Source organism: Podarcis pityusensis, assembly GCF_964106645.2.
Source record: "Podarcis pityusensis genome assembly, chromosome: W".
NCBI lineage: Eukaryota > Metazoa > Chordata > Lepidosauria > Squamata > Lacertidae > Podarcis > Podarcis pityusensis.
In genome coordinates, this window is record NC_138045.1 from 19,014,620 (window position 1) to 19,143,199 (window position 128,580).

At 44.6% G+C, this 128,580-nt stretch overlaps 1 protein-coding gene across 6 annotated transcripts; it reads left to right on the forward strand.

The window, feature by feature from the left end:
- Positions 1–41,580: 41,580 nt before the first annotated feature.
- Positions 41,581–99,820, forward strand: LOC308467733 (zinc finger protein 711-like). 6 transcript variants are annotated; one of them, XM_080989425.1, is made up of 9 exons: positions 41,581–41,801; positions 50,795–50,896; positions 55,018–55,542; positions 85,280–85,438; positions 89,425–89,571; positions 91,679–91,816; positions 94,315–94,359; positions 95,262–95,405; positions 97,210–99,820. In XM_080989425.1, exons 2-9 carry the CDS (start codon positions 50,812–50,814, stop codon positions 98,385–98,387), a joined length of 2,421 nt encoding a protein of 806 aa, XP_080845551.1. In that variant the 5' UTR covers positions 41,581–41,801; positions 50,795–50,811; the 3' UTR covers positions 98,388–99,820. The 6 variants fall into 6 exon arrangements, with proteins under 6 accessions (XP_080845551.1, XP_080845553.1, XP_080845554.1 ...); XM_080989424.1 differs by having other exon boundaries at positions 41,586–41,801; positions 94,312–94,359; positions 97,210–99,819; XM_080989427.1 differs by lacking the exon at positions 95,262–95,405.
- Positions 99,821–128,580: the final 28,760 nt, after the last annotated feature.

Genomic DNA, 128,580 nt, shown 5'->3' on the forward strand with positions numbered 1-128,580 from the left:
CCTGAGGATCCGGCACAGGTGCAGGCCCTTCAGATTCAAGGCCCTGCCCCGGCTCAGCCAGCCCTGGAGGCGGGGACTCCTGTGCAAGCTGGGATTCCTCTGATTCAGCCTCTGAATCAGATTCCCAGGCCATCACATCATCCCCCCTCCCAGGCCCCCCCCTCAACCGAGGGTCTGGACACGGCTTGCTGGGGTACGCTGCATAGAAATCATGGAGGCAAGCAGGTGTGTGGACGTTGGCTGCTGGTTCCCAGGAACGGTCCTCAGGTCCATACTCCTTCCAGTCTATGAGATACTGCAGCTTTCCCCTGCGGTATCGGGAGTCCAGAATGTGTTCCACCTCGTACTCAGGCTCCCCCTGAACCAAAACTGGCTGCGGTCGGGGACGGTTCGGGTGGAACTTGTTGGGTGGGGCCACCGGACTCAAAAGGGACCTGTGGAATACCGGGTGAACCTTCAGGGTTGCGGGCAACCGGAGACGGAATGCCACAGGCAAGACCTGGTCCACGATGGGAAACAGGCCGGTGAAACGGGCGTCCAGCTTCCGCAAAGGTCAAGAGGGGTGGAGGTGACGAGTGGAGAGCCATACCAGGTCACCGACGTGGAGTTCCGGCCCCACCTGGCGGTGACGGTCGGCCTGGGCCTTGTACGCCTCCTTGGCCTGGCGCAGTTGCTCCATCAATAGTTGTTGCTGAGACTGGAGCTCCTGAAGCCACTCTGTCACTGCAGGGACCGCAGATGCCGGCAGCACATCCGGGAACAGCCGCGGATGATAACCGTAACTGGCCTGGAACGGGGTCTGCTGGGTGGACGCGTTCACCGCGTTGTTGTAGGCGTTGTTGTAGGCGAACTCCGCCAATGCTAGGTCGACCCAGTCATCCTGCTGGTAGCTGCAGTAACACCGGAGGTACTGCTCCAGCACCGCGTTCACCCGTTCTGTCTGGCCATCGATCTGTGGGTGGTAGGCTGATGATAGACAGACCTCTGTCCCGAGGGTCTGGTGCAATGCTCGCCAGAAACGGGATGTGAACTGGACGCCCCGGTCGGACACCACACGCTCAGGTAGGCCGTGCAGGCGGAAGACATGCTGAAGGTATAGCTGAGCGGTTTCCTTAGCTGTGGGTACGGATGGGCAGGGGGCACAGTGCACCATCTTAGTGAAATGGTCGGAGAAAACTAGGAGGCAGGTACAGCCACGAGAGGGGGGTAAGTCCACCACAAAGTCCAGCGAAACCGTGTGCCAAGGACGTGGTGGGACTGGCAACGGCTGAAGTAGGCTGGGGGGTCGCCCGGTAGGGCCCTTGGCCCGCCGGCAGACGTCACAACCAACGACGTAGCTAACCACGTCAGCCTTCAGGCGGGGCCACCAAAACTCGCGGCTTACCAGATGGGTGGTCCGATACCGCCCAAAGTGTCCCGCTGCTGGGGCATCATGGGTCATCCGGAGAACCTCAGCCCGCAGTGGCCCTGGCGGGATGTACAGGCGACCGTGGCGCAGGAGAGGGCCTGGTGCAAGACCAGCCCCGGATACTGAGGGCATGACCCTTCGGCCAGTTCCCGGAGTCGTTCCTGGGCCCAAGTGTCGACCTGCTGCTGTTCCCGCACCCGAGCCTGCAGTGGCTCAGTCTCCTGAGTGGCCAGGAACGCAGCCGGTGGTAGGATCGTGGTTGGTACTGCTTGCTGTACCGTGTCTGTGATGTCTTCGGGTTTCTGGGACAGGGCATCCGCCTTCTGATTTTGGGAGCTGGGGATGTAGCGGATCCGGAACTGGAACCAGGAGAAGAACAATGCCCACCGGATCTGCCTTTGGTTCAGCTTGCGGGTGGTCTGGAGGTACTCCAGGTTCCGGTGGTCGGTTCTCACCTCCACCGGGTGTCGTGCCCCCTCAAGATGGTGGCGCCAGACCTCAAAGGCCACCTTGATGACCAGTAGTTCCCGCTCCCACACGGTATAGTTACGCTCCACCAGAAGGAGCTGGCGGGAATAGAAGGCGCAGGGTAACAGTGGCGCATCAGGTCCGTGCTGCTGGGACAAGACGGCACCGAGAGCCGTGCTGAAGGCGTCGGTCTCTACCATAAAGGGTCGAGAGAGATCAGGATGTTGCAAGATCGGCGCCCTCTTGAAACAGGCTTTCAACCCCTGAAACGCCTCCACTGCCTCCTTGTCCCAGGAAAATGGTGTTTTGGGGCGCAGCAGCCGGGTCAACGGGGTGGTGCGATGAGCATAATCTGCAATGAAGGTCCGGTAATAGTTGGCGAACCCCAGGAATCGCTGTAGGTCCTTGCGGTTCCGAGGTGCCGCCCATTCCCGAACCGCTGCCACCTTCCCAGGTTCCATCTGCACCCCATTTGGAGAGAGTCGGTGACCAAGGAAGTCCACTGACCGCTGATGGAATTCGCACTTGCTTTTTTTTTTTATAAGATATTTATTAAAGTTTCAGGATATTACAAAAATAAGAGAAAAGAGTAAAAGAAAATAAAAAAATGAAAATAAAAATACAAGGTAAAAACAGTTAAAACCAAGTCAGTCTTTCCATATCTTATCTTTCATTTGCTTGTTTCCCTGACCTCCTCACACCTCCCTTTTTTGTATTCCAGTTCAATTAGTTAATTCAGCAATTCCTTTCCCTCTTTGATTTTATCTTAATCTTTTATCTTAATATATTATAGCTTTAAATTATCACCTGTTAACAATCCATTTTTACATATTCCTTTATAACATTGCTGCTAAAAACCACTTAACTTCAATCCAACATCATTCTAACATTCATTAATTTTGCAGTATTTCTGTAGATAGTTTTTAAATTTCTTCCAATCTTCTTCCACCGACTCTTCTCCCTGGTCTCAGATTCTGCCAGTCATTTCCGCCAGTTCCATATAGTCCATCACCTTCATCTGCCATTCTTCCAGAGTGGGTAAATCTTGTGTCTTCCAATACTTTGCAATAAGTATTCTTGCTGCTGTTGTAGCATACATAAAGAAAGTTCTATCTTTCTTTAGAACCAATTGGCCGACCATGCCCAGGAGAAAGGCTTCTGGTTTCTTCAGAAAGGTATATTTAAATACCTTTTTCATTTCATTATAAATCATCTCCCAGAAAGCCTTAATCCTTGGGCACGTCCACCAAAGGTGAAAGAATGTACCTTCAGTTTCTTTACATTTCCAACATTTATTATCGGGCAAGTGATAGATTTTTGCAAGCTTGACTGGGGTCATGTACCACCTGTATATCATTTTCATAATATTCTCTCTTAAGGCATTACATGCCATAAACTTCATACCTGTGGTCCATAACTGTTCCCAGTCAGCCATCATTATGTTATGTCCAACATCTTGTGCCCATTTAATCATAGCAGATTTCACCGTTTCATCCTGAGTATTCCATTTCAACAGCAAGTTATACATCTTTGACAAAATCTTGGTTTTGGGATCTAACAGTTCTGTTTCCAATTTTGATTTTTCCACCTGGAAGCCAATTTTCTTATCCAAATTATATGCCTCCATTATCTGATAATAATGAAGCCAATCTCACACTTTATTTTTTAGTTTTTCAAAACTCTGCAGTTTCAATTTGTCTCCCTCTTGTTCCAGAATTTCCCAATATTTCGGCCATTTGGCCTCCATATTGAGCTTTTTCCTTTTCCTTTTCTGGGGGGAGTTGAGACCATTAGTATTCCAGCTTAATAGTTGCAGAGCCATGATGTAGTTACTTTGCTTTTCCTCCAACTGCGCCAAATGTTTGTTCTTGTTCTGTCGGTGGTATCGCTTTCTCTAAGCAGTCCAGTCCAAAAGGTAGTGTTGCTATGTCTAGTATTCCTCTTTCTAGTGCTCTTAGCTCTTCTCCAGATTCTTTCTGCAAATCTTCTCCGTGATCTTTCAAAAATCTTTCTTTGTCGTCCACTGATCTTATTTTTATCTTTCTTCCTTTGAAGCTAAAAGATAGGCCTTGGGGAAATTCCCACCTAAAGATAATTCTGTTGCTTCTCAACAGGGCGACCAAATCTCCGTAATTGGACCTAAGGTCCAAAAGATGTTTCGGGATGTCTTTAAATATCTCCACTCTTGACTGATGTATTTCCAGAGTCTTCTGAAAGTGCAGACTCAAGATTTTGTCTCTCTCCTCTTTTGTTCGGAGGGTGATCAAACAGTCTCTCACCCTGTTTTTCTTCCCCCCTCTTCCAAGCCTGAAAGCACTCACTATCTTAAAATCTTCCTTCTCCAAATCTAGGTTCCAAAAGTCTGCAAATTCCTGCATAAGGAAGTCAATCAGATTGTCTTTCTCAAGTTCAAGTATGGCCCTGATCCTCAAATTCATTTATTTCTCCTTCAATTCAATCATAAACAACATCGACCTGTGGTCCTCGAGTTGCCTATGTATCGGTGGTATCTTCTCTTCTACAGCAACTGCTATTTCCTTTGCTTCTTCAGCTGTCTTTCAGGTCAAAGTAGATTCCTGTAGCAGTTTCTCAATAGTTTCTGTGTTAGTGTTCACCTTCTGTCCCAAATTATTAATGCTTGTAGTATTTTGATCAATTTTAGTTGATGCTTCAGCTACTTGTTTACTTAGTTTTTCCAAAGATTCATTAATTTTGCCTAATGCCAGAGCTAAAACATCTTCAGATGCCATTCCTTTTGGTTTAGGTTGTACAGATGCAGCCCCTGATGGTGCAGAGGGGCCAGATGCTGATGCTCTTCGCTGCAGCCAAGTGTCTGGGCGGAAAGATTTACCAGACCTCGTTGTTTTTTCTTGAAGCAAGTCTATCTTTTCTTTTCCATCTGCCATAACACTCTAGTTGAAGCCCAAGGTCAATCCCACGGCCAGAATTTGTTTTGAAGTGGAAAATTCCCCTGGCCCAGTTGTTGTAACAATTTCAAACTTCCTCTAGGGGGACACAGTAACAGTCAAAACTTGTTGCATTAAAAAAATAACCCTTTTTAATCCCCCAATTCACAAAATAGGCAACAATTTCAATTTCAGTTAGTTTCCAGTTACTTTAAAACCAGGAGAAGACAGCCAGAAACATTGTATCTCTCTTGCAGAGTTAGCTGTCAAAAAGTACTCTATTCGCCAACAGCACATTTCACAATACGGCATTCTTCTTGTCCATTGGCAGCCCGTTCCCAGGTTTTAAGCAGTGGATTTTAACTTCCTTTCCTCTCTTTTTGCAGGAAAATATAGTTCACACCTTTCCCCCCTCCTCTCCTGCAGCCAAGGGGGGAAATCGCTTGTTTTGATGTTAGGATTATAGTCCTTTTCGATCGACTTCCCAGGTTTTAGCTTACAACTTCTTTGCTTTACTCTATTTACAAGAAACGGAAGGCGGACTTCCTGTTTATGCCTCCCCACTTCGGTACCAAATTAAGTCTTTATTTTCCTTTATTTCCAAATTTAACTTACTCACGGGTAGTTGTTTTTGTAGCCAGATTGTCACAGGAAAAAAGTCAGCGCTCTCCGGTAACGGCTGTGCGGCTTCGCTCCATGGAAGAAGCAGTTGACTCTCAGCACCGCGCCGCTTGCCCCGCTTCGCTCCGGAGCCCGTAATTGGGTTCCTTTACAAATTGGGGGGGGCACGAAAGGTGCCCGCCGAGTCCCACGGTCACAGGCTTCACCCGCCTGTGATTTTTTAAAGGGTCCCCGCTTCGCCGTAGCGGAACAGACCCGATTTCCGTAGAGCCAGTCCCTCCGGATCAGAGGGAGTCTGCCATTACCGATGGCGCCACCCCGGAAGAATTCGCATTTGCTGAGCTTTGCATACAGGCGATCCTCCTGCAAGCGCTGCAGCACGGTCCGGACATGACCCTCGTGGCGAGCCGGGTCACGGGAGAAAATCAGAATGTCATCTAAGTACACCACCACGTACTTGTCTAGTAAGTCCTGGAACACGTGACTGATGTATCGTTGGAACACAGCGGGCGCGTTGCACAATCTGAAGGGCATTACCAGGTATTCAAACTGCCCATACCGGGTCCCGAATGCTGTCTTCCACTCATCCCCGGCTTGGATCCGAATTAAATTGGAGGCCCCCCAGAGGTCTAGCTTGGTGAACACCTGCGCCCCTTGCACCCGCTCCAGCAACTCCGAAATAAGGGGCAAGGGGTACCGGTCTGGGATAGTAATCTTGTTCAGGGCCCGGTAGTCATGGCAAAGACGAAGCTCCCCACACTTCTTCTTAACGAAGAGAACTGGAGCAGCGGTGGGTGAGGTGGAAGGCCGAATGAACCCACGCTCCAGGTTCTTGCGAAGGAAGTCCTGCAAAGCTTCACGCTCTGGCTCCGTAAGAGAGTAAGAGAGTATAGGCGACTCACAGGCAGGGGCGCCCCGGGCGGAGGTCTATGCCGCAGTCGAAAGACCGATGGGGCGGCAGCTGGTCTGCCCCCCATTCCTCGAACACGTCTTGGTAGTCCCGGTAAACAGCCGGGAGCGCTGACGCAGCCTCATCAGTGGGCGCGGCTGCTAACATCTTGAACTGCGCATGGGGACACGGGTCTGGGAAGTGCACAGTCCGATTGACCCAGTCAATCCGAACATTGTGAGACTCCAGCCAGTCCATCCCGAGCACCAGGGGAAACCAAGGCATGGTAGCAATGTCCAGAGTTCGCACCTCCCGGTGCTGCTGGTGACACAGAACCAAGGGCTGTCTCCTGAGTAACGGCGCCCGAGCGCAGGAGCCGCCCGTCAATTGCCTCCACCTGTACCGGTTCCGACTTATCCTGGAGTGGCACCTGATGATGGGCGGCAAAGGCAGAGTCCATATACGAGCGGGTTGTCCCTGAATCCACCAGAGCATGGGTGAGAATCCAGGGCCCGCCAGGGGGGTATAGGCGCACTGGAACCATGAGGTGTCACAATTCCACTGGTGAGGGCCCCTCTTGCATGGTTTGGGACCCCGGGTACCCAGGGCCTTCGACTACCGGGGTTGGCGGTTTCCCTGCGGCCTGCATCTTCTCGGGACAGGATCGGGCGTAATGTCCACTCCCACCGCAGTAGAGACACAGGTTCCCCTCCCGACGCCGCGTCTTCTCCGAGGGGGAGAGGTGAGTTTGCACTGCCCCAAGCTGCGCTGGCTCGTCCGGCAACTCGGCTGTGGCTGTGGATCTGCTGGGAAGGACTGGAGCCAGGAGCCGGGAATGCTGGCGGTCCCGGGCCTGGCGACGGTCCTCCAACCGATCGTCTATCTGCAGGCTCCGCTGAATGAGGGCGTCCAGCGTGGCCAGCTGGTCCAGTATCTCGTCCGACAGTCTCTCGAGATACTGGTCCCGAAGTGTAGAGTCATTCCAAGACAAGTCCTGTGCCAACAGCCGAAATTCTGTGGACTTGTCCTGTCTCAACCGACGAATCGCCCGATTGGCTTGGCTCCCCCTTCAGAGGGTTGCCAAACGCAGTCTCCAAGTGGTTACAGAACCCCACATAGTGTGTTAGCAAAAGGGAGTCTTGCCGGAGCAGTGGCAAGGCCCACTTGGCCGCCTGGTCCTTTAACCAACTGATCAAGAAGTGCACCTTGGTGCGATCGTCAGGAAAATTCCGGGCTCGCCCCTGAATATACAGCTTGGCCTGGGCGAGGAACATGGGAAAGCTGGCCGGAGACCCATCAAATTTCTCTGGCAGGGCCACTGGCTACTTGCCAGGAACTGGGGCATCGGCCCCAGGAGCCGGTAAGGCACCCAACTGCTGCTGAAACGCTGTAAGCGCATTGCTTAGCTGCTGAACGGTGTGAGTCAAGGCCTGGTTCTCCTGGGCCAATGCCACCAACGCAGCTGCCTGATCGGCCATTGCTTCTGGCTCTTCCCGAACGCACCCCAACGAAGGGGGAGTGCGGGTGTGGCGGGAGCAAACTGTGCTGGTCCCGGGGGGAGGTTACTGTGAGGCGTGGTCAGAGTCCGGTCCTGGGTCGAGGGTCTGGAGACTGTCCACCAAGGGCGAAGCGGGGTCCAAAGCGAGGAACCGGGCATGGTCGGGAACTCTGGAAGAACAGGGCTGGGTGCTGGCAGAAACAGGTTTCCAATGACGTTGCTCCCGCAACCTGGGACCGGGCTGACTGGCCTTTATCTTCTCTGAGGTCAGGGGCGGTCCCAGCCCACAGGTGACCCGCCTCTCCTGGCCTTAAGGCGAGCACTCCTCCTGAGAGAACCCAGTTCCCTCCGCCTCACTGCCCTGAGCCTCTGCAGCTCAGGAGAGGCTGTAGGGTTACTGGACCCAGGGGGAGGCTCACCTTCCCCTGACAGGGCTGGGAGAGGCGCACCTGTAGGCAATGGGTCCTCAATCACCTCCGGAGCCAGAGTGGATTCATCTGGTGTCTGCTCCTGAGGATCCGGCACAGGTGCAGGCGCTTCAGATTCAAGGCCCTGCCCCGGCTCAGCCGGCCCTGGAGGCGGGGACTCCTGTGCAGGCTGGGATTCCTCCGGTTCAGCCTCTGAATCAGATTCCCAGGCCATCACAGGAAACCACCCTGGCGGAAAAACGCAGCTCTTTTTTTTTTTGGAATTATTTTTTATTCTTTTTACAATACAAAAATATAAAAACACATAACACAATTTTTCACAAATACATTTTTTGCAGTTCCCTCAGCTCTTTTGCAAATCCTCTCTTTTAGTCCTTCTTCCGCATTTCTTAATCTAGTATTGCCTTATATTAAAAACCTCCTCCTTCTTATTCCCTTTTTTACAATATTTCTAATATTATTTTCACAGAGCCTCTTGCAAACCTACAAACGTTAATTGTTCATCGCAAATACTTTTCAAATAGTCTACAAATTTACTCCAGTCTTCAGTGAATCTGTGGTCTCGTAGGCCTCGGATCCTTCCTGTTTATCAAGTTTTGCGTATTCCATTAACTTCATTCTCCATTCTTCCATCGACGGTAATTCTTCTTGTTTCCATTTTTGGGCTAGCAGTATTCTTGCCGCTGTTACTGCGTATAAAAAAAAGCTTATAATCTTTTCTGTTTATTTCATTTCCTACCATTCCTAACAAAAATGCCTCTGGTTTCTTAACAAATGTATATTTCAACATTTTTTTCAATTCGTTAGATATCATTTCCCAGAAGCCTTTCACTTTCTTACATTCCCACCACATATGTTAAAAGGTCCCTTCCTTTTCTTTACATTTCCAACATTTATTACACACTTTATACATTCTTGCTAACTTCACTGGTGTTATATACCATCTACATACCATTTTCATAACATTTTCTTTTAACGCAGTACAGGCCGTAAATTTTAACCTTTCGTTCCATAGTTTTATCCATTCACATAACTGTATATTATATCCAAAATCTCTAGCCCAATGAATCATAACCGATTTAATTTCTTCATCTTTAGTATACCATTCTAGCAGCAATTTATACATCTTCGATAAAATTTTAAATTCATTATTCAATATCTCTATTTGAAATTTCGATTCTTTTTCAACATAACCTTTTTCTTTTAGTTCTTTTTTAAACATTTCATTAACCTGATAATAATGCAACCAATCATTAACATATTCTTTAACTTCCTCGTAGGGTTTCAATTTCCATTTACCTCCTTCTTTAACAATCAAGTTCCCATATGTTACCCAATTCCCCCTCATATTGATCTTCTTTACACTCATCACCTCTAATGGAGACAACCAGTGTGGTATCCTTGGTTCTAATAGGTTTTTATACCTATCCCAAGCTTCTATAAGAGATCTTCTGAAGATGTGGTTTTCAAAGCCTTTGTGAATTTTTTTTCTTATCACACCATAAATATGCGTGCCAACCAAATCTGTTATCAAATCCGGACTTCCGGGGCGGCGCGAACGGCAATGGCGGTCCTCTTCTAACCGGGAAGAGGCGGCTCCGCAGAAACTGGGTCGTCCGCTACGGCGAAGCGGAGACCCACTTTGGAAAACCACAGGCGGCAAGAGCCCGTGGCCTTGAGGCTCGGTGGGCGCCAGGAGCGACCCCCCAAACGTCAAAGGAACCCCGTAAGGGGCTCCGGAGCGTGGAGGGGGGTGGCGGCGCTGTGAGCCGTTTCGCAATCTGCGGAGCGAAGCCGCGCTGCTGCTGCCGGTGAGCGCTGATCCCTTTTCCTGTGAAATTCGGATCCGGAACCAAAACCAACTTATTCGTGAGTAAAGACTGAATCACTTTAAATTAGAGACTAAAAGCTGAATTGAAAGATTTGAACTTGGCTGAGAGCGGAGAGACGTGGAAACAGGAAGTCCGTCTTCCGCTGCCATTGAACTTTAAAAAGCAAAGAGCTGGAGGAGTGGAGGCTGAAAAAAGACTTTTAACTTTACTGATCTAAGCACCCACTGAACCTGCAATCTAAAGTAAAGACTTTAAGTTCATGATTTGGAATTACCATTTGCATTTGACTTTCCTTCTTTTATTGGATTACAATTAAAAGGTGAAACCCAGGGTCCGGAGCTGCCAGAGCTCTGAGAGATTGAGCTGTCAGTATTGCAGATTTGGATACTGTATATTGGAACTTGCAACAATCTGAGGGTATTTAGACCTCCTAATTTGAAACATTCTTTTGGAGACCAGTAAGCACTGTTTGTAACAAAGTGACTATTAATATCAACTCTGCTAAATACTTGTACTTGAAGGTTCCTGGACATTAAATTAGACTCTGAAAGACATTTTAAGCTCCCTCTAGAGGATTGGACTAAAACAGTGACTTTACATTTACTTTCGATTCCCCGGCTGCTTGCTTTCTCTGGGCCTCCCTATTCCCATGGGAATAACTCAGTGTGACCTTGATTGATAGATAACGTTGGAATGAGTGGCACAAGAAGAAGAGGAAGAGTTAGACAAACAACTTTGACAACTCTAACCTCAGCCTCACAGACACGTAGATCATCTGTACCTACTCTGCCTTCAGAAGTTGAAGAAGTTGCCTCGTCACAGGAAAAAGAGGGAGAAATAGAGCAGTTACAATTGGAAGATATGGCCTCAGGAGCATCTGCTTCTATTTTAGATAAAATCTTTGAAAAATTGGAAGCTTTGGACAAGAAAGCAGATGAGCAAACAGCAAAGATTGACCAAAATACAGAATGTTTAAATAAATTAACTGGACAAGTGGCACAGAACACACAGGCAATTGGACAGTTGACGGAGGCCACAGCAGAAAATCGGAAATTGGCTGAGGATACTAGACAAAAACTAGAAAATTTAGAACAAGAGGTAAGACCACTCACTAAACAAGTAGGGGAACATCAGATTTATCTTTCTATGATAGAACTGAGAAATCGTGAGAATAATTTGAGGATTAGGTCGCTACAAGAGGCAGAAGAAGGAAACCTAGCTGAGTTCTTAACCAAAGAATTCTCCAAGTTCTGGAATTTGGAGGAAAAGGATTTTAAAATTGTGTCAGCTTTCAGGCTTGGAAGATTTATAAAAAAGGAGAGGCCCAGAGACTGTTTGATAACATTGAGATCAAAGGAGGAAAGGGACAAGATTTTGGGCCTACACTACGGAAAGTCACTGGATATTATGGACAGAAGAATTGAAATTTACAAAGATATTCCTAGACAACTGTTGGACCTTAGAGCCGCCTATTCTGAACTTGCCAAATTATTAAGGAGTAACGCAATTGCATTTAGGTGGGAATTCCCCCAAGGAATATCCTTTACCTTTAGAGGGAGAAAGGTTAAAATTAGAACATCGGAAGAGAGAGACAAATTTCTGTCTACATACGGAGAGGACCTTCAAAAAGGAATTGAACTACCTTCTGGGCCTGGGGCAACGCCAGCACCAGCACCAGCACCTGTGGAACCTGAAGATTCTGAGAACAAGATACCACCCCTTGAAAAATAACCAGATTAATTCAGGATGTCTCTGCAACTGTTGAGCTGGAATATAAATGGCTGTAACATTCCGGAAAAAAGGAAGAAAATATTTCATATATTAAAAAAAGAACAATTGGACATTATTTGCCTACAGGAAACACATGTGACAAGGCTCCACAGAAAAGTGTTAATAAATAAAAGATTGGGCCAGGAATTTATATCGTCGGACAAAGTTAAGAAGAGAGGAGTGGTGATATATGCGAAAGAGAGCCTGTCACCTAAATTCTTATTTAAAGATGAACATGGAAGAATTTTGGCAATTGAGATACAACACCAAGGAGAGAAATTGTTGATATTAGGAATCTATGCACCTAACGAAGGGAAATCGGAATTTTACAAGAAGCTGCAGGAGACCATGCTGGATTATCTGGACTACAACAACATCATAATGATGGGAGATATGAATGGGGTCGTATCAACTAACATGGACAAGTCACAAAGTCAAAATGTTACAAAAGACGGCAGACTACCTAAAACTTTTTTTGAAATGACAGACAATACGGATTTGATTGACATCTGGAGGACAAAGAACCCACTAGGAAGAGAGGGAACATTCTTTTCTGAAGCCCAACTGACCTGGACAAGAATCGACCAAATATGGATATCTAGAGGCCTGGCACCTAAGGTCAGAAAAGTGGAAATCTGCCCAAAGACCTGCTCCGACCATAACGCAGTAAAGATGGATATGACACTACTACCAACCGGATCCTTTAGATGGAAGATGAATGACAATTTGTTCAGAGATCAGGAAATTACCAAGAAGGCCCAAAAAGTTTTGAAGGATTACTTTGAGATAAATATGAATACTACGGTGGAAAAAAGAATTGTCTGGGACGCAAGTAATAATAATAATAATAATAATAATAATAATTTATTATTTATACCCCGCCCATCTGGCTGGGTTTCCCCAGCCACTCTGGGCGGCTTCCAAAAGAATATTAAAATACTATGATACATCAAACATTAAAAGCTTCCCTAAACAGGGCTGCCTTCAGATGTCTTCTAAAAGTCTGGTAGTTGTTGTTCTCTTTGACATCTGGTGGGAGGGCGTTCCACAGGGAGGGCGCCACTACCGAGAAGGCCCTCTGCCTGGTTCCCTGTAACTTGGCTTCTCGCAGTGAGGGAACCGCCAGAAGGCCCTCGGTGCTGGACCTCAGTGTCCGGGTAGAACAATGGAGGTGGAGACGCTCCTTCAGGTATACTGGACCGAGGCCGTTTAGGGCTTTAAAGGTCAGCACCAACACTTTGAATTGTGCTCGGAAACGTACTGGGAGCCAATGTAGGTCTTTCAAGACCGGTGTTATATGGTCTCGGCGGCTGTTCCCAGTCACCAGTCTGGCTGCTGCATTCTGGATTAGTTGTAGTTTCCGGGTCACCTTCAAAGGTAGCCCCACGTAGAGCGCATTGCAGTAGTCCAAGCGGGAGATAACCAGAGCATGCACCACTCTGGCGAGGCAGTCCGCGGGCAGATAGGGTCTCAACCTACATACCAGATGGAGCTGGTACACAGCTGCCCTGGACACGGATTTAACCTGTGCCTCCATGGACAGCTGTGAGTCCAAAATGACTCCCAGGCTGCGCACCTGGTCCTTCAGGGGCACGGTTACCCCATTCAGGACCAGGGAATCCCCCACACCTGCCCGCCTCCTGTCCCCCAGAAACAGTACTTCTGTCTTGTCAGGATTCAACCTCAATCTGTTTGCCGCCATCCATCCTCCAACCGCCTCCAGACACTCACACAGGACCTTCACCGCCTTCACTGGTTCTGATTTAAAGGAGAGGTAGAGCTGGGTGTCATCTGCATACTGATGAACACCCAGTCCAAACCCCCTGATGATCTCTCCCAGCGGCTTCATATAGATATTAAAAAGCATGGGGGAGAGGACAGAACCCTGAGGCACCCCACAAGTGAGAGCCCAAGGGTCTGAACACTCATCCCCCACCACCACTTTCTGAACACGGCCCAGGAGGAAGGAGCGGAACCACTGTATGACAGTGCCCCCAGCTCCCAGCCCCTCAAGACGGTCCAGAAGGATGTTATGGTCGATGGTATCAAACGCCGCTGAGAGATCCAGCAGAACTAGGAAACAGCTCTCACCTTTGTCCCTAGCCCGCCGGAGATCATCAACCAGTGCGACCAAGGCAGTTTCAGTCCCGTGATGAGGCCTGAATCCCGATTGGAAGGGATCCAAATGGTCCGCTTCTTCCAGGCGTGCCTGGAGTTGTTCAGCAACCACTCGCTCAATCACCTTGCCCAAGAATGGAAGATTTGAGACTGGGCGATAGTTGGCTATCGTGGCCGCATCTAAAGATGGTTTTTTAAGAAGCGGTTTAATAACCGCCTCTTTCAGCGGGTCTGGGAAGGCTCCCTCACGGAGGGAAGCATTCACCACCCCACGAAGCCCATCGCCCAGCCCTTCCCGGCTAGCTTTTATAAGCCAGGATGGGCAAGGATCAAGGAGACAGGTGGTTGGTTTCACTCGTCCAAGCAGCCTGTCCACATCCTCGGAGGTAACAGATTGGAATTGATCCCACACAATTTGACTAGACAGGACTCTAGCACTCCCCCGCCCCGGCCCTGCTCCCACGGTGGCGTCTACCTCTTCCCGAATCTGAGCGACTTTATCTGCAAAAAACTTTGCAAAATCATTGCAGGAGATCATGTGGCCCGTATTGGGCCCCGATGTAGCAGGTGGTTCCGCTAAATTGCGGACCACCTGAAAAAGTCTCCTGCTGCTGTTTTCTGCAGATGCAATAGAGGCGGCGAAGAAAGCCTTCTTCGCCGTCGCTACCGCCACTTGGTAGGCTCGACACTGAGCTCTAACCTGTGTCCGGTCAGCTTCAGAATGGGTCATCCGCCACCGGCGCTCTAGCCGTCTCAACGATTGTTTCATTGCCCTCAGATTCGTGGAAAACCACGGGGCCATCCGGGCTCCATGCAATCGGAGAGGGCGCTTCGGAGCCAAACAGTCAATAGCCCTGGTTAACTCCACATTCCAGCGGGCCACCAGGGAATCAGCTGAAAGGCCATCAACATGGGATAAAGCATCCCCTACCGCTCTCTGGAAACCATTTGGATCCATTAAGTGGCGGGGGCGGACCATCCGAATCGGTCCCACCTCCCTGCAGAGGGGAAGGGTCGCGGAGAAGTCAAGTTGCACCAGGAAGTGGTCTGACCATGGCACTTCTTTTGTTTCGCTTTTACTTAGTGTCAGAACACCAACATCCATGGAGGTAAACACCAGGTCCAAGGCATGTCCGTGGCTATGGGTTGGGCCAAACTTATTCAGGGACAGCCCCATGGAGGCCATGCTTTCCACGAAGTCCCGAGCGGCCCCTTGTAAGGTCGTGTCGGCATGGATGTTAAAATCCCCTAGGACAACCAAACTAGGTGTCTCCAGGAGAACATCCGCCACGACCTGAAGCAGCTCGGGCAGGGAATCCTTGGTGCAGCGGGGAGGTCGGTACACCAAAAGGAATCCTGTACTGCCCCTATTGCCCAACTTCCAGAACATGCACTCAGAGAACTGGGTCTTCCCAATAGGATGCCTGGTGCAAACTAATGACTTCCTAAAAATCACTGCAACCCCCCCTCCCCGCCCACAGGGCCTGGGTTGCTGTGCGTAAGAGAAACCTGGTGGACAAGCAGCGGCAAGAACAGGCCCACCTGCTTCATCCAACCAAGTCTCTGTTACACAAGCCAGGTCAAATCCTCCATCCATGATCACGTCATGGATGGCAGTGGTCTTATGAATCATTGACCTGGCATTGCACAGCAGCACCTTCAGGCTATGTGGGTATCCCTTGCTGATTCTAGTATCCGTCCGGACAGGACCAGACCCGGAGGCAGGGATAGTCCTCAGACAACGACTAAACCTGCCTCCTCTGTAATGACATGGTCTGGTCTTAGCGTAACTCCTCCTCCTACCCGTGATCACTGAGATCGGTTGTCCCAGCGCATCCCCCTCCGTGGAACATACCCCAGCCATTTTGTTGGCTGGGACCCACTCCCCGGCAGCCCTGACCCTTCCCCTTAAGAACAAAATAAGACCTTAAAACAATAAAAAACCCCAGAAAACAAAAAACAATACAAATGAAAAACTATAAAAATTACAAATCCATTAAAATCAAACAAATTCCCAACTAAACATCCATCCCACCCCCATCCCCGTCCCCGCATATACAAAAAAATGAAAGGAAAAGGAACATTTTAAAACAAACTCTGCGCCCCTCCGGATCCCCCTGGGTCGCAGCAGCAGTGACAACAACCGTCCCTGTGAGGCCTGTCAGGCCCCGCCCTGGGCCAGGTGGTGAGTGGCAGGAAGGAGCAGGGCCCTCAGACACCCACACAGGAGAGTCCTCCTGGGCAGCAGAGCGCAGCAGTCCCTGTGAGTCCTTCAGGCCCCGCCCTGGGCCAGATGGTGAGTGGCAGGAAGGAGCAGGGCCCTCAGACACTCACACAGGAGAGTCCTCCTGGGCAGCAGAGCGCAGCAGTCCCTGTGAGTCCTTCAGGCCCCGCCCCGGGCCAGATGGTGAGTGGCAGGAAGGAGCAGGGCCCTCAGACACTCACACAGGAGAGTCCTCCTGGGCAGCAGAACGCAGCAGTCCCTGTGAGTCCTTCAGGCCCCGCCCCGGGCCAGATGGTGAGTGGCAGGAAGGAGCAGGGCCCTCAGACACTCACACAGGAGAGTCCTCCTGGGCAGCAGAACGCAGCAGTCCCTGTGAGTCCTTCAGGCCCCGCCCCGGGCCAGATGGTGAGTGGCAGGAAGGAGCAGGGCCCTCAGACACTCACACCGGAGAGTCCTCCTGGGCAGCAGAACGCAGCAGTCCCTGTGAGTCCTTCAGGCCCCGCCCCGGGCCAGATGGTGAGTGGCAGGAAGGAGCAGGGCCCTCAGACACTCACACAGGAGAGTCCATTACAGTAAAGCTGTAATGAGGGGATTCTTGATACAACAGAATGCCGTAAAGAAAAGGACACAAAATGAGAAAAAAGATAAGATCCTGGATAAAATAAAAGAATTAGAGAAGAAGTTAAGATTAAATCCGAAGTCACAGCCAACTCTGAGAGAAATTAAACTTTATCAAACACAATATTCTAAATTGATAAATCAGGAAATAGAATGGAAGGTTAAATTAATGAAACAAAAAACGTTTGAGTCGGCGAATAAATGTGGAAAACTGCTAGCTTGGCAGTTGAAGAGAAGACAAAGATTAAATACGGTCACAAACTTAGAGGTTGAAGGAAAAAACATTCAGAATCCTGTGGACATTAGAAAGTGTTTCCAGAGATACTTCAAAAAACTATACACCCAAGGGCCGCAAGATGAAGCTGAGATTAAACAATTTTTGGCAAAAAATGGACTACCCAAACTGTCACAAGAAAATAGGACAATCCTGAATTCCAAAATAACACGACAGGAGATTGAACAAGCCATTCAGAACATGCAACTGGGCAAATCTCCAGGGCCAGATGGGCTGACCTCCAAGTACTACAAGATATTAAAAGACTATTTGATACAACCTTTGATGGAGGTCAGCAATGAAATTATGGAGGGGAGGAGGGCACCGGAGTCGTGGAAAGAAGCGTTTATCACATTAATACCAAAGACAGAAGCTGAAAAGACACAACTTAAGAACTACCGTCCCATCTCCCTTTTAAATGTGGATTACAAAATATTTGCAGACATTTTGGCAAGTAGATTTAAAAAAGTTTTAAATGAAGTAATCCATAAGGACCAGGCAGGCTTTCTCCCAGGTAGACATTTGTTTGCTAATACAAGGAACATTATTGACATTTTGGAACTTTTGCAAACAGATATAAACACAAAAGCAGTTTTAATCTTTATAGACGCGGAGAAGGCCTTTGACAACATCTCCTGGAAATTTATGATGGGAAACTTAAAAGAGATGGGAGTGGGACGGGGTTTTGAGAATGGGATTGAGGCGATATATTCAGAGCAGAAAGCTAAACTGATAGTTAACAATGTGGTTACAGAAGAGCTTAAAATTGAAAAAGGAACACGACAAGGTTGCCCTATCTCCCCTTTGTTATTCATTTCGGTTCTGGAAGTGCTATTGAATATGATTAGAGGGGACCGGTTGGTGGAAGGAATTCAGGTCGGACAGAAACAATATAAATTAAAAGCTTTTGCAGATGACCTGGTTTTGACCTTGCAGGAGCCAGAGTCTAGTACGAAAAGAGTATTACAACTGATTAATGATTTTGGTCGGGTGGCTGGATTTAAATTGAATAAACAGAAAACTAAAGTTTTGGGGAAAAACTTAACAGATACAGAGTCAGAACGGTTTCAGAAAGAGACAGAACTTAATGTGGTTAAAAAAGTAAAATACCTAGGGGTAAACATAACATCAAAAAACCTAAGTCTATTTAAGGATAACTATGAAAAATGCTGGGCAGAAATTAAGAGAGACTTAGATAGTTGGTCAAAATTAAAACTTTCTTTGTTAGGCCGAATTGCTGCTATTAAGATGAATGTACTGCCAAAGATGTTGTTTTTGTTTCAAACACTTCAGGTTTTGGACAAGACGGAGTGCTTTCAGAAGTGGCAAAGAGATATTTCTAAGTTTGTCTGGCAGGGCAAAAAGCCCAGAATCAAGTTTAAGATATTAACCGATGCGAAAGAAAGAGGGGGCTTTGCCCTGCCAGATTTAAAGTTGTATTATGAGGCCGCAGCGTTCTGCTGGCTAAAAGACTGGCTACTTCTTGAAGACACTGACCTGTTGGATTTGGAAGGGTTTAACAATGCTTTTGGATGGCATGCATATTTATGGTATGACAAGGTTAAAGCAAATAAGGCCTTTAAGAACCATATTGTCAGAAAATCACTGTTTAATGTCTGGACAAAATATAAAGACTTGCTGGAAAATAAAACTCCAAGGTGGCTTTCACCTTTGGAAGCTAAGGCCCGAAAAAGACCCAATATGGAGGCTAAATGGCCTAAATATTGGGAAATATTAGAAAAAGACGGAGACAATTGGAAATTGCAGAGTTTGGAGAAAATGAAGGATAAAGTGCGAGACTGGTTACATTACGCTCAGATTAAAGAAGTTTTTAAAAATGACAAGAAACTAGGGTTCCAGGTGGAGAAATCGAAACTAGAAACAGAATTGTTAGAACCAAAGACTAAGGTACTTTCAAGGATGTATAACTTGCTGTTAAAATGGAATACACAAGATGAAGCGGTTAAATCGGCTATGATAAGGTGGGCACAGGACATTGGGTATAATATCATGTTTGAGGACTGGGAAAGGTTGTGGAGTACTGGGTTGAACTTTACTGCATGTAATGCTTTGAAAGAAAATGTAATGAAAATGATATATAGATGGTATATGACCCCAGTCAAACTTGCAAAAATTTACCACCTGTCTGATAATAAGTGTTGGAAATGTAAAGAGTGTGAAGGAACATTTTTCCACCTCTGGTGGACTTGCCCTAAAGTGAAGGCGTTCTGGGAAATGATTTATAATGAATTGAAAAAGGTGTTTAAATATACCTTCACTAAGAAACCAGAGGCCTTTCTTTTGGGTATTGTCGGCCAAGGGGTGGTAAAGAAGGACCGGACATTTTTTATGTATGCAACAACAGCAGCAAGGATACTACTTGCAAAGCACTGGAAAGCTCAAAATCTACCCACACTGGAAGAATGGCAGATGCAACTGATAGACTACATGGAATTGGCTGAGATGACCGGCAGAATTCGTGACCTGGGAGAAGAGAGGACTGAGGAGGATTGGAAGAAATTTAAGAATTATTTACAAAAACACTGTAACTTGAGTGAATGCTAAGCAGGATGCTAGATCTTAAATAATTGAGCACCACTAACTTAGATGATTTAAGAAAATAAGTGAGATTGAGAAAATATAATCCTTTTTTAAAACTAGAAGACTATGAAATTTAGAAGGGATATAAGAATGCAAATAAGATAACAAATTGCTGGTAAAAAGTTATAACGATGAAAGTGGGAGCGGGAGATGTGAGGAAGTCCAAAAAAAAAATATATGTGAAACTATGTTAAGTTATTTGTTTTATTGCCTGTTACATTTATTCTTATTGTAAACTCCAATAAATATTATATATAAAAAAAAAAACAAATCTGTTATCAAATCCTTCCAAGTCTAACAATTCTCCATTTTCTAATCTCATTCACTCCTTCAACCAACAGAGGCATGATGCTTCATAATACAATTTCAGGTCTGGTAGGGCGAAGCCTCCTCTTTCTTTCGCATCTGTTAACAACTTAAACTGTATTCTTGGCTTCTTACCCTGCCAGATATACCTTGAAATTGTTCTTTGCCATTCTTTATATATTATTGCCCCTTTGATTATCGGGATTGTCTGAAATAAAAATAGCATCTTTGGTAACACGCTCATCTTTATCGTTGAAATTCTTCCCCAAAATGATAACTTCATCCTCCCCCACACCTCCAGGTCCCTTTTAATTCCATTCCACATTGGTATATAGTTGTTTTGAAACAGATCAATATTTTGGGGGGTTAACCAAATTCCCAAATATTTAACCTTCTTAACCACTTCTATTCCTATTTGTTGTTGCATTGTTTCTATCAGACCTTGTTCCATGTTTTTAGCAATTATTTTAGTTTTTTTCTTACTTAGTATGAATCCTGCTACTTGACCAAACTGTTCTATCTCCTCTAATACCTCTTTAACACTTCTTAACGGTTCTTCCACAGTCAATACCAGATCATCGGCAAAGGCTTTAACCTTGTACTCATTATGACCAACTTTTACCCCTCTTATTGATTTATTTTTCCTTATAGATCTCAGAAAGATTTCCAACACCAAGATGAATAATAGTGGTGAAAGAGGACATCCCTGTCTTGTACCTTTAGTTATTTTTATATCTTCTGTCATCACATTATTTACAATCAATTTTGCTCTTTGTTCCATATATATAGCTTTTATACCAATAAATATTCTTGACCTACATCCATAGCTTCTAAATTTTTTAACATAAATTCCCAAGCTATATTATCAAAGGCCTTTTCTGCATCTACAAATATCAACATAGCTTGTTTTTCATTTCTGGCTGTCAGATATTCCAAAATATTAATTATATTTCTTATATTATCTTTCATCTGTCTGCCAGGTAGAAAACCAGCTTGATCTTTATGAATCACTTCTTGTAATAACTTTTTCATCCTCTTAGCTAAAATACTTGCAAATAACTTGTAATCATTGTTTAACAACGAAATAGGCCTATAGTTTTTTACTTGTGTTAGATCAGAGTATTGTTTTGGAATAAACGTGATAAAAGCTTCTTTCCAAGTTTCAGGAATTTCCTTTTTCTTTAAGATATTATTCATAACTTCTTTCAATGGTACTAGTAGGATGTGTTTCATCTCTTTATAATACCTTGCCGTAAATCCATCTGGTCCTGGTGTCTTTCCTTTTTTTAATTCCTTTATAGCCTCTTTTATCTCTTCAGTTTCTATTGGGTCATTCAGTCTGTCTCTTTTATCAGTCGGGATTTTCTGCACCTCTTTTTCCTTTAAAATCTCTATTTTTTTCATATTGCTCTTCTCTCTTCTTTTATATAAATGTCTATAAAAATCCAAGAATCCTTTTCTAATTCCTTTCGGATTATCTATTTCAGTTCCCTCAACGATGATTTTGTTAATTATATTCTGTTCCTTTCTTTTCTTAATCTGCCAAGCCAACCATTTTCCTGATTTATTAGCAAATTCGAAATTTCTTTGTTTCATTCTTTTAATATTCCATTCCACTTCTTTATTTATTATCATTGCAAATTGTGTTTGTAGAATCTTTATATTTTGTTTTATTTTCAAATTGTTTGGTCTTTTGATTAGTTTTTTCTCATTTTCCATAATTTGTTTCAAAATCTCTTTTTTCCCTTTCTCTCTATTTTTTTTTTTTAATCGAATTCTGCTGAATAAAGAAACCTCTCATCACGGCTTTGCTGGCATCCCATACTATATTCATTTTCGTTTCTTTATTAGAATTGTTTACAAAATAGTCCGTCAAATTTTTTTGTGCTTTCATTAAAATTTCTTGATCATTGAGAAGGTTCTCATTTATTCTCCATCTAAACGTTTTTTCTTCAAATCCCTTTATTTCCAATTTTATTGCATTATGATCCGAGATTACCTTTGGTTGAATTTCAATCCCTGATCAATGCAGCCGCCTCCCCCTTGTGTCGGATTGTGAATAGCCAGGTGTGTCTCGAAAAATCATCAATCAGGACCAGAACATGCTTCGATCCACTTAAAGAAGCTACCTGCATCGGTCCACATAAATCTGTGTGAACCAGCTCAAAGGGTTTGCTGGTCCTCCTGTCTGACGTGGGATATGTGCATGTCGTGACCTTCAATTGTTTACATGCTCGACAATCTAGGAATTTGTCACATGCTTTAAACCCACACCCAACCGTGTTCTCAGTGGCCCTTTTAACATAAGACCACCCCGCATGCGCAAATCTGTGATGCCATAGATGTAAACAATTATCATGTGGTGGTACATTTGCACACTGCACTTGTGCCTCTTCAGGGGGTTCTGCAACAGCAGCATTTGCAACAGGCATCTGCACCAGGAAAAGCCTGTCTCTCCCCTCAACGCTGTGGATCTTCTTTCCATCCCTGTAAAAATAGCACGTTGTTAGTAAACACCACATCAAAGCCATCAGCAACAAGAGCTGACACACTTAAAAGAGAATTGGCGATCTCAGGCACCACAAAAGCCTGCACTTCATGATCTATAAAGGAACAGTACAAAGAACCAGATTCAGTTAACTGTCTCTTTGAACCACCAGCCAGTGACACAAATCGACCAGTTTTAACTTACTTGCAGTTTCTGAGGAGCCCACTAGATGGCACTAGGCAATGGGTAGCTCCAGTGTCGACAACAAGAGTCATAGTGGCTCTCTGGCTGTCTTCCAACGCTGCCATAGCAACACTCTCCCCCCCCCCGACTGGGGCCTTTGTTGCTTCCCAGAGACACCATCGCAGCTGTGAGATGATAAAACGACTTGTCCTTGTTTTTCTTTCTTTTTTTTAAATAAATATTTATTAAGATTTTCACAATATTACAAAATGAAAAAAGAAAAAGAAGAAAAAACACAAAATAAAAATAATTAAAAACAATTCAATCTTTCTATCATTTATCTTTCATTTACTTGTTCCCCGGACCTCCTCTTACCTCCCTTTTTTGTATTCCAGTTCAATTTGTTAGTTCCGCAGTTCCTTTCCCTCCTTAATTCATCCTGATCTTTAATCTTAGGTATATTATAACTTTAAATTTTTACCTGTTAAAAATCCGTTTTTTCATATTCTTTTAGACCATTACAGCTAGAAACCGCTTAACTTCAATCCAACATCATTCTAACATTCATTGATTTTGCAGTATTTCTGTAAATAGTCTTTAAATTTCTTCCAATCTTCTTCCACCGACTCTTCTCCCTGGTCTCGGATTCTGCCAGTCATTTCCGCCAATTCCATGTAGTCCATCACCTTCATCTGCCATTCTTCCAGAGTGGGTAGGTCTTGTGTCTTCCAATACTTTGCAATAAGTATTCTTGCTGCTGTTGTGGCATACATAAAGAAAGTTCTATCCTTCTTTAACACCAGTTGGCCGACTATGCCCAGGAGAAAGGCCTCTGGTTTCTTCAAGAAGGTATATTTAAATACCTTTTTCAATTCATTATATATCATTTCCCAGAAAGCCTTAATCTTTGGGCACGTCCACCAAAGGTGAAAAAAAGTACCTTCATTTTCCTTGCATTTCCAACATTTATTATCGGGCACATGGTAGATTTTTGCAAGCTTGACTGGTGTCATGTACCACCTATATATCATTTTCATAATATTCTCTCTTAAGGCATTACATGCCGTAAATTTCATACCTGTGGTCCACAACTGTTCCCAGTCAGCAAACATGATATTATGTCCTAAATCTTGTGCCCATTTAATCATAGCAGATTTCACAGTTTCATCCTGAGTATTCCATTTCAACGACAAGTTATACATTCTTGACAAAGTCTTAGTATTGGGTTCTAACAATTCTGTTTCCAATTTTGATTTTTCCACCTGGAAGCCAATTTTCTTATCCAAATTATATGCCTCCATTATCTGATAGTAATGAAGCCAGTCTCGCACTTTGTTTTTTAGTTTCTCGAAACTCTGCAATTTCAATTTGTCTCCTTCCTGTTCCAAAATTTCACAATATTTCGGCCATTTGGCCTCCATATTGAGCCTTTTCTGAGCCTTTGCTTCCATCGGTGACAACCACCTAGGGGTTTTGTTTTCCAATAAGTCCTTGTATCTTATCCAGACATTTAGCAATGCTTTTCTGACAATATGGTTTTTAAATGCTTTATGTGCTTTAACCTTGTCATACCACAAATATGCATGCCACCCAAAAACATTGTTGAAACCTTCTAAATCCAAAATGTCTGTGTTTTCAAGAAGCAGCCAATCTTTCAACCAGCAGAATGCTGCTGATTCATAATAGAGTCTAAGGTCTGGCAGGGCAAATCCACCTCTATCCTTTGCGTCAGTTAGTATTTTAAATTTTATTCTAGGCTTTTTGCCCTGCCAGACAAATTTTGAAATGTCTCTCTGCCACCTCTTGAAACAGTCCATTTTGTCCACAATTTGCAATGATTGAAAGAGAAATAACATTCTTGGCAATACATTCATCTTTATAACAGCAATTCGGCCTAACAAGGAAAGCTTCAAGTTTGACCATATCTCTAAATCCTTTTTCACTTCTAACCAACATTTCTCATAATTGTCTTTAAATAGGTTTAAATTCTTAGCAGTCATATTAACCCCCAAGTATTTTACTTTCTTAACCAATGTTAAACCTGTCTCCTTCTGAAACCTCTCTTTCTCAATCGGTGTTAGATTTTTCTCAAGCACCTTAGTTTTTAACTTGTTCAACTTAAATCCTGCCACATGACCAAATTCCTGAATCAATTCTAATACTCTTTTAGTACTAGATTCTGGCTCCTGTAACGTCAATACCAAATCATCTGCAAAAGCTTTCAGTTTGTACTGTTTAGCTCCGACCTGTATACCTTTAATCAAACGGTCCCTTCTAATCATATTTAGCGAAATCTCCAGGACCGAAATAAAAAGCAGTGGGGAAATTGGGCAGCCTTGTCGTGTCCCTTTCTCTATCTTAAATTCTTCTGTTACCACATTATTAACTATTAACTTAGCTTTTTGTTCTGAGTATATTGCACTTATACCATTTTCAAACCCTTGACCCACTCCCATCCCCTGAAGATTTTTCTTCATGAAGCTCCAAGAAATATTATCAAAGGCTTTCTCCGCATCAACAAAAATTAAAACTGCTTTAGTGTTAATATTTACTTGCAGCATCTCCAAAATGTCAATTATATTCCTCATGTTATCAAACAAGTGTCTACCTGGGAGAAAGCCAGCTTGGTCTTTATGGATCTCTTCTACTAATACTTTTTTTAACCTTTTAGCCAAAATATCTGCGAAAATTTTGTAATCCACATTAAGCAGGGATATGGGGCGGTAGTTCTTAAGTTGCGTCTTTTCAGTCTCATTTTTCGGTATTAGTGTAATATAAGCTTCTTTCCACGACTCTGGAGCTTTTTTCCCCTCTAAGATTTCATTACAAACCTCCTTTAATGGTTGAATTATCCAGTCCTTCAAAGATCTATAGTATTTGGAGGTTAACCCATCTGGCCCTGGAGATTTGCCCAGCTGCATGTTCTGGATGGCACCTTCCACCTCCTGTTCTGTTATTTTATAGTTCAACATTGACTTATTTTCTTGAGAGATTTTTTGAAGCCCATTTGTTTTTAAAAATTTGTCTAAGTCGCACTCTTTCTGTGGCCCTTGTGTGTATAGCTGTTTGAAGTACCTCTGGAAGCATTTTCTAATTTCCACTGGATTCTGGATGTTCTTTCCTTCCACTTGTCCTTGTTTTTTCTCCTGGCCTGCTCCTTTCCCACGTCTCTGCTGGGAACCGGCTCTGGAACTGCCGCTTATCTGCTTTGTTGACATTCCTTTTTTTTTATATATATATATAAATTTTTATTGGTTTTACAAAATTTTTAAAACAATACAAACATATAAAAAGACATACAAACACGTATAGTTTCATGACCCTTTTTTTTTTCATAAACCTTCTTTCTCGGACTCCCCCATACCTCCCCTTTCTGCATCCCAATGTCCAAAATTTTCCAGCAACTTCTAAATAGTTCTGTCAAACATATGTCTTCTTAATCTTTCCTTCAGTCTAATCTTATATCGCTGTAACCCTTTCTTTCTCAAAACCTCGACATTCTAACAGTCATCAAGTTTATAATAGTCCTTAAGATAGATTTTAAATTTCTTCCATTCTTCTTCCGCCGTCTCCTTCCCCTGGTCGCGGATTCTGCCAGTCATCTCAGCCAGTGTCATATATTCCATCACTTTCATCTGCCATTCTTCCAGAGTGGGTAGGTCTTGTGTCTTCCAATACTTTGCGATGAGTATTCTTGCTGCTGTCGTAGCATACATAAAAAAGATTCTATCTTTCTTTGACACCAATTGGCCGACAATGCCCAAGAGAAAGGCTTCTGGTTTCTTCGGGAAAGTACGTTTAAGTACCTTTTTCATTTCGATATATATCATTCCCCAGAAAGCCTTAATCTTCGGGCACGTCCACCAAAGGTGATAGAAAGTACCTTCAGTTTCTTTACACTTCCAGCACTTATTATCAGGCAAATGATAAATTTTTGCTAGCTTGACTGGGGTCATGTACCACCTATAGATCATTTTCATAATATTTTCCTTTAAGGCATTACATGCCGTAAATTTTATACCGGTGTTCCACAACCATTCCCAGTCAGCAAACATAATGTTATGACCAATGTCCTGTGCCCACTTAATCATAGCCGATTTAACTATTTCATCTTGTGTATTCCATTTCAGCAGCAAATTATACATTCTTGATAAATTCTTGGTATTGGGTTCTAACAATTCAGTTTCTAATTTTGATTTCTCCACCTGGAAGCCAATTTTCCTATCTTGTTTGTAGACCTCCATTATTTGATAATAATGGAGCCAGTCTCGTACTTTAGGTTTCAATTTCTCATGACTCTGTAATTTCAATTTGTCTCCATCTTGTTCCAAGATTTCCCAATACTTTGGCCATTCGGCCTCCATATTGAGTTTCTTGAATGCCTTAGCCTCCAAGGGTGACAACCATCTAGGGGTTTTGTTTTCCAACAAATCTTTATATCTTATCCAAACATTAAATAACGCTTTTCTGACAATGTGATTTTTAAAGGCCCTATGCACTTTGATTTTATCATACCATAGATATGCATGCCAACCACATGTATTATTGAAACCTTCTAAATCCAAGATATCTGTGTTCTCGAGGAGCATCCACTCTTTCAGCCAGCAAAACGCTGCTGCTTCATAATACAGTTTTAAGTCCGGCAGGGCAAATCCCCCTCTTTCTTTTGCATCTGTAAGTACTTTAAATTTTATTCTGGGCTTTTTGCCCTGCCAGACAAATTTCGCAATGTCTTTCTGCCACCTCTTGAAACAGTCCATCTTGTCAAGAATCTGCAAAGTTTGAAACAAAAATAACATTCTAGGCAATACATTCATCTTAATAACTGCAATCCGGCCTAACATTGACAATTTCAAATTTGACCATATTTCTAGATCTTTTTTAATTTCTGACCAACACTTTTCATAATTGTCTTTATACAAGTTCAAATTTTTAGATGTCAAGTAAACCCCTAGGTATTTCACCTTCTTAACCACTGTCAAACCTGTCTCTTCTTGAAATTTCTCCTTCTCCATGACTGTTAGATTTTTTTCTAAGACTTTAGTCTTCTGTTTGTTCAGTTTAAATCCGGCTACCTGGCCAAATTGTTGAATTATCTCCAACACCCTTTTCGTACTAGTGTCTGGCTCTTGTAAGGTCAATACTAAGTCATCTGCAAAGGCCCTTAACTTGTAATGTTTAGCTCCGACCTGTACACCTTTAACCTGCTGGTCATTTCTAATCATATTTAGCAACACCTCCAGAACAGAAATGAAAAGCAATGGGGAAATTGGGCACCCCTGTCGTGTTCCTTTTTCTATCTTAAGTTCCTCAGTTATCACATTATTTACAATCAGCTTAGCTTTTTGTTCAGAATATATCGCACCCATACCATTCTCAAAACCTTGACCTACCCCCATCCCATGAAGATTCTTTTTCATAAAACTCCAAGAAATATTGTCAAAGGCTTTCTCCGCGTCCACAAAGATCAACACTGCTTTAGCGTTTAAGTTCACCTCTAGTAGTTCCAAAATGTCTATTATATTCCTTACATTGTCTGATAAATGCCTTTTTGGGAGAAAGCCTGCTTGGTCCTTGTGGATCTTCTCCATCAACACTCTTTTAAATCTTTTTGCCAAAATGTCTGCAAAAATTTTATAATCCACATTAAGTAATGATATTGGGCGGTAGTTCTTAAGTTGAGTCTTTTCAGTCTCTGTCTTTGGTATGAGTGTAATATAAGCTTCTTTCCACGACTCTGGTGTCTTTTCCCCCTCTAAAATCTCGTTACAGACTTCCTTTAACGGTTGAACCAACCACTCCTTCAAGGCTTTGTAATATCTGGAAGTCAGTCCATCTGGTCCTGGAGATTTGCCCAGTTGCATGTCCTGAATGGCACCCTCTATCTCTTGTTCTGTTATTCTCTGGTTTAAATCCACCTTACTTTGATGAGAGATTTTTTGTAATCCATATTTATTAAGGAATTCATCTATGTCCTTTTCATTTTGTGGCCCTTGAGAGTATAGTTTTTTAAAATAGCTCAAAAAACAGTTTCTAATCTCGTTAGGTTTAGATATATTCTTTCCATCCACTTCTAGGCTTGTAACTGTATTTAATTTCTGCCTTTTCTTCAGTTGCCAAGCCAGAAGTTTACCACATTTATCTGCCGATTCAAATGTCTTTTGTTTCATTTGCTTTATCTTCCACTCAATCTCTTGATTCATCAATTCCATATATTGTGTTTGATATAACTTAATCTCTCTCAAAATCTCCTGGGACTTTGGTTTTGATCTTAATTTTTTCTCTCCTTCTTTTATCTTTTCCAAAATCTTTTCCTTCTTCTCATTCTGCTTTCTCTTTTTTATTGAATTTTGTTGAATCAGAAATCCTCGCATCACAGCTTTGCTTGCGTCCCAGATCACTCTTTTTTCCACATCGGCCTTTAGATTTATTTCAAAGTAGTCCTTTAAAGTTTTTTGGGCCTTCATGTGGATCTCCTCATCTCGAAACAGGGTGTCATTCATCCTCCATCTAAATTGACCAGTTGTTGTAAGTTTCATTTCCATCTTCACGGCGTTATGGTCGGAGCAAGTTTTTGGGCAGATTTCTACCTTCTTAATCTTTGGGGCCATCCCACTAGTAATCCAAATTTGATCAATTCTGGTCCAGGTCATCATTGCTTGAGAGAAAAAAGTTCCCTCTCTCTCAAGAGGGTTCCTCGTTCTCCATATGTCTATTAGGTCCATATTTTCAGTCATTTCAAAGAAGGTCTTCGGAAGTCTCCCTTCCTTGGAGATTGTCAGTCTTTGTGCCTTGTCCATATTTGTAGAGACCACACCATTCATATCTCCCATAATTATTACATTATAATCCAAATAATCCATCAGAGTTTCATGAAGCTTCTTAAAGAATTCCGCCTTGCCTTCATTTGGTGCATAAACTCCAACTATTAACAATTTTTCTCCTTGTACTTGTATTTCAACTGCCAGGTATCTTCCTTGTTCATCTTTAAACATCATTTTTGGAACCCATTTCTCTTTTACATAAATCACAACTCCTCTTTTCTTGACTTTGTCCGATGAGATAAATTCTTGTCCTAATCTTTTATTTATAAGTAGTTTCCTGTGTACCCTGGTTACGTGGGTTTCTTGTAGGCAAATCAAATCCAATTGTTCTCTTTTCAGAATATGAAATACTTGGCGTCTCTTCAAAGGCATATTCAGCCCATTACAATTCCAACTAAGGAATTGCAGGGCCATCTTATTACTTTTCTGTTACTCCTCCAACCGCTCCAAGTTGTTGCTCTTCCTCTGATGGTGGTGGATTTAGTCCAAACGATAGGTTCAGAATATCTAGTGCTCTCCTTTGTTCTGCAATTGGTTTTTTTTTTTTTTTAAATAATGTTTATTAAAATTTTCAAAAATACAGAAAATAAAAAGTTAAAATACATTCAGAACCTTATTTTCATATATCCACTTTCTGGGACTCCCCCCTTCCCCCACCCCTATCATATTCCTGTTTCATATTGTTGGCTCCACAAGCTCTCAATTCTGATTAAAAACTTAATTTGTTTAGACCATTGTTCGAATTTAAAATTTCTACACTCCTCATCAATACCCTTAATAAAAAGCCAAAAATTTCTTTCCCAGGGCCCACCCCATTTTTATTCCACAATTTCCCTTTTTTTTTTAATAATAAAGACACCCCACATAATAGAAATATCAATAATAAGAAATAAAAGATATAGTAGATGAAACAAAACCAGTTCAAAAAAAGAAATTGGCAAGCCTTTGGATTTTAGTTCTCCCCCTCTGTCCCCGGTTTAATTTCCCCCTGACCACCAAACCATGTTGTCCGCCTGGAATTCTTACAATCCATAAATCGCCTATTTTCCCCCAACTCCTTGCTGGGTTTTTTTTTTTTTTTTGCTTTTTTCCTTTCATAATTATTTTTTAAAACACTTAGCTTCAGATCTTTAATAAAGCTCCCCCCATTGTTCTTTCCAAATTGTAGTCCAGTTTCCTCTTGTTCCGCTGCTGAAACGTTCTAATTCAGAAACTTAGTAAGTCTGCAGGGATTATTGTTATTCAGGAACAAAAACTTGCGTTCAGTCCCTTCCTTTCTTCAATAGAAAATTCTATTGTCTCCTTTAGCTGTACACCCTGTAGACAAAATATTATTTCCGTTTTGCAGCTTTCCCAGAAGATAACCAGTTCTATAAAATTCCAATGGTATTTTTCCACTTACGACCATCTTTGTAATGTCCCGAAACTCCTCTAGGGGGATTGTTGTAACTTTGTTTTCTCTAGTCCCAAAGTCCGATTGTCATCCATGTTTTCGCCATTTTATATCCAAGTTTTAAAAAGTTGTAGCAAATTGTAACAAATTTAGCCAGCAAAGTTCTCATAATAAAATCCTCTCTGCTTTCCGACTTTGACAGCTACTTTGACAGCTGTCAAAATCTCCGACTCTTTTCACCAGGCTCTCTCTTCAATCACCCCGGTTCCCAGGGGGGGAGGTTACGTTTCTTCTCCCTCAATTCGTCCTCCAGCACAGTTCTTATAATTTCCCATCGTGGAATTCTTAGTTTTTATCAGCAATACAAATCTTTTTGGACCTTGGTTTCCCCGTCCTTGTCTTAGAAGGTTTACAATAGGGGGGGGGACTGACTTCCTTTTTGGATCCCCCCCCGCTCGTGTCCAAATCGAAAGGAAATTCTTTTTTTTCCTCCTTTTAAACCCAGTTTCCAAATTACTCACGGGTTGTTGTTAAAAAGTCCGAATTTTCAATGGAAGAAGTCAGCGCTCTCCGCCGGATGGCATGCGGCTGCGCTCGGCAGGGATAGCAGAGGACTCAAAGCACCACGCTTCTCCCCGGCACCCGATCCGTAGCCTTTAAAAAGGCTCCTTCACGAGTCGGGAGGGCGCTGACGGTGCCAGCCGAGTCTCCATGTCCACGGCCCTCGTGGCCGTGGTTTTTAAGGGTCCCCGCATCGCCGGTGCGGTAGGACCCAGCCCCTGCCGAGCAGGCTCCCTCCGGAGCTCGGAGGGAGTCCGCCATTCGGCGATGGCGCCAACCCGGAAGTCCCTTTGTTCTGCAATTGGATCCACCGTTCCCTTCTGTAGGTCCTCTTGATTTCTCTCCAAAAACTTCTCTTTATCTTGAATTGTCTTTATTTTCACCTTCTTTCCCTTGTAGTTAAAGGACAGTCCTTGTGGGAACTCCCACCTAAAGAGGATGTTGTTCTTCTTCAGCAGGTAGACCAGATCCTTATAGAAGGTTCTCACCTCCAAGATATATTTAGGGATGTCTTTGAAAATTTGTATAGGTGAATTTTCAATTTCCAAGGCCTTTTGGTAATGTAGTTTTAAAATTTTGTCTCTTTCTTCCTTGGATCTAAGGGTAATCAGGCAATCCCTCGGGGTCTTTCTGTTCAGTCTCCTGCCCAATCTGAATGCTGTTGTTATCTTAAATTCCTCCTCCTCCAAATCTTCCCAAAAGTCAGCAAACTTTTGTGTTAGGAACTCCGCAAGGCTGTCCCCTTCGCTCTCGGGAATTAATCTTAATTTCAGGTTTCTTTCCTTTCTCTGTAATTCCATCAAAGACAAAGTTGCATCATGTTCATAAACCTTTTTAGCAATCGGTTCTAGCTTCTCCTGTGTCTCTCCAGCAATACTTCTGGCGTCCTCTGCAATTTTACGTGTTGCAGAGTTTTCTTCAATCAACCTATTTATAGATTCTGTATTACTTGTCACACTTTTTGTGTTCAAGTCCAATCTCGCTGTTAATTCTGTTAATTTCTGTGTATTTTCTGTACTCTGCTTTGTCAAAGTCTCCAAAGATTGATTTATCTTGAGTAACGCCTGTGTCACTGACTCCATGGAGGCAGCTGTCACTTTTTCTTGTCCTGCTGTTCCTGTGGGAGTTAAACTTGAAATTGAGCCTCTTTTCTTTTGTTGCTGTTGTTGCTGTTTAGCTTTGGCTCTGGTAGTTATCTCTTCTGCTGAGCCACTCATGTCCCAAGGACGTTCCCACAAAAGCAATTCCCTGATGGAAAATCCCACTGTCTTAAACCGTTGCAACCGTTACTTTCAGCCCTCTAGGGGGAGCAAGGAAAAATGTCCAAGTAAGGGAACAAAGAAGTTGAAAACAAGTATATCAGGAGGCTTGAAAATATATGCTGCAACACTTTTTCCAATAGATACTCTTTCAGCACACTCCAATATACTGTAACAGTAAAGTCTTAAAACTTTGTCTCACACAAAACTTCAACCATGTAACTTTCCCAAAAGTTTAAAGACAGTTCAGTGTCCTAGTGTCTTATTTGGCAGTCCGTTTCAGGGTATTAAGACAGCGGAAGGCTTTTTTCTTTTAGATAAATCGTGCAGGTTCCTAATGTCCCTTCTTCTTCCCCTCTGCCCTGCTTGCTAGAGGGGAAAACTAAATCCAATGTCAGGTTTAAATAATCCAAAAGTACTTCATACGGATGCAGCTTTAAAGTTCCGTTGCTTTGGCTGTCATGCAGTCGGGGGAAGGCAGACTTCCTTAATTTTCACCTTCCCCGTTTTCAGCCGAATTTCAAATTTAAAATTTTCCAAATTGACGTTCTGTCTTACTCACAGGTTTTTCAGTCCCAGATTTACAGGAAGGAATCGGCGCTCTCCGTTCATGGCGACGCGGCTTCACTCTGCGGGCTGGGTAGCGACTCTCAGCACCGCGCTCTCCCGATGCTGTTCCGGAGCCTTTAAAAAGGCTCTTTCGCAGTAAGGGGGGGCGCTTCTGGTGCCCACCAAGTCTCCTTGTTCACAGGCTTCCGCGCCTGTGATTTTAGGGGTCCCCCGCTTGCCGTAGCGGGTCAGACCCGAACTCGCAGAGCAGTCCTCCTCCGGAGCTCGGAAAGAGGACCGCCATTAACGCTGGCGCCGACCGGAAGTGTGCTTTGTTGACATTCCTTTCCGGCCAGTGTCCTTGCCTTCCTGGGCCTCTAGTGGACAATTGCGTACCAGATGTGTATTGCTGCCACATCGATAGAATCTTTTGGAAGCGAAAGCTTTTACACAGTCTTCGCTGCCTCTGGCTGCCACCCCCCCACTCCTTCTTGCGGTGCAGCCTGTGCCCTCCTTCCCAGCCCTCTGCCGCTTCGATTCTTCATCAATCAAGCGTCCGCTTATATATTCAATCGTTAAATCGTTCGGCGGCATCGTTTCCATCGTTAGAACCAAGTTCTCATAACTCCTGTCCAAAGAGCTTAACAGGGTATAAGATTTGAGTTTGTCTGGGAAGGGTACATTGAGCTGACGCAGCTTGCTGAAAATAGTCAGCATCTGAGCAATGTGGTCCCGTATTGATTCCCCTGGGGACAGCCTCTTCTCAAACAGAGAACGTATCACATGGATCTTTGCCCCAGCTGTGGTCCTTTGATGTATTCTAGTCAAAGCGGACCAAATTTGGTGACAAGTTCGCAAGCCATCAATATGAGGGAGTTGCGACGCCTCCATCGCCATCACCACTTGAGACACAGCCTTTTTGTCTTTCCTCACCGCCCCTGCAGCCCTCTCAACTTCTCCAGCTGCAGCTCAAGGCGCAGAAAGAACTGGATCAGCCTGCATACATTCCCAAAGCTGTTTTCCTTCCAGCCAGTAGTACATGCGCTTGCTCCAGTCTTCCCAATTTGAACCATTCAAGCGTTCGAAGGGCACGTTAAAAGTCTCATGGGCTTGCGGTTGCAGAGCAGCCATTTTCCCACACCCCGGGGCTTAAGCGTACTCACGCGTTGCTAGCCAGCCAGTCCTTTGAAGAAGCAGCCTCCTCTTGGCTCCACTCTTCACCAGCGCTCTCCCACTGCCTTTCCCTTTGGCAGGAGCTCAAAGCTGGCAGCCTTGCTTGTCTCCCTCCTCAAATTGGCAGGAAACATGTAAGATCCATAACCTGTGGCTATAAATCTGCCGTCCAGTCGCGCTCCCGCTGCTCAACATCTGCTGGGGCGACCTGGGCAGAAAATGCAGAGTCGCAGCGGTCCTGCTGTCCGTGTGAGATAGAGGGATAAATCAATTCCAGAGACAGTTCTTTGCTATCTCTAAAGTGTTTATTTACAGCAGTAAATCATCTGTACACCACCGGAACTTTCCGGTATCTTTCCTGTGTTGAAAGCACACACAGACTGTCTGTAGCGTCTGTCTGCAGCGTCTCTCTGCCTAAAACTGAAACCAACTCACAAAGACTGTGACGCACAGCCTTGCGTAAAGGCCCCTCCCCAGATACAGGAAACCAAGGAGTTTAACCCTATAACCACCAAACTCTGCCCGAAGCCCAGGGTGCGCAGCGCTGCGCTCCCCGGGCTTCGGGGTGCAGGTTGCTATCCGCAAGCCTTCGGAGCCCGGCGGGAACTCCCGCTGCGTTCCGAAGGCTTGCGGATAGCTTCCTGAAGCCTGGAGAGCAAGAGGGGTCGGTGCTCACCGACCCCTCTCGCTCTCCAGGCTTCAGGGAAAGCCTGCATTCGCTCCATAGGACGCACACACATTTCCCCTTCATTTTTGGAGGGGAAAAAGTGCGTCCTATAGAGCGAAAAATACGGTACTTCATGATTTTAATTGATTCTTTTTCCAGGTACATTCATGTGTTTATGCTCCAAAAGAAATCAGAAGTGTTTCCTAGGTTCAAGGCGTTCTGTGCATGGTTGAAGAATGCTCACAGTAAACGTATTGGCTGTTTGTTTACTGATTGAGGCGGTTCATTCACTTCTCAGCAGTTTGAAGCTTTCCTGACTGAGAAGGGAATCCAGCACAACCTCTCAACGCCTAGATCTCCATGGATGAATGGACTTTGTGAGCGAGCAAATCAAACATTGCTTCAAGGCTTGAAAACCTTGCTGCATTATACCAATCTCCCTGAGAAGTTTTGGGGGGAGTCTTTGAACTTGTTTGTTTACACTTATAATCGCAGACTGTCATCACCTATTGGTTGTACTCCCTATGAGAAGAGGTTTGGTAAGAAACCTTACGTCAAGCACATGAGAATCTTTGGTTCTGACATGTGGGTCCACACCCCACAGAGCAGCAAGCTTGGGAACCGTGGGGCACATGGTTTGTTCATGGGGTATGAAAAAGGTGCATACAGGGTATGGATGACTGACTCTAAGTCCATTAGGTTCACAAAGAGTGTTGAGTACAATCCTAAGTGGGGGGGAAATGTGGGAATTTTCTAGAGTCACTCAGAGGAAGATGAAGATGATGTGAAAAAAGCAGAACTCAATGCTCTGTCATTTTCACTCATGGATTGTGAATGGTTGATGCAACTGTTTCAGGACATCAGAGTTTATGTGAAATGTCCTATACAAGTGTATTAAGACAATAGATCCTGTTTGGCTTTGCTGAACTCAGAGAGTTGCAAGCAAAGAACCAGGTACTTGCAGATTAAGCTACATCATGCAAGAGAGTGTATTCAGAAAGGACTCATTCAGGTGTCCTACATGCCAGGAAATGAAATTCCTGCTGATCTGTTGTCTAAGGTTGTTAACAGAGAACAACTTAAGGTTTATGTACAGAGGTTGCAATTGGGTTGAACCACAGGTTCTACAGGTTACACGGAAAGGGGGAGGATGTTAGGATATTTCCGTTCCACCTTAAAAAGGGAGCAGGCTGTTGTGTGTCACAAGCCTGCGTACTTCCTGCTCACAGGAAGTTTCTGTTTTGTATATAGCTTTTGTTTTCAGTCTGTTGCCTCGACACGGAGGCAGGCAGTCATGTTTTTCCTTTGTTCTGACCAACGTTGAATAAATCTGTAGAATATGCTCTCCTGGGTTAATCTTTTATTGTGGAAACTCTGCAAAAAGGGCATGCACGAGTCCTGGAATGTGGACAGCTATTTCTGAGGCTCATGTCGCTAATTGACTGATACTGTTTCCACGGGAGATTGGGAGACGGCGTGGAGGCATGATGGCCTATGTCTCCCTGGCAGTATCCCAACAGCATCTTCATGAAATTTTCTTTCAATTGATAAGAAGCCGTAAAATTTATATTTCCCCCCCAAAATTTAACCCAATCTTTGTATTCAATTTCATAACCTAAATCTTGTTTCCACCTTAACATATTATTAGTTTTGATTTCTTGATCTGTTTGTACATTATTTAATAATTTATACATTTTTGTAAGTATTTTTTGTTTACTCTGTAAGACTTCTTTATCTAACTTTGATACAGTGGTACCTCAGGTTAAGAACTTAATTCGTTCTGGAGGTCTGTTCTTAACCTGAAGCATTACTTTAGCTAATGGGGCCTCCTGCTGCCGCTGTGTCGCCGCTGCATGATTTCTGTTCTCATCCTGAAGCAAAGTTCTTAACCCGAGGTAATATTTCTGGGTTAGTGGAGTCTGTAACCTGAAGTGTATGTAACCTGAAGTGTATGTAACCCGAGGTACCACTGTATTTAATTTTCAAACCCTCTGCTTTTTGTATCTTTTTCAAAAGTCGCTTTCAATTGAAAATATTCCAACCAATTTATTCCCATCTTTTTTAATTCCTCATAAACTTTTAATTTTGGTTTTCCATTCATTTCTTCCACTAACTCTTTGTAGGCTGGCCACAGTTTTCTTGCATTATTCTTGAGTGTCGAGGTTGTCTCTACTGGGGAGGTCCACCACAGAGTTTTTTCTATGATTTTCTGCTTTGTTCGCTCCCAAACTTCAAATAGAGCCTTTTGCACTAAATGATTCGTAAATCTTTTTTGTACCTGTATTTTCCCATACATTAGATAGCCATGCCATCCATAAATTCTATCCCAACCTTCTAATTCCAAAATCTCCATATTTTTAAGTAACATCCACTCTTTCAACCAGCTCCAACATGCAGCTTCATAATATCTTTTTAAATCTGGAACTGCAAAGCCTCCTATTTCTTTAGACCCCGTCATAATTTCAGATTTAATTCTAGCTTTTTTCCCTTGCCAAATAAAATTGGCAAGGTCTTTTCGGCAGTCTTTCAGATATTTAGTCCCTATTATTATAGGTGTGGTCTGGAAGAGGAACAGAATTTTTGGGAGTATCATCATTTTAATCATTGATACTTTCTCCCATAGCGATAATTTTAATTTATTCCATTTTCCTAAGATTTCTTTGATTTCTTTCCATTTTTTGATATAGTTGTCTTTAAATAAGTTCATATTTTTATTTGTTATCCAAAGGCCGAAATACTTCACTTTACCTTCTATTTTTAACCCTGTTGTTTTCTCTAACTCTTCTCTGTCTTTCTCTCCCATATTCTTTGCCAATAGTTTTGACTTTTCTTTATTCAACTTAAAACCCGAAACCTTGCCGAATTCCTTCATTTTTTTTCTAGGGTTCTTTGAATACTTTCTAATGGTGCTTCCATCGTTATAATCACATCATCTGCGAATGCTTTTACTTTGTAGCAGTGGTTTCCTACATTTATCCCTCTAATTTCCTTGTCTTTTTTTAATGCTCCTATTAGAGTTTCCAGCGCCGTAATGAATAACAGTGGTGACAGGGGGCATCCCTGTCTAACCCTTCTCTCGATATCAAATCCCTCTGTAATTTCATTATTTATCATTAACTCCAGATAAGTCTGAGGCACTGTTAGTGGGTGGTTCCCTAGACCAGATGAGTGGGAGATCTCCTGCTTTTGATGGGATTACACTTCATCTGAAGGAGCAGGTTCATAGCTTGGGGGTACTCCTGGATCCTTTGCTGTTGCTCAAGGCTCGGGTGGCCTCAGTGTCCCGGAGTGCCTTCCATCAGCTCCCACTCAGAAGTGGTGGTGGTTTCACCAGCGATATGCTGCTGAGTGAAACCGACATCATGGTCTGCTCCTCATACTGGTCCTGGGCAATATATCGATGCATCGCCCAGGCCTAGTGAATACCCCTGTGTGTATCTTTGGCTCTCCGTCTGAGAGCAACTAGCTGACATAGAAACTTAAGGGGATACTCTGATTTGCACCCAAGTGTTTTACGTCAACATGAGGGCTGAGTTCCACATACTCTTCAACCCTTCCAAAGGTTTAAACAGGTTCCTTGGTAATCATATTATTTCTTTGTTTTCACCTGTCACTGTACTTGTACCAATCTCTCCCTGTCCCTTTTACCCAGAAGAAGGTTCAGAAACCGTGTGAGACAGTATGCTTTGATTGAGCAGGAAAATGGTGCATGCCCATATGTCACTATGTGTGTGTGCCCTATATAATCAAAATCACTAATATGGACCAATTTTAGTATTTTTTAAAATGGATTGGGTTTCAAGATTTGAAAACCATGGGGCCACATAAAATTCCAGTTGGATTTCCCCTGTAAATTAGACAATGTGCCCAAGGTACAAATTAGCCTTTTGCATCTCTTTTGGAGAGCAAGCTAATGACATATCCCTTAAGTGAAAGACCACAGCCAATGTAAAACTCCTACAGAAATGCCAAGGTGAATACATTTCTCTCAAGATATGTCAACAGCTGTGCCAAATGGAAAGTTGCTTATGATAAATGAAAGCCCTTCACAGGGATTCATAAAAAGGTGAATGCTGAGGAGTTAGGATGCGGAAGGCTAAATCTGCAATCTAGGGAACCAAGACAAGCTGAAAATAAGAAGGATACTCCTTCCTGCTGAGTGTAAAGTATAAACCTTCAGATTAAGAAATGGAAAAGAAAGATGCCAATAACAATTGATAAGGAAAACCAAAGTTTCGAAAGAGGGAATTCATCTATTCCTCTCAGCTAACTTCTGCATAATGCCATTGTGTAATGTTATCCAGATGCTCTACTTCTCTAAAAAAACTATTTTTAGAAACCTGCAGTATGAGGACCTCTTCATGAACACATGCACACACCAGGACATCCCCCCACATGCATAAAGTTACACCACTTAGGGAGGATATGAAGTAGAATTTGAGTGCTTTAGGGCAGAGACAAGGACTGTTTTTCAATAACCATGCCTCCATACATCTGTTTTGTGCCACCCTGTGTCCCACCACATGTTCACAGGATGCACATAAAATAAGTTGAGTTGGAGAGCTGGAAAAAAAATCACATTAGGCAACAATGCACCACTTTGGTTCAGATAGCACATTGGTAGACAAGTCTAAAAAGCCCGGGGAACAAATTTTCATGGCCTTCTAGAGACTATAGTGGCTCCCGTACTAGAAGTAGTGTACTTAGGTTAAGAAAATTATAAACTGTCTCATCAGGGCCTGAGTGTTACATATACTTGAGTGCAAGAAGTATCAGCCACAGTAACAAATGTACCAGGCATAGGCAAACTCGACCCTCCAGATATTTTGAGACTACAATTCCCATCATCTCTGACCACTGGTCCTGTTAGCTAGGGATGATGGGAGTTGTAGTCTCAAAACATCTGGCGGGCTGAGTTTGCCTATGCCTGAAATGTACTGGTAAACAATACATGAAAAATGGTGTGTGCCTGCTCAAACAGTGTCTCAATATCTTTGTAACATCAACAATAGATATTGATCAATCATCTATTGCCGTAACCTCTTTCCATGGTTCAAGTGTTACAATTATTCAGCATCCTCAACATGAAGTAGATATGGAGGATGATGACGACAGCATTCATATCCAGCAGAGGAGCCAGAAAATTGTCAACTGCCTCCCCGAATCTTACACTACTTTTCCTGCAACTGGTAAAGTGACAAGGGACCTACGTTTGCCAACTGTTAATCCCTGCTACATTGATCACAATCCTGCCTTCGCCCCAAGGAAGTTTTATATCCTTGGCTAAACTCTGTCCTGGAGAGAATGCATATTCAAGACACACAAAGAATGGAGGAAGTACCTTGAGTATTCTTTGCTGCTTTTCATGCAAAAAATGAACCTGGTATAGGGAAACTAAAATGTAATGCAGCATTGCTTCCACTTTTAAATGACAAAATTGCAACACCAGCAATGGTACGTCATGTTATGGATATCATAATAATGGCAACAGCTAAATTAAATGGAAATCAAATGTCTGTATATGCAATTGGAAAGGAACTGCAGTGGAAGTTTCCTGACAAGTATAGTGAGGATCACATTATATTCATGAAGTGTGGCCTTCATAGTGAAATGATGGTCATTAACTTACTTGGCAAGTGGTTAACTTGCAGTGGATTAACTGAATTAGTAACAACAATTGGAAATAACTGGTATTGTCAGTTCTGGTGTTGCAGAATCCTGCCTCACATTGTCATATGTGAAAAGATATTAATATGCTCATCAAGTTACTTTAACTGCATTACACTGTCTACAGGTACAAGCATTCCACAAAGCATGTGAAACAGATTCCACCATCAGTGACGTAAACATTGAACTATGGATTACGTGGAAAACATCTGAATGTCCTCAGTTCCAATATTGGAACACAATTATTGAACCCAAGTCCCTGCTAGTACAACTTATATTAAGTATTCACACATCTAACTTTAAAATGTTTGTGGATACTTTGACTCAGTTATGCTCTGAGTCCCATAAAAGGGGAGTTGGGCTGTTAAAGGCACCCCCCCTATTTTCTGGTAATACACTTTTCTGGTAACAATACCTGTTACCTTCTCATTTGTAATAAAGGGTTCAAAACTAAAATTCATTTTATTTCCCTAAAAAATAAAACAAAAACCACCCATCTTCTTCATGCTTCTGGAGTTTTGTCAAGAGCAGATTCTGCCTTCCTACCTACCCTGACAATGGCATGATAAAATGAAACGCAAAATCAAGCACTCAATGCATTTGGTTGTCGGTCTCCTTCCTCTCCCGTTTTCCTCCACTGCAGTAAATGAAGGAGCCTTCAGCTTGCTTTTCTGCTCCAGCTCCCTTTCTCTCCCCACTAATGGCACGAAGGCATGGGCACAGCTAACTTCATTAACTTTGCTACGCGTGCTCAGAACACTGTCGGGAAGGGGGCGGGGCAAGTGAAAGAAGAACGGTGCGCACAAGAGGTTGATGCCCGCTCCTTTGTGACGTTTGTTTTAGCAAAGACTGGTCGCTAGACTATTGGGGGGAGGGGGAGAAGGGATAAAGGGCGCGGGGGGGGATGTGCGTGTGGGTTTGCGAGTGAGCAGGCCGCTCGCTCTCTCGCTCACCTGCAATTTCCTAAGCTTAGCCTGTGATTAGTGCAGGCCTCGGACCTGGCGAACCCCGGAAAGCGGCAGTCAAGTCCTCTTTTCTCCACTCCTCCAGCTCGAGCAGGAGCACGCCAAGCGAAGGTGAGGAGTGGGTGGGGGGTGCTCAATCGCGGAAAGGGGATTGTTGAAAATTTTAATTAATTGTTTTTTAAAGGGCGGATGTGTGGGAGAGGTGCCAGGCTGCTTAGGCCCCAGAACAGGCCCCAACGCCTACCAACACTCACGTAGCACACCACTTTTTTAAATTTACTCCCCGCTTCACATGTAAACCCGCTCGGGCTTTACAACCAGAGGGGCGCGAGTGTGCGTTCGGCTTCTACTCCGCCGCGCGGTTCGACCTAGCACTGTAGCTGTCCCCGAGAGGCGGCCAGAAAATGGCGGCAAACAAAATGGCGGCTGTCAGAATCAGCGGCAGAGATAACAGAGAAGCACAGCTTACAGAGGCCTTTTTCTTCCTCTGCCTTATTCAACTTTTAGAAAACACACACCTCCCCCCGAAGTCTTCTAATAGCCAGTGGTTGTAGCGCCAGACAAACCTCGCTTCTGCGCCTTATAGTACTGTGGGATGTTAAAGACAAAACGGAAAGGGTGCAGGGGAAGAAGGAAGCGCCGGCGGTGCAGCTGTCAGGGGAGTTGTCGGCTGAAAACTCCTTCCTCTTTCCCCCGACAGCCTACAGCTGATGGGAGCCTTCGTCGTCATGTCTTATCTCAGATCCCGCGCGAGGCATCGCTGGCTCTTTGCCTTCCTCGGCCGTGCAACACTAGCTCTGGGAAGGATGGGTACAACCCCACCCCCTTTTGCCCTACCCGCGCTCTAAAGAGCCGCTTTATTGTTTGCCCGTCACTGGCGCTGATTGGAAGCGAGGGGAAGAGGAGCGTTTTGTGTGTGTATATAGAAATGCGGGTCTCCGCCTCATTCAAGCGCAAGGTTCACCATCCCCTTTATTGAGTAGCCACCACCTTGGAAGCCTTTGGAAAAAAGAATTTACGTTTTGAGCCCCACGACTTGGTTTGGGAGAGCTCTTTCTAGCCAGAAACAGTCTGACCCCTTCTGTGTGTTTACATTTAAGTTTTGTTGGGACTTGCCCATGTGCTTTTAAGTTTGCAGTGGTTTGCTGCCTTTACTTGCACATGTTTACCAAAAAACCCCCAGCTTAGTCTTTCAGCTTCTTTAAGATTAAATGCATCTACTGCATAAACTTTAATAATATAGACTACAGCCTACTTCATGAGGACTTGGGGCACATACAACCTGTATTTTCAAAATTCAACTTTTGTTTATTGGCCCACATGCAAACCACCACCACCTCTAAGCACCACCTCAACTGCCTCTCCCGATGCAGGTGGAACAGAGAGATAGAGCTGGGTGACATCTGCATATTGATGAAACTTCATTCCAAATCTCCTAATGACAGTTCCCACAGGCTTCAGAGCATGAGGGACAAGATGGAGTCCTGTGGGACACCACAGAGCAACACCCATGGTGCTGAACAGTAGCCTCCCATTACTATTTTCTGAAAATGGCCCTGTAAGTAGAATTGGAACCACTGAAGCACAGTTCCTCTGAGCCTCTCCAGAAGGATACTGTGGCCAGCAGTATCAAAAGCTGCTGAGAGATCAAGGAGAATGAGTGGGGTGGCACACCCTGCATCTCTCTCCAGATAAATGTCATAACTCATTGTTATCAAGGCAGTTTGTGCCATGAACAGTCGTAAAGCCAGACTGGAATGGAGCCAAGTAAATACAGTTTGCACACACTGGGCAATTGAGCACTGCATTTGCAGAAGAGTGAAAAAATGTTTTTATTTTAATTCTGGGGAACTTAAAAGTGAGTTAAAATGCCTATCCAAGAGACTTAAGAAATTCATGTGTTTGATGTCATTAAGAAAGTGCTAAGTTTTTTAAAAACAGAACCCCAAAATTGTAATGTGTTGTCTGCTACAGCAGCAAAGGATTTTGACAAAATATAAAATGAGTCGGTACAATGCATAAACTGAATTAATGTAGTATTATGGTACGTACTGATATGTAATGGATTTTCATAATCTATTAAGTTCTAAACATCCTGCAATTGGAAATGGATATTCAGAAGTGAATCACAGCTATTTCAAAATAATAATTTACAGGAACGTTTACAGGAACCTGAGGTGGTCTTTTATTACCTGGTGGTAGATTATTGCTCCAGCCTTTTCTTGTCGCAGTAGTCTTATACACCTGTTACACCACTTTTTACTATTCACACTAAATGTGTAAAAACAACAACAGAAATCCTTAGCTGTCAAAAATTGTGATTATAAAATTTAAATGAACCTATGGTATGGTGTTCTTCACAGAAGGCTTTTTGTTCCAGTACAGTCTTCATGAATGGAAAGAAGGGAAGCCATTTTCGCCATTTTCGCTTCCTCTTGCAGCCCTCCTTCCCCCTCCCACACTGTTCCAAAGGCTCATCTAACCTTCTGGAGTAGAATTGTGTGGAAGTTGAGGAGACTGCAGAGGGAAGGGTAGTTGGCAAAAATTGCTTTCCACCATTTTCTGTTCATGAAAGCCTCCAGTGGCTTGAAAAGCCTTCAGTGAGTGGTGGAACACATTTGGATGCAACTCACTTAGTATTTCTACCTGGTAGGGCTGGGCGATATCTGGTTTTCAACATCACAATATATCACCAGCTAAATATTACGATATCTCGATATATCAAGCGCTATATATCTGCAGCGGCAGAGGGCCTTGCTCAACCTCCCTGTGGCAGCAGAGGGTCCCAATGTACCTCCTCACAGCGGCAGAGGGTGTGCTGCACTTCCCCGCAGCAGCAAAGGGTCTTGACGCGCCTCTCCACAGTGGTGGAGGGTTCACCGCGCTTCCCTGCAGCAGCAGAGGGCTTTTCTGCGCCTCCCTGTGCCGGCTGAGGGTCTCACCCAGTGTTTTAAACTCCCATTGTTCTAGGTGCATTTTGCGACAGGGAATTTCATTAGGGTGAGCTCTGGGTGCAGTACTGCACCTAAGATTTCAGATAAAAACTGCACGGTGGAAGGAAAGGAGGAACTGGAGAAGAGACCCTCTTAAGAATATTAGGGGGGGTGGGCTAAACCATGTGAAAAATGAACATAAAATTTTAGCTGCAGTTCATTCATTTTCAGCTTTGTATTCTTCTTGTTAAAAAAAAGTGTGCCTGGACATTCCATTGTTATGCTCATAACCTAGGTTGAAGGTGCCATTTAGCTCCTAGCTTTCATATCTCAGTTTCTAACACTGGTCCCACCATACCTCCCCAAAGTGGTGAAGGGTGTGCCATGCTTCCCCCCAGCAACAGAGGGCCTTGCCACACCTCCCCTTGGCAGCAGAGAGTCAGGCTATACCCCCTTGCAGCAGGCAGGGGGTGCACCACGCTTCCCTGCAGCAGCTGAGGCCCTTGAGGCTCCCTGCAGCGGAGGAGGGCCTGAACATGTAAGGAAGTAGTAGATTCAATAAAAATATTAAATAAACTTCCATATACTATACCATATTGGCCCGAATATAAGCCACACTTTTTCCCCAAATTCCAATTGTGAAAAGTTAAAAGTGTGGCTTATATTTGCGACCGTACGGTATCGCTGCTGAAACACCTGCTCACGAGGGCCGTCGGGGGTGCAGGATAACTGCGCCCATCCCATCTGCGTCTCCCAAGCCTCCCCCGAGCCACTGTAAGGAAGGGGGAAGGGGGGAGGCTGCAGCAAAGCGGCACTGCTCCCCGCCCCCCGGAATCAGCCCATGGGGCAATGGCACACAGCCCGCCCACCTCTGCCAAGTTTCCCCAGAGCTGCCGTAAGGAAAGGGGAAGGGGAAAGAAGCCCGGGGGCATGGGGCAACGGCGCACAGCCTGCCTGCTGCTCCCAAGCCTCCCTTGGGGAGGTAGTGCCACGAGGTGGTAGTGTTGGGAGGTGGGCACACTGTGTGCTCGGAGCCGATCGTCGGCTGCCCCCCATTCAGGGCAGTAGTGCTAGGAGGCAGACACGCAGCACGCTCGGAACCAGACGCCAGCTTGGGGAGTGGGGCGCCCATCGCCCCCCCATCCCCTGTTCAGTACAGTAATGCCGGGAGGCGGGCCACACCCACAAATAAGCCTTGAATTTTAAAGGTGCGGCTTATTTGTGGGTGCGTCTTATATTCCAGACAATACAGTGGTACCTCGGGTTACATACACTTCAGGTTACATATGCTTCAGGTTACAGACTCCGCTAACCCAGAAATATTACCTCGGGTTAAGATCTTTGCTTCAAGATAAGAACAGAAATCGTGCAGCAGCGGCAGCAGGAGGCCCCATTAGCTAAAGTTGTGCTTCAGGTTAAGAACAGACCTCCAGAACGAATTAAGTTCTTAACCCGAGGTACCACTGTACAAAGTTGCATCTGCTTCCCCACTCAGAGGTCTGAGTAGAATCTGCATGCATAAGCCTTACTGAGATCAACTAAACTTCTACTTTCCTGGGAGTAAGCCTCATTGAATCCAGTAGTGCTTGCTTGTGAGTAGACACACATTTGCTTGCACTGCCTACGGAAAAACATCCTCCCCATCATTCTCACATAGTACCCAACCTCCCATTTCAGCATAAGTGTCAGGCTGCCAGGCAAGGCTTACCTTCCCCCCCTCTGTAGATAACAGCATGAAGCGAAAGCAGTCTTTTGCAGCAACAGAGAGAGAGGGAGAGGGGGGCTCCCACCATTCTTCCTCAGAGCAATACCCTTCAGTCTGGTTCCTCACATCATCCCTCCCTCTAAGACTCTCCTCCCACCCCTCTTGTTTGGGTTTCTGGGGGTGTCTCACATGAAACGTTTTTTGCAAATCAGGTGCATGCACATGCTCTGCATATTCCCATGAGTGCTTGGCTGGTCCATAACCCTTCCACCCAATCAAGTACTGTAATTCTTTACGTTGCTATCGAGAGTCCAAAATCTGCTCAACTTCATAATCTTCTTCTACACTTCCACTACAATGGGAGGGGGAGGAGTTTCCCTAGATGTCTGATACGGATGCACCAACACCACTGGGGATAACATTGACCTGTGGAACATGGGGTGAATCTTCATAGATGAAGGTATTTGGAGTCTGAAAGTCACAGGCTTAATTTGGCCTGTCACCTCAAACGGACCCACTCTCTGATGATCTAATTTCTTACATCTGCCTCTTTGCGGTAGATCACATGTTGACAACCATACCTGATTCCCAACTTTTATCTCCCTACCCGGTTGGCGGTGAGCATTTGCTGCCTTCTTATAAGCCTCTTTAGCATAGTTCCACTGTTCCTCCAGTAATTCCTGAATGGCTGCCAACTCCTCTAAAAATTCTTCCGTGGCAGGTACTGACAAGGTGTCGGTTGGGGACGGGGACGCACGAGGGTGGTAACCGTAATTTGCAAAGAATGGGGTTTGTTTTGCTGAAACATGCAGGGCGTTATTATATGCAAACTCCGCTAGAGGAAGCTTGGTTACCCAATTGTCCTGCTGGTAATTAACATAGCAACGTAAGTATTGCTGCAACGTTGTGTTCCTTCTCTCTGACTCTCCGTTCGTTCCTGGATGCCTGGCCGAGGAAAGGCTTATTTCCACTTTGAGCAACTGCATGAGTTTTTTCCAGAACTTTGAGGTAAATTGGGTTCTGCGATCTGAAATCACTTGACGGGGAAGTCCATGCAAATTGAACACATGATCTACAAACAACTGTGCTGTTTTGGGGGCTGTTGGGAGTCTTTTATGAGGCACGAAGTGGGCCATTTTTTTTGGGGGGGGGATCCACCATCACCCAAATTCCTGTCTGTTGCTGCAACCTTGGTAGATCAGTTATAAAATCCATAGCAATGGTTTCCCAAGGCTCTTGAGTGGTAGGTAGCAGTTGTAGTAAGCCCGGTGGGGCTTCCTTGGGTCTCTTTGCCTGTTGACACGTTTTACAAGCTTGCACATAATCCTTTACATCTTCTCTTACCCTTGGTCACCAAAACTGTCTTGTCACATGGTATAATGTTTTGTACTGACCAAAGGGACCTGCTGTAGGGTTGTCATGACATTGACGCAGAACGGTGGCTTTAAGGTCCCCTGCTGGAACGTAGAGAGTCTCACCCTTGTACAAAAGTCCTTCTTTTTCTGAAAAACCCTCAATATCATTATTATCTCCCTCCAGTGCCCTCAATTTGTCTCTGGGGAAAGCATCCTCTCTTGTCTGCCGCTGAAAGTCTGTCTCGTCTCTCACTAATCCTGCCACCAACTGCAACTGTTTCGGTGTCAAGATATGCCTGTATACCAAGACTGATTCTTCTTCCTGGTATTCAGGTTTCCTTGAAAGGGCGTGCCCCTTGTTTCTGGCTCCCGGCCACATACTTGACTCTGAAGTCAAACCTATCAAAAAAACTGCCCGTCAAATTTGCCTCAGATTCAACTGTTTCACCGCCTGCCAACATTCCAAATTCCAATGGTTCATGTGTACTTCTACCTGGTGCAGAGCTCCCTCCAGGAAATGTCTCCACACTTCAAAGGCTTCCTTGATTGCCAAAAGTTCCTTCTCCCAAATTGTGTAGTTCTTCTCAGAAAGGTTCAGCTTTCTCAAGTGGAACACGCACAGCCGAAGGTTGCCCTCTCTGTCCTCTTGTAGCAGCAGCACCACTACTGCCCTATCTGAAGCATCCATCTCCACTATTAGTGGTTGATGAGGGTCTGCATGTGCCAGATACATCTCTGAAGAGAACATGGTTTTTAAACGTTGGAATGCCCATCGTGCATCATTTGTCCACCGGAAGGTTTTTTTTGCCCCTGAGGCAATCAGTGAACGGTGCAGTCAGTCTTGAATAGGCAGGCACAAACCTACAATAATAGTTAGCGAACCCAAAGAATCTTTGTAAGTCCTTCTTTGTTTTGGGTTCCTGCCACGACATCAAGCAATATATACATTTTAAAGGGCTAGACTGATTATAAACAATGAACTGTCAGAACCTTTTGACATTTCTAAAGGGACAAGGCAGGGCTGCCCACTGACTCCCCTTCTCTTCATAACAGTGTTAGAAACACATTTAAAAGCAATTAGGGACGACCCAAAAATAGAAGGGAATAAAATCTGAAAAAGATCCTATAAGGTCAAGGCTTTTGCAGATGACCTGATAATTACAACAAAAAACCCATTAGAAAGTATTTTAAAACTGTTGGAGAAAATGAACGAATTCGGCCAATTATCCGGTTTCAAAATCAACAAAGAAAAAACATATGGTGAAAAATTTGGACGCACAAGAAAAAGTAGAGTTGGAAAAAGAGACAGGATTAAAAGTTATGAACAAAGCCAGATACCTAGGAGTTTGGATTACTATGAAAAACATCAATCTTTATAAGGATTATTATATAAAGGCCTGGAATGGTATAAAAAAAGAGCTAGAGAGCTGGAATAGATTAAAACTGTTGTTATGGGGGAGAATCTCTACAATTAAAATGGTAGTCCTTCCGAAAATGTTGTTCCTTTTTCAAACCATTCCAGTTATTAATGGACTTAACTGTTTCAAAGAATGGCACATGTATTTGGTTTTTATCTTTATCTTACATTTGGCAAGGTAAGAAACCCAGAATAAAATGTAAACTATTAACAGATTTAAAAGAAAGAGGTGGCTTCGCTTTGCCAGACCTTAGGTTGTATTACGAAGCAGCATGTTTTGTATGGTTAAAGCAGGCATGTCCAAAGTCTATTTCGGGGGGTCTAATCCGGCCCGCCAGTCGGTTTAATCCAGCCCATGTGGCAGTTTATTTCCTAGGGTAAAATCCTAAAAAAAATCTCAACAACTTCAAACCTAAAAAAGCTCAACATCTTTGCGGTAAAATCAGGAAAAAAAGCTCAACAACATCAATCCTGAAAAAAAAGGTCAACAACGGCTTTTCACTGGAAAGGATTGGATGATCTTAAAGAATACTAATTTACTGGATATAGAAGGATGGGACAATAAAGTAGGATGGAGGTGAGGAAAGAAAGAAGAGCTTTCCAGTTCTTTGTTTATCAGGCTGTGCATAATTAGCTGAGCTCTAAGTGGAAAGATACCAGTGAAGCTGAAAAAGTTTGCTGGTTTGTCTAAGGAGTAATCACCATTTCTTATTGGTGAGGAGGGAAAGAGGAAACAAAGTTGGAGACACAGTGCCTGCAATATCTGTAAAGTATCTTCAGCTGAGCCCTGAGAAGCTGTTAAGTCTCCACCTTTTGTTCACCAGCATATTGCCTTGTTTAAGCACTTACCATGATGTTATTTCAATACCATATTCAATGATACGGCGATTTATTAAACAGCCCTACTATCTGGGTACTTACTACTGTGTTCAGTACAGTTGTACCTTAGCTGACGAATGCCTTGGCAGTTGAATGTTTTGGCTCCCAAACGCCGCAAACCCGGAAGTGAGTGTTCCAGTTTGCGAACGTTCTTTTGGAAGCCGGACGTCCGGCGGGGTTTCTGCGGCTTCTGATTGGCTGCAGGAAGCTCCTGTAGCCAATCCGAATCTGCACCTTGGAAGTCTAATGGACTTCTGGAATGGATTCCATTCAGCTTCCATGGTATGACTCTATAAATAACATTGTGTTAGGCTGCAATCTGAAATAGATTTGCTAAGGCATTTGCCTCCCTGAACATAGTGGGACTTATTTATCAGTAGACGTGCTTAGAATACCACTATAAATTGAAGTGTTACTCATTTATAAATGTTTGTAGGTTGGTTACGCTATTATTTGCAAATCCTGTCATCCTAATAGCAACTGAGTCTACTTTCTTGTTCCTCAGCTGGTCTGCTGGTAGGTACACAGGAAGCCACCTTATACTGAGTCAGACATTGTTCCTTCTAGCCAGATATTGTCTACACTGACTGGTAGCAGCTCTCCAGGATTTCAAACAGGGTTCTCTCTCTGCTCTACTAGGAGATGCTGGGGGTGGATGCTGATATTTGCGCTTGTTGTGAAATCTAGTAATAAGATAACTTTACATGTGCTTGCTAAAGAGGCTTGCATTGAAGTCTGTATTAAGTGCTAAAGCATCATTCTAAGACATTTATCTTAGTACAAGTAGTAATTTCTATATACTTTTCTTTTCACAGTTTGTGAATGAGCATAGATGATTATGGATCCAGGTGGTGGAAGTCTTGGGTTGCAGACAGAGGAATGCAAAATGCCTCACACCATGATTATGCAGGATTTTGGTAAAACGAACTTTCATTTTTAACTCATGCTTGTTAATCTTTTGCAGTGTATAATGAATAAATAACCTGTGGCATAGGTGCCAAACATGACACAGGAAGTAGGCATTTCTGGCACTACTAAGCAGGAGCCTGAGGACGTAAAGGCCTGGCTGTAGCACAGGGGTTGGCTGGCATTCTTGACAACCTGTTCTATGTTGCACTGCTGCCAACTTGCTGCTTTAGTAGACCAGAGGCTTGAGGGATGTGTATGGATTGTAACACACACTAGAGTGGTGCTATCTTTACTTTGAGCTTGCCAAAAGGATGCCCAAACAATTATTGTTTATAATACTACTGTATTTATTTTTTGAAATAATGTAAGCTTCAGTATTGGATGGCAATTGAGAGTTAATTTTTTGTTTTAATTAATCATATTCTGTATACTAGGAGAGCAATCCTATAGTAAGTTCCACTGGGATGATCCAGCTGATTTTCATCCGAGTCAGGAGGTTCCCAACACAGCCAGAGATACATTATTGTATCTCTCCCAGCTCAGCCAGAACCTAGCTGACTGAGCTGAGCTCAGCGGATCTTAAGATTATTTATTTACTTAGTTACCAACCTTCTTCAAAAGATCTCAGGGTGGTTCATAAGATAAAAATACAAGATAAAAGCATAACTAGTTAAAACCAAACAACAAACAACAGCTCCCCCTCCCACAAACACATTTAAAATGCTGTGCAAAACGGTATGACGGAAACAGGCTCAGTGAGCTGTGTGTGTGTGTGTGTGTGTGTGTGTGTGTGTGTTTGTGTGTGTACGTACGTGTGTACTTAGAATGGACCAGATATGGCTATCAAAAAACTGCCAGCCTAACCTATCCTCTCCTTCAGAAGACAATAACATGAGCTACCTATGGGGATCTTTTGAAGCTTAGTAGCTCAGCTATCATAACTTCTTAAAACTATAATTAAATGTATTGGAAGGTAGAGTAGTTTACCAGACTGTATTTGTGGTAAAAAATTACGTCTACACCACTTTGTTTGTTACCCAGGTGAGGGACCACCTTTTAAATAAAACATGGAACCAAGGAAATTAATTTAAGTCCAGCATCCAGGAGGAACCCAGCTTTTATTACAGCTATTGCAATAGGGCAGAGCTCAACTTAACATGGTGGTTCTATCCAGTTAAGAAAAAGGTGTGCTACGAGGAGCATCAGAACAAGAGTTTTATAGACACAGCACACAGAGTCATAAAACATCAAAATATAACATTGTTAAATTTTCTACATGCATCAAGAAAGGTTACAGGTCACGAGATGGTAAATACACAATACAAATGCAGCTGAAATTGCAACTTACACTGGCTTCTTCAGTCTCACTATTATTCAACCCCTTCATGGCAAACGTCTTTAGTACTTACTAGAGGAGCCTTTTGCTGCTACAGCCTACTGCAAACTAGATGCATTGCCAGACAACAGCTTCTGGCAGCGTTCCTGAGCTTCTGCGCATGTGCGAGTGCTGAAACCCAGAAGTAACCCGTTCCGGTACTTTTGGGTTCGGCGCAGTGCGCAACCCGAAAACATACAACCTAAAGCGTCTGTAACCCGAGGTATGATTTGCAATATTCTTGGGTTTGTGTGCTGCAACCGCCTTCTTCAAATCCACCTGAGATTTTCTATGGGGTTCAGGTCAGGTGACACTGATGGCCACTGTAGAAGCTTCCAGGACTACTTCTGCAACCAAACCTTGGTGAAATTTGAGGTATGCCTGGGACCATTGCCCTGTTGGAAGGTCCAGTGACACCCAAACTTCACCTTCCTCACAGACAGCATGATGTTTCCTCCTAGGATTTCCCAATACTTCAATGAATCCATCCTGCCTTCCACACATTGCAAACTGCAAGTGGCAGAGGATGCAAAGCAGCCCCAGAGCATCACCGAGCCACCACCATGCTTCACTGTAGGCAGAGTGTTCTTTTCAGCGTGTGCTTCATTCATCTTCCTCCAGACATAGCGCTGATCCATGGGGCCAAAAAGTTCCAATTTTGTTTCATCGCTCCACAGAACAGAATCCCAAAACTACTGTGGCTTATTTATATGATTTTGAGCTTATTGGAGCCAACTTTTCTTGAGCTTTTGGGTCAGCAGTGGTGAACGCCTTGGAGTTCTGGCATAGAAATGTTGGGAAAATGCCCTGGGGTGCCCCTGCAGCCCCCAAACTCTGAGCGTCCTCCGGTAATTATTCTGATAAAAAAAGAAAGAAATGGATCCAGAAAATCAGTTTTTTCCAAAAGCATCTGGATCTGGTCTGTGACCACTCAATCCAGAACCTTGTCCAGGACAGGGAGATTAGCAAGTGGCTGGTAGTTAGGTTTTCCAAATCCAGGGGAAGTTTCATAAGGAGTGGTTTTACCACTTCCTCCTACAAACAGGCAGGGACCACCCCCTCTCTTAAAGAGGCATTGATCACTGGATACATCAGTCTCCAAGAGTGGACCTTCCTAATAGATCCCCCGCCTCTGTGGGGGGGGGGAGGTGCTAACTGTTGGGAAAATGCCCTGGAGTGCCCCTGCAGCCCCCAAACTCTGAGCGTCCTCCGGTATGCGCAGCTCTGGAAAAGGCATTCACCTTCTTCAGTGTGCTTCAGCTACATATATCAACTGATATATGCACACTAATCTTCTGGCATAACACAGCAAGAAGAACGAGACATTGTAGAGCTAATCTGCGTATTTATTTACACACTACATACAGACACAGGAATTATTGCATCCTTTCTCTCCAGCTCTGAGAGAACAGACAGGTCAAAAGCAAAAGTTCAGTGTAACAGTACACATAGCGGAAGACATAAGACTGTCTTCCGTTCTCACACTCTTCCCAGACAGGCATGTGAATTATACCAATCACATCTGCAGCATCGGAGGCATGAAATACTAACAAGAAATATGCGCCTTACTGTGCTCACTGAAACATCACTGCCTGCTACCACCAAGTCTTGCTGCAGCTCTTTTGCAGTCACTCAAGTGTTTTTCCCAGCCTGTCTTCTCAGAAATGTGGTTTCTGCTGCAGTTTGCTTCCTTTTTCTGCCCCATCCAGGTAGTGTAACCACCGTAACTTTGAACTTGGAAACTCTGCTTCCAATGGTGTCTTTAGGAACATTCAGTGCCTTCGCTGTGTTCTTGTATGCTGCTCCTTGTTTGTGATGGGTGATGTTCTCTTGAACCATTCTCTTGACTTAGCCATATTTCAAACATGCATCCACATTTGACACTCTGCAACCCCCTAGCCGGCTCAGGTATTTCATGTGTTGCCCCTCAAGTACACCTGGTGCAACTAATGAAGCCCTTGATTCATTGCATCAGGTGTGCTTGAGACAACACCTGTTGTATTTGTGCTGTTGTGAAGGTTTCTATTCAGGGGGTTGAATAATAGCAAGACTAGAGAAGCCAGTATAAGTTGCAATTTCAGCTGCATTTCGGGAAACCACTTGAAGCATCTGTTGTGTGGAGCTATTTCAATTGCTTTTGTTTGATTCGCTCACTGCAAACAGCTGGAAGTCTGTAAATTTTGATGATAAACATGATTTGCCATGGGGATTGAATTGCAACTGTATGTATACTGCCATCTGCTCCACCGCAATTACCTTTGGGTGTTCCAAGTGCCCAGACCATTTGGGCCTCAAATGTTACATTTCTATCACGGTTACCCTGGCAACTAGGCCTTTGGCAGGGCTGTTGACATTCCTTTCTCTATCTCACTTTCCTTGCCTCACCTATCTCCCAGGAAGCTTCAATGATATGTTTGGATTTACACTCAAATGTTAATTAGAACAACATCCTTAATGATCGTTTGTGCCACTTTCAGGGTTAGATGGGGTTTCTTGTTTATGGCCTCGAGCACAGGGGTTATAAAACGTTATAAAATGTAGGTGCACAGGAGCCATATATAAAAACTATTCAGTGATGTGTTCTATCTTTCTGAACTTTAAATGTCATTAATATTTGAAACAATTAAATCAAAATATACACCCTGGGTCTCTGATTCTTATGTCATATTCGTAGGATGTATTTCGTAGATGCTAATTGTTATGCTACAGCAATGCAACTATTAATGCTTTATCTCATTCACAATTGTTTCATAGTGGCTGGAATGACTGGTACTGCTCACATTGATGGAGATCATATTGTTGTGTCAGTTCCTGAAGCTGTACTAGTTTCCAATTTTGTCACAGATGGGATCACCCTTGATCATGGCTTAGCCACTGAAGTTGTCCAAGGACCTGATATCATAACCGAAACTGATGTTACAGAAGGGGTGATAGTTCCTGAATCTGTATTGGAAGCTGATGTATCTATTGAAGAAGCACTAGATACCCGTGATCATGTTTTGACTTCAGATATAGTAGCAGAAACTGTTGGCGTTCCTGATGAGGTTTTTGTGGCTGATCTTGTTACGAGTCCTGATGGACATTTGGAACATGTGGTACAAGATTCTGTGTCAGGATCTGACTCTCCCACAATGGTTTCAGAAGAGGTTCTTGTAACCAATTCAGATACAGAAACTGTGATTCAAACATCTGGCACTATTCCTGGTTCTACAGTTACTATAAAGACTGAAGATGAGGATGATGGCAAGAGCACATCAGAAGACTACTTAATGATATCTTGTAAGTTAAGTAAAGGTTTATACAATATTTGACTATTCAGACTAGAAATGATCCAATGATGAGAGGCTATGAAATATAATTGGTTGTGAGTATGATGTATTTTCCCAGTAAAATTTTGGCAGAAACAGTGTTATGCCAGTCGAATAGTCAATACAGCTTAAATGTGGTTTGTAGTAAGTAAGTTAGTGTACATAAATCCACTCATATCCCCTCACTTATGGAAGACTGTTGGATCTAGCACAGGCTTCCATGGCCCAGAATGGAAGTGAAGGGATTTCTGCAAATTTTCCTTTCTCTGACAGTCACACACACTACATACTTCACTATTCCAAAGGGTTCTCCAACTCTTTTGAGCTGATTTTGGAGGGCTTGTAGGAGATTGCAGAGGAAAGAGTTGAGTTGGCTTCCTTCTGTCTTGGGAGACAATGGAGGAGTCTGAAAAAAATGACACTACCCTACTTTCCACTAAAACACCTGCTAAATCGAAGAGCCTTCTGTCACACGTGGCTCTAATACAACCCATATAATGAGATTTTGTTTTCACAGTTAGAGGTCCATGGGAATGATGCATCAGTCTAGAGTATATACATTCTGGGACCCATGGGAGCAGGACTTAATGGAAAACGTTATGAAAGAATCTCAAGAACACATATGACATAGCAGATTTGATTATTCCTTGAGCTCTTTAGCACACATTTCCAAATGGAGTACGTTACTCTACATTTTTAAAGGTTTTTTTCTTTTTAAAAAATCTAGATTTTATAATGACCTGTTTCAGGAAATTAATGGCAATACATAAATTGAAGCTCAGATACTCAATAAAAACAGCAGATTCTTATGGGACCTTAAAGACTATCAAAGTTACTGTGACATGAGCTTTTGTGAAATACCATTTATTTTATCAGATATAGGAAGTGTTATCAACTGCATGTGTGTCTTTCTGTGTGTATATATATATTTACACACACACTGTTGGGTTGGGGGCACGTGTGTGTCGTGGGTGAAAGTGAGTGTGTGTGTGAGAGAGAGGTATGTGTTTGTTTTATACATACACATACTTTCTGACTGCAACTCAGGATAACACTTCAAACATCTGATGAAGTGGACTGTAGTCCTGAAAAGCTTATACCATAAGAAATTTGTCCTTAAGGTGCCGTTGACTTTGCTGTAAGAGATGTGACACAAATAACATAAAACATCTTTTGTTTTTGTTTTTCAGGTTTGTGATGTTCAAACACCCACAGTGGATTGCTAGCTCTTGATCCTTATGATGGCACTGCATGTACATTACTGATGATCCTTCTTTCTTTTCTTCTTTGGCTATCACTCGTAACCGAGTAAGATTGTCTTCCATAAACACAGTTTTAACAATGAGTCCGTAAGTGGCTGTGGAGGCCATTTCTGGATCCACACGTCCTTCCACAGTGGGGACATTGGTTTCCGGGTGGGAGTTGATCACGGTGTGGATTTGCCAAGCGTTCCTTCCTCTTAGCATGTTTCTCCCTTGCGTCCTGAGTTCGACTGTCTTCAAAGCCCCTGACACCTTTGGTAAAGGCTGTTCTCCAACTGGAGCGCTCGCAGGCCAGTGTTTCCCAGTTGTCAGTGTTTATACTACATTTTTTTTAGATTTGTCTTGAGACATTCTTTAAATCTCTTTTGTTGACCACCAGCATTAAGCTTTCCATTTTTAAGTTCGGAATAGTGTAGTTGCTTTGGAAGACGATCATCAGGCATCTGCACATGACCAGTCCAACGAAGTTGATCTTTGCTTCTTCCAGTACACTGGTATTAGTTCGCCTGTCTTCCCAAGTGACGTGTGAAATTTTTTGGAGACACTGTTGATGGAATATTTCGAGGAGTTGGAGATGGCGTTTATAAGTGGTCCATGTTTCACAAGCATATAGTAAGGTTGGCAGTACAATAGCTTTGTAAAAAAGCATTTTGGTTTCCCTGCGAATGTCCTGATCCTCAAACATTGCAAACATTGCACTTCAGTCGGGAGAAAGCTGCGCTCGCAGAACTCAGGCAATGCTGGATTTCAGCATCAGTGTTGGCCCTTGTGGAAAGATAACTGCCTAGGTAGGAGAAGTGATGGACATTTTCCAAGGTTACACCATTGAGTTGGATTTGTGGTGCTGCAGAGGGGTTATTTTGTACTTGTTGGTGCAGCACTTTGGTTTTTTGGATGTTGAGTGATAGGCCAAGCCTTTCGTAAGCTTCTGGAAAGATGTTTAGGATGGTTTGGAGGTCATCCTCTGAGCGTGCGCACACTACGTTGTCATCAGCATACTGAAGCTCTATGACGGAAGTTACAGTAACTTTACTCTTTGATGATCCTATACTACCCACTACAGAACCACACTGGAGCTGTCTTTTAGGGGTAAGGTAATATTCCACCACCTTCTTCCATAATTTATTTATTTTGTTTAACAGCATTTATAACTGCTTAATATTTAAAATTGATAAGCGGTATGCAGAAATGCAAACATTAAAATTGTATAATAAAATCAGAGAAAAATACAAAAATCTAGTAATAACAGGGCCCGTTCTTATGCTTATTACAATATAAGCAATATATTGGGCAACTTTTTCTTGGTGCTATTCCATTTCCCCTAGCAAGTCTGCCTTAATTGTAGTAGAATTCCACCACCCCAGTGATATCATTATGACAGTCTTGAAAGGTAGTGGAGTTTGTAACTAGCAATGTGTAGAACAACATTGTTGCTCCTGCTGCAGATCACATTTTCAGAAATTATTCTGAGACTCATAATATGCTATCCACATCTGGCATGTTGGCCAGAAGTTACCTAGCCTGTAAAATGGCATTGCTTATTTTGCAAATGTTATGAATTCATTCCTTTATTGTTTCCTATGAGATAGATACTAGGGAAGGGGTTTTCCCCCAAAAAGAAATAGCACAGCTGTAGAACTATGGCACATATCTCAAGGGCTTCTAGGATGGGTGTGATATCACCAGCATAGTACATGCTAAGACATCACATAAACTGGGAGCTGGCAATCTACAGTGAATCTGAACATCTCACACCTGGAAACAGCCAAGAAAGGTAAGTTAGAGGTGGCAAATAGTATTTTTCTTGATCTTTGGCAAACAGGCATTTCTGCAGCATTTATCTTCTAAATAATCTCTCCACAATTCATAGAATTGTATAGTTGGAAAGGACCCCGAGGGTCATCTAGTCCAAACTCTAATGCAGGAATCTCTGCTAGATCATACATGACAGATGGCCATCCAACCTCTGCTTTAAAAACTGGAAGGAAGGAGAGTCCACCACCTCACAAGGGGGTCTGTTCCACTGTTGAGCAACTCTTACTGTCAGAAAGTCAGAACCTCCTTTCTTGTAACTTGAATCGATTGGTTCGGGTCCTTGCCTCTGGAGCAGTGCCATCCTCCATGTAACAGCCCTTGAGATATTTGAAGATGGCTATCGGATCTCACCTCTGTCTCCTATTTACCAGACTAAATATACCTAACTCTTTTAACCGTTCTTCATAAGGCTTGGCTTCCAGACCCTTTATCATCTTGGTTGCCCTCCTCTGCACACATTCCAGATGGTCAATACCCTCCTTAAATTGTGATGCCCAGAACTGGACACAGTATTACAGGTGTGGTCTGACCAAGGCAAAATAGAGTGGTACTATTACTTCCCTTGATTGGGATACTACAGTGGTACTTCGGGTTAAGAACTTAATTCGTTCCGGAGGTTGGTTCTTAACCTGAAACTGTTCTTAACCTGAAGCACCACTTTAGCTAATGGGGCCTCCCGATGCCACTGCGCCGCCACCGCATGATTTCTGTTCTCATCCTGAAGCAAAGTTCTTAACCCGAGGTACTATTTCTGGGTTAGCGGAGTCTGTAACCTGAAGCGTCTGTAACCTGAAGCATCTGTAACCCTAGGTACCACTGTATACTTCTTTGTGCTGAGCGCAACAATATGATATTGATAATTTGCATTAGCAGTAATTTGCTCAGTTTTTTCTCTGGGCTTACTGTGTGGCCCAGACCAGAAAGTAATAGGCCCACAACTATCGAAAATCAGGTAAAATTTCTAGATATTCTAAATGACTCTGTCTAGAAGAGTTGGTGTTGGAATGAACTTGGGGGGGGGGGGCAAACCTGCACTTAATCTTGAATGGTGCCCAGGATGTAAGTATTATTGAGCCAATTTGGAGCAGTGGCCATAGTGCTATTAAATTAAATAAGCATGCAAATGGCCAGTTGCCAAAAAAATCCAACATGCTCACATTTGATTTCAAAAGAGGATACTTCCATTAAATGAGGAGACTGGTAAAAAGGAAGCTGAAAGCCAAAGTCAGCAGTCAAATCACTCCAAAACGCTTGTGAGTTGTTGAAAAATACACTATTAGAAACTCAATTGGCATGTATAGGGCAGTTGAGGCAAGGTACCATGAGGGCCCAGGAGACACCAGCATGGTTAATGAGCAGTCAAAGAAGCAATTAGAGGAAAGGCAGCTTCCTTCCTTTGGGTCATTAGTGGTGTATGCCTTGGAGTTCTGGCATGGAAACCAGTGTTAGAAACATATGAAATCACTTCCAGTCTGCTGCGAAGGATATGGAACTTTCACAAACCATCATCATTTGAGACCTTGCAAGTACATAAGTACAATTTAAAGAACAATGTTTCTTCTACTCCTTTTCTCTAAAAGACAATAACAGGAAATTGGACTGGCCTAACATATTTATACCACTTCACTTTCTCTGCCTTTTGGAATATTAATGAACTATTTCTCTCTTTCACTGCACAATATTGTATTTGTATATTTTATATTTCTTGATCTAATGGAAATTTGGGGTTTGTTTTTTTACATTTCCCTTTTGCTTTGGTGATAAAAGTATTTGTTACAGTGTGGTGGGGAGGGAGAAAGCAGACAAAAGGGAAAGGGAAACCAAGAGAGATCCGGGGGGGGGGGGGTCAGTCTCAAGGCTGAATAGACTCAGAGCCTGCAGGTGTGACCTTGATCAATTCACACAATACTGGGAACCAACAGATAAGAAATGTCTGGAACAGATAGAGTAACAACAAGGAAAGCGACTGCTTCCGCTGCTGCGGCAGCTACTAGATGGACCGGTGTACAGCTTGGTGACAATGGGGATAAGGGAGAGAAAGAACAGACAGATCTTTTTGCATTGTCAGTGTGGTGTAGTGGTTAAGAGTGGTAGACTCATAATCTGGGGAACCAGGTTCGTGTCTCCGCTCCACCACATGCAGCTGCTGGGTGACCTTGGGCTAGTCGCACTTCTTTGAAGTCTCTCAGCCCCACTCACCTCACAGAGTGTTTGTTGTGGGGGAGGAAGGGAAAGGAGAATGCTAGCTGCTTTGAGACTCCTTCGGGTAGTGATAAAGCGGGATATCAAATCCAAACTCCTCCTCCTCCTCCTTGTAGCTTTACTGTGAATCTGACATGTACTAATATATTTTCACTAAAGACTTGCTGTAAAAGGAAAAAAAAGTGTTGTTGTGTTGATGTAATCCTTTCAGTAAAATTGGTCACTAGAATAATTTGTTGACCCATCTAGTTGGGATGTACTTAAGGTAGGGTAAAAAGGTAAAGGGACCCTTGACCATTTGGTCCAGTCGCGGACGACTCTGAGGTTGCGGCACTCACCTCGTTTTATTGGCCGAGGGAGCTGGCGTACAGCTTCCGGGTCATGTGGCCAGCATCACCCTTTGGTTACATCAGACTAAATCCATGCAACTATTTCACATTTTAAAGCAGTATATAGGGAAAATAAATTTTAGCACCACTACCTACTGTATGAACTCTAGACAGCAAGTACAGTGGTACCTCGGGTTACAGACGCTTCAGGTTACATACGCTTCAGATTACAGACTCCGCTAAACCAGAAATACTACCTCGGGTTAAGAACTTTGCTTCAGGATGAGAACAGAAATCGTGCGGTGGTGGCGTGGAGGAGGCCCCATTAGCTAAAGTGGTGCTTCAGGTTAAGAACAGACCTCCAGAATGAATTAAGTTCTTAACCCGAGGTACCACTGTAGTGTCTAAACTACACCTTACAGTTCCACATTTAAAAATTACTAATATAGATTGGATTAGGGCTGGGTGATGTCAGCTTTTCAACATCGCAATGTATCACCAGCCAAACATTTGCGATATGACTATACATTGCAATGTTGAAAAGGAAGGGATGCAACAGACACACACAGCAAACTAGGAAAGGGGAAGGACAAGCACTGTTTCCCTGGTTTGCATCACTCGCTAACCTCCCCAGTGCCACAGTCCCTTCCCCTCAGGGCAGCCTATTTCCTGAGGAACAGATTTCTCCTCTGGGCTCCAGTGTGTTCCTGCTCAAATTCACCGCTCCTTCACCACCTGCCTGATTCTCTGGACGCCTTCATCCATCAACCCCCCCAATTACCATTCCTTCACCCTGCCTGATGCTCCACGATCCTCCACCCACCCACCACCACCCCAATTTCAAGCATCCTTCACCTATCCACCCAATCTCAAGCCCAGGCCGGGGGCTCTTGTTCCTCCTGCCAGACACTGAGGGCGGAGGGACTTGGGAGCAATGGTGGTTTCACTCGTGGTATACCGCCTGGTGAAGCCTCCACCATGCTCTGGCCCTCATATCGCCCAGGCCTAGATTTGATATTAAACTACATTCTAGAAGTTGCAATTACTATATTCAATTAAAATACCCTATGCATTGCACACATTTTGTCACTGGATTCAAACTTGTCTGTTCAAGTTTTAATTTTGTTGTGTAGTATACACCTCGTGAGTCGGGGATGATGATTTTAGGATACTAGTTCATTATTATATCACGTAATTTAAAACTGCTGCCTTTCAGACTGGAGACTGAACAATTTTTAACATGAGTTATTTATATATATAAAAAGGTAAGATATGCTTCATGCACTTTTATGTGCTACAATAATACTGTTGCAAATATTTTACCTGAGGGTACTATTTTTATGATCAAATATCTTTCCTGGGGTTCCTCTTCCTCACCCGTGCAGTTATGTTAAAACAAACACTACTATGATAGAGTACAGTTAGATAGGATAAGTGGGCAAGAAATGGTGGAGAATATAATTACACTTGACCATTGAAATACTTGAGTTACTGTCATCAACTCAGAGACTTAACATCTCATCTCATGCAATGCTTGTGCACTGAAGCTTACACAGGCTGGGTGCAGTAGGAGAACAGATACAGGTAGATCTCTTACTTGAGGGTTATATTCCTGGCTTATCACACATCTAAGCAAAATTGTGCAAAACCAGAACAACCCCTGGAACGGCCCTGCACAACCATCTCTACCTTTCTAAAGACTTTCTAAAGTGCTGAGTGGGCATTGCTCCCCATGCAAGCTGGGGCTCTGGGCAGGTCACATGAGTCCTCTAGAAGGCTCTGCAACACTTCTGCAAGATCTCACAGGGTAGTCTGAGATATCTCAGGACTTTCCAAGAGCCTAGAAAGCAAGATGGGGGAAGGGTTACTTAAAAAGCTCTTTCCGTGGTGGAAAAACATGGTGTTGGAAAAAGCTGCTTAAGCCCACTGTCTTGCTTACCAGGCTCTGGGAAGCTCACATGAGGGCTCCTGTGAGATATCAGATGGCCATTCTGGGTGGGACGGGGTTCCTGGTCTCTCACCCCTTTTATTTATTTAATTTTCTGGTATCTGCATAAAGCTGCGATCATATCGAATCCAGTGACAAAATCAGCTTAATATGAGCTCTACGTGTGTGTGCATGAATTCAACAACCTGATTCACAAGTCATGGTAAACCAAACTATGGCTTACTAGGCCCGTGCAAATATGTTAGTTTTTAGAGAGGAGTGTGAGGTTTGGTGCTTACAGGGTTAACATCTCTGTGTGTCCTGCATCTGGGGAGGAGCCTTCCCAACATCCGGGAAAGCTGAGTTCTTCGTCTGTGAGGTACTTTCACTTTTCTGCGGAGAGAGGCAGAGACATCATGTCTGCTGTTTCTGATGGAGTGTTTGTTATTTTATCTGTTTGATGTAAATAAATCTGTCTAGTTTAGAAGAACTACAGCGTGTGGACTGTCTCTTCACTCACACGTCAAGCACTCGCTGTGCCCGCTCTGCTACAAGTCCGGGAATTCTGTTGCTGTGGAAACGTACTGGACCGGTCAGGTTATGGCAAGTTGCCAGCCACGTTTGTGCTGAGTGTGAGGAAGAGAAGAAGTGAAGTCCAGCTCTGAGATCCTGTCTGCTGCTGTGAAGGGGCAGAGGCAGTCCTGATAAGAAGTGAAGTCCAGCTCTGAGATCTTGTTTGCTGCTGTGAAGGGGCAGAGGCAGTCCTGATCTCGCTGGTGAAAGCAGGAGCCTGCTGGAGGAGGCATCTTTGAAGCAACCGGCTGGCAGAAAGCGTGAGTAAGCTTATAGCCCCAGGAAGATGACTCAGGCTCAGGAGGCTTTCACCGTCCCTTTTGAGAGATTGAATGGGCGCAATTGGGAAGACTGGTTGAGGAGAATTAAGTACTGGCTTTTGGGCAAACAGCTTTGGGATTGCATGCAAACCCCACCGATCCAGGCCGCTGCTGGAGCTGCTGGAGTGAAGCAGACGTGGCAGCTGCTCTGAAGAGGGATCAGAGTGTGCTGAGCATGCTGAGGCTTAGCGTGGACGATTTGCTGTTGCCCCACCTTGAGGGTCTCAAGATGGCCCAGGCCACTTGGCAGGCACTGGAAAGGGTTTGTGAAACCACAGTGGAAGCCAAGGGCCGTGAGGGAGTCGAGGGCCATGTGGGAGCTAAGGGCCACGTTCCTGGAAGCTGTTTCTATGCTTCGGCGCATCTTTGTGATGAACAGGAGAAGAGACAGAAAGGTGGGGGGCGAGCAGGCGCTGGCTGTTCCTCTAGAAGCTGTGCACCGAGGAGTGGAGGTGCAGGGAAAAGCAATGAGGAATCTGTGAAAGTGTTTGCTTTGAGACGCTGCTACAGATGTGGGTCCCCCTCCCATCTCGTGAGAGGCTGCCCGGTAGAGACTCAGGAATGCAAGGTCAAGCAGATTAGCTCAGCGCAAAGATGTGGGAAAATGCACAAAAGTTCCAAAGGAACTGCGAGCAAGTACAAGTCTTTGCAGTATCATCTGGCAGCTTCCATGGCAACAGTCAAGAGCTGTAAACAGGACGCTGTGCTGACCTTCGTGATTGACAGTGGAGCATGCCATCTGGTGGGCTTCTGCGGGATTGTAAGGCTGTTAAAAATGGAAGAACTGTCAAGTTGGCAGATGGAAGTCGACGTGCTCTGATGATGTCTGGCTCACTGTACTGTCCTTTCTTGCAGACAAGATTCAGGCCTTTGTAGTTCCAGAAATGTCCAGCTGTCTTCTATCCGTCACTGCCCTCGTTGCCGACAGTTTCAGCGTTCGTTTTGAGAATAGCGTGTTCTTTTTCCAGGGGTGGGCATCAACTGTTCAGTGTTGAATGCAAAAACAGGCTGTTTGTGGTAGAAATGCCTGTTGCAGGTAACAGTCCCACTGAGTCAACACATGTGCAGTGTGCCAATGTTCCAACACATGATGGCTGTCAACATTTGTGGCATCGACGTATGGCACATGTGAATTGGGGTTACGTTAAGAAGGCCCCAGGGTGCACTGAGGGGTGCAAAATGAAGGCATGTGATAAGTTTTTAGATTGCAGAGCTTGTAAGCAATCCAAGGTAAAAACGTGCTCATACCCCTGGTCTAGTAGGGTGACAACCAGGCCTTTTGAGCTGGTGCGTGCAGACTTGTGTGGCCCTATGCCAGTAGCCAGTCTGGCACTGGGGATGGTCTAGCTGGCCCTAATGGGTCAGAAGGGGTACCAGAGCTCACACTAAGATGGTCAACCCGGGCCATGAAAGGTAAACCACCTGACAGGTTTGAGGCCACAAGTGTATGTGTTGGGGTGGCTCAGTGTGAACGTGAAAGTTTTGAGGATGTTCAGAAACTGCCTCAGGAAGAAGCCAGCAAATGGCAAGAGGCGATGCAGAAGGAGATGAGCTCAATGGAGTTTCTAGGTGTGTTCTCCCTCACAACATTGCTGGCTGGCAAACAGGCTGTGAGCAGCAGGTGGGTTTATTGCCTTAAACCCACGGAAACTGGAAAACCACAGTACAAGGCTAGGTTAGTAGCCAGAGGGTTCACGCAGCGGAAGGGGCTGCATTACACTGAGGTGTATGCTCCTACTTCCAGAAGTGAAACTCTGCACACGCTCTTAGCCATTGCTGCACAAAGAGGTTTGCAGGTGCATTACTTTGATGTGTGTCAGGGAACTGACATCGGAGCGGGAGGCGAAGGGGAGGCTCCTAGATGATGCTGGAGAAGGACCCAGCAGCAGGGGGAGAAGCAGCTCAGTGGAGGGGGAAGCATTTAAGCGCAACACCAGGAACAAAAGTGGGCAGATGGGGAAATCGGAGAGAGGGCTCCTGGACTCTTCACTGGAACTCAGTGAGGAGGGGACAGGTCCTCCGCTACCTACGCCCTCCCTGCGCAGAAGGCTCCCGCGCAGTGAGAGGAGGAGGAGACTGGGTGTCAAACAACTCTTATGTTGGAAGAGATTCAAGAAACGCCCACTGACGGATTCTGCCAGTGACTGAGACAGTCATGATTAGAAAGGGCTGTGCAGTCAGAAAGGTTTAACAAGGCAAATTAGCCTAGAGAGGCACCAGTTTACGCACGAGTAACTCATACTCATCACAATGTGGATGTAGCCTACTTGAACTCAGACCTCCAGGAGGAGTTGTACATGCTTCCTCCTCCAGGGTTTGAGGGCAAGGGGCAAGGCATTGTGTGGAGATTGCACAAATCGATTTACGGTTTAAAACAATTGGCCAGGAATTTGTCTGAATGAAGCCTTAGAGAAGCTAGGTTTCAAGAGGAGTCTTTCTGACAGCTGCCTGCAGCTTAAAGGGTCAGGAGAGTCACAGGAAATTGTTTTAGTCTTTGTTGATGATATAGTCCATGTCTCAAAGACAAATAGACAGGTAGAGAAGTTTGCCAAAGAGCTTGGTAAACGTTTTAAACTTAAGAACCTGGGTGCAGTAAAGATCTACCTGGGCGTGGAGATTTTTAGAACTGAAGATGGAAGTTACTTGCTCAGTCAGAGAAGCAAGATTGAGCAGTTGCTTGAGAAGTTCAGGATGTCTGAATGTGCAGGGGTCAGGACACCCATGGAGACAAGCTACGTGAAAGACAGTCAGCAAGTGGAACGCACTGAGTTTGAAAATGCTGACCTCTTTCAGTCAGGCCTGGGTAGTCTGTTGTATCTGTCCCAGTGGAGCAGACCTGACATAGCTTTTGCTACCAATCTGCTCAGCCGGGAAGCTACAAACCCAAGCCTAGAATGGTGTCAAGCGGGTGCTGAAGATACCAAAGACTTCTGTCTCAAGCTGTCAGCCAAAGGTGATGTCAAGTTGACGTCCTGGGCAGACAGCGATTGGGCGAATCTGGAGGACAGGAAGTCTGTTTCTGGTATGGTGGTGAAGTTTGGGGACTCTTTGGTTGGGTGGAAGTCCCGAAAGCAAAGTCTCATAGCACTCTCCTCTACTGAGGCTGAGTTCAGCGCGCTGTCTGAGATTTGCAGGGAATTGGAGTTCTATGTGTGCTTGGTTCAAGAGATCTGCGGAGAGTGTTGCTTGCCTGTCACGGTTTGGGAGGACAATCAACCCTGTCTGAAGTTGGCAGAGTCTGGGCAGTTTAAGGCCAGAACCAAACACCTAGACATCCGTTTCCAGAATGTGTGTCCGAGTGTTCAGTTGGGGTTAGTGGAACTGAAGTACTGTCCCAGTTCGAAGAACCTGGCAGATGGGTTCACGAAACCGCTGACCTTCCAGCGTCATGGGGAGTTCTGTGAAGGTCTATGTTTAGAGGTAAGTGGTCACACTTACATTCCCCCAGTGCAGGACAAGAGGGGGTGTGAGTTTTGGTGTTTACAAGGTTAACATCTCTGTGTGTCCTGCATCTGGGGAGGAGCCTTCCCAACATCCGGGAAAGCTGAGTTCTTTGTCTGTGAGGTACTTTCACTTTTCTGCGGAGAGAGGCAGAGACAGCATGTCTGGAGTGTTTGTTATTTTATCTGTCTGATGTAAATAAAGCTGTCTAGTTTAGAAGAACTACAGCGTGTGGACTGTCTCTTCACTCACACATCAAGCACTTGCTGTGCCCGCTCTGCTACAAGTCCGGGAATTCTGTTGCTGTGGAAACGTACCGGACTGGTCAAGGAGTTTGCATCTACTTTGCCCCTCCTTGGTCTTTTCAGTACAGAGCAGCATCTAAACCAGTGTTTGGCTTAGCATGTCATCTGAACCCAGGATCATGGTTAAGATTACAGATTGTAGTTAAAGAGGAGAGACCTTCACCTCTCTGGTTCAGAAAACATGCAACATGCTAAGTCATTGGTCACCAGCCTTTTGGTCTGGGGGCTCAAATTTGGAATTTTAAGGACACAAGTCAGAAAATGGCTGCCGCTTCCAAAAGAGCAGGAAAATCAAAGAGACATGAACATAAAATGGTTCAAACATAAAAAAAATCTGTTACATTTTATGTTGTTGTTAGCAAATAATGTTTAAAAGCTTTCATTTGCAAACGCTGTTACGTTTTGGCTGTTAACGTTGTTTGTTGCTGGTGTGCTGTTGTAGATTAGAGCTAGAAAATAAAAGATAACTGAATCCAAGCATGATTTTATATTACTGCAGCCAGTCATACACATGCATCGTCACAAATAAAAAGACATACCGTATTTTTCGCTCTATAAGACACACCAGACCACAAGACGCACCTAGTTTTTGGAGGAGGAAAACAAGAAAAAAAATATTCTGAATCTCAGAAGCCAGAACAGTTCTGGCTTCTGTGCTAGCTGCGCAGCCTGCATTCATTCCATAAGACGCACACACATTTCCCCTTACTTTTTAGGAGGGAAAAAGTGAGTCTTATAGAGCAAAAAATACGGTACTTAATGCTGACTGGCAAGTTGTTGGTCTTTTACTAGTTTCATAGAGTAGAAAATAATGTAAATTCTTTTCCACCAAACAGATCAGTGGCTCCTGGTAGATGCCGCTTGCGTGGTGAGAAACCTATCTTCGAGGCGAGCCGTGGCAGGTGGTTTGGGGGAGGCTGGCGGCTCCACAGTGCCATGCCATGTGATGCCTTGGCTGATGTGCTCCGGTCGGCCAGCCTTGCCAGAAAGAGGCAGCTGCTGTGCACGGTGATGCTAATTGTATGCATGGCTGGCAGCTGCCTTCTTCCTACCTGCCAGTGTGGTGGTGTGGTTAAGAGCGGTAGACTCGTAATCTGGTGAACCGGGTTCGTGTCTCCGCTCCTCCACATGCAGCTGCTGGGTGACCTTGGGCTAGTCACACTTCTTTGAAGTCTCTCAGCCCCACTCACCTCACAGAGTGTTTGTTGTGGGGGAGGAAGGGAAAGGAGAATGCTAGCTGCTTTGAGACTTCTTTGGGTAGTGATAAAGCAGGATGTCAAATCCAAACTCTTCTTCTTCTTTCTTTTCTCTTTGCTGACCTGGTAATATACTGCCATATCAGAAAGCTTAGCTGGCAATGTATTGCAATGTTGGAAAGCAGGTATTGGTCAGCCCTACTGTAGAGCATGCAACGAAAACAACAAAGGGTTGCTATAGCCAACACACACCTGCATTCTGTTAAAGTTATAAGTTTAATATGCATGAAATATCTGTATATGCTGAATTTCAAACTTATGTAAAGGTTTGTATTTGCAAGGCAGATAAGTTTACATTAAGCAAGACGTTCCACTCTAGGTGAAAGCAGAAGGCTGTTTTTTTTCCATTTCACAGGCTTAGGCTACTTGTTGACTCATTGCTGGCAATCTGAGCTGCAGATCTCTCAAAGTAGGAGAGGAAACTTGAAAAGTCAGTGATGGCTAGCAGTAGCAGTGGCAGATGAAGCTAAGCTCTGCAATGATGAACAAGCTTAGGAACTCTCTCTGGGACCAAAGAGGAACATTTACTGAACTGCATAAAGGACAGAACCTCATAACTTGAGAGCAATATGTTCCTTTGTTCCGTTGTAACAGTTATCTTTTGTAGCTAGTATTTAAGACTGTTCTGCAGTAAAGCTTTGAAACTTATTATTGGGGTGGAAAGCTCTTCCAAGCAGTTCTCTTTCAAGCAGCTGCTTGCTCCATGTGTCAGCAGGTGGCAAAACAAACAGGATCTTGCATTTCTCTCCCCCCCCCCCCCATTTTCATAAAGTTTTTCAAGATGTGGCTTACTGTTTGTTCCACATGGCCAGCAGGCTGTGATTCCAGCACTTCTTCCTCTACCCCAACATGCGTATTTTTATAAAGTATGTCAAGTAGCTGCCTGCGTACTGCTCTATGTGGCTGGCAGGCAGTAAAGCAAAACAAATAGAACAGCAAATGGATGGATCTAAGGACTAGGAAATAAGACACAAACAGGAAAGGTACACTAAAGGAGAAGGGGAATCAGCAGCTCTTTAGAACACCAAGGATTCCTGTTGCCTGGTGTCCAAACAACTCACTTAACACTCAAATCTTTGACTTACCTCATTGGCTAAAGCCACTAACAGGCAAGAGCAGTTGGCTCATTTCACAGAAATTGCTTCAAAGAGAACTTACACATTTTGCTTCATAACTTTTTTTCTAGAAGGGCTAAATACATTTTTTTTAAAAAATGCAAGCTCATCATCTGGGGTTTCTGTCCAACTTAGTTGCTGTACTGTATTGTGCTAAAAGGACTGGGGAAGAGCAAAGTGGGTGCATTCTCTTCTGACTGGGAGTCATTACGTTTGTACTGTGGAATGTAATGGCGTCCGGCACACTTCCCTGTGCCAAATGTGAGCCTTAAGCTTTCTTCCTGGCTCCAAGCAGAGTTTCGCAGCAGCGGTTAGTGCCTTGTGTGGGTGATAAATCAAAGTCTGTACGCAGGCTTCTTGCTATCTAAGAAGTCTTTATTATCGTACAGAAAAACATCATAAATCAACCCGGAGATCAAGCGGACATCTCATTGGCTCGACAGCTAAAAACGAAAGTAAAACACACACAAAGAAAGATTCACGTATGTGAATAAAACCCCGCCTCAGAATGTGAGACGTCACACAGAACTGTTTAACTCTGTAAGTTCTGATTCTCCTCACATGTACAGCCTGGGTATGCTATAGTTTGACTTACTGTAATATGAGAACCCAGGCCTATATGTATGTTAGCTGTCAGGAGCCCAGGCTGCCATCTTGATAACACAGCATATGCAAGTCATAATTAGCTTGAAGATTTATTGCAAAGCAAACAATTAGCCTCTGATGCTCTAGCCAAGCGTCCGTGTCTTACGATTCAGTTGACCCTTCTGACCTGCTTCTGCAGAATATCCTGAATGATGACCCTTACATTTCTGGGTTTGCTTTCTGTCTAATACCTTCCCCAATCGTCTACTCCTTGGACTCATGGGGTTAACTACCTCCTCTTCAGTTAGGAAATGCTCCCCCTCCTGCCTTCGAGCCTGCCTGTGCTTCTTGATAGAGTTGGCTTCTCTCCAACCCGCCCTCTGTTGATGGCTTATCTGCATTCCTTTCATTGTCAAGAAGGGGGGGGGGGGGAGAAGTTGACAGCCAACTCCTTCCAGCTGTCTGAGAGAAATGCAAGCCTCTTTGTTGCTGACTGCATCCTAACTCATGCTGTACTTCTCTACTTTGGGCAGACGTGTTCATGACATTAGCATTTCTGTTTCTTATCTTAAACAAGATAAATGAAAAGTATAAAAAAACAAATCAAATCTTGTATGGTACTTCCTGTTAACTTGGTTACATTTCTTTATTAGTGACATATCAAAATGATGTATGAATAGCCTCTGTTATCACTATATAAGAATAAGTTAAGTTTTTGTAATTTTGTTTTTACTTTGTCCTGTGCATTTAGCATCTCTAGAAACTTGAAACACATTCTTTGTCCTATGGTATACATTTATATCTTTATTGTTTGTATAGACCCTTATTCTTGCTCTCCCAGAATTGTTTTTGTTGACTAAAATTAAGCCAATGCATGAGAATTTGCAGAAGTGGGCTGTTATGCATCAAATAGGATTTTTCAACCAGAATCTTGAAAGAAGGAAACAAAAGAAATATTCAACAGTCAATTCACTTCAGCTGTATGCCAAGATGTCACTTGCTTGTCATCTTTTTGTTCTGACAAAATTATTTTAGTACACATCTTCTGACTGCTGCATTGAGTAACTTCTTCACTGTTTATGCGTTTAGTAACTGCTATGCTGTTTATGAATAGTCTGAAATTCTTACATTTTCCATCCACAAGCATTTACACATTGCTTTTTAGCACTAATACTGTCCATAGATTTGTTGTTACCTTTTTTATCCCTCTACAACGTAGGTATAGTTAACATTATGCAGATCTGTGTAATTAAATTTTAAAATAAAAAATAAATGCTTTACATTTCAAAGACAAATGGCTATTACAGAAGAAGAAAACATTATTGTTCTAATACAGGTTCAGGCTCTCTGCTAAGTGAGTAGTTCAGGTAGGGTTCTCATATGTCCAGATTTTCCCAGACACCACTGCTTTTTCAGGGGTAAAATTTCATTTGCAAAAATGTCTGGGGTTTTTTAAAAAAAAAAAGAAGAGGAGAAAGGCAGCACCCAAATCAAATATGGTAACCATGAAGTTGCCCCTACAAGAGAAAACTCTGGTTCCCTCTTTTGGGAAGCTTGGCAATGGCTGGCTCACCTCTGGCAGGGTGCAGGTACTCCTAGCAAATCAGCTCCTAAGTACGGCCGTGGGCCCCGAGCAAGCAGTCTGCTTCAGGGCCCCTCCAGGAAACCAGACACACTGTGTTTAATGTATCAAATTGTGGCAGGTCACATGAGGTCCTGGAGAAGGGGTTGAGCAGCACCACAGCAGTAGCCACTGAGAGTGGACCAAGCAAGGCAGTGAGAGGCTGGTGGTGGCTGCAGTGGAGATCCAGTGGAGGGAAGGGGAGAGGAGCAAGGCTGAGGCAGTAGTTCCCTCCGGATTGGACTCCCGATTTCCCCCCTCCTTCCTTCTTTTCCTCCCCTCCCCTTTCTACCACATCACCCTGTTGGGTTGAAATCACGACAGACGAGTGGTAGGTGTCATATGAGAGGCGTCTGCCGGGGCAAGCCCCGGGAACGCTAAAGAATTAATGTTCATACGATTCCGTACAGCCAATCCAGGGACTCCTAAGAGAGAAACAGCTAAAGAGATATATTCAGACCTACTGAGAAGAGAGACAAAAGCATCACAATCATTAGTCAATTCAATATTGCGGCGATATCGAGAGCGGGATAATGATGCTTCTTGGGTAAAATGATGGACAAACGGCTTAAACAGCAAGGTGTGCCATGGCTGATGTATTGTCACATGGTAGGGGAATTCAGCATTCCTTGTGGTAGGACTTTCCATTGGTACCGTTCCGTGGGCTGACTGTTATTTAACACAGGAACAGTAAAAGCAAAGAATTTACGATCTTTCTCCTGTAGGGGGATGGAGAAAAAACAATCTTGCAAATCTATTATAGCCAATTGATAAGAATGTGGAATCATATTTGGATTAGGCAGACCACACTGCAAAGGCCCCATGGGTTCAAGGATTTGGTTTATTTTCCTTAAATCCTGGAGAAATCTCCATTTGCCACTCTTCTTTTTTATGACGAAGATGGGGGTATTATAGGGGCTAACTGAAGGCTCAATATGGTCTGCCGATAATTGTTCATTCACTAATTGTTTTAAAGCAAGTAGCTTTTCTCCTGTTATGGGCCATTGTTCCACCCATACAGGACTGGTAGATTTCCAGCTTAGGGGAAGTGCAAGCTTACTCATTAGATTGAATGGTAGCTTGTAATTGTTGTAGTAAATCTCTTCCCCACAAATTGAGGTGGATTTTCAGCACACAGGACTGGATGTAAGCAATGGTTTCAGAGCTATCAGGCAGAGAAACAGGCAGCCACTGTACGCTTTTGGAAGAGGTTTGGGGGCCACCCACACCCCAGACTGCAGAGGCAGACTCAAGGGGCCACGTGGGGACCCAGCAACTACTAGAAATTACAGAAACGTCTGCGCCTGTGTCAATCAAGCCTTCCAGCACAATACCATTGATTTTATACTTACTGTCAGGGCTGCCTCAAGTCTCAGCTCACAAAAGACCAACGCCAATCTCTTCTTATATACAAAAGTGTTTATTGCAGTTCATTGTTTGCTTCACATCCGAGGCGCGCAGCCCCACCCCACGCCTGTTACGCTTAGACCGTTGAAGTCCCCTCTGAGTCAGTCCCTCCCCTGCACCAGTTTAAGAAGCTTGCGCTGCTCCACCTCTTCCTCTCTTTCCTTTTCCGCAGGGTCTTCCTGCCCCCTGGGGTTTCGCCCCTCCTGGATTCCCCTGACGCGGAATCTCCAGACTGCTCTTCCCCCCTCCTGCGGGCTTTGGGACCTGGCTCTTCCTCCGGGCTCCCTGTACTTCCGCGCGCCTCTACATTTGAACTTGGCGCGCGCGCCCAACCTCTAACCTTCCTTTTGACAGTTACACTACTCCCTTCACTACTCCCCTCCCCTTCCGGGAGGGTGGCTTGCTCCGACCTCCCTCCCTTCTCTGCTGCCGGAGCTGCTTCCCCTGATACACTGGAACCTCCACCACCTTCGCTGCACTCTGGCGGGGAGGCTGGTCCTGACGCCCAGCTGCCACTTTGGGATCCCCTGCTGGCCCCCTGTTCCTGACACGTCCCCCCTGGGGCTCCCCTGGCCCTGACCACCGGCGCCCCCTTCTGGGAATCCTCTGATTCGCTGGAAAGACTCATGGAATCTCTTGAGTCATTGTCATCCTCTTCCTCGCTGTCCTGGGATTCATCCCCATCGCTCTCCATCTCCTGCCTACCCTGTGCCTCTGTCCCTGAACCCCTGACACTTACGAAGAAGTTTCTTTTCACCAATCCTCTGGACTACAGCTAACAGCTGTGGAGGGAAGGAAGAGAGCTCGTGCAAATTAGTATCCATAATAGAAGCAGTAGGATGAGAAGGGAGCACCACCAAATGCGCCCAAGACTCACCCTTTTTTAATTGCATGGGCATATGGCTCCAGAGTTGAACCATTATTGTGCCTACATAGTCAGGATCCAGAACCCCAGGAATAACCTGGATTCCTTCTTTTGCCGCAGAAAATTTGGGTAAAATTAAACCTGCGACTTTAGGAGGCAGTGGGCCTGCCAATTGAGTGGGCATAAGAACAATTTCACCAGGTAAAACAGAGTCTTTGGTCTCTTGATTGATCAAATCAATGGCAAATTCAGAGGGTGTATTTTTAGAAAAGTTTGCAGCAGCAGAAATTAAAGGTGGAAAACTCTCTAATTGCCCTGGCCCGAGAGTGGGGCTGCAATGGAGTTTCCCGGACTCCTGCATTGATTAGCCCAATGATAGCCTTTTCCACATTTCGGGCATTTTTTGGAAGGTTTAGTAGCTTGGATTGCGCTGGCAAGCAAAGACATCACATGGCTCTGGCTACCGACATCCGCACAAGCTTGAATCATATCGGCCAGGTCATATTTAGGGCGATGTATGATTGACTGCAATGCTTTCTTGCAATCGGTGTTTGCGTTTTCAAAGGCCAATTTTTTCATTAATTCATTTTGAGCTGTAGTGTTATCAATCTGCCTAGTGACTGATTCTTTCAATCTATCTATAAACTGATGGTATGGCTCCGAATGCTGTTGCTTAATATTAACAAAGGAGCTCAGCGGTTGCCCTGAAACAGGGACTTTCCGAAAGGCGCGTTGTACACAGGTCGCGGTGCGACTAAAATGTACAGGTGTCAGCGTTGCCTGGGCAGTTATATCAGCATACTGACCAGCGCCATAAAGTTCATTGGTAGTATGCTGCGGATCAGACAGGGCTGATGCGCTATGTTTAAATTCACTCTCAAACACCACATACTGAGCTGGGGATAAAAGCATGCTGTCAGAGTTGCTTCCAGATCCTAGCTCACAGAGGATCACGCTAGCCAGCGATCATTAAATAAAAGTCTTTATTGAGTTACAGTTTCCATTCTCAAGCCGCTGCGTGCAACCCTACGTCTAATGGTTAGATCGGCGAAGCTCCATCTGAGTCTCCGCCCCTTTTACACCAACTTAATATCCTAGCCTTGCTCCACCTTTTCCGCCTGACTGTTCTTCTCTGGGTCCCTCTGCCCCCCGGGGTCTCTTCCTTCCGGGATTCCTCTGACGCTGACCCCCCTGACTCTTCTCCCTCCTTTCGGCGGGCTTTAGGACCTGGCTCCCTTTCCGGGCTGCCTACTGCGCCACTTTCCTGTGCATTTGAACTTGGCGCGCGCGCCCAACCTTCCACCTTCCGTCTGACCGTTTCTTCGCTCCCCGATGGAGGTGTGGCCACTCCTGACTCGTGCCCTCCCCCCTGTTGTGAGCTGCCAGCGCTTGATCCCTGGCGCCCTTCCTCTTCCCTGCTCTCTGGCGGTGACGCTGGTCCCGATTTCCAACTGCTCCCCTCTGAGTCCCCTCTGGCTCTATCTTCCTGGGGTGTCCCCCTAGGCTCCCCCCTTGCCCTGGCCACTGGTGCTCCTTTCTGTGAAGCTTCTGATTCACTGGAAAGACTCGGAGATCTCGGGTCGTCGTCATCACTCATCTTTTCTTCTGCCTCCTCCCCCTCGCTCTCTGTTTCCTCCCTTGCCCTTGCCTCTGCTCCTGAACCCCTGACACATGCGCATCAGGTCTTTCCAGTCTTGAGGTAGCATAATGTAACCAGTTGCTATGCCTTCTAGCATTCCTGTCACATAAGAGGATTTTAGACCAGAATCAGCAATGGCTTTCCTTAATTCTCTCATTACAGAATAAGGAAGTGCCTCATAAAAAACCTGCTGTTGAGCAGTTCCAGGGTTTGAATAGGTGATAGGGAAAGCAGACGGCATTTCACCTGGCCACTCGGACTCCTCCTCTAAGGACAGGAGCCCTTTCTGCCTGGCCAAAGAAAGCGCAGCGAGCACAGCTCCTATAGAGCAAACAGGGGCTGTGGCAGGAGGAGGAGGGATGGGGGGAGGATGCAGGCTGAGGTGGAGGGATGGGGGGAGGATGCAGGCTGAGGAGGCTGAGACGCAGGGAGGGATTGGCTGGGCTGCAAAGGAAAAGGAGGCAAAAGCTTTGGGTAAGGTGGGGGATTGTCTGCGATGGCTAGAAGGGGAGACGCCGAGGGAGACACCTTGGGTCCCAATAATTGGGGCCCTAATTTAGCAACGGCGTCTGCACATTTCTGCCAAGTGAGCAGACAATGAATCGGAGCCCTAGGTTCTGTAAAAAGGGTCTTTCCGATCTTTTGCCAAGTCCCTACCTCTAAGGAACCAGCCTCAGGATAAAAGGGACATTGGCAATTAATCTCACATAGCAATTGTTCAATTTCTTTTAAGGAAATATTAACACCCACCGCTCGCTGTCTAACTAAATAAAGCAATTCTTTAGCATGCTCTTTCTGAAATTTAGTCAGTTCCCCTCCCATACTCACGAAGTAGCGCGCTGAGACTTTTCCAGTCGAGTGAAGTATGAGGGCTGGCTGCGTAAGGGATCTGGCACGTCGGGGGTCACCAGATGTTGGGTTGAAATCACGACAGACGAGTGGTAGGTGTCATATGAGAGGCGTCTGCCGGGGCAAGCCCCGGGAACTCTCTTTTATTGAATATTACAAACATTGCCACAGGTGTGCTTGTGGCTGATTGGTTGATACAAACACAAAGCATCATGTTGCTGATTGGTTAACATAGGTACAAGGCGGGAATTACATATAACATCAATCACTGATAGATCAAAGGCTGAGAATCGGAGCTGGAACTAGACAGGCATGAAACCTCCTAATTAAATTATAACTAAAAATTGATATTGAGAGAACATAACATGAAGGAATACAACAATCACGTTCCGTAGATGTGGTCAGCAATGCATTAAGAACAGGTCAGGATACACTGTTTCATGAACTCAATGGGAACTGTTCTGAACATTCTCAGACTTATGTGCAGAGGCAAAAACTTCCCAGCATACAAGAGAAAAGAAGCAATAGTTCTCATAGTCCCATAATGCCGCAGTTATGTGCAGTAAGAGAACTGCAGAAAGAAAACTTCCCTTCATCACCCAGTTTACATGATCCAGAACTCCTACATTATTCCCTGCCTTTGTTCTGCATGATAGCATGGCGATAATACACCTCTCCTGATTTTTGTGGTGTCTTTTTCTCTTTGTTTGAAATCGTGGGTCTATTCTATGGGGGTTTTTTTATTCTCTTGCGTGTGGCAAAGGTGAAAGATTGTCTGATCCAGTGGTCTGTTAGTTAATTCTTGTTTGTGACTGAGGGAGCATTAGAAAGAGGTGTGGAAGATAGAGGGGTATGTGTAGATATATATCTCTATATCACACACAGAGAGTTTTAAAAATTGCAATCTGTAGTAAAAAGTAGAAATTGGCAAATGTGTCCCCTTTTTTGCTCTTCAAAATATGGCAACCCTAATTAAGGAGTTATTCACTATATTTTTGAAAAAATAACTTTTTCTGCAGTGGTGGCACTATCCTTTCTACCTGCATATATTGGAGGGGATCTTTAAAAGGCATAATGTAGCCCAGTGTTTCTCAACCTTTTCCTGACCATGGCCCCCTTCCGACTTTGTTTCCTTCCTGTGGCCCCCCTGTCCTACTGCTCGAAAGGTAGCTATTTAAATGTCTTTTTTTTTGGTAAATAGAACGTTTTATAATTTATACAAAATATAATTACATAAAAATGTATTTCTTGATCAATGTGACCCTTGTGCTTGATGACCAGAAACAAGCTTTTTCACATCTGGTTCTATTGTTGTGAGGGATAACTGAAGATCACCTCTGTCCGTTACGTTAAGGCGATTCCATGTTAGGCTGAGTAAATAATTCACACGACTGAAACCTCATTCTGCCAAATACAGAGTAGGAAATGACATGAAAAACAATTTTGCTTTATCTCAAAGCTGTGTAAACTTTTTAGATATTGTATCCTTTATCCCAAAATGGTGTTTTTCTTGACTGAAATTTACTTTGGCTGCTATGTCACTCTGTAGCTCTATGACAGCAGCATTCACAGCAAATGGATCAACTACCCAGGCCGGAATATCCATGTCCAGCAGATCATGCAAACAAACTTCCTTATCATTATAAAGCTGCTTCAAATGATTCACATACACAATTATTTCATCCTCTTTCAATTCATCACTAACTGCTGCCAAAGAGGAAAACTGCAAATTCTCGACATCCAATTGATGGTATACAGTTTGACTTTTCCAAGAAAGCCTGTAATAATCTCCTTGCTTGAAAAAAGGTCACAATTCCTGCCCTGTAGTTCTTTGTTCAACAAACTGAGCTTTTCAGAGACATCAAACAGGTAAAATATATTACATTTAACAGAGGTCATATTTTCTTGCCTCTGAAAAATGTCACAACTGAGTCCCACAAAGCACCAAAATGACAGCCAACAGACTTCTGTATGCAATAATAAGCATGTGAAGCATGTGAATAATAAGCATGTCATTGTCCTCACAAAGCTGTCAAAACAGACACTCTGTCTTGCAAATATCTAACATAAGCATTGCTGTGTTATCTGGTAAACACAATTCATCAATTTGCAAAGCAAACTTATGAACTTTTAACTACGAGACTACAGTCATACCTCGGGTTCAATCAGGTTGAGCGCGTTTGGGTTGCGCTCCTCGGCAACCCGGAAGTAACTGAGTGCGTTACTTCCGGGTTTCACCGCTCGCGCACGTGCAGACGCTCAAAATGATGTCATGCACGGAAGCGGCAAAACGCGACCCGCGCATGCGCAGACGTGCCATCACGTCTTACGTTCCATTCAGGATGGAAGCGGGGCTCCGGAACGGATCCCGTTAGCATCCCGAGGTACCACTGTAGCCGGTTTTCAACATCTGTCATTTTGTCAATATGCCTCGACACTGATGTCTTGCTCAAAGGGATGGATTTGATTGCCCTATAGTGTGTGGCTGTCAATTTGAATATATCATAAAATGCAATTAAACCTTTTGTCATTTAAAACAGATTTCTGAACAAACATTTTCAAATTTATCTCGTGACGCTCAAAAATATTCCAGTGGTTTATCCTACTTGTCTTTATGAGAAGTTTAAAAATGTTTCTGCAACTTACATGGACACATATTCTCATTGGAAAGTGTCATCATACATATCAAACGCATAGGTCTTGTGTGGTCTTGTGGTGACAGAATAAATCCGTAGCCAAGATACTTGACTGATACAGATGAAGACTAATTTTACATATGTTTGCAACTACAAAATTGAGATCACTTCTCAGAAATAAAACAGCGTTAGAACATCTGAACAAAAACAAATGAAAAATTATGTCTGATACCAATAGATCTTTAAAATGAGAAGCAACTGAACACAGCAACTGCGAAAGAAATGGTAAACACAACAGCTAAAAATACCTGAAGATTACATGCAGTGCTCTTGCATACATCAACATGCAGTACCTCCTTTCGCAGCAATACTTACACGAAGAAACAGCACCCCACACACTAACACTGTTGCAGCCACACACCTTGCCCATGACAAATGAGATGCGGGCAGCTTGGTGCTTGCAGTGGTGGAAGTGGGAGGGAGAAGGAAGCCGAAGGAACATTGCCGCAGATTCTGCGTGGCGATCCATCCACTGGGAAGCATGGTCACTTCTCTGTTCACTCTACTTCTCTGTTTTCTTTTATTGGTCACTTCTCTGTTTTCTTCACTTCTCACTTCTCTATGTGGCCCCCTAGTCTCATGCTGTGCCCCCTCCATTTATGCGATTTTCACCTGTGGCCCCCTTGGAATATTCTGGGGGCCCCCAGGAGGCCATTTGGCCCCCAGTTGAGAAACACTGATGTAGCCTGTTCTCTAAATGTTAATCCAGTTGATTTGGTTTTCTCCAGGTTCTCAGCATTCAGGCTATTTGTATTCTGATCAGTATTGTAACCTTCTGTGAGCTAGCAGAAGAAAAGGGCTCTCATTATGCTTTATGCCAACTTCCCTCAACCTTGGGCCCAGATGTTAGATGCTCAGTAGAGCATGAGGCTCTTAATCTCATGGTCATGGATGGGTTCATGTCCCAGGTTGGGCAAAACATTCCTGCATTGCAGGGGGTTGGACTAGATGGCCCTCATGGTCCCTTCTGACTCTACAGTTTTATGATTCTGTCCCTGACCATTGGTTATGGTGGCTGGGGATGATGGATGTTGTAGGCCAACAACTTCTGGGGACCAACAGTTGGGGAAGGCTACTGTATGCCATGGGGTTGCTCTCGCACACATGCAGGTTGCATAAGCAGGAGGGATGGATTTTTAAAGAAACACCTTCCAGTCAGTCACAGAAGCTTAATTTTGCAATGGTTAACAGTAGCAGTACTGATATATAAATATTTTTAATGTGCTTAGCATTTTTAATTCTATATAGTTCTGTTTAGTTCTGTTTTCAATAGCTCCAGCAGTGTTCTGACTCATTCACAAACTTCTGAAATACAAGTTTCATCAGTGACACCAAATACTGCTGCAGTTTTAGCAGGTATTGTTAAATAACATCCAGCACAGGCAAAATGAGCACACATCCAGCACAGGCAATATGAGCACACATAAAACAAATATGCATTATTATGTTTAAGTATTATATATTATCAGCATTATATATTATTAGTACATGTTGAATGTAGTTTTCTTTAACTTGGGAAATTATATGTGAAAATTTCCTGGAAGAATTAATTGCTACAAAGGAGTTTTTTGGTTTTTTAAAAAATATTTATTAAGAATTTTAAAATTACAAGAAAAACAAAGAGAAAAAGAAGGAAAAACAAAAACAAAAGAAAAACAAACCACAATCAAACAATACAAATTGATAAAAAACAAAATCAAAAAACAACAACAAACATCACAATCAAAAAGCAAAAATAAACCACAAAAATTTAAAAACAAATCCAATATTCCCAAATCCTTAACTGTCATTACCTTATTTCATCGACCTCCTCACTCCTCCCTTTTTTGTATTCTAGTTGTTAATTATCACAGCAAATCCTTTCCATTTTTCATAGTATTCTGTCATTAAATTACCTTAATCTATTTTAACCTTATCTTACTATAAAAGACCCTAAAACTTAAAACTTAGATCTTATTTATACCAATTTATCATAACCATAACATATTCTTACATAATTCTTTTAACATTTCTGCTAAAGCCAAATAATTTCGTTCCAACATTTTTCTAACATTCATCAATTTTATAAAACAATCCTAATAAAGTTTTTTAAAACTTTCTTCCAATCTTCATCCAACGTCTCTTCCTCCTGGTCCCGGGTTTTGTCAGTCCTTTCTATCCCGTCCATCTAGCTCATTAACCTGGTAATCTTATGTCCGAGGCCCTTAAGTCTCTTCCATGTCGCTTCCGCAGATCTTCTTCATATTTATACCTGTACTTTACTTTGTCTCCTGCTCCTTTCACTCGTGGAAACTCCAACTTGGCAGTACTTTTGTCCCTTCTCGACAAATCAGCCCCTTTTCCATAGTCCACACTAAACTCCATGTGGTATTTTAAAACATGTTTCAAAGTCTCTCCAGAGTTAAGAACCCCCACAACCCCAAACATCTAACGGCCCATTGCCAGACTTGAAAAGTCAAAACATCCCTGCATAGGGGGGTCTATCCAACCCCCCATTTCCAATCCAAACAAAACTCTATCTCTCCAAATCTGGCTTTTTCCAAGTTCATTTGTCAGATCCAACAACTCATGTTCCTGCTGGGCCTCAGCTCCCTCCATCTCTGCCACCCGAGGTCCAGCAACATCCTCCTCCCTCATCTGATCTGTCAGAGCACACTCATGAGTTGATTCCTGGGTGGGTTCTAAATAGTTTCCCACTACCTGTCCAAAATTTCTGATCGCAACAGTCATCAAGTCCGTCTTCTCATGTAACTGTTCCAATAAGGCACTTGTTTTGCAGAAAGCATGCACCAGAGCTTCTGAATACATTGTTATGCAAGGTCAGAAGTCTGTTCCCACAATCTTAATCTGTTGCAGCTGCAGAGCTCCCCGGTTCCAATTTAGTAACAGTATCGCAGGCTCCCTCTAGGGGAAGAACTTCTATTTGTATCCATCTCTTTTTTTTCTTTTCTTTTAAAAGCAGATCTAACAACAAAGTTTCCTTTTTCAGATATTTTGTCAGTATTTGTTCCTTTAAAATGTGAAGGAGAGCAATGGAATCACTATGTTTCTCTTCTTTTAACTGTCTGTCAAAGACGTTTGTCTATAGTCAATGAACTTCCCAAAAACGTCAGTCCTGACACCCCGCTCCCAGGTTCAAGACGGTGGAAAATTACTTTTCTTTACACTCTCCTCTGCAGGTTTAAACAGTCCGGAAAAAATCCCCCCTCTTCTCCTGCTTCCGAAGGGGGTTCAACAATTTTAGATGATGAAAGTTAATCCTTTACAAATGATTTTCTGAACTCTAGTTTGCCATGTCTTTGCTTTAATCTATCTACAAGAAACGGAAGGCTGACTTCCTGTTTAGACCTTCCCGTTTCAGTGCCAAATTAAGAAGAATTTCTTAGTCCAATTTTCCTTTCTACTCACAAGTCGTTGTTTAAAGTCCAATTGTCCGAAATTAAGCTACTCACGGGTAGTTGTTTTAGTAGCCAAATTGTCCCAGGAAAAAGGCAGCGCTCTCCGGCAACGGCTGTGCGGCTTCGCTCCACGGAAGAAGCAGTTGACTCTCAGCACCACGCCACTTGCCCCTCTTTGCTCCGGAGCCCATAACTGGGTTCCTTTACGAGTTGGGGGGGGCGCGAAAGGTGCCCGCCGAGTCCCATGGTCACAGGCTTCATCCGCCTGTGATTTTTCAAAGGGTCCCCGCTTCGCTGTAGCGGGAAAGACCCGTTTTCCGTGGAGCCAGTCCCTCCGGATCAGAGGGAATCCGCCATTACCGATGGCGCCACCCCGGAAGTTCGATGGCGCCACCCCGGAAGTCTACAAAGGAGTTTGACCTCTTGCTGACCAGTTGCAGAGCGGTATCATCTTGGGCATTTAATTCCAAGTTCCAACAAAGTAAATTATGCTAAATTTTGTTAAAGCACTTGGACTAGATGATATTGCTGATTTTGCGAAAGGGTTGCTTGTGAGTTCAGAATTAAGCCCATTATAGATGTAATGTTCTGAATCTCTTAAATCATGGTTAAGAGATCAGGAGTGGGCTCATATGACACACACTTCCCTCCCTTCTCCTGCTCCTCCACTGTAAGGCTAACAAAGGTTAGGACTTGTATTGGCACCAACCTTAAGCATAGTTTACATTTAAACAAGATATAGGGTGATACTTGGTGCTAGTCCTACTCATAGTAGACCCATTGAAGTGAATTGACATAACTAGCTTTTGATTAGGACTTAGTTGAATACAGGTGAAACTCGAAAAATTAGAATATCGTGGAAAAGTTCATTTATTTCAATAATTTAACTTAAAAGGTGAAACTAATATATGAGATATATATGAGATAGACTCATGACATGCAAAGCGAGATATGTCAAGCCTTTATTTGTTATAATTGTGATGATCATGGCGTACAGCTGATGAAAACCCCAAATTAACAATCTCAGAAAATTAGAATGTTAAATGAAATCAGCAAAACAAGGACTGCAAATAGAGCAATATTGGACCTCTGAGAAGTAGAAGCATGCATATGTACTCAGTACTTGGTTGGGCCCCTTTTGCATCAATTACTGCCTCAATGCGGCGTGGCATGGATGCTATCAGCCTGTTGCACTTCTAATTTTTCGAGTTTCACCTGTACAACTCATACTGATCAATTCTCTAGTTAAGAAAAAGCCCTCAGTCCTATCCATGGTTAAATCTAGTTTGACATAAACTTAACTATGAGGAAGGGTAAGATGCAGGGTTTGAATGTACCATCCTGCTCTGATCTATGAAATTCTAAGTGTTACATCTCTCCTGGTTCTTACAGGGTGACTCACTAACATTTTACACTGTTGTTCTGTTACCCTTTCATCTTTTGGAATGCTATACAGGCATTTCCCTACTTGCGTGTGAAGAGCATGTGTTCTCCCGCTGACACACATACCAAAAGGGGGTGAGGCAGGAGTGGAACGGGGGAATCCCCACTCATGCACATCCTGGTGACATGTGCAGCGGCCCAAACCGGAACCCCCACATAAGTGGCGATTCTCCTGTACCCTTCAAAGAGATTCTCATCTTAGCAGTGTTTGGTATTTTGAAGATCTTGCAAAGATAAATACATACAATGATAATTTCTTTTTTAAAAAATTGGTAACATGAACAAACCTACCATTTAATACTATATAACTGTATTTGAAGGGGGAGGGAAGAGTATCAATACACAAACAAAGTATCTTGACTTATTTAGTTGTTTAATCAGACATTATAATGTAACAGAAATGTTTCTACACTGCACTTCATCGTTTTTATGCTGAAATTAACTACATTGACTTATTAAAACAGTAAAACAAAAAAATAAAACAAATCTCTTCATATTATGTGTAATCTTCACAAAATAAACAAGAACAAGGTGATTGGTCTGTGCACCAGCTTTATATTACCAGTCATATTAGGTTTTGCACAAATGAGCTAAGAACAATGGACCAACATTGCTAACACTTCTTGCTTCCTTCTAACTGGTTTTGTTTTGTTTTTATAGTGGATGATGTTGGGGAAAAGCTCGACCATATTGGAAACACACCATTAAAAATCAACAGTGAGGTTTCACATGAAAATGTATCTAAAGATGATGGTTTTGGTTCTGAAGTTATTAAAGTTTACATATTTAAAGCTGAAGCTGAGGATGATGTGGAAATAGGTATGTATCCCAGCTTCTGTTATTGCTAGTTTCTAGTGTTTGCAAAAATTATTATTATTTATTAATTTTATATACCACTCTTCATCCAAAGATCACAAGGAGGTTTACAAAATAACAGTCCAAAATGAAAACACAAAATACCTATCATCATCATAATAAGAACAACAAAAATCAATAACTCAATAACTCCTGTGTACAAGCACATGTAAAGGGCCATAGATTGTTTAATCAACCAAAGGCCTGATTATAGAAGAACGTTTTTGCCTGGTGCCTAAAAATATGTAGTGAAGTAACCAGGCAAGCCTCTCTGGGAAGAGCAGTAATCTAGACCAGGCATAGGCAAACTTGGCCCTCCAGATTTTTTGGGACTATAATTCCCATCATTCCTAGCTAACAGGACCAGTGTTCAGGGATGATGGGAATTGTAGTCCCAAAAAATCTGGAGGGCCGAGTTTACCTATGCTTGATCTAAACCCTATCAAGAGCAGGCCACCTCCCATCCATGTGGACTAGGGCACCGCCAACAAACAGTGCCTCAGTCTTACCTGGATGGAGCTTCAGTTTGTTGGCTCTCATCCAGTTCATTCCTGAGGCAAGACAACATTCCAGCACATCCGTTTCCATACCTGAAGGTGTAAAGAAGAAGTAGAGCCGTGTGTCTTCAGCATATTGCTGACAACGTATTCCAAAACTGGATGACCCCACTCAGTGGTTTCATGTAGATGTTAAACAGCATGAGGGATAAAATCGAACCCTGAGGAACCCCACATTGAAGGCTTCACAGCTCTCCCCAAGCATCACCCTCTGGAAATGACCATCCAAGTAGGCCTGGGACCACCACAAAGCAGGGCCGCCCATCTGTCCTGCACACACCCAGACCAATGAGGACAAGTGACTGGAATTTTATTTCTTTATTAGCAAAGCACTCAGTTACATCAGCTCCTAAGGTGCAAGGATATGCACACTATTCCACACTAACTAGCTGGCTAGGCAATCTACCTCTCCGGCCGGTTCTCTGTCTTGGACAATTTGAGCAACAGTATAGCAACTCCCCTTCCTGCTTTCTTAAACTTACTAGTCTGATGCTGTGCCTGCAAGTACCCAATGGCTTCTCCTGACTGGCAGCTCCAGCTGCTCCCATTGCTTTAAGTCTCTCCATAAGTGTGGAGACAGTAGATTGGGGGACAGAGGGGATTCCAAAGGCACAACTGTCTCTGGACCCGTCACAGGCTCTTCAGCTTCTGATACTTCCTCCAGCTCTTTCCCCACCTCCTTTCACTTGGTCTCTGGCCACCTCTAGCTCCACTCCGGCAGCTGCCCCATGGGTGGCACAGAACCCCCACAAATCACTGGCCTCTTCACCTGGATTTTCAACCTCACCTGACTCTTCTGCTCATACATTTCCCCAACTCTCATGCTCCTGCCCGTCCATGACACCAACTCAAGATAGCTGCTCCAGAAGGATACCATGGTTGATGGTATTGAAAAAGGTCAAGGAGAATGAACAGTGACACATTTCTTCCATCTCTCTCCTGACAGAGGTCATCATACAGGGTGACCAAAGCTGTTTCTGTGGCAAAACTGGGCCTAAGCCCCAATTGAAATGGACCTAGAAAATCAGTTTCCTCCAAGAGTACCTGGATCTGCTCTGCAAACACCCACTCAAAGAAGGGGATGTTGGCAACTGGCTGGTAATTACTTAGATTTTGCAAATCCAGAGCGGGTTTCTTGAGGAGTGGTTCAAGCAGGCAGGGACCATCCACTCTCGCAAGGAGGCATTAGTCACCTTCCTGGCACAGCCAAATGTCCCTTCTCTGCTAGTTTCTATCAGCCAAGAGAGGCAAGGATCCAGAGCATAAGTCATCACCCTGACTGATCCAAGCATGCTGTCGACGTCCTCAAACCTTACAACTGAAACTCATGCAACACAACAAGACTAGACAGTGCTCTGGACACCCCTTGAGATTCATCTGCTGTAACAGCAGAGTCAAAGTCCCATCAGATCAAAGCAACTTTATCCTCAAAATGCTTTGCAAACAAGTCACTGTGAGCTACCATTAGTTCTGCTTGCTCCTTTGGGCCAGACTATTGAAGGCCCCGCACTGCCTGGAAAAGCTCTGCCAGATGGCACAATGAGGATGTAAGGGAGGCAGCAAAGTATGCCTTCTTTGTTGTCTTCACTACCACTAAGTAGGCTTGATGATGAACCCTCCCCAGTGTTTGATTGCATTTGTTTGGCGTTTTCCTCCACTTGTATTTAAGCCATCTCCCAGCTTGGGCTCATTGCCCTGAGCTCTGGAGTATACTGGGGAACCAAATGGGGTCCATGAAGTGGGAGAGCGTGCTCAGAGGCGATCAAGTCAATAGCCTGAGCCATTTGGATATTCCACAAGTCAGCGAGGGCTTCGACAGGAGTCATAGCAGCATGGAAACCCAAGGCTGTCTGGAAGTCAATTGGATCCATCAGTCTCCAAAGGTAGACTGTCCTCATAGGGCCCTTGCCTCTGCAGAGGGGGAAAAGGTGCTGAAAGCCTAAATCTCAACTGGACGTGATCTGACCATGACAAGGGACTGATGTCAGTATCCCCCACTCTTAGATCACTCTGTTTTCTGAGGAAACAAGGTCTAGAGTGTGGCATTCCACATGCATTGGGCTGATAACATGTTGTGACAGCCCCATGGTCATCATGACAGCCATGAAGTCCTGAGCCACCCCAGAGTCCATTGCCTTGGCATGGATGTTGAAGTCTCCCAAAACCAGCAATCTGGGGGTCCTCAACACTGCTTTTGAGACCAGCTGTGTCAGGGAAACTGCTGGGCAGCAAGGTGTTGTGCTAAACCAGCAGAATCCCTAATCTGTCCTGATTACCCAATGCCAGGAACAACCACTATTGTTCCCCACGCAACTGGACAGAGAGCCAGGAGAGAGAGAGAATTTCTGTAGACCACAGCAATTCCCGCTTCCTGATCTTCAAGTCTGCCCTGACACTGCATTGAGTACCCAGGTGGGCACAGCTGGGTGCAGCCAACTCCGTCCTGCTCACCCACTCAGGTCTCAGTGATACAGACCAGACTCGCCTGCTCATTCATAATCAGATCATGCATAAGGCAGATCTTATTCAGAGCCAACCTGGCATTCAGCAGCAGCAGCCGCAGATTTGAGAGCTGTCTGATAAGAAAACCACAATTTCCCCAGTTTGGAGGAGGGGTTGGCATATGGCACAGTTACTAACTGCCTGTGTCATGTGCCCCTTCCCCGGCCTGTGCCACCTCCTACACCATACCTCCCCCTGTCCAGAACTAGTATGATTGGGGGGGGAGGCCCTTGCTCTCCCCAAGTCCCCTCTTCACAGACATGTATTTCTCTTCCTCCTTCCCACACATTAACAGCAACAACAAAGCCAAGCAAAACAAATTTAAAAAAGTCAAGCATAGAAATAAAAAAAACATTTTAAAACACTTACAAACACTTAGGGCAAGGCCGCCCCCCCCCCCAAGGCAATGCGGAGGGGGTGGCCTTTGCCCTTGCCCTCCACTGAAGTGGATCCCACCAGGGCTGCTGTCTACATTGTGTAAAATGAATACTTCCTTGAAATGGTCTCCTGTTAAACCTCTTGTATTGTTTTTCATAAGACAATCAAAAACAATTAAATAACATAACAATACTATGAAAGCTGTGCCCGTAGATTCCAGATAGCTTCAGTCAACCCCTGCTTCTTCCTCAGTTATCTCACTCCACTTTCAGAACTAACTTCTCTCCCCACGCCCTTGTAAAGGCTCTTCTAAGTTAGTTCATGCCTGCCATATGCCCAGGCCATGGCAATTTGTCATGCTACTTACAAATTATAATGCTGTCCCATCAAGCTATCTTTTCCCCTAGTGACTTTTGTTGTCTTCTTATTTCACCAAGCACACAGGAGAGAAATGAAACATCTTGCTGTTTCTTTTAAAATGTTATTAAATGAAAATTAATTATTCTCTTCAAGGTGGAACAGAAATTGTAACAGAGAGTGACTTTCATAATGGGCATTCTGTAGCTGGAGTTCTAGAGCAAGGAGGTGTTGGCAGAGTACAGCGAGAGAAGATGCTTTATATGGCTGTTAAGGATTCCTCTCAGGAGGATGAAGATATTAGTAAGAATTTTATTTTTGTGTTGCTAAGAGAGTAATCTTGTCATTTTTCTCTTCCCCTACAATTACTATGAAAGTAAATTGATTTTATCCATATATTGATAACTGATCATTTTATACTTCAGACGAGGATAGAGATCCTAACACATCCAATCTCCTCAAGCTATGTGCAAAGCCCATATGGAGAGGTCATAGCAAACCTAGTCATGAGTGTCCTATTGTTTGCACTATATTGCCACATCACAGACTTGTGATCCAGTATGTAGATGGACAGTTGCCTAGCTGCTATTGGTAGCACACTTATATCTGTGCAGTGTGTATTATTTATTTTATGTTTAAGTGAATTTCAGTAATGTTACGGCAGCTGGCATTTACATGGGGATGCTGACAATCCCAGAGGCATTTTGTGAATGTCTGAAAATAACTAGATATTTCTCCGTTTGTTAGACTTACACCCATGAATGTAGATCATCAAAGTAGGTGATTGTCAACATTCACTTTTTCTTATTTATTTATGCCTTTTGGACGTTCTGAAGTGATTTTATGAACTACAGCACTGTCAGGTTTAATGTCAACACATTACCGTAACATAAAAATAAGACATCCTATACATAGAGCACATATACATAAGCCCTTCATTAATTAATTTTACATTTTTTATTCATAGATTAGCAGTGAAATTCTGTACATGTCTACTCAAAAGACAATGTCTCATTGCGTTCAACAGGGTTTACTCCAAGGTAAGCAGGTAAACACTATTTTAAGGAATAAGCCCCATGGAAGACAGTGAGACTTACATCAGAGTAAACGCACACAGGATTGTACTCGTGATACATAAATGCCAATAATTTCTCACTTGCAAATTTGTAATTTTTCTACAATGTGGTACAATTTTATTAGTGGGCAGAGCAATCCAAGGTGGGGTGTAGAGTGAAGTGGCAGACAATCTACCTCTTCATGCTGTCCAGGGTGGGAAGTTAAAAAGGAGTAGGTTGTCTGAGAAACAAACCTTGCAGATCTGTGGGTTTTTATTACCCCCCACACACACCAATTAAAGCCAATGAAGGAATCATTTCACCATTTTCAGCCTGGAATAGTTCATGGGCCTGCTCTTAGGGGCTTTTGAAGCACCCCTGCCCCTTCCAAATGCCTCCAGCCAGAACTACAGGTCAGGATTACACTGCATTTTTATTCAGTATTCAAAATTTGTTTATACCGTTGTACATCTTAATAATATAAAGAAACATCACCAAAGCCACTCTTTTGTTAGTGTTTGCTTTTTTAAAAAAATCTGTACTTTTTAAAAACAACAAATTAATGTCTAAGCCATGCACAGATGCATGTTTTGTTCCTGGTTGAAATTTTACTACAGAGACAATGCTTCTAAGTTACTCATGTTCATTAATTTTAATAGGTCTACTCCCAAGTATGACTTAGTTGGTTAGTATTCATAGGCAAGCCACTCATTCCCTCAATCTGCAAAATTGAAAAAATGATATTACATAGCTGGTGTAAAGATTACTTGGTTACGTATGTGAAGTTATTTGATCACTCCAAATGCTATAGAAATAGGTGTTGTTGTTACATTCTTAGAACTCTATGATGCGGCTATATTATGTTGTGAATAAATTCAAAAGACGACCATATTTAGGTCAATCTTGTGTGCTGAGGAACCATGTTAAACTTGTCACAGCTAATAAATAGCTTTGCAATGCAATTCTAAGCATTTTCATTTAGAAGTAGGTGTAGCCCTTGCCTCACCAACCTCCGAACTGCAGCTTTCTCATGGTATGCACATTGATGCCACTGATGGGAGGCCAGGTGTGGCTGCGCCTCTCCCCGCTGGCTGCTTCTGTTGAGAAGCAACCCCGACCAAGTTAAGTGGACTTCTTTCCTGGTAGATATGCATGGGTTTGCAGTCTTAGTCATGGGGGTAAACCTTTCAAGACAATTTCATGAATCTGGCATTCAGATTTTGGTTTTTCACACATAGATTGATGTACTCTGGTAGTAGATAACTGTACTGTGTCAAATATGGATTAATTGAGCAAAGATGAAAAGTTGCATGGATAATGTCATTAATTCCCATACCCTTTAAAACTGAATATAGGTTGTTCTGAAATAGCTGATGAAGTCTACATGGAGGTTATTGTTGGTGAAGAAGAAGCAACATCACTTTCCGACGCACAGCTTGAAGACCCCTGTGTGAATAAAACTTTTGTTCCTGTTGCGTGGGCTGCTGCTTATGGTAGGATGCTAGATTATATCTTAATCTTAATGAGAGTCTCTTCTCCACTCTTGCTTAATTTGCAGTGTTCCCATAGAGTTAATTGCATTGACCAATCTCTTTCTGCCCAAATAATGTTTTGCTATTTTGTGGACATAAGAGAGCAATAAGACATGTTGTACCAAAGAGTATGAATTCATTTTAAAGCAGGGGTCAGCAAACTTGTTCAGCAGGGGGCTGGTCCACTGTCCCTCAGACCTTGTGGGGGGCCGGACTGTATTTTGGGGGGGGGGGAGAGAACGATTTTCACCCGCCCACAAAGAGGCCTGAAGATGCTTCGCTTTACGTGTCCCAGCTGTCATCCCAATAGCTGCAGTTGGGCTTCTCCAGCCAGCCAGGCACCGTGGCGGGGTAGGAGGCTGTGTTGGCCAGCGAAGACAGAAGCAGCAGCCCCGGCTGAGGAGCCACAGACAGAGGTAGGGGAACTGGGGCATCACAAGCTTTTACCCACCACCTGCTGCTGCTGCTGCTTCCCAAGAGGCACCGCAGAGAAGAAGACAGAGCCGCCTGCCAACCCACAAGCGGCGGCCACGGCCACCGCAACAACCCGTCTGAACGCCATGGGAGGAATGAAGGAGGGAGGCAGGCAGCGATGAAGAAAGTGTGTGAGGAAGCGGTGCGGAAAAGGGGCGTGGAGAAGGAAGGGAGGGTGGACTGAGGGAGAGGGAGGAGGAGCAGGAGGAAAACGCAGAAGCAGCTGGCACCCGGCGTCACACGCCCCCTTCACAGCGCCACCCTGTTGAGGCGGGTGGGCAGGCGAGCCAACTCACGCCATAGATGACGCCTGGCGTGGGACAAGATTGCTCTGTCCTCAAGGATAAAACCGCTGCCTTGAGAGGGAGAGGGATGGAGAGGGAAAGAACATGCGCACTGGCAATCCACTCAGCAATTCCCGGACCGTCCGTGGGCTGGATCTAGAAGGCAATTGGGCCTGATCTGGCCCGCGGACCTTAGTTTGTCGACCCATGTTTTAAAGGCTCCAGAATGCTTTCCACCTTTTCCAGTTCATATATGGGTTGAAATAATACCTTCAAAATGATGTTTTGTAGTTTAATACTTACTGTTACTAAGGGAGGTGCAAAGTCTTGCTCAAAAAATGCGTTTTCAAGCACTTAGTTGTATATTCTGTTTATAATTACAGAAAGTTGCCAGCCCACCTACACTTGGACTCCAAGTACTCCTCCTCTGAGGCAACTCCTGTTCCACCTATTCTCCTTTCCTCAGAAATAGTTGATCTCACCTGATGAAATTAGAAAAGCATTTGAAACAAACCTGCAGAATAAAATAAAAATTATATTTCATTTAAAAGAACCTCTGCTGCTAGATGGCAGATTCAGCTGTTGTTGCAAGTGTGATCAGGTCATATGCTATCTGACCAGTGTATAAAAGCAGGTGTCTACAAATACCATCACCACAGTTGCCATGGTTATTGTAGAAGAAGCTATTGTATTTTGCCCTTTTGTTCTTTTAACTGTCGGCATTTCCCATTTTAAGCAGACAATATAGGCTGCTGCTGCTGCTGCTGCTGCTGCTGCTGCTGCTGCTGTGCCTTCCATCCTGTCTCATAAGTGGCTGACCAGAAGCACACAGCATAATTTTTAAACTTCCTTTCTACTTCCCTTATTCCATTTAGTTCCTGCTTCCATATATACCCTTATCTGTTCCTTTTCACTGGTATAAAGGCAGGGCTGGCTCAGGATGCTTGGCCACTTGAGGCAAAACTTAAAATGATTCTCTGCTGCCACAGCTCCCCACTGCCACCACATCTGCAGCTGCTGCCCCTGTCTGAGCCAGCTGGAGGTGGCCTGAGAGTAAAAGGAGGCTGGAGAGGGGTGGGCAGCGGCAGGCAGTGCATGATGGTGGGAATGGGTAGCATGTTGTGCTCAGTGGAGGCGGCCAACAAGTGCAGGAGGTGGCGAGCAGCACACTCCTTGGAGGCCAGATCTACCATCCTTCCCAGCTGTCCGCAACCTGCTGTTTGAGGTGATGGCCTTACTGTGCCTCTTGGGCAGGCTGTCCCTGATCAAGTGTTATAGTGCAGGGTCGAGAGATGGTTGGCCAAATAATCTCTCTCTCTCTCTCTCTCTCTCTCTCTCTCTCTGTGTGTACACACACACACATATATATGGGCAATAGCTCAATGGTAGAGCATATACATTGCTTTTAGAAGGTCTCTGGTTCAATCCACAGCATTTCCATTTAGTAAGGTTCTCAGGTAGATGCTGCTGAAAAAGACAATTGTCTAAAATCTTGGCAAGCTACTGTCATCAACAGAACTGGAATAAATGGACAAGAGGTCAGACTCAGTGTAGATCCAATCTCATTCATTCATATGAGGCTTGTTGTTGCTGAATGGTGTGACAGTACTGTTAATGCTGTGACCTCTGCTTATGTGGCAAATGTTATTTTTAAAAATAGTTTCACACACACATTTAAAGGCTAACCTTTTCCCCTAGGAGATGATAGAAGACTTCCCCGGAGGTATGAAGACTGTCAAACACCAGGTGAGTAGATGAAGACTTGCTTATATGTCTAGTATTGCAAAGCAGTTCTTAACTACAGTTAGGCTCCATCAGCAATTTAATAAGAATCAGCGCATGAATGTTAGAATAGCAGATAAATTAAATGTAAAAGAAAGCAACATTACAGTATGATATTAATCAGTTATTTGGGTAGGGCTGTCCATAGCTGCAGCCGTTGTTACCACAGCTGTGACATTACCAAAATAAACCCTCTTCACCTCTGCTTCATTTGGGTGAAAGTCTCTATCAAGAATCTAAAGGAAGCAGGAAGGAATTTGGGAAGGGAAACTAAATTGGAGCAGAGAGCTGTGTATCAGGTTCTTTGATGGGACAATTTTTGTTCCTTTCTCCCCTATCAGTTCTGGAACCAGTGAATCTTTCATTATAGGAGTGCTTTTGGACATGTTTACTTAAGCGTGTTTACTCAAAAATAAGTCCCACTGAGTTCATTGGGGGTTATTTCAACTAATGTGCATATGGTTGCAGTCTGAATAGACATAGACTCATATATGAGAATCATATTAGCTGACAGCATTTATTTATTTATTTATTTATTTATTTATTTGATTGATTGATTGATTGATTGATTGATTAACTCAAAATATTTTCCCTGCTCTTCAGCTGACTCCAGAATGGCTTATGTAAGATGAATAGAAACAAAAGCAAATAATTGCTTTCTATGTGTTATATTAAACAATGTATGTAGCTATTTCCGGCAAGTGCTTCTAGCATCTTATTACGAAGCAGAATCTCATTGTCTTACTCTCAGTGCAAACACAATTGCAGCGGCTGGTTCTTTCGCTAAACAGCTTCAGTTTTCAAAATAAGCTCCTACAAGGAAGCTACTTGCAACATTGTGATGCGTATCTGGTCTTTCATATCAGGACCCAACTTGGATGCAAGATTAGAAAGCAAAAATGGTAATGCAACACAATACCTGCAAATCTGTGATAGCATTAGCACAAACAGACTTCTTAAACAGAAAGCCAAAAAAAGGAGGAGAGGGGAAGCAAGGCAGTGGCAAACAGGTAAAATTACTTTCTTGGCTAGAATTTACCTACTTACCTGTAGCTTTTAACATTATTAAATTAGAATAAAAAAGAGTAGTTATTGCCACATTCTTACATCATTAGTAGGGTGGTTTGTTTAAAGAGAAAAGTACAATAAAATTTTGTCCAATTTTCTCTTATTTTATTATCTGCACTGTCAGAAGAGTATTTCCTGACTTATTTATACTGCAGTTTCATGTAGTATTCATGTAGTAGCTAAGTTCTTGTTACATTAACATAGTAGGAGGGACATGGGTTGAAAATGGCAAAAAGATAATTTATAAGATATTGTTCTTTAGTGTGTTGCATTGTGGGTTTGTACACATAAAACAGCTAGCAGAAATTGTAATTTGAAATCTTTTACCGATCAGCAAGAGGAAAAGAATCCCCACCCAGGTTCATTTTGTTTGCAGAATTTATATAGAAATAAGACTATGATGTAGTCCTTGTGGTGCATTGTCACCTGCACAGCAGTAGAGAGTATTCTCATAATTCAGCCACTTACCATTTACAGTTTTCTGTCTGAAAACAAAAATAAAAAAGTATTACGGAATAAAAATATCCAAAGAAAATGACTGAATTTTGCAGTAGAGGTCCTTTTTTATTCCAGCCAGTGTGAAATACTGGAGTAAAAGTTTTCAAACAAAAACTATCCAGGAAAACTGATATAAGTACAGTACACATACCGTGTGTGTGTGTGTTTCCAAACACCAGGGGGAATAAAATATCCCATATTTGGAAGCTTTTTGTTCCTGCTAACCTAAAGTGTTGGGGTAAAACTGTCCCATGCCATTTTTCAAACAAAAACTGATTCATGGAAGCCTGACACCATATATGTTTTTGTTTTGGAACTACCCTGAGGTACATTGGAACTTGGCTTGGGATAGTAAATTGTCTCTCATAGCAATCCATATATAATAGTTGCTTTCTGGTATTGGATGAGGAGTTGTTAGCCAAAATACCATTGACAAGTGTTTTGAACTTGTCACACTAGAAAGTTGCTAAGTTGCTAAACTGAAAAGACTGTAAGAGGAAGGTCTGGCCTTGTATGCCTCTTCTTTGAGGCTGCATAACGATTTGCAGTGTTAGAGTAGAGATTTTGGAGAGAGTAAAAAGGAGGCATTCCAATAATGTGCTGAAACTGGATCCATAGAATCCATCCCCCTCCCACTGCACTGACATGTCCCCAGAATTGGGGGGAAACTATGCTAACCCTGTAGCTGGCATTGTTTATTTCCCTCCATTTGGAATACAGTGGAACCTTGGTTGTCGAACGCTATGGAAGTCGAACATTTAGGCTTTTTAACACCGACAACCTGGAAGTGAATGCTTCTGTTTTCTAACGTGCCTCGGAAGTCAAATGGCTTCCGAGGCTTGTTTCTCCATTTTTTCAATGGATTTTGCCGACCTCCCATTGCGCGTCGGTTGTCTAACGTTTCGGAAGTCGAATGGTCTTCTAGAACGGATTACGTTCGGCAACCAAGGTTCCACTGTAAATGGGAAGGTAACTTTTTAAAAGAAATAAAAAATGATAACAGGAAAGGAAAAATTTATAAAAGGCAAAATGCAGCCCTGCCCTCCTCCACACTTTTTGCCCTGCTGGCCTGAGCCTGGTGGGTCATAGGAAAAGTTGTTAATCTGCCTTTAGTTCTCTCTCCACTCCCACTTTTGGATTGCTCTGCTCACTATTTTTTATGATATTGTGTTGTGTTTGACTGATGTCAGAATTATTCTTTTTCTTGTTACAATTTATTTCATGATATTTTATGTTTATTTAAAACAGCTGTTATAATAGGTCCTGATGGACAGCCCTTAACTGTCTACCCTTGTCATATATGTGGGAAAAAATTTAAATCCAGGGGATTCTTGAAAAGGCATATGAAAAACCACCCAGATCACATGATTAAGAAGAAGTACCAATGCACAGATTGTGATTTTACAACTAACAAGAAAGTAAGCTTTCATAATCATTTGGAAAGCCATAAGCTTATCAACAGAGCTGACAAAACGCACGAATTCACAGAGTACACCAGGCGATACAGTGAAGCAAGCCCACTGAGTTCAAATAAATTGATCTTAAGAGATAAGGAACCTAAATTGCACAAGTGCAAATATTGTGACTATGAGACTGCAGAGCAAGGACTGCTTAATAGACATCTGCTTGCGGTCCACAGCAAGAACTTCCCTCATGTTTGTGTTGAGTGTGGAAAAGGTTTCCGACATCCTTCTGAGCTCAAAAAGCATATGAGGACCCACACAGGGGAGAAGCCTTACCAGTGCCAGCATTGTGTCTTCCGTTGTGCTGATCAGTCCAATCTGAAGACACACATCAAAACCAAGCATGGTACTGACCTGCCCTTTAAGTGTGAACATTGTCCACAGACATTCACAGATGAGAAAGAACTCCAGCAGCACACAGAGTTGTTTCAAGGACATAAGACTCATCTGTGCCCACATTGTGACCACAAGAGCACCAACTCGAGTGACCTGAAACGACATATAATATCTGTTCACACAAAGGACTTTCCTCACAAATGTGAGGTGTGTGAAAAAGGTTTCCATCGTCCATCAGAGCTCAAAAAGCACAGTGAAACACATAAAGGTAAAAAGATACATCAGTGTAGGCACTGTAACTTTAAGACTTCAGATCCTTTTGTACTTAGTGGACATATCCTCTCAGTTCACACTAAGGACCTGCCTTTCAAATGCAAAAGATGCAAGAAAGGATTTAGGCAACACACTGAACTGAAGAAGCATATGAAGACCCACAGTGGAAGAAAAGTCTACCAATGCCAATATTGTGAGTACAGCACTACAGATGCATCAGGCTTCAAGCGGCATGTCATATCAATACACACAAAAGACTATCCGCACAGGTGTGAGTACTGCAAAAAGGGATTCCGTAGACCATCAGAGAAAAAGCAGCATATAATGAGGCATCACAAAGAGGCCTTAATATAATATATGAGCTATAGAAGAAAGCAGTTTAGAAACTGTGACATCATAATTGGGGAACAAAATTCTCATGAACTGTTTCTCCTCTTTTCAAAGTTTGATATTAAATCATAACTTTACATTATTTGTATTATAAGTCTTTTAAATTATTAGGGTTTGACAGGGGATCTCATAGCTCTATGATAGTTGCTCATCAGAACCTAAAGAACACTGTAAAATGCAAAGAGATGAACGTTTGAAAAGATGTAGAAAGAGACTGAATGTATTCTGTTTCAAGTATTATACATAACTAAGCTAAAGAAAATATTTTAAGTCAATTATCTTAGCCCTTTACCAACAATGCAATTTAAATCCTTAATGAAAATCAGGGATGGAGTTCTTTAAAAATGTATGTTAAGGCAAATCTAACATCATGCATTTTTTGAACAGTGACACTATATAGAAGTCAGTACTTTGTCATTACATTTTTAAATTGTGCTGGGAAATAGTATTCAGGAATTAAGTCAAATTTTGAGATCTGTCTTTTTTCATTTTTAAAGCAAACACACATTTCATCAGGAAACATTGTTTCTGTTATTTATTTAAGACCAATGAGCAATATTTAAATGTTTCCCCAGAACTGCTAGCCATCCTTCTAGCATTTTATTGTAGGATGTGATGTTAAAAATACAACATTGTTTTTGAGCTCAAAAGGTATTGTTTGGTGCTAAGGTTAAAGATGTGTATGTATATAATTTCCCTTCTTACGTGAAAAATGCAGTCGAATGTTCAGTATGGCACATATAACAAAAAGTACCTTTTGACCAACATAATTATTATAAAATTATTGTTATTATTTTTAAAAAGGAAAACAAATAGATGCGGCTGTTGGTGCTAAGGTTTCACACTTCTTTTTTTTGTTTCCTTATTATATTCCCTAAAAAATAATAAACAAAATGAATATCAATACTGCAGTAGTTAGAAATACCTAGAGAATTTTATGGGGCAATGTTCCTGGCAAGGTAGGACTACTGTGGTGTTTTCGTGCTAATAAAAAATGTTTCAGTATAGAAATGAAAGTTGCACCTTTTAATCAATTCATGTGAAACATAACATATTATAAACATGCGTTTTCAATCTGTAATAAAGTTATATATGCAGTAGTTAACCAGGACATTATGCTACCGCTGGAGTTTGGAGGTGGATCTTCAGTTTACAGTGTATACATTTGAAATATGCATCCCTTTATACAATGCTTTGTGTTAGCATGGTACAAATCAAAATGGCGCTTAGTATAACAAGCTGGTCTAGGACAATTTAATAACTAAAAACTTCATAAATGTTATGCATATAATGTGTACTTTTAAAAATCTTTTTTAAGTTGCTTCATGTTTTTACACAGCTGTTCACATGATAAATTGTAACTTTACTTCATGCTACTATTTTATGGCTTTGTGTTTCAAAAATATTCATATTTGGTTTTTCCATCAGAATCCGTTCCTTGAGAACTAATTTCTTTTATATTTCTAAACTTCAGAAAAAATAAAAAAATCCTTCCAGTAGCACCTTTAAGACCAACTAAGTTAGTTCTTGGTATGAGCTTTCGTGTGCAAGCACACTTCTTCAGATACACTCAGAGAAGTGTGCTTGCACACGAAAGCTCATACCAAGAACTAACTTAGTTGGTCTTAAAGGTGCTACTGGAAGGATTTTTTTATTTTGACTATGGCAGACCAACACGGCTACCTATCTGTAACTTAAACTTCAGAAAGTTAAGTTTGGGAAACCTTAGAAAACTACTTGTGTTTTATGTGGCTGTAAAAAAATGATGTACACTCTGTAAAATAAGATTGTCACTGTTATGCAAGATTATTATTACTCATTGTAATGAGCATACAATAAAATCCATCTCTTGCACTTCAGGCATGCATTGCTCACTCATCATTTATTTCATAATTTAATTGTTTGATAGCCTGGTCATTATTTTTGAGAACTTACTGTAAATTGCAATCACAGTAAGTAAAGAGGAGAAATAATAGTGTCTTTAATTTTTCTCAGTTAAATGCGCAGAAATTTAACTTCCATTTAGAGAAAAAGGTTTGTAGAATGGTTTTTTTTCCATTTAACTGGTCATGTGTGATTGCCTGGCATTTTTGTGTTCATATTCAGCTTTTCCTTCTTCTGTGTTCTCTTCAGTGAACCAATATTAGTCATTTGCAGTAGTTCAATGAGAGTTGTAACAGTAACATTTAAAGTAGACAAAAAGTAAATGTAGTCTGGTTTGAAATTCATTTTAAGCTTCAGGAGATTTAGCATCTACTTACAGTGTGGGGCACGTATAGTACAGGACCTTAGTTTCCTATTCTGTGGTCCAATCCCTAGCTGCATATGGGGTGAATGGTGGTGCTTTAATGCTTCTGGGTGAGCAGGTAGCAGGGAGTGGTTGAGATGCTGCCCTAATTCCAGTGGTTGTGGGCAGGCAAGGGCACAGTTGTAGTGGTGGAGGCTGAACAACATTGGGGGTGGAGGCTTAGTTGCTTGGTCTCAATTACTTGTTCCAGCTCTTTCACTCCACCATAAGTTATTGGTAGAATATCTGCTGAGCCCCCTGGTCTGGTGCTTCTGTTGCTGAATGCCAGATCAGTCCATACTCATCCATGACTTGATTGTGGTTGAGCAGGTTGATCTGCCTTGCATTACCGAGACTTCGGTGAGAAGGCTGGGTGGGCCTGACTTTACCCAGCTGTGCCCACCTGGGTTTTCAGTACTGTACCAGGCTAGGCAAGGGGTTTGAGGCAGGTGTTGAGATAAACTTAGAGCAGGGCTTCCCAAACTTGGGTCTCCAGCTGTTTTTGGACTACAACTCCAATAATAAAAATAAAAATAAAAACAACAACTTTTATTTATATCCCACCCTCCCCGGCCAAAGTCGGGCTCATCATCAGATATATAACATTAGTATAAAATCAAACAATAATTAAATTACCTCCTAAAAACAGGTCAAAATCAAACTAAAGTCTAATTAGATGGTTTTCTGCAGGGTTGGGAACAATAAGTGCTCATTGGCCCAGCTGTTTACGCTGATCTTATATGGGCCTGTGAGAATGCTGGGAGGCCTCTTTCATATTAGTTCTTATACAAAAAGAAAAGAGTCAGGCTGAGCCCTGACCAAAGGCCTGGTGGAACAACTCTGTCTTGCAGGCCCTGCGGAAAGATGTCAAATCCCGCAAGGCCCTGATCTCTTGTGGCAGAGCATTCTACCAGGCTGAGGCCAAGGCCGAAAAGGCCCTGGCCCTGGTCGAGTCCAGCCTAATCTCTCTGAGGCCCAGGATCTCCAAGATGTTATTATTTGCAGACCATAAGGTCCTCCGTGGGGCGTACCAGGAGAGGCGGTCCCGTAGGTACGAGGGTCCTAGGCTGTATAAGGCTTTAAAGGTTAAAACCAGCACCTTAAGCTGGATCCTGTATTCCACCGGTATAGCACTGGATGAATGTGATCTTGCGGCAAGGACCCCGTAAGGAGTCTTGCCACGGTATTCTGCACCTGGTGAAGTTTCTGGGTCAGTTTCGAGGGCAGCCCCACGTAGAGTGAGTTACAATAATCAAGCCTGGAGGTGACCGTCGCATGGATCACAGTGGAGAGATCAGGGCAAGAGAGGTAAGGGACCAACTGCTTAGCATGACGGAGCTGGAAAAATGCTGCCTTTGTTGTAGCTACAACCTGCGCCTCCATGGAAAGGGAGGTGTCGAGGATTACACCCAAACTCTTGACAGAAGGTGCTGGCACTAATTGCGCCCTCGCAAGAGATGGGAGTTGGCCCTCCAACCCCATATCGTCCCGACCCAGCATACTTCGACCCCAACCTCTGTCTTTGAAGGATTTAGCTTCAACTGGCTCGCACGCAGCCCTCCAGCCACAGCTTCCAAACATCTGACCAGTGTGTCTGGGGCAGTCAGGTTGGCCATCCATCAGCAGATAAGAGTTGGGTGTCATCAGCATACTGATGGCAGCCCAGACTAAAGCTCTGGACAAGCTTGGCGAGGGGACGCATAAAGATGTTAAAAAATTTCAACTCTACTGCTGTTGGCCATCCAAAAGCAACAAAACATGTTTGGACCCGCCCAAAGATGCCACTGGCATGGGCCCACACAAATCTGCATGGACTAGCTCAAAGGCCTGCTAGTCTTTTGACTCGATCTGGGATATGAGCATGTGGATACCTTGGATTGCTTGCAGGCTCTGCAGTCTAGGAACTTGTCATATCCCTTAAACTTGCACCCCTCAGTACACTCTGGGGCCTTCTTGATATATAACCAACCTGTATGCGCAAATCTGCGGTGCCAGAGATGAAAACAATCATTGTGTGGTGGCACGTTTGCGCACTGCACCTGTGTTACCTCAGGGGGGGTCATCAACAGCAATAGGCATCTCAACCACGAACAGCCTATTCTTGCACTCAACACTACAGCTTCTTCCCATCCCTGGAAAAAGAACACATGTTATTTGCAAACGTTACACTGAAACCATCAGCGACAAGAGCAGACATGGATAAAAGACAGTTGGCAATTTCTGGAACCACAAAAGCCTGGACCTCATGGTCTAGGAAAGAACAACATAACATGCCAGACTCAGTTAAAAGTCTTTTGCTCCCATCAGCCAGCGACACAAAATGTCCACTTTTCACAGACTTGCCGTTCCGAAGAAGCCCACTTGATGGCACTAGGGTATGAGTCGCTCCAGTATCGACGACAAAAGAGACTAGCTGGTTGTTTACATTCCTCCAGGGTTGCCATGGATGCAGCTAGGTGGAAAAGAGATGTTTTCTCCTTGCCTTTCTCACTCCGGCCTTTGGCTCTCCCACTCCGCTGTGCCTGAGAACCGTCTCGAGAACCGTCTCTTATCTGCTTCCCCTGCATTCCTTTTCGGCCGTCCTTGGAGTCTTGGGCCTCTAGTGGACAGTTTCTCACGAGGTGTGACGTCGACTCACAGCGAAAACAACTCTTGGAGACTTTGGCTTTTACAGAGCTCTCACAGCTTCTGCTGCCTGCACCCCCACTCCTGGGTGCACAGCTTCCAGAGGAACAGCCTGCAACTGTTTTCCTCTCAGCTCTCTGCCTCTCTCCCTGTCCATCACACAGATGTGTTGAAGCATAGAAACAGCTTCCAGGAACGTTGCTTTCAGCCCTCACTAGGCTCACGGCCCCCTTTCGGTCTTTGGCTCCCACTGTGGCTTCACACGCCCTCTGCAGTGCCTGCCAAGCGACCCAGGCTTCCTTAATTCCCTCAAGGTGAGGCAAAAGCCAAGCGTCCACGCTTGTTCTTAGCATGCCCAGCACAAGCACACTCTGCTCCCTTTCCAGAGCTGCAGCCACGTCTGCCTCAGTAGCTCTCTCAGCAGCCTGAGGGGGTTGCATGCAAGACCAGAGCTGTTCTCCCAACAGCCAGTAATACATTCGGTGCAACCAGTCCTCCCAGTTGCTGCCATTCAGCCTCTCAAAAGGCACATTGAAAGACTCATGTGCTTGCGGTTGAGCCATCTTCCCCCGGGGCTATAAGCTTACTCACGCTTCTGCTGGCCGGTCCTTCAAATATGCTATCTGCAGCAAGCTCTGCTTTCACCAGTGAAATCAGGACTGCCTCATCCCCAGGCAGGATTTCAGAACTGGCCGTTTCCTTGTGTTCCCTTCTCACACCCGGCAAAATAAACGAAGCTTTCCATAACCTGTTGGATTATCTGCCTGTCCAGTGCGTTTCCTCTGTGCCAAAACTCTGTCCGTTTTCTCTGCGCAAGCTACTGTGCGCCTCTCCTGCGCACAGCCTCTGTGGAAAAACGACCTAAGGCAGTTTTGCAGAGTAGCAGCGGTTGCCTCCGTGTGAGAAGGAGAAAGGAAAGTCCAGACACTGTTCTTCTATCTCTAACAGTGTTTATTTACAAGCAAAAACAACAAACAGTTCCACTGGAACTTGATCACATCTTGCTCTCTCTCGCTCTCGGAGCAAAGTGAAACTAACTTTCACAGACAAAGAACTTAACAGCTTCCGTTCCGAAGCTCCTTCCCAGATACAGGACATTCAGGAGGTTAACCCTTAACCACCACACTCCACAGGACAAATTAATGATGTCACCCAGGGGGGCCCACACCTCATGTGGACACACTCTAATCAACCAGGATGGGCATGGGTCTGTAGAGTTGATTTATTGCCCAGATAAGCCTGGCGTCCGGCCCGCTTCCAATGCTGCGCCAGGCCTCTGCATTCCAAAGCTCTGAGCAAAAGCAGAGTTTAGCAGCGTCCAGAGAAAGCTGCTGTCTTCCGTGCTTCAGTGTGCACAAAGCAGAGTCTCACACAGATACTAAGAAACTAAAAGCAGTTTATTTACAGCAAAGCTATCCATTGTCTAACACAGCACGCAGCATCATGAGACACGTCTGCTCCACGTAAAAGCGAAAGCAGAATAGAACAAAGGACTGTGACTCTCGGAAGTGATGCAGAGTCTCTCCCCGCCCCACAGTAGGCAGGACATACACTCTGAGCTGTTTAACCCTGTAAGTTCAGGTTCTCCTCACAGGGTCAACAGGGCAAGTGGTGGGCTTTCCAGCTTGGAGGAGTCTGTCCACATCGGCTGTGAGTATCCGATCGAAGTGGTCCAATACTGGACCCGAAGACAGTCGAGGGGGATCCAGTTCCATTATTGTACAAGTTGGCAGGGAGGTCACGGCAGAGCAACAAGACTTTCTCCATGAAAAAGCTTGCAAATGCCTCACAGCTGTGTGTCAAATTCATATTTAAATTTGGCCGTCCCTCTAGGGACGTTAGAGACCCAATTATACTAAAAAGTTGCGCTGGGCGAGAGCTAGCGGATGCAATGGAGGCTGAGAAGTAAGACTTCTTAGCAGCCTTCACTGCCATCTCATAGGCTTTCATAAGCATTCTATAGGATGTTCTTGACGCTCTGTTGCGGGCACCCCGCCATACTCACTCTAGCCGTCTGAGGTCCCACTTCATTTTCCAGAGCTCCTCAGTGAACCAGGGGGCTCAGTTTCTGCAGGGTCACAGAGGGCGTCTAGGTGCGTTCTCAACAAGCTCACCCAATGAGCCACCAGAGAGAGCAGGGTCCTGCAAGACCCTATCAGGGTCCATCATCCCTAGCTAACAGGACCAGTGGTCAGAGATGGTGGGAATTGTAGTCCAAAAACAGCTGAAGACCCGTTTGGTAAAGCCTGACTTAGATGGATGGTCTGCACCTGGTGTTGGGCCAGAGAGACAGGTATTGGATGCTGCTAGTCTACCAACCACCCTGCTTCTCAACACCATCCCTGATCCCTGGTCCAGATTGTGATTAACTCTTCACTGCTTGAGGGGGTGGCTGCAAATACCCATTTTAGAGGAAAAGTGGTGGAGAGGGCTGTGGTGCAGAGCTGTAAACATTATTGGAGGACACAGATTATTTAGATCCTGTGATGGGATGATGAGCTGCTTGTGCGTAAAATCGTATCCCCTCAGAGTTTGTTCAAGTCCACAAACCTCTGTCTGTGACGGAGCCCCTCAGACATGGCTCCTCTAGTCACTAGCAGATTCCGACAGTGGTTGCTTTCGGAATCGCTTCCAACATAAAAGCTCCTTAACGGAAACACGTCTTCTGGACTCTCTGCGTGACAGTTTCCGGCGAGGAGTGGGTGTCCCTACAGGAGGTCCTGAAACCTCCCCACTGTTTTCGCTGGAAGTGTCTCTGAGCCATCCCTCCAGCTCACTTTCCCTCAGCTCAGCTCCTCTCCCCCTACTGGTTCCCTCTTCAGCTGCTGAGTCTCTCCCAACCTGTGTGAGCCCTTTCACCTCCCTTCCTTCTGATGGCAGTTCCCTGACATCCACCTCCCCTCCAGGGCCCCCTTCATCCCCTCTCGCCCCCTCCTCTACGGGCGGTGAGGAGGCAAAACCCCGGAATGAACTTCCTTCATCTTCCGATGTCTCGAACACTTCTCTCCACCTGTTGCGGTTCCTGGTCTCGAAGTACTCCTCCTCCTCAGAGTCCATCTCCCCTTCCCCTTCCGAGTCCGGGAATCCTTCCAACTCCTCCTCCTCATCGGTGGTCCCAAAGTATTCCCTCCGGAACCTCTCCACAGGCTGAGGTTTCCTTGGGAACCTTTGATGGAACGTTTCTATCAATACCTCGTCATTGATATCTTCTGCCATTACCCAAGTGTTTTCTGACTCCGGTTCTCCTTCCCACGCTACCAAATACTCCACCTGATCCCCCTTCCACCTGGCGTCGAGGATTTCTGCCACATGGCTGCTGCATTCCCTTTCTTCTATGACCGGTCCCCGAGTGGCCATCCCTTCTCGTCCCCCCTCATACGGTGACAGTAACGACCTGTGAAATACTGGGTGCAGTTTCATGTGGTTGGGTAACCGGAGCCTGAAAGCCACTGGGTTGACCTGTTGAATGACCTCAAAGGGACCCAATCTCCTGGGTCTTAATTTCTTACAACCTCCTTTGAACGGCAACCCTTGGGTTGACAGCCACACCCTATCTCCCACCCTTATGGTTTCACCTTCCCTTCGGTTCTTGTCTGCCTGCCTCTTGTATTCTTCCTTCGCCCTTTCTAAGTTGAGTTGGAGCTGACGATGGATTGCTTCCATTTCTTCTACAAAATGCTCGGCTGCCGGGACGCTCCATCTCTCCCCTTCTCCCCCTGGGAAAGCCCTGGGATGACACCCATAATTAGCCAAGAAGGGGCTCATCCCTGTGGACATATTCTCGGCATTGTTGTAGGCAAATTCCGCCAGCGCCAACTTTTCTACCCAGTCATTCTCTCTGTCATTGACATAACACCTCAGGTATTGCTGGAGGACACCGTTTGCTCTTTCCGCCTGCCCGTTGGTTTCAGGGTGCCGGGCAGTCGAAAAGTTGACCTCCACCTGCAGTAAGCTCATGAGCTTCCTCCAGAACCTGGAAGTAAATTGTTTTCCTCGGTCTGAGACCACCCTCAATGGCACCCCGTGCAACCTAAAAATGTGTTCTACAAATAACTTCGCTGTCTCTTCCGCCGTGACTGCATGCGAGCAGGCTACAAAGTGGCACATCTTTGTTAGTAGGTCTACCACCACCATGATGGCTGTTTTCCCCTTGGACTTCGGCAGATCAGTCATAAAATCTATCGACACTGCCTCCCAAGGTCGTTCTGGGGTTGGTAAGGGTTCTAATAGCCCCGCCGGTGCCCGCCTCTCCCCTTTGGCTCGCTGGCATTGCTCACACCCTCTCACATACTCCCGTACATCTTCCCTCACCTTAGGCCACCAAAATTCCCTGGTGACCAACCACATGGTTTTGTGTTGTCCAAAATGCCCCGCCGTGGGGCTGTCGTGCAACTGCTTGAGTACCCTCCCCCTTAAGTCTCCTTCAGGGATATACAGTGCCCCTTTGTAATACAAAGCTCCATTTCTTTCCTCGAAACCCCCTGGTTCCTCTCCCTCACCCCTAAGACCTCTGAGCTTATTCTGGGCGTATTCATCATTCTCTGTTTCCTCTACCAGTTCTCTTTGTCCCACCAATGCCGCCCCACACACCCAGCGGTCCTCTGGAATGACATGTCTCTCTTCGGGTGCTCCCTCCCCCTCCCGATATTCAGGTTTGCGTGAGAGAGCGTCCGCCCTAATGTTCTCTGGGCCTGGCACGTAACAAATCTCAAAGTTAAATTTGGAGAACTCCTGGGCCCATCTCACTTGCCGTTGGTTGAGCACTCGTGCCGTCCTCCAATACTCTAGGTTCTTGTGGTCAGTGCACACTTGCACCTTATGTTGTGCGCCAATTAGCAGGTGCCTCCATCTCCGGAACGCCTCATGAATGGCTAGTAGTTCTCGGTCATACACCGTGTAGTTCCTCTCGGATTTGTTCAGCTTTCGCGAAAAAAAGGCACACGGTCTCCACTCTGACTCCTCCTTCCCTGGCTGCAGAAGCACCGCCCCAATCGCTCTGTCTGATGCGTCAGTTTCCACTCTCATCGGTTTTTGTAAATCCACATGCAGGAGTTGTTGTTCCGAGGCGAAGGCCCTTTTTAGTTCCTCAAATGCTCGCTCCGCCTCCTCAGTCCAAACGAACTTCTTCTTACTGCTGAGACAGTCTGTAATGGGCGCCGTCAGGTGGGCAAAGTTTCGGATGAACTTACGATAGAAGTTCCCAAATCCTAGGAACCTCTGCACATCCTTCCTTGTTTTGGGTGTTTTCCATTCCAGCACCGCCTGGACTTTGCCGGGATCCATGGCCAATCCCTTGTCTGACAGGCGATACCCCAGGAATTCCACCTCCTTGGTATGAAACTGACACTTCTCCAGTTTCACCCACAGCTGGTTGGCTTGCAGCCTGCTCAACACTTCTCTGACGTCTCTCACATGCTGCTCCTCATTCTCAGAATACACCAACACGTCGTCTAAGAAGGCCACACAATTCTTGTAAAGCAAAGGCCCCAGGACGTGGTTCATAAACGATTGAAAGCATGCGGAGCCTGCTTGTAGGCCGAAGGGCATAACTAAATATTCAAATGCCCCCAAAGGGGTGAACATGGTGGTTTTCCATTCATCCCCCTTCCTTATTCGTATCAGGTTGTACGCCCCCCTTAGGTCCAGCTTTGTGAAAATCTTTCCCTTCCGCACCCTTGTCAAAATGTCGTCAATCCTGGGCATAGGGAAAGCCACTGGTTCTGACACTGCATTTAAGGCCCTGAAGTCACACACCAGCCTCGGCTTGTTCGTGTTTTTTTTATCCACAAAAAACACTGGGCTGCCCCCCACCGCCCTGGACTCTCTGATGAACCCTCTCTTCAGGTTCTTGTCAATGAACTCTCTTAGCTCCTGCATCTCTCTGTCTGACATGGCGTACAGCTTGCCTACAGGGAGCTGTGCCCCAGGGAGTAAATTGATTTGACAGTCAAAGGGTCTATGCGGAGGTAGTTGGTCAGCTTCCCTTTCGCTGAAGACGTCGCGGAGATCTGCGTATTGTCGTGGTACCTTCACGTTCTCCGTTACTTCAGTCCCTGCTAGGGTGGCTTGGGCCCCTGCCAAACCCTTTCCCTCTTTGCAGTGTTCTAAGCAATGTGCTGAACCAAAAGAAACCACTCTCTGATGCCAGCCCACCAGCGGATCATGTAACGCTAGCCAGCTCATCCCCAATATAATGGGAGCTCCTCCCAAGGTGGCCACATTAAACGCTATCAGTTCGGTGTGCCTTGCCACCTTCATTATCATTGGGACGGTCTGCAAGCTGACTTCTCCTCCCAACAGCTCCCTGCCATCGATCGTGGTCACCTGCAGGGGGTTGCTTAAAGGGATCGTCTGTATCTGGTGTTCAGCTGCAAACTCTTTGCTCATGAAATTGCAGGAGCTGCCTGAGTCCAACAGCGCCTTTATCTTTAGAGGGTGTCCGTTTGGCAGCTCTAGCGCCACTTCTATCACTAGGGCGGGTTTAGGAGGTTCTGGCGTGGGCACTTTCACTGCTCTTTGGCCTGGCTGCTGTGCCCCGACGGTGGCAGCCAGGCGTTGGCTTTTACTTGCTCCGGTATTTCTTCCTCTCTTCCCTCCACAGCTCCTACCATCCCTTGCCATTCCTTCCTCTGGGGGCAGACTCTGGCAAAGTGACCTGGCTGTTGGCAGAGATAGCATTTCCGGGCGCCTTTTCCCTCCTTCTTTCCCCCCTCACTGGGCTTTGAAACTGCGCGCGCGCGCGCTGTTCCGATTTCCATCGGCTCTGCCGGCGGGAAAGTTGGCTCTGGAATGTCTGGAATGCGGAACTCCTTCCAACGTTCCCCCTTCCCTTCCCGCCTCTCCAATGCTCTCGCCTCCTGGCGCGCTCCTATGGTCAGCGCTGATTTGGTCAGCTGGTCCATAGACTCCGCCCTGGGCGCCCGGGAAAGTTCGTCTTTCACAGCCGAAGAAAGCCCTTCTTCAAAGAGCATTTGAATGGGTTCCGCCGATAGATCCCACCCCAATTTATGGATCAACATGGTGAACTCAGTCCAGTACTCACGGACAGATTGGCTCCCCTGTTTGCAAGCCATTAACTGTCTGCGCACCACTCCCTGTTCAATATCGCTGGAAAACATCAGATCCATGGCGCGAAAGAACTTCATCGTGTCCTTTAGGACGTCACTATTCGCTGCCATCAGGGGTCTAACCCAGTCTCTCGCCCCCTTTTCAAGATGCCCAATCACGAAAGCCACTCGTGATTCCTCGTCAGGGAATTCATCAAACTGCAGATTGAGGGCATATTGCATCTCTGTCCGAAAGCCATGATAGTCTTTGGGCTCCCCCCCAAACTTCTGCACCAATCCTGGTACCTTTCTGGCGAGCTGGGTGGCTTTCCCCTTTTTGTCTGCATCCTGAGCCCTCCTCTCCTCAAGCCTCGCCGTCTGCAGCGCTAGCTGGACCTCCAACACCCGGTACCTTTCTTCCAGGCTTGGACCCGCTCCAGCTCCTGCTTCTCCGGTTCCGGCTGGGTTGCTCATGATGCCTTCTCCTGCACAAGCTGCTTTCAAAGACTGTCGGAATGCTGTGATGGGATGATGAGCTGCTTGTGCGTAAAATCGTATCCCCTCAGAGTTTGTTCAAGTCCACAAACCTCTGTCTGTGACGGAGCCCCTCAGACATGGCTCCTCTAGTCACTAGCAGATTCCGACAGTGGTTGCTTTCGGAATCGCTTCCAACATAAAAGCTCCTTAACGGAAACACGTCTTCTGGACTCTCTGCGTGACAGTTTCCGGCGAGGAGTGGGTGTCCCTACAGGAGGTCCTGAAACCTCCCCACTGTTTTCGCTGGAAGTGTCTCTGAGCCATCCCTCCAGCTCACTTTCCCTCAGCTCAGCTCCTCTCCCCCTACTGGTTCCCTCTTCAGCTGCTGAGTCTCTCCCAACCTGTGTGAGCCCTTTCACCTCCCTTCCTTCTGATGGCAGTTCCCTGACAGATCCATTCCAATCTGGGTTCATGCTTGGCTACGGAACTGTGTTGTCCTTGGTCAACCTGATGGATTACATCTTCAGAGGGACAGGGTGAGTGTAACCTTGCTCCTGCTTTTTGATCACTCATCAACTTTTGATACCATCAACCATGGTATCCTCCTGGACTGGCTCTGGGGAATTGATTTGATATAATATTTATATTCCACTTTTCCAGCAATAAATGTTGAGTTCAAAGCAACTAAGTAATTACCATAGCATTAAAAAACAATCATTGTAGTTACTATATGACGGAAACCAGCTGTCATCAAAATGGTGCGCAGCATAGAAAACACACAGAGAGACAGCAGTATTTTCTGGATGGAGGGCAGCTCATTTTCGAACTTCTCTCCTGTCCGGTATTTTTTATTATCCTTTGTCTCCCCGCCTGCATGGCCGTCTGCCAATGTCTCACATTACATCGCCCAATCATGGCTTTACAACACCAATACCATATATGGTATTACTGCCCAGAGGGAACACAACTCCATATAAGGTCAATACACTCAATACACTCAAGGCACAGACATGCCGGTCACCGAGGTCAGCGAGGCACCACGAGGCACTATAAGCCTCTGCCATGGCTTTATGGCTCCCACATGCCCTCTTTCTTTATTTTATTAGTCAGAGTCATATATTTCATTACCAATACGATTATACCGAGCACGATGGGCGACCCTTGTAAGGCCTGAAGCAGGCCGCTGACGGGAGAACCATGCAGTACATACAGAGATTAAAGAAGGAATACATTGTATACAGCAACACAAAATAATGCAAATAACTACTATAAGGATCACCAAAATCAATAAATGTCGAAGCCAACTCCCATCTGGAAGCCATCCGCATGGTAGGCTTCCTTTCTAGTTTTTAGCCATGCACTGGTGTCACTCCTATAGCACTGAGATCGGTCACTGTATGTTCCTGTAAGAGAACAAGAGCTATTAAAAGTGAATTTCAATGTATATTGACAGTTTGGATATATGCCCCATGATTCTTTTCCCCGTTCAATTTGAAAACAAATGGGGGCAGGCTCATGGAGGGTCAATTGTACTGGAGGCCAAAAAGTTTGGTTAGGGGATATAACATTTGTAAATTGAAAAGATCCATTAACAGGCACACCTTGAAGCATTAAGCCTGAATGACGGGAAAAGGAGGGCATGTGCATACACAACCAACATTTAGAAGCATGCAATAAACTGGCAAACATAAGCATATCTTGTACAAAAATATTATCCCTCCAAATCTTATGATAATTTTCTCCCCTAAAAGTCTTATTCAACAACGCTGTTCTTCTAGTTCGAGAGTGGCTGAGCCGTGGATACTGCCAGCCAGAGAAGAATTCTGACAACAGCGGCTTGCCAGCTGATAAGGTGAAATATGGTGATTTCAACTGGACTGGGTCGTCTGCTTCTCTTCCTTGTATAACGGTGCAGCAAAGGATGGCGAGGCAGATGGTGAGGAAGGCACTTCCGCAGTTGAAGGGACTCGCCATGGCCGTACGCATCGAGATGGAACCCACAAAGGCTTGTCCTCGACGTCCACTGCCGCGTACCCTCGTCCCCACGTGATCAACGGGACAGGTCCATGCCACGCGGGATCAGGCAAGCGTCGGTACACCACCAAGGGGCGGGGGAGTGCCTCCTCCTTCCTAAAATGCAATTCAGCGGGGGTATGGGTCCTATTATGTGGATATAAAAGATGGTTAAGTACAAAAAGAACTTGGTGGACTGCCGAAGGGATATCTGCTGTTGGTATGCTTCGGCCGCCAAGCTGCTTAATCAACAGTGTTTTGAATGTCAGGTGTGCTCTTTCCACTGTAGCTTGCCCTGTGGAGTTAAAGGGTATACCATGAGTTAATTTCACATTCCACAACATACAAAATTCCGAAAATGTTTTAGAAATATATGCTGGACCATTATCAGTTTTGATGCGCGCAGGTTTACCCATGACTGAGAAACAGCGAATAGTGTGCTGGATCACATGACGAGCCGTTTCCCCCCTCATGGGCGTAGCCCATATGAATCCAGAGTGGGTGTCCACCGTGAGGTGAACCTTGGAGAGTGGAGCCAACACAGATGTGTGTGTGACATCCATCTGCCAACACGCCAATGCAGACGTGCCCCTAGGATTGACAGCATCAAAAGGAACGACCAGCGGTGATTTAGAACAAGAAGCACATTGGGAAACAATATCCCTTGCTTGGGCCAAAGGAATAGAAAACTGCTTTGCCAATGCTTTCACAGTGAGGTGAAAGGTGTTATGACATAGTACAGGATCAGAAAAGAGAGAAAAGGCAGAAATGTCCCTCAAAGCTGCATCTGCTCTTGCATTGCCCTCTGCTAAATACCCTGGGTGTGATGTGTGAGAGCGAAGATGTGCAACATAATAAGGGAACTCTCTGTGCTTAAGTAAGGTTTGCAGGGCAAGAAACAAAGAAAACAAGTCAGAATCCAAGGAAGGAGTTACATAAGATGTTGGTAAAACAGCAAAAATGTGATATACATACTGAGTATCCACAATAAGAGTGAAAGGTTGAGTAGAAAAGGATTGAAAGGCAAGAATCACAGCCGCTAGCTTAGCTCGCTGAGCAGAAGACTGTGGAGGGGTAAATAAACATTTCCATTTTCCTCCCTCCTCCCATGTCACCACCCTCCTACTTTTTGTTCCATCCGTGAAGAGGGTCAATGCAGAGGGAAGAGGTGTGAGAGACAAGGGGATGGCCAAAACATAGGTGACTTGTGTCAGAAAAGTCAAACGGTCATCCTTCGGAGGGTTAAAAATGATGACACCTACAAAATCAGCCAAGGCGATTTGCACGGCAGCATTAGTGATCAATAAATGCTGCTGTTCAGTCTGTGAGAAAGGCAAATAAATTGATGCAGCATCAAAACCGCTCAAGGCCATGGCGCGAGAACGTCCTTTAATGACAATGTCTGATGTGGATTCAATTACTGAATATATGTTTTTTGGTGGGGTATGCGGCAAATGTAGCCATTCTATAATGCAGATAGTCTTCCTCTTTTTCGTCTGAGCATATAAAATTCCTGTTGGCAACAATGGTGTGGCAAACACTGCCAGATGCAGCTCGTGTGCAGAGGCTTCTGTGATCCTGTCCACGAGAGTAGATCGCAGGTGCTGATTAACGGTTTGTAATGCAGTGATCATTGCTGGGGTGACCTGGATTACATCTGCTGGATCCCTGTGTCCCGCGAGCGCCGAAAACAATGGTGATAATGTGCTGGTAGGTAATGCAAGGAAAGAGCGAGCCCAATTCAAATGCCCAAGAAGTTGCTGTAATTCCACAAGCTTCATGCTTGAAGGGATAGTCAATTGGGGAACAATAGGCAGCGCTGCTTGTGCAGTGACTTTATGTCCCAAGTAGGTGGCGGGCAACGTCAATTGAATTTTTTCAGGCGCTACGCAGAGTCCCGCTTCCGCCGACGTGGCAGAAAGTTCTTGAAAAATGCCAGGCGGGAGTTTCTTCGCAGCAATCAAAATGTCGTTCGTGTAATGATAACATATCACCTCTGGGTGGCGCATGCGAAAAGCTTTCAATGCTTCACCCACAAAATGTTGACAAAGTGTAGGGGAGTTCCACATGCCCTGAGGCAGGACAACCCACTGATATCGCTGGGTGGGCTGCGAATTGTTATATACTGGCAATGTAAAAGCAAACCGTTCCCTGTCTGCTGGGGCCAGTGGGATAGAAAAGAAACAGTCCTTTAAATCAATCACCGCTAACTGATATTCACGCGGGAGCATATTTGGATTTGGCATGCCAGATTGTAAAGTCCCCATTGGCTGCATTTGTTCATTGACTTTTCGCAGATCCTGCAAAAGGCGCCATTTCCCCGATTTCTTTTTAATGACGAAAATTGGGGTGTTCCAGGGGGATGAGGATGGTTCAATGTGGCCGAAAGTCAATTATTCAGAAATAAGCTGGGCCGCCACTGCGGATTTTTCTTTTGGTAGGGGCCACTGTTCTACCCACACTGGGGTAGTGGTGATACATCGTAACGGCAGTGCCGTGCGGGGTAGTGCAGGGGCGGCCCTTAGAATAAATTTGACTCCAATTTGTTGTCTGCTATGGCCAAAATATCGCGCCCCCATAGGGAGACTGGAATGTCCATTATCAACGGATAGAGGGTGATCTGAACCCCGCTATCGCTTTGGATGAAAATTGGATGGACACTGCGCCGTGCCTGTGATTCACCTCCCACACCAATAACTTGTGTGGCTGGACAAGTGGGCCAACTGGATGGCCAAGCAGATTTGGCCATGACTGTTACATCCGCCCCTGTGTCCACAACTCCCACAATGCGTTGACCTCCCACTGTCAGAGACACAGAAGGGCGCAAGGCTGTAATGTCCATGGCTGCTGCAATCAGGGGTGGCTGTTCAAATGAGGTGAGGATGATAATCTTTGCCACTGGAGTATTTGACTGTATCCTGCATGGACGATCTGCATATAGCGTGATCTCAGGGAAATTCACATATGGTCCATGTGTTAACATCGGTACCGCATGAATTCCTGCTGCTTGCGCAGATAATAAAGGCAATACAAGGCAAGTGGCATGATTGTCCAACCCTGCTTCAGCGAGGACATGAGTCTTTAAAGGGCAGAAAGGCAAATGGAATTCCATGTCCTGGGTCAGGTGAAGCCGTGGTGCTGTTTCCCTGGACTCCGGGGGGTCCCCTATTGATTTGTCTGGGCCCGGGGTGGGCCCTGCTGCCAGTTTCCCTGCTGTGGTCCTTGCTGATTTCGGGCAGTGTGCTGACCCTGCTGTTGGTTTTGGGGAAGCGATCTGCATTGATTGGCCCAATGAAAGCCTTTTTTGCAGTTTGGACATTTGGTAGAAGGACGCCTAGGCTGTTGCGTGGATCTGCATTGCGCCTTAAAGTGTCCTGGTTTGCCACACTGGAAACAAGTTTTATCGGTGGCTACAGGCTGGTTTTTATTTAGTGTCGCCGCTAGCAAATGAGCCTTGTGGGTGGCTGTACCTACAGATTGACAACTGCGAAGCATGGCTGCTGTGTCTGTGGTAGGATTGTGTATTATTGGTCGTAATGCAACTTTATAATCCTCATTCACATTTTCAAAGGCCAATTGTTTGATAATTATTTGTTTGGTTTCAGGATTATCAACCTGGCGACTCACTGCTGTAATCAGCCTGTCCATAAAGGAAGAATATGATTCTCTTGCCTCTTGCCTGATTGAACCCCATCTAGACTGAATACTGGTGGGTTCTGGAATTTTTCTCATTGCTTCTTTAGCAGCAAGAGCAGTATCCCTCAATAAGATTTGCAGCAGTGTGGCTTGCACTGAAGCCTGAACAAAGGGACCACGCCCCATCATGGCATCTATGGCATCTGCGAGGGTAATGTTAGGGTTATTACCCCTGACCTGTTGTAATAAAGCCGGAGCATAAGCACGGCAGGCGGTTTCCCATTCGTGGGCAAACAACACGCCCGCTGATGGAGGTAACACCGTACGGGCCAGAAGCTTTATGTCATCAGGAACCAAAAGCTGGGCGAATGTGGCCTCCAAAAGCGCCTGCGTATATGGGGCTTGGAGTCCATTGGTCTTTACTGACTGCTGCAACTCTTTCAAGATCTTAAAGTCAAAAGGTTGGTGTTGGGCTTGGGTTCCTGCTGGAGCGCCAGCAGGGGGCACTGTAACGGGAAATGCCACAGCATCCTGAGATAAGGAACAGGCAAGAACCGCACGTTGAAAAGGAGTAGCCGGTTCTGTCGGTGAGGGAGCAGGATCATTGCCAACCAGACCATGGTATTTTTGCAGGATTGGATCCTCTGGCGAGGAACTATAGTCCGGAGGCTTGGGGTCTGGTGGTACTGGTAAGGCAAGTATCAGAACAGACGGTAACACGGCAGGCTGGATTAAAGAAGCCGGAGGTGATGTTGGCAATGCGGCCATGGAGATATTTTTTGGTGATAAAGAGCCCATGGCGTAACGAACCTTGCACCATGCATTCAGAACACGAACGCCGATGCTAGGGTGTCCATGAAAATGTGCTCCAATTTTGTCCCAGTGTTTTAATTCCCAAGTTCCATCTTGGGGATACCAGGGACAATGTTCATCGATGGCCAGAATAAGCTGTATCAAATCACCCTCAGGAACTTCCAATTTATTGGAGGAGAGGAGAAATTTTAAGTCTTTTAAAAATTTCTGTTGTGGAATAGACAAAGAGCTGCCCATTTTTCTAAAATCAAGATAAAAGGGATCGACTCACCGGGATCCTAAGATGATTAGCGCTTGTAACCCTTGCCGGGCGTGGGGAGTCGGTGATGTCCGTTGCGTGGATCGAAAAGCCTCACATGGTTTCCTTTAAGTCAGCCTCACACAGTTTTCTTTTAGTCAGCCTCACGCAGTTTTCTTTTAGTAAGCCTCACACAGTTTTCTTTTAGTCAGCCTCACACAGGGCACCACTTGACGGAAACTAGCCGTCATCAAAATGGTGCGCAGCATAGAAAACACACAGAGAGACAGCAGTATTTTCTGGATGGAGGGCAGCTCATTCGAACTTCTCTCCTGTCCGGTATTTTTTTTTATTCTTTGTCTCCCCGCCTGCATGGCCGTCTGCCAATGTCTCACATTACATCGCCCAATCATGGCTTTACAACACCAATACCATATATGGTATTACTGCCCAGAGGGAACACAACTCCATATAAGGTCAATACACTCAAGGCACAGACATGCCGGTCACTGAGGTCAGCGAGGCACCACGAGGCACTATAAGCCTCTGCCATGGCTTTATGGCTCCCACAACTATACTATCAAACACAATAGCATATAAGTAAATCAAAAAACAACAAATTCATCAAAATGATTAATACAATTCAATAAAGTCATAGTAATTCAAAATATGAGAAAGAGCTGCTGAGCACCAACCCTGTGGCAAATGACATGGAATGGCAATTGAGGGCACTGTGTGTATTACAGTGCTTCCAATTCTACTTTCAGGATCAAGTCCAGAAGGTAGGATTAGGAGAGTGTGTTTTGGCCCTCTTGCGGCTATGTTATGGGGTGCTACAGGGCTATCTTATCTCTTGTGCTATTTGATATCTACATGAAGCCATGTGGGAGTTGTCATTAGGAGGTTTGGGGCAAGGTACCATCAGTATGCTAATAAAAAAGAACCCCTGTGTTGCAAACAGAACAATCTGACAATCCAAAAGCAACATGGTAGGCTAATAATATAATTACAATACTTTTATATCACTATTGAATTATGTCTTAATTTACAATCAGATAACTTACAATATATACATGGTGACACTAACTAATGTGAGTTAAGAAAATGTCCCAAAATGCGGGATTTTAGGCTAGTATAATGTCACGAAAAATCACTAAAGCTTGAGGCAACATGCCTTCCAAGGTAAGTGTCTTATGCAGTATTTGCAGAGAGTAAGCTGAATAATGTTGGTGCTCCAGACACAGCAATAGGACAGTCCTTCCAGGATAACCGACTGTTTCAATCAGTGTTCTTCCTCAGCTGATAATAATACCAAATAGAATCAATTACATGCAAATACAATAAATGAGATGATATACCTAAATATTCTATAAATGGTTATTACACAATAAGAGATACATTACCAAGTAAAACGTCCAAAAGGTTACACAGGATACATATGGTTCAGCTTTCACTAATCAGTGTAATAGGCTGACACTGTTAGCTAAGACATGGTTGCATTATAAAGACCACTAGCAGGTGAATGAAATAACATAAAATTTAAAGGTACAGCATCCAATATACAGAAATGAGACTACAGACAACAGCCACATTGACATGCAAATTAAACAAAACAATTTAGGTCTAATTCATTGTTTAATCCCCCCGGATATAGGGATTTAAATAGGAAAATCAACCTAGCTTCTTCCTGATGTAACAGTTTGGCATAATCCCTCCTTATGCAGTGGTACCTCGGGTTACATACACTTCAGGTTACAGACTCCGCTAACCCAGAAATAGTACCTCGGGTTAAGAACTTTGCTTCAGGATAAGAACAAAAATCGTGCTCCGGCGGTGCGGCAGCAGCAGGAGGCCCCATTAGCTAAAGTGGTGCTTCAGGTTAAGAACAGTTTCAGATTAAGAACGGACCTCCAGAACGAATTAAGTACTTAACCCGAGGTACCACTGTACCGTGTTTTAGGACTGTATAGAGTAAGTCTGTATCAGAATGGTTATGCTTCACAAAGTGATCCACCAAAGGTGCCTCCATAATTTGGTTAGTAATACGGGAGCGATGCTCTCCTATGCAGGTACTGACAAGCCGTCCAAGACCATCAGTCGATATGGATCTACATGGTTCAGATACTCCTCTGCTGCGAACATCTCCTTGAGCCTCTCGAATGCGCACTGCGCCTCCTCTGTCCAGGCAAACGGCTTCTTACCCTTCAAGCAGTTTGTGAGGGGTGCAGTGAGTTGTGAGTAGTTGGGCACGAACCTCTGGTAATACTTAGTGAAGCCCAAGAACCTCTGCAGATTCTTCTTCGTCTTGGGCTTCTGCCACTCCAACACCGCCTTCACCCTCGCAGGATCCATGTATACTCCACCAGGCGACACTCTATATCCCAAAAACTCTACTTCTCTCACACGTAGAGCCTGTGCACCCGCAGTCGTCGCAACACCTCCTTTATGTGTTGCACGTGCTCGCCAGGGCTCTCCGAGTAGATCAAAATATCGTTGAGGTAAGCTAGCACATTACAGTCCAGCAAGCCTGCCAAAATATTGTTGATGAAGGCCTGGAAGGTGGCAGTGACCGACTGCATCCCAAATGGCATCAGTAGGTACTCAAAAGTCCCATACCTGGTATTGAAGGCAGTCTTCCCCTCGTTGCCTTGCCTCACACGTATCAGATTGTAGCCCCCCCCCTCATGTCCAGTTTGGTGAAAAATTTCACTGATCTCAACCTCTCTAGCAGATCCCCAATACGTGGCAAGGGGTACCGGCTGGGAATCATGAGTTGGTTGGTCTTCCTGTAGTCCACAATAAGCCCTTTCTCTGGGGTGTCCTTATTTACAGAGAAGACTGGGGGCTCCTCCTGGTGCCTTGGTTGGCTGGATAAAACCCCTTGCCAAATTCTTCTGCAATAACTCCCTCAGCTCAGCTAATTCCGCCTCCGACATGGTGTAGAGACGACGTGGGTATTTGGGCCCCTGGCGCCAGGTCTATTTTGCAGTCATAAGGTCGGTGTGGCGGTAACCTATCTGCCTCCTCCTTGCAGAACACGTCCCTGAAGGCCTTATACTGTGGGGGTATGGAACTCTCTTCTCCCGTGAGTTTCCCTCCTACCTCCACCCCTTTCACTCCCACCTCTCTAGGTGTTTTGCGCGCCAAACAATTTGCTTGGCAATAGGCTGATGCGAAAGTTAAGGACCACTGAACCCAGGCCACTGCAGGGTTGTGTTTTGTGAGCCACATCATGCCCAGGACTAGGGGATAAGTAGCTAGCTTGATGACGTGGAACCTCCTCGTTTTGTTGTGCCCTGCCACCTCCACGGCTGTGTGGTTTGGACCACCTCCCCCGCTACTAGGGGCCAACCATCAATCGTCTGGACCTCTACTTGGGAGTCTAACCACTGGGTCTCGAGGCTGTGTTGCTTCACGAAATCTGCATCTACAAAATCTAGCGAGGCTCTCGATTCCACCAACCCCGGCACTTGCACCCTCCAACCATCTGGGAGTTGTAGCATCACTGGCAGAGCTATCCCAGGAACGGCTAGTTCCATTTGAGGCCCCTCTACTGGCTTGTCTCCCAGTCTCTGAACTCCCTGGAGAGCTGGGATCAGCCGTTTCCTGACTGTGCTGCTTGGGATTTGGGCTTCTCCTCAACACTGGCCCCTGACAGGGACCCCCTGTCTTCCTATCGGGACACTGTCTAGCCAAATACCCCTACCTCCCACACACAAAGCAACTGTGCATCTCCCTATGCTGCTGACTGTTAAGATTCTTACTCTGTGCTTGCAGTCACGGGATTCTTTTATGTCACATGATGGTGTATGTTTTCATTCCACATAGTGGGAAGTGATGGAGACAGGATGTTTTGTCTTACTGTGTTCCTGTTGGGATACTGCCAGGGAGACAAAGTCCATCATGGCCCCACAAGTCGCCTCCGGACGATCCATCGATCTCCTGTAGATACAGTATCAGCAATTAGCGACACGAGCTCCAGAAATAGCCTGCCACATTCCAGAACTCATGCACGCTCTATCAGCAGATAATGCACAGCGAAAGTTGCACACAGGAGAGCATTATTTACAAGTTTTATTCAGCGTTGATCAGAACAAAGAAAAACATGAGTGCTTGCTTCAGTGTCTCTGACACAGAGAGCGAAAAACAAAAACACAACAGAAACATCCTGTGAAACAGGAAATACGGAGGCTGTGTGACTCACAAAGCCTGCTCCCTTTTAAGGTGGAACGGAAATATCCTAACATCCTCCCCCTTTCCGTGTAACCTGTAGTACCTGTGGTTCAACCCAATTGCAACCTTTGTACATAAACCTTAAGTTGTTCTCTGTTAACAACCTTAGACAACAGATCAGCAGGAATTTCATTTCCTGCCATGTAGGACACCTGAATGAGTCAAATGTTGGGCAAATGAATTGGGCAAATGTTGTCCCTATTTTCAAAAAGGGGAAAAGAGAGGACCCAAATAATTACCGCCCAGTCAGTCTGACATCAATACCAGGGAAGATTCTGGAGCAGATCATTAAGCAAACAGTCTGTGAGCACCTAGAAAGGAATGCTGTGATCACCAATAGTCAGCATGGATTTCTGAAAAATAAGTCATGTCAGACTAACCTGATCTCATTTTTTGACAGAATTACAAGCCCGGTAGATGAAGGGAACACAGTGGATGTAGCCTACCTTGATTTCAGCAAGGCATTTGACAAGGTGCCCCATGATATTCTTGTAAAGAAGCTGGTAAAATGCGGTCTTGACTATGCTACCACTCAGTGGATTTGTAACTGGCTGACTGACCGAACCCAAAGGGTGCTCATCAATGGTTCCTCTTCATCCTGGAGAAGAGTGACTAGTGGGGTGCCACAGGGTTCTGTCTTGGGCCCGGTCTTATTCAACATCTTTATCAACGACTTGGATGATGGACTCAAGGGCATCCTGATCAAATTTGCAGATGACACCAAACTGGGAGGGGTGGCTAACACCCCAGAGGACAGGATCACACTTCAAAACGACCTTGACAGATTAGAGAACTGGGCAAAAACAAACAAGATGAATTTTAACAGGGAGAAATGTAAAGTACTGCACTTGGGCAAAAAAAAAAAAAAAAGAGAGGCACAAATACAAGATGGGTGACACCTGGCTTGAGAGCAGTACATGTGAAAAGGATCCAGGAGTCTTGGTTGACCACAAACTTGACATGAGCCAACAGTGTGACGCGACAGCTAAAAAAGCCAATGCAATTCTGGGCTGCATCAATAGGAGTATAGCATCTAGATCAAGGGAAGTAATAGTGCCACTGTATTCTGCTCTGGTCAGACCTCACCTGGAGTACTGTGTCCAGTTCTGGGCACCACAGTTCAAGAAGGACACTGACAAACTGGAACGTGTCCAGAGGAGGGCAACCAAAATGGTCAAAGGCCTGGAAACGATGCCTTATGAGGAATGGCTAAGGGAGCTAGGTATGTTTAGCCTGGAGAAGAGGAGGTTAAGGGGTGATATGATAGCCATGTTCAAATATATAAAAGGATGTCACATAGAGGAGGGAGAAAGGTTGTTTTCTGCTGCTCCAGAGAAGCGGACACGGAGCAATGGATCCAAACTACAAGAAAGAAGATTCCACCTAAACATTAGGAAGAACTTCCTGACAGTAAGAGCTGTTCGACAGTGGAATTTGCTGCCAAGGAGTGTGGTGGAGTCTCCTTCTTTGGAGGTCTTTAAGCAGAGGCTTGACAACCATATGTCAGGAGTGCTCTGATGGTGTTTCCTGCTTGGCAGGGGGTTGGACTCTATGGCCCTTGTGGTCTCTTCCAACTCTATGATTCTATGATTCTATGAGTCCTTTCTCAATACACTCTCTTGCACGATGTAGCTTAATCTGCAAGTACTTGGTTCTTTGCTTGCAACTCTCCGAGTTCAGCAAAGCCAAACAGGACCTATTGTCTTGATACACTTGTATAGGACATTTCACAGAAACTCTGATGTCCTTAAACAGTTGCATCAACCATTCACAATCCATGAGTGAAAATGACAGAGCATTGAGTTCTGCTTCACACGAACTTAGGCTTACTGTCGTCTGCTTCTTGCACAGCCAGTCAAACAGACAGTGGTTGTACATGTAGCATACTCCAGAAGTGCTTGTACCATCCGTGGTGTCACTTCCAAAACTAGCATCTGCAAAGATTTCAAGACCTCCAGTCTTCTGACTGGTGAACCTCAGCCTGTGGTGCATAGTCCCTTTCAAATAGCGGGCTATGCGCTTCAGAGCTTTCCAATCCTGAACAGTAGGATAGTTGGCATGTCTGCTAAGCAGGTTACAGCTTACAGCTATGTCGGGTCTTGAACATCTAGCAATGAAATTCAACTTGCCTAGAATGCATCTGTACAGCGTTGTGTCAGAAAACGCTTCAGCAGTACTATCTACCTGGTAACCTGTCACCATCGGTGTGTCTGCTGGGTTTGCATCAACCAAATTCAGCCTGGTTAATACATCAGCAATTTTCTGTGTTTGGTGTACCAGAAAATTACCTGCTTGGTCCCTCTCCACCTGCAGAGAAAGATAGTTGGATACCTCACCAAGATCCTTCATGTCAAAGTGCTCCTTCAGCTGAGCTAGGGTGTTTTGGTACAAAGCCTGATTCTTCCAAAACATCAGAAGATCATCAACAAAACAAACAATACAGTTTGTTTTGCCCCTCCTCCTTGACAAACACACATGGATCAGCTTTGCCCTGGTGAAAACCTAGAGAAAGCAATGTCTCCGTGAGCTTTGTGTTCCAACACCTGGCACTCTGCTTGAGACCATATAAGGATTTCCGAAGTTTACAGACCATTCCCTTCTGTATCTGCATCCCGTCAGGTGGAAGCATATACAGCTCCTCCCCCAAAATCCCGTACAAAAAAGCTGTATTAATGTCATGATGGGAAACATGCAGTTTCTCCTCTGCAGCTATCTTGAGCATCAGTCAAATGCTCTCATACTTGACGGTGGGAGAGTAGGTCTCGTGGTAATCCTGTCCTGGTACCTGTGAAAAACCTCTGGCAACCAATCTGGCTTTGTGTCTGACAACCTTGCCATTCTGGTCTGTCTTGGCCTTGAAGACCCATTTGCTGCCAACCAGTCTCATTCCTGGGACTACCGGTACCAGTTCCCAAGTTTGGTTCCTGTTCAAGGAATCAACTTCAGCCTTCATGGCATTAAGCCAAGGCTCAGCATCTTTAGAGATTAACTCCTGAACCTCTTTGAAGCTTGAAGGTTCCCACACCTTCTCTGAGCTACTAAGAACAGCAGTTGCTGTCTTAGCAAATTCATCAGCAAATCTCTTTGGAGGTTTGCCCTTCGTCGCCCTTTCAGATCTGCGTACTAGACGCAAGTCTTCTGGACTCATCTCCTCCTTCTAAGGAGAAAAGTGACCAATGGTCAACAGTGGTTCTTCCAGTTCATTGTCAGACGCATCAGATGGTCTGACTGAGGCCTTTGCGCTCTTGTAGTCTGCTGTGTCATCACTGTCACTGACATCAGCAGCAGTGCCGCCCACTGAACTGGAATCCGAACTCTGATCATCATCATCATCCTCAGCTTCCTCTTCTGCCTCAACACCATCTGCTTTTTTCACATCACCTTCATCCTCCTCTGGGTAACTGGAAAATTCCCACATTTCCCCCCCACCTAGGATTGTACTCAACACTCTTTGTGAACTTAATGGACTTAGAGTCAGTCATCCATACCCTGTATGCACCTTTTTTGTACCCCATGAACAAACCATGTGCCCCACGCTTCCCAAGCTTGTTGCTCTGTGGGGTGTGTATCCACATGTCAGAACCAAAGATTCTCATGTGCTTGACGTTGGGTTTCTTACCAAACATCTTCTCATAGGGGGTACAACCAATAGGTGACGACAGTCTGTGATTATAAGTGTAAACAAAAGTCGACAAAGCCTCCCCCCAATACTTATTAGGGAGATTGGCATCATGCAACAAGGTTTTTAGGCCTTGAAGCAACGTTTGAGTTGCTCGCTCCGCAAGTCCATTCATCCATGGCGATCTAGGCGTAGACAAGTCATGCTGGATTCCCTTCTCAGTCAGGAAAGCTTCAAACTGCTGAGAAGTGAACTCCCCGCCCCGATCAGTAAAGAGACAGCCGATACGTTTACTGTGAACATTTTCCAACCAAGTACAGAATGCCTTGAACTTAGGAAACACTTGCGATTTCTGCTCGAGCATAAACACATGAATGTACCTGGAAAAAGAATCAGTTCCGTGATGTGGGACTATTGTCCTTTGTTTTTTCTCTTTGTTGTTTGATGAGAAAGAGGAAGGAGCTGAGTCAGAATGCGCCGAGTGCATTATACGTAAATAAAGTAGTTTAGCCAAAATGCTGAGCTATTGAGTCTGTTATGCGAACTGCCAATACTCTGCAGGTTCCATAAGTGTGCTAATGCCTCTTGGTATCAGTCGCTGTGATGTTCGGGCTGGAGAAAGCTTTTGAAGCTCCCAAACAACCGACCAGGAGGGAGAGAACATGCCAGTTGGGCATGTGTCTCTATAGGAGTCCTACATGTGAGTAGGACGATCCTAACACTGACTTCCTTCCTTCCATGCCATTCTAGCTCTGCCCCCTTCCACCGAGCCAAACTGCATTGGTTCAACAGCTTCTCCTTGACTACGTGTGCTGCTGACCCCCTGCTCCGGCAGCTTAGGAGTGTGGACCCCAACCCCCAATAGTCCTCCTGCCCCCCTCTTTTCCAGCTTCCGTTGCTCCTGCTGTAAGCCGAGCTATGGGAAGGCTCAGGCTATCTCGTCCAGCAACTGCATGGGTTGCATCTTCGCCATCTCATCTAGGACTGACGAGTTCAATCCTGTGTGATACATGGCGGCAAGCGGCCCTGTGTTCTGTCCCCAGCCAACTCTTTGCACTAGCAAATTGAAAGCAGTCCAATAAGAGGCCACCGAGCCACTTCCTTTTCGCAAGTTCAATAGTCGCTGTTCCGTGGCCACATGCTCCAGCGGGCTCTTGAACATGGAATCCATCAGCTCCCAGAACTCCCGCAGGTTTCCTAGAGCACTGTGTTGGCCCTCCATCAGCATAATGACCCAGTCCTTCGCTAGCCCCTCCAGCCAACTGATCAAAACCACGATGTGATGCTTACCTGAGCTGAATTCAGCTGATCTTATGTCCAAGATGTATCTGGCTTCAGTTTTAAAGGCTGCATAGTGTTTTGTGTCTCCATTGTATTTAGCAGGGTGCACCCCAAGCCCCTTGCTGGCTCTGAGGCTCCTTTCATTTTCTGAGCTCAACTTCTGTTCATTTAACGCTCCTGCTAAAACGTCTACCTGAGATTTGAGCTGCCGTGTGTAGCTTCGCAACTCTAATATGGGGTCTGAGGACTCTCCTGCCCCTCCCTCTGCTCCTCCAGCTGCATTTCCCATGTCCAGTACTTGCCCATCCATCACGTTCTTGTTGTCCTCCAGCATGAGAGATAACTTGAGACTCAGCAGTCTGTAATGGTTGGGTCTCTCCCACAGAAGTGAGACAACTCTGGCAGTAAATAACTCAGGTTTATTTCTCAAACACACAAATCACTCTGGAGCTCAGTCACTTAGCGTCTGCTTCCAAATTAGCTGTTGCCAAGTCTGAGTTACACCCCTTCCTCTTCCCACATTTAAAGCCCCACTTTCACTTCCTTTCCTGTTCACACCTCTCATTAATTCTTGCGTGCCTATGTGTCATGGGATGGGCTATTTCCAGTGGCCCTCCCTCTGAGTCTGAGCTTAAACTGTCAGTCTGTGTCTTCTCCCTTGAACGCCCCCCCTTCCTTCTCCTTGTTCTTGGAGCTCAGGCATCTACTGCAACTAGGCTGCTCCTCCCTAGTTCTGCATTCCTGCCTAATTACCTCCTCCTGTCTCTCCACACTCTCCTCCTCTGTCAGCAATGGGACACAGCTGACACCTCTGGTTAATAGAGATTTGGAAAGGGTTTCAGCTCCAATTAGAAAATCATTATGTAGTGAGGAATTCCTCTTGATCCTCAACAGTTGTTCATATGGTAAATTGTCCTTAAAATGCTTAGGATGAAAGGAAGAGTAATGAAGTAAAGAATTACAATTAGTGGGTATATGGAAAGGTTTCACAAGTACCCGTCCTGTTTTACCACCTCCACATCTAGGAATTTGCAGGAATTAGTACTATGTTGTCCTGAAAAAGACAGGGAAGGGTGTATGGAATTAATCCATACTGAACAGAAAAAAAAACAGATCATCTATAATAGTGCAGCAAACACTTAGAATATGGATTGTTATTCAAAATATGAGTTTTTTCAAATGAGATCATAAAAATATTGGCCACCAAAGGAGCTAAAGGTGAGCCCAAGGCCACACCTTGGGACTGAAAATAGAATTGATCTAAAAAAAGAAAATAATTATTTTCAAAAACGATATCCAATAAATCTAATAGGAATTCAGAGGGGGATGCAGGTCCTGTCTAGATTCCCACAATTGTAGAATGATGTGGCATACTTCTTCCAGAGGAATTTTGTGTACTAAAACGGTAGCGTCTGATACTTGTAACTGTTCAACTTGTCGAATGAAATGTGCTGTGTCTTCAATGTATGTCAGAGAGTCCTTGGCATAAGGTTTGAAAAAAAGAATCTAAATATTTTGCAATGGGTTCCAGGATGGATCCAGAGCCCGAAACTATCGGTCTACCTGGGGGAGAATGTTGGGAGTCATTCTGCACAGAAACATGTTTGTACCTTTATGAACAGTTTTTGTGAGCTCTGGGCTAATTGGTTGCAGCTGGCCGTGGCTACAAAAGGAGAAAAGCTGCAGTTTGAACTCTGCCTGCAGGAAAAACACCCAGAAGCTTTGCTGTTTGTTGTTTTGTAATAAAGTCCTTATTTAAGTTGGTTTTACACCGGTCTCATGGTGTCACAGTCTTCTGTCATCTGCCACCAGTGGAAAATCCCCCTGTAACAGGTTATGGGCCCAGTCCTGAGTGGGCAGAGACAGAGTGTGTAAAGAACCCAGAGACT

Coding starts and splice junctions, on each gene's coding strand:
- LOC308467733 (XM_080989424.1), top strand. CDS start 50,812: ATGATTATGGATCCAGGTGGTGGAAGTCTTGGGTTGCAGACAGAGGAA. Junction 91,817..94,311: donor TGCGTGGGCTGCTGCTTATG/GTAGGATGCTAG, acceptor CTTTTCCCCTAG/GAGATGATAGAAGACTTCCC. Junction 95,406..97,209: donor AGCAAGGCAGTGGCAAACAG/GTAAAATTACTT, acceptor TATTTAAAACAG/CTGTTATAATAGGTCCTGAT.